At 43.2% G+C, this 144179-nt stretch overlaps 6 protein-coding genes across 7 annotated transcripts; 1 reads left to right on the forward strand and 5 right to left on the reverse strand.

Annotated features, from left to right (window-relative positions):
• Positions 1-32339: 32339 nt before the first annotated feature.
• Positions 32340-33272, reverse strand: LOC306934464 (membrane cofactor protein-like; the record flags this gene model as incomplete). The annotated part of the gene is made up of 1 exon (XM_079517030.1): positions 32340-33272. The coding sequence occupies one exon, from the start codon at positions 33270-33272 to the stop codon at positions 32340-32342; it is 933 nt and encodes a 310-aa protein (XP_079373156.1).
• Positions 33273-34060: 788 nt separating this feature from the next.
• LOC306934465 (soluble calcium-activated nucleotidase 1-like) lies at positions 34061-35212 on the reverse strand (the record flags this gene model as incomplete). The annotated part of the gene is made up of 1 exon (XM_079517031.1): positions 34061-35212. The coding sequence occupies one exon, from the start codon at positions 35210-35212 to the stop codon at positions 34061-34063; it is 1152 nt and encodes a 383-aa protein (XP_079373157.1).
• A 2371-nt stretch (positions 35213-37583) lies between these two features.
• On the reverse strand, positions 37584-38552 carry LOC306934466 (P2Y purinoceptor 2-like; the record flags this gene model as incomplete). Its single annotated transcript, XM_079517032.1, has 1 exon — positions 37584-38552. One exon carries the CDS (start codon positions 38550-38552, stop codon positions 37584-37586), a length of 969 nt encoding a protein of 322 aa, XP_079373158.1.
• A 2615-nt stretch (positions 38553-41167) lies between these two features.
• Positions 41168-62846, reverse strand: nelfb (negative elongation factor complex member B). Its single transcript, XM_079517098.1, has 13 exons — positions 62562-62846; positions 61037-61197; positions 56575-56674; positions 49329-49559; positions 48533-48718; positions 48052-48164; positions 47861-47963; positions 47583-47678; positions 47023-47165; positions 44892-44998; positions 44516-44657; positions 43567-43675; positions 41168-42097 (listed from the first exon to the last, which is right to left on the reverse strand). The coding sequence occupies exons 1-13, from the start codon at positions 62661-62663 to the stop codon at positions 41909-41911; spliced, it is 1782 nt and encodes a 593-aa protein (XP_079373224.1). The 5' UTR covers positions 62664-62846; the 3' UTR covers positions 41168-41908.
• Positions 62847-64394: 1548 nt separating this feature from the next.
• On the reverse strand, positions 64395-84515 carry LOC306933275 (ectonucleoside triphosphate diphosphohydrolase 2-like). Its single transcript, XM_079515419.1, has 9 exons — positions 84361-84515; positions 76960-77077; positions 75924-76074; positions 72813-72972; positions 71728-71955; positions 70504-70776; positions 69470-69589; positions 67630-67764; positions 64395-66706 (listed from the first exon to the last, which is right to left on the reverse strand). The coding sequence occupies exons 1-9, from the start codon at positions 84475-84477 to the stop codon at positions 66494-66496; spliced, it is 1515 nt and encodes a 504-aa protein (XP_079371545.1). The 5' UTR covers positions 84478-84515; the 3' UTR covers positions 64395-66493.
• Positions 84516-123275: 38760 nt separating this feature from the next.
• On the forward strand, positions 123276-128347 carry fgf17 (fibroblast growth factor 17). 2 transcript variants are annotated; one of them, XM_079516354.1, is made up of 5 exons: positions 123276-123420; positions 123533-123569; positions 123863-124040; positions 126658-126764; positions 128003-128347. In XM_079516354.1, the coding sequence occupies exons 1-5, from the start codon at positions 123389-123391 to the stop codon at positions 128291-128293; spliced, it is 645 nt and encodes a 214-aa protein (XP_079372480.1). In that variant the 5' UTR covers positions 123276-123388; the 3' UTR covers positions 128294-128347. The 2 variants fall into 2 exon arrangements, with proteins under 2 accessions (XP_079372480.1, XP_079372479.1); XM_079516353.1 differs by lacking the exon at positions 123276-123420 and having other exon boundaries at positions 123481-123569.
• The last annotated feature ends 15832 nt before the right edge of the window (positions 128348-144179 follow it).

Raw genomic sequence — 144179 nt, forward strand, 5'->3', positions numbered from 1 at the left:
TGGCTTTCATCCAAAATGTTTTGCGTTTTAGAATGAAACCCTTGAAATGACCCTACATTTATTGCAAGCATTCTTTACCAATTACTACTGCAAAACATGTCAGTCAGTCAATCAGTCCGTCCATCACGCCTCATGACACGCTCCATATATGGCCGTCAGTCCGTCACACCTTGTGAAACGCTCCATATATGGCCGTCTCCATAATATGAAGATCACGACACTGACCTCATCAAACCCTGCATAGCCATACATGATTCAACACCCATATCTGCATATATGGAGCTGGCCAGCAACTCTACATCTGACCTCAAACCCTTAGATCTCCATATATGAAGCTGACCTGTTCTGACATTCCATATGTTGACCCCTCCCCACCCATCCTTCCTCTTCGATGTCTCACTTTTGACTGATACCTGTCCATTCAAACTCTAGACGGGTCCACCAGGCAGCCGGCGAAAACAGGCCCGGAGTTCTCAACAGGCCAGAAAATGAAGGCCCGGCTCTACCTGGGCCCTAACTGGGCTGGCCCGAGGCTCCAACCTGGCCTTACTAAGTAGCACACATTTTACGCCCTACCCGACCCGAAAACATCCATAATGGGCATTCCCAGACCTGTGGTTTCAGGGCGAGGTCGCACAGCAGCCAATTTTGGAAAGAAATCTCGGCTAATCTGGTTACTTATCGTTATTGAGGTATGAACATGCGCAATATCAGTATCGCAAAAAGGCAACGATATCGCAATATATAGATATATCGTCGATATATCGTCCACTTCTAAAGCCAGCAACAACCCTCTGTTTTAGCCTGTGCCCCTCGGAAAAATAAAGCACCACTCCGTTGCATTGTTGTTAGCGCTAGCGGTCCAGTGCGTCAGCGAACTCACTAACACACTTTTTGAGTGGTGTAAACCACTCCTACAACTGGCTTTTGTGTGCAGAAAAAAATGAGCATGGTTGCTATGTTCAAAATAATTTCTGACGTAATTAAATCACACCCGGGTGAACTGGATGACCGTAGCAACCATGGTCATTTTCTCTGCACAGAAAAAGCCAGTTGTGAAATCACATCCGGGTGTGATTTCATTACGTCAGATCAGAGCTGATCAGGCTACATAATACCTTACCTTATTTCATTACGTCAGACATTACGTCAGACCACAGCTGATCATGCTATATAAAACCTTACACCACTCAGTTCACACGGGTGTGATTTTTTGAATAATGTTTAGCTTTGAATGAATGAATGAATGAATTCATTAATTCATTCATTAATTCATTAATTAATTAATTAATAGCTTTATTAATATAGCAACCATGCTCACATGTACGTGGGGCCACGTACAGGTACACAGGTACACGGGTAAAGACACGGGTACAGACAAAGCTGGGTATTGGAGTGGTTTGCACCACTCAAAAAATCAGACAAAGTAAAAATACTTAAAGGACCTATAACATAAAATTCAACTTTTTCCATTTCTTTTGTGTTTTTGGGGCTCCCATATGTGTTTTCTATCCCCACAAATAACCAATTTTGAACAATCAGGCTTTCATATCATATAGGTGCTTTAATGGGACATAGACGATATGACAATATGATATTAAATATTAAAAGCAGTTTTAAAATGTTATTTGCGCTTTAAAATATGTGCAATATAAAACAAAACAAAAACACAAACAAGAAAATCAAGCCTCACTGGCGTTAAAGTACTAAAGTCTTTGCATGTTCGAAAAGGAGTTTAGTTTTCAACGTTGCAACACTTAAAATATAGAAAATTATGTTCTAACGGTAATATCGTATGTCGTGTATCGATATCGCAATATTTGGCATAAATACAGAGATATTACATTTTGTCCATATCGTGCAGCCCTAGCCCCTCCTATGTCCAGCATTGTGTGTTTGTGTGTACCCCATAGCGATGATTCGATTGGCTGAGCAATGTGTGTACCCCATAGCGATGCCCGCCTAGGACCCCACTTTGAGAACCACGGAAGTTTCCTGTCTGCCAGGTGCTACCTACCAAGAACATGACACTGTGTCCATCCATGCCTAATTTATACTTTGTCACCTGACATAAGTAAATCATTTTCAAATGATAAAATGCTGACATACAGTATCATTTGGAAATATGTTATTTCCGCACAATTTGGCATACATTGGGCTTTAGCAGCAGTGGCTGTTTTCACTGGCTGTTTTCACTCCAGACAGATGCCGACCTGTCACAAAACATTTGGGAGAGTGGGATTACAAGGGACAAAAATGTTCTTTTTTAAGTTTGTATCACATCATGCACCTTTTTGTCCTTGTTTGGCCCTCTTATCATAGGATTTGTATGATTTGAACATCCTCAAGCATGTTGACCTGTCTCCTTTTGCTAACTTTTTAACCAATTAGATATTTACTTTGTTGTCTCGAGTCCCCCAGGGCTCTATACTAGGACCCTTATTCCATCTAGACCGAATGTCTACAAGGTCACATGTCTACAAACTTGTAGATGGGCTATTTTCGTCCAAAAGATTGGCTATTTTCGTCCCATACTGTATACAGTACTGTAGGGTTCATATGGTTAAATCAGTCCATTCGCATGGTAACATGGAAATCTTTATGATCTTTTCTGAACAGTTTATTTGGCAAATGACCAGATTTGGCCAACCGTGTCATCCTGAAGCCAGGCCATTGTTTAGCCAAATAGACCATTTCATTAACTTTAAGAACCTAAAAGACCCTCCAAGACTTACTTCTCACCCCCAGAACTTTCCAGGGTTTCAAAGAGTCCTTTGAACGAGTGGACTCAAGTTGAATATCAGAGCAAACAACCTTGCCTAATTTTAGACGGCAACAACACTGAATATTTGTCATAGGGTATTACCGCTTCGCTATGAACTCCTAAAACAAGCAAATGATCTCGCCAGTTTGCCGAAGGAAATGAATGCTGCAATGAACTCGAGTGAACGTCGCAACTATTCGGGGCACTTTAATTACCCGATGCCCAGTTCATAGAATATCTGTGCTTGCAAATTTCTCAATCAAGACTTAAGTTAACATCATTTCCATTTACAGTGTGATTTACTCATGGGCCTCCAAGGTAAAAGTGAGCTTTATGTTGTTTGTGTCCCCGTTACCGGTTGGCTGGCCCTGGAACGTTTTTCTGTTTATGGCCATGCGCTGCGATAACATTTTCCCCTCTGAATCACAGGAGAGGCTGTGTAGCGGTGCCACCCGGCTCAGCCCCCTCTCTCCCCTAGCCCACAAACAGGACACCCTCTGTCAGCATAGGGCTATGCAGGCAGCTCCCACACTAAAGTCCCTTTGAAATGCCCAGTTTGTTTATTCTGGTGTACTTAATATGCAGTGTACAGCTTAAGAAACCTCAGATTCACGGGAAGGGAAAGGCAACATCTACGTGACGGACGGTACACCCGGCCCTTCACTTTTTTTTTGCCAATTGCTACTAAAGGTCTGCCGCTGAAAGAGTGATGTATTTTTCTAATATTGTGCTCGACGTGTACACCGCCTGCGGCCTTGAGCGTTTCCAAGTATAGGGCTTCTTTGTTGATCGCATCGTATGCAGGGTGTGATTTGCAGGGGGGATTCAAGGTTCCTCTTTTGATATCGTCTGGTGGGGACGTGTTTCATTGTCTCCACCAGGCCGAAGGCATTGGGAGAGTATGTTTTGCACTCCGTCCGTCCGTCCGCCCGTCCGTCCGTCCGCCCGTCCGTCCGTGTGTGTGTGTGTGTGTGTGTGTGTGTGTGTGTGTGTGTGTGTGTGTGTGTGTGTGTGTGTGTGTGTGTGTGTGTGTGTACGTCCGTCTGTGTACAGCTAATCTCCGCCACCGTTGGCCCGGTCGATGCCAAACTGTCAGGGGTGAAAGTGGCTTTCAGTTCTTGCAGGAGCTCCCCAGAAATTAGCGTCTGCGACGCCTCCTGGACAGGGGTCAAACCCCCCAATACCCCTTAAATGCATAGAAAACTGCATTTTGGCACAGTATACCTAACCTATAACACAATACAAACACAACAGGTCTTACAATTACATACATTAGTCCAATTGTCTCTTGCAATGTGCAATGTCTTCTTCTGAATATATCAGATATCTGATAACTATTTTCCCCATCAAAGCAAATTAAATTAAATTAAAATAAGCACACATTGAACAGCTTTTTACTGTTTGTGTTTACTTACAATAAATTACTGTTTTTGGAAACCAAAAGTTGAGAATGGAGCAGAACATACTGTAGTCCATGGCATGGACTATAGTCCATGGACTATAAAAGGACTATAAAAGGATGAAATTCCAGGCCTGGTTGCCACTACCATAAGTCGCCACTACCAACCTGATAGACCAGCCTGCTTCACAGCTGGTAAAAGCGAGTTAACCAATGTTAACAACATTAACCCAAAATATCCTTGAGGGGGCGTCAACATTATGTGTCACGTGGTAGCGGCGGCCATGTTTTTGAGACTGCAGGTATAAACAAGATGCTGGGTCTGGCTCGTAGACGCTTATAGAGCGTCGCAGTCCCGCCCCCACGAGAGACCCGGAAAAGAAATCCCTGTTCATTTTCCTCATAGACTTTTCAGAAAGTATTTATTTAAAGACGTTTACGCCGCGGACAAAGCCAACTCTTGTCGTGACAAATCATGACAATAAACACAATGTTTTGGGCCAAACAAAGAATTCTTCTTTGTAATTATTTGTTTGGTCCAAAATATCGTGTTTGTTGTCATGATTTGTCACGACTCGAGTTGGCTTCGTACGACGCTTAAAAGATCTTTAAATAAATACTTTTTGAAATGTCTATGGGACAAATGCATTGGGATTAATTTCCTGGGCCTGGCGTCGTCATGAAAGGGAGCGGGACTGCGACGCTCTATTGAGCTTGTAAACAGTGACTCTTCAGTCTTCACTGTGCTATGAAACGTTCTTTCTTTATTACTTACAATGGCGCAGACCTACTCAGTTTATAAGTGCCGCGTTGAAGGAAGTTTGATTTTTCAGCGTTCCAGCATGGTGCATTGAACAACCTGTACCTATCCAAGTACACAGCCGTGTTAGTTCACCTTCACGGCATTTTCACAAAGGTAAATTATCACCAAAAACATGAAACTGCTATTTTGTCTCCACTAACTAAGAGTAACCTACAGTATGGGGGACTGCCCTGGTCGTGTGTGTGTGTTTTTGTCCACCTGTGGTTTTGCTGTTGGTCCAGTAGCTTTAGTTTTATTTTTGTGTCACATTATACTGCTGTAACGTCTCAATTTCCTTCTGGGTATTAAAAAAAAGTATATCTCATCTCTTAACTTTAGTAGCAGCTATAATGTAATGCCAACTAGGGTAGCCCCAGCTGCTGTGTTGTTCCTAAGACTAACTAAGAGCTAAGAGTCAGAGATTTTCATTGAGTGAATACTTTATTAACAAGTTGCATTACTAAGTTACATAACTAATTAGAAATGGTGTTGTTTTTTTCCCAGGCAAACCAGCTATGGAACAGACTGCAAGCTGCTGTACTGAGCAAATCACTTACATTGCATGGAGATGGATGGCACATTTCCATTATCCTAAAATGTAGGACAATGATCATTTAATGTTCTTGAATCTTGAAACATTGTCATTCATATGTAGCATACCATGAGTTGTCATAGGATATGATAGAACATTACTCTGATTCTGAATCAGTGCTAAGTTATTAAAAAACAATTAACACAGTGACAGGTCCCCCTTTTCTATACTGTATGTTTTCCCTTTTTTCTAACCGTGTATAATAATATTATATGATATATTATATGATTGTCTCCTCCACCAGTGACCAGGCCAAAGGCATGGGGAGAGTTTGTTTTGCACTCTGTCCATTCGTGTGTGTGTCCCTCCCTTCCTCCCTCCCTCCCTTCCTCCCTCCCCTCCTTCCTCCCTCCCTCCCTTCCTCCCTCCCCTCCTTCCTCCCTCCCTCCCTTCCTCCCTTCCTTCCTTCCTTCCTTCCTTCCTTCCTTCCATCCTTCCTCCCTTCCTTCCTTCCTTCCTTCCTTCCTTCCTTCCTTCCTTCCTTCCTTCCTTCCTCCCTCCCTCCCTTCCTTCCTTCCTTCCTTCCTTCCTTGTGTCTGTGACCAGCTAATCTCCGGTAACCCGGTCGATGCCAAACTTTGCACACTCATTGCAACTCAATGAGTTGCATTGGTGTTGCATTGGTGTGGTTTACCTTAAAAGACGTTTTGTCCCAACCCGACCCTTTGGTGTGGTTTAGGCTAGGGTTTAATATTTTCCCGGATTTGGCTCATTTTAATTCCCGGGAATTTGCGGACCTTTTCCCGGGCTCCCGCGGGAATTCCCGTCAGAAAAAAAAGAAAAAAAAGTGCCCACCAAAATGCATTTATATGTATAGATACTTCATATGTTCAATAGAATAGTGATATTTTTTTTTTTAAACGTTTTATTTGAACGAAATATGAGCATATCCTACAATAAAAGTATTACATTAAAATATTAATAATGTATTAGGCCTACTACGCTATTCAGAAAAAGGGACACAGGAGTTTGCACTAATGTGACTAAGCACGGGGAAAAAAATAAACGACCTCACGTCTTTCACATAGATACCTTAGCTATGGTCTTTCACCCTTTGAGCATGCAGTGGGTCCCCTTCTCCGCTGCAGAGAATGTGATCATCCCGCTTTGTACTTTATGAAAAGTCCGATTGGGTGTTAAATTAGCCAGCACGTCCAGTGCACAGCACACTGATTATTAGAGAGAGAGAGCGAGAGAGGGAGAGAGAGAGAGAGCGAGAGAGGGAGAGAGAGAGAGAGAGAGAGAGAGAGAGAGGGAGAGGGAGAGGGAGAGGGAGAGAGAGAGAGAGAGAGAGAGAGAGAGAGAGAGAGACGCTGCGTGCTGGTGGTTATTATAAAACAAAGTGTAGCCTACTCATCTTTGTTTGTGTTCCGTTTCACGTTATTGCTGCACACATGGAGGCAAAAGCAAAAAGTGACAATGTCCATCACAGAGAAAGGAAACTCCTCGCTCCGTCCGTAAAACACACAATTCTCACAGAGTGACTGATTAGGCTAATGATTGACAGGTGCAGCAGCTTTGGGAGCGTGCCTGAAGATGTCTGACTGTCAGACATTCATATTTTGCTAAAGTGTATATAAACTCTGTAGGCCCTATCTGATTAATTGCGGGAGGATGCAGGATTTGCGGGGTCCCACTGATTTCATCTTGACCGGCCGTGCCTGCCCGTCCGCAGGTAGGCTATTTAAATACCGCCCGCGCCGCCAACATTTACGTTGGGTCCCGCTGGCTCCAGTTCCCATTGCAGCCCTCGAGTGTAATCCATAATTCCATATAAATATCATCAAACATGTTTGAAAATGATGGGAGGGTTCAGATTGGACATTTGATCACTCATAGATAAGGGGAAAGAACGCGCACTGTGTGAAAACCCCTTTAGTGTAATTTCCCTATAAGAAAAAAAAAAACTCCGGGACGACGGGTCCCGAAGAAATTTCCGGGCGGGAAATTGCGTGCCCTATGCCCGGGAGACCCGAAATCCCGGGATCCCGGCATTAAACCCTAGTTTAGGCTAAAGAAACACTGCATCAGCTGTACTCGTGTAAGTAGTGGTATATGTCGACATCATCTTCTGTCCAGTCATACGGAGAGATGTCAATGTCCGCGATTTTGCTGAGGGTTGTGGAATGTGGTCCAATGGACCAGCTTATCCTTGTAGGCAATGTACATAGGTATGTTGAGCCCGAGCCGAGGTTCTATCCATTACGTTCTCCAGTCACTATCATGTAGTCGGCAAAGAACCAGTAATGTTATATTTACAATCAGTACTTTATTTGGATTTTTTACAAATAAACAGAAAAAACGAACACAAGCAACAACAGAGTACGTATGTATGGACAAATTATGTATGAGTAATGTTATATTTACAAACACAGACCGTCGTTCACCGTCACTCTAGTGTAAGGCTGCACTCTGAGATGTGTGAGAATGCACAGATAAGTGCTTTATAAATAAAATGCATTATTATTATAGTCTAGTTGACGCACGTAGTCTCGTAAATACTCGCTGTACAGTACCAGAAACCCCCTTGGTGACATACACGTTTTTACAAGCTATTTTGGGCAAAATGACAAAAACAACAGATCTAAAAAAAAATATATATAAAAGATATATCTATATCTTCTGGCGCTGGAGGAAACTGCAGTCACTCAATGTTAATATTATTTGTAGTAAGTAACAGTAGCACACTTTGAAATTTGCACCCTATGGCCGGAAAAATGATGAAGTCTGTGTGTTTGACTAGGGTTTGACTGGATTGCTGAATTCCTACAATGCCCATAATGCTTTAGTGCACTTCCCCTCCTTGTGGAGAGGCTGCATGGAGGTGTGACTTTGTAGTCCTGCAGGAAGGAAGTGAGACCACATTTTCATGACAGGTTTTTGGTCATGAACATGGCCTCATGATGACTAAAATATCAAAAACAAAAAACACACATTACACAGTACACACAAAAACCCCAGGAAAGTGTTCTTGTGTCCCAAACATCATTAAAATATAGTTGCAAAAGGGGTGAAGTATAGCCCTTTAGGAAAATCCCTCCCTCCCTCTCCTTTTCCTTTTTTACAAATCAAATAAACCCTGGTGGTCTTATAAGAACATATTCACTGCCAAACCCTGTGTTTTTGCCATGGTCTTGTAGAGCCGCGCTCTACCGTGACTCCTTCCTTCTGACTTCTGACTGTATAAAAATGCCTTCCATCATGGCAAGGAATCCAGATCCAGCCAGACATGCGAGGGTGGGTGGGTGGGTGTGTGTGTGTGCGTGGTGATTCAGCACTAGTTTTGGGTTACATGATGTTGGGGGTATGCGGCTTTGCGCCAGTTATCTCGGCCCTGTACATACCACTGCTCTCATGGGATGGGATTGTGGGTGGTGGGGGGGGTTTGTCCCTCCCTGCTTGCAGCACACCTGTGCTCATGCCAGCCAAACAATGGCCAGGTTTATTGCTTAGCGGCGTGGTGAGCGAGCGTGCAGTGCCGTGGCGGGGGTCCGGTCCGTGGCCACTTCTGTCATCGCTTCTATTAGGTTAGGGTTGGTGGAATGCAACATATATAGGGCCACAGGTTGCCTCTCCCCTCCGCTCTCTTGCTTGGGCAAGACGCCAGCTTAAATGAGTCTCTTTTGTATGCGGGTGTAGGGCGGTCACACCTGCAGGGGGGGCCATGTGCACTCTGGAAACTCCCCGGTGTTTATTGGACTGCACGTGTGACCAAATGGACCCGCACGGGTCCATTTGGTCACGTCCGTATACACTCTCAGAGTCACAAATTAAATTTCGCTGTGCATGCATCTAGCAGCCCACAAATGTATCATCACTGGATTCATTACTACGTGATCGAGTGACTGGACAGAGTGGAAACATTTTGCACATGCGGTTTTTCGCGGTTTCCAAGAAAACTTTGGGAATTCTTTGGAAATTGTGCTAATTGCGAAATAAACAAAAAACTATTCTTACTCAGTCCTGATGATCCAGTGTTTAAAGGTGGTACCGTACGGTGTAAGTGACTTTATTTTGTAAAATAAAGATATTTTTTAATTAAAAGTTAAAGCTCTATGCTCTGATAGTATTATGGTGACATCTGCTGCCATAAAGAATACAATTCATATTCATAATTAAAGGAACAAATGCCCAATCTCTACTAAGGGACCTGTCGAAATTTAGAAAAGGGGGCCCTGGAGGAAAATAGGGGAGGGCCATGTCTTTTTAATTTTAGTCAGAGGGAGGGTGAGATAATTTTACTTCGAGTCCAAGGGAGGGTGATCCAATTTTGATAATAAAATAGTCCAGGTTTTATATATATATCTAATACTACAGCTTTTCTGAATTAAAGTACAACTTTGGTCAACGATGCCCCTCTGTTGCTTTCACTTGGTTCTTCCCAACAGGACCGGTTTTCATTGTTCCCCCTATGTGTCAATCATTGTGCTTGGCCTATCCAGACAGTAGGCGTGTGCAGGGCTCGACAGTGTGACTAGGTACTCGCATTTGCGACTTAAAATATCACCGTGCAAGTTGTAAAATTCACTTTGTAGCACCGGTGCGACTACAGAATCCGATCTTTAAAGCTAAAAGTTGTGCAGTTTACATCCAAAAGAATGTGTCACTCTCTCGGTTCTGCACCGCTGCTGGAGAAGTATAGCACTGTCGAAGGCAGCGCAACTAATCTCCCCCCCACGCCCCAGAGAGGGAGGAGAGAGAAGAGAGCGAGAGAGCGAGAGAGAGAGAGCGAGAGCACACACGTCTTCACCCCAGCGAGGGAGGGAGACAGAGAGAAAGGGAGAGAGATAGAGAAAGAGAGAGCTTTCCAGTCCTTACCTTTTTTCTCAAATTGACCAGCAGAAAAGTGAGCAAACTATAATCCACATTGTTAGACAAAGTAGTGTGCCCTGAAACTTTCTTGGAAATGTGCATGTTGCCTGCAGTGGCAGCCAGCAGCGATGTAAGATGAGCCTGTGCATTTCACGGTTTTCACCCTATATAACTTGAACGCATAGGCAATCAAGTCAAGACCATTAATTAATGACAGCTGTGTAGGGGTGACGATTGCGTGATGCTTCTATGTACAGGATTCTATAGGTCACCACTTTTGGTGTGACACACACACGGCTTCTGTTTACAATGCGTTGTCAACACGTGCTGAGTTGACAAAGATTGATAGATTTTGGAGAAGACTGATAGTTTATCCTTTAGTAATTAGGCTGTGGAAGTATTCACACTAGGCTACTTTTGGATTTATTGGGATTGGCAATTTGGGGAAAGGAGGAGGAGGTGATCAAGCTCCACAAGACCACATTGGTAGGCTCAAGGCTGCATTTTTCCCCCTTTTTTTTCCTCTCGAGGGTGCATGGGATGATGTGAGCCCCTCCAGCAGGCTAGGGAGCCCCGCTCAGGAAACGACCGCAACACACTCGTCTAAAGATTTTAAACTATAGTCAGAGAACAACAACAAACAAGTATTGTTATGGCGTCTCACAACAGCGTTAGGACAAATGTCCGTAGTAAAAGTAAAAGCTAGTGTTGTGATAGCTGCCGTCGTTCGGGTAGCGTCTGTCACGAGCAGCGCTATTTTGAGTGAGCCGCGCTATGCTTGCCCATGTCAGCTAGAGGGAGCGGGGTTACAATCAAGTATGCACTACAACCTACACTTTACAATAGCTCGTATAGCTTGATGTGTTAGGTGTTGGACTACAAGACCATTTTCTGTGTTGGCCATGAGTTCAAGCCTCACAGCAGACAATGATTTTTCACTTTATTTTCTTAAATATTAAAAACGCTACCAGATTAATGTTAGGAATAAATAATATAATACTGAGGTAAATGTGAAGTTAATTAATAGGGGAGGGTGATTCCTTTTTGTTTAATCCCCTGGGGAGGGGACTGGATTTTTATTTTCATTCACAGGGAGGGTGATGGTATTTTATATCAGGACACATACATTTCCTCCAGGGGTACCCCTATTTAAATTTCGACCTGTCCCTAACAATGTTGAACTATAGGCTATAGTTCAACATTGTTAGTAGAGATTGGGCATTTGTAGCAATACTTTATCAGCTCATTTCAGGTTTTGCAAGCAGATCTACAAGCTCACAATGCGTCACATCACCACGCATTGACGCATGTGGCGCATTGATTATTTTCTTTTAAAGCAAACATTTTAAATTCCAATCTTTGCTTCTGGGAGGTCTGTGGAACAAAATGTTTTTGAAATGGGGGACATATAATTTTTGGGGTCCTTGACATGCAATAGTTTGAGATCCACTGACATTAGAAATGTAGGTTTTTCAGAAAACGGTCAGGATTTAGAAGACATTTTGTAGAATCTTTAATGGTCTCTTTAATGGGTAAAGTTACTTTCCACTCCTGACGGACGGCGTGCGAGTGACCGAGTGGCCTCTCGGCCTGTGTTCTTCACTGAGGTCAGAGGTCATGCTGGACGGGGGTGTAACCCGGGTGGGACGAACCTTGATGAGGTTTTGTCTGCCGCGGTGCCACTGTTTGGTTTATTCATCCCTATAGCAGGTGTGGTTGTACTGTTTGGTTTATCCCCAGCAGGTGTGGTTGAGGTCAAGGCTTTTCTCCCTGTTCCTCCCCGAATGAACTTAAGGACCACAGAGACGTCATCATGTTATACTGCAGCAAATTCAAACACAAGTTTATTATGACACATTCATCTGGCACACGACAGCAATGACATCATTAAATAAGTTGTGTCTGAAGAGTGTGTGTGTGCGTGCGTGCATGCTTGTGTGCTGTGTTTGGCCAGTGAGTTCATTGTACTGTACTAGTTTCTTCTACATAGAACTCTTCATATAGGGAGAGGCGAGTTGTGAATGAGTCAAACATTTTTTGGACACAGCTAAAGTCTCTTTAACCACTTAAACCCTATAGACTTACTCTACTGGAATCATTGGTGTAACATGTCCTTAAAACTGTTTTGTTGCAAGGAGTTGCGACTAGTTGCATTGGTGTGGTTTGGGCCTAAAGGCTGAGCTCACACGGTTAATGCAATGCTCTATGCTCGTTGGGTAGTGTCATGGCCGCCCCAATGCATTTCCAATGGGAGTCACATGGTTAGACACAACATTGTGTTGTGTGAGGGGGAGGGGCGCAGTCGAAACACAGCTGAAAGCCATACAACAGACCATGTGACCTCCATTGGAAATGCATTGGGGGCGGCCATGACACTCACAACAGCAATGCAGTGCATTAAAGGTGTGAGCTCAGCCGGCGGCCTCACTCAGACCTTTACTGCATTGCTGTATGCTTGTTGGATGAATGTTGTGTAGTGTCATGGCCGCCCCAATGCATTTCCAATGGGAGTCACATGGTTTGACACAACATTTGTGTTGTATGAGGGGGAGGGGCGCAGTCGAAACACAGCCAAAAGTCATACAACAGCTTGTAGTCCAAAATGTGGACAAACCATGTGACTTCCATTGGAAATGCATTGGGGCGGCCATGCCACTACACAACATTCATCCAACAAGCATACAGCAATGCAGTAAAGGTCTGAGTGAGGCCTAAGGGTGCACTCACACGGTTAATGCAATGCTCTGTGCTCGTTGGATGCATTTTGTGTTGTGTCATGGCCGCCCAATGCATTTCCAATGGAGGTCACATGGTTTGACACAACATTGTGTTGTATGAGGGGGAGGGGCGCAGTCGAAACACAGCTGAAAGCCATACAACAGACCCCTCCCCCTATGTTGTGTCAAACCATGTGACCTCCATTGGAAATGCATTGGGCGGCCATGACACAACACAGCATTGATCCAACGAGCACAGCGAATTGCATTAACCGTGTGAGTGCACCCTTAGAGAAGGCTGTCACACGGTAGCAGTGGTTCTCTGGAATGCTGGACAACTCACCCTGGTGCTTGCCCGTTTTTTCTCCCGGAACTTTCCCCAGTGAGGGGGATAACTTGTAATATGCTATTGGATGTTTGTATTCTTTTTGGGAAATATATAAAAAGATACTCCTATGAATGGCTATATTATTTTACTTGTATTGTATTGACCCTATAAACAATTTAGTATAATTTAGTATATGTAAGGTTTTGCCACTCAAATGGTACCTCATCAGATACCCACATAGCCTACAACAACTTCTGTGAACCAACTTCACTGTAGTAGCCTTTTCATAAATTATAGCTGTACTTAGTTAGGCTGTCGTGAAAGTTTATAGTTAGAGAAATTCAAAGTTTCAACACCAAAGTAGTAGTAGTAGTGAATTAGCAAACTGGACCATTTTGGACTGAATGTTTCCTTTATCCTCGTGTTGGCTTCTGTTTTTGCCAAAGCTTTTATTTTGGTTGTTTCTCATTATAAGCGCACGTCCGTTGTCCTTCAAGTTCCACAGCCGTCTGCCATCCAGCCTCTACCACACCTCACTGGGGGAAATTCCAGGAGGAAAACGGAAAAGGGGTGAGTTGTCCTGTTACGGGGTTTCCGAGGCTACTACAAGGCTAGCTCACATGAGCTTGTTGATTTGCTTTGCATGAAAATTGCTAACCCCAATTGCTCTCTTATGGGGGCCCCATGTCTCCTGATAGTGGGGTACAACATATTTTCCGATTGGGGTCCACAGCCAAATAATACCATGTGTTCTCCTTGTAGCCTCACGGTACCACATGCTGTTTACATTTCTGACATATTCAATCAATCAATCAATACATATAGTGGTCCTTAATTGTCATGAAAACATTTGGAAACTGCTATAGAGTGAGGTTTCAAGGTGAACTGTTCACAGGGACAATTGTGTGCACATCTCAAAGCCTGTATATTTAGGCCAGGTGCTGGATGTCAGGCATCAAGGCAAACATCAAAGAGGAGAAGAAACATCCGCACACCAGTTTCTAGAGCGAGGAGACTTACTTTATTTAGGAGGCAACAAATGCAACGTTTCGACCTACTGTACAAGGTCTTCATCAGGCAAATGGTGAACTGTACCGTGTTGGACAGCCGGCACTGCACTGTAAACTCTTCTACCTCAGTTTTACAGTGTCATTTGTATGTTTTGTCAGGTAAGAAGAGGTGATACTGTATCACTACCAACACTCTTTTTACTACTTTTTTGTACTTTTTACATTTTTTATCCCACAATTTTGCAACCCATTTTTTCCACCCAGTGTCAATGATCTAATGTAATCCTGGGCCCTAACACTCCCTCTGCCAACCTGGGGAGAGCAACGGATTCCTTATATGCATGAGGAGTCCACGCCACTTCTTTTCACCTGACGGGGAGGGGGGGGCGGGGAGGGGGGACGGGAGTTTTCCCGGTTGGACATAGCGTGTGAAAGGAACACGTTATTCCAACCAGTTCCTTTCCCCTCCATCAGGCGCCCCGGCTGGCCAGGGGGATGCAGTAGAGACCAGGATTACTGCATGTTATTTGTGAGGGTACCTACTACCTACTGTACCCTAGGTAGGGGACACGGTGAGAACATGCAAACTCCACACAGAAAGGCCCTTTTGCCAACCCCACCCAGGATATGGGCACTGATGACGCGGAGGAGAGAACACGCCTCCCAGCGCCCACAGCATCCCCGGTGGGAATCGAACACTGCAGGACCTTCTAGCTGTGAGGCGGTGGCGCTACCGACTGCTCCACCATGCCCCCTCTCCTTTTACTGGATCTCCTGCCCGTAATGGCTCTCCAAACAAGTGGTTCCCAAACTTTTTCATGTCATGACACTATTTAGCCCGTGGACCCCCAGTTGAAAAGATATGCCAGGGACCCCCCCATAAGAGAAGATTTGTACAGCTCTATCAGTGATTCTCAATGCGTTTAATTTCAAGGACCCTCAGTTTGACATGCATTAGACTACGGACCCCCCATTTAATAGCATCTCTGGGACCCAATTTATATTGTAAAATCAAAGTTAATTTGTTCCATTTGTACGCTCTCAGAGTTACAGACCCATAAGAGTCCATTTGGTTCCTAATTATCATTTAGCTGGGGACCCCCTGGAACTCTCTCAAGGACCCCTAAGGGTCCCCGGACCCCACTTTGGGAACCACTGCTCCAAACCCTCCACATGACAAGCCTCTATTGTGGCACAGGAACGTGCACAACACAGCCTGCAGATCCAGCCAGTGAGAGAACGAACACCATGCATATTTTCTCTCCTTTCACTCAGCGCCCGTGGAACATTACGAGGAAACAACAACCCGGCGCGCCACGACCGGCCGCCTTCTCACTATACAAACGGCACGCCATCGTTCGTCGGCGTGCAACGAGCGTGAAATCGTGCCCAGTTTACATTCTCTTAATTCATTGTGTTTATCAAACAGCTGGAGAGTGAAACCCATTCACTTTCTTTCCTGCGCTGAAAGCACATCACAAGCCAATCAGTGAAGTGTACAGTACACTGTATACGTGACAACTGACCATGTCTCTGCGTGCGTGAAACGTTGAAAGCACTAAATAAACATGGCTGCTGTGAAGCCCAGTGGAAAACGTGTGTTTTAACCGATTAAGACCTGGAACGCATCTGTGTCACTTTAGCTTTGAGCCACTTTAACCATTATTTTAAACTTAAAGGCTTTTGATTGATTGATTGATTGATTGATTGATTGAAATATTTATTAACAGTTTGCAGAATTACAGTACATTTCGAGCACAAACTCAATACAAAGGCTGTTAACTGTGAGTGGACGACCCAATTAAGCATTACACTTGTTTACAACAGGGTCCACCATGTTCAATTCATCAAAACATTTAGAGACGTACAAATAGACACTTCTATATAGACAAAGAACAGAACAGGAATTCATCATAATGGGAAAAGAAACATATACAGTGAGGGAAAAAAGGGGGGGGGGCGGTGGGGGGGGGGGATTCAGATTTTACGGGGGCCAGTTTCGAATTGCGGCCGTCCGTGGGTGCCCTTTGAGAGCGGTTTTGAAGGAGTCAAGGGATTTGCATGTCTTAATGACTGTTGGTAGGGCGTTCCACATTTTGGTGGCATAGGAGCGAAAAGAATTTCGTTCCTTGCTATTGACAAATAGCAGATATACAAGCTCGAGCTTGTAGATGTGCTATTTTTGAAAAATCGTGAAAATCGTGCAAATCTTTGAATATATATTCTTTCACAGCAAATATCTTTGCTTGGTCCCTAGAACAAAATATTTTCAGATGGGACTCGTCGGCCAATTACATATCATTTTTGGGGTCCTTGACATGAAATAGTTTGACAAACACTGACATAGAAACATGGGTTCTTCAGAAAACTGTCATGATTTAACTAACTAAGTACTTTTACTTAAGTACTGTACTTAAGTACAATTTTGAGGTATTTGTACTTTACTTGAGTATTTCCAATTTTCCAGTACTTACTTCTACTCCACTACATCTCAGAGCCAAAATTTGTACTTTTACTCCACTACAATTATTTGAAAACTTTAGTTACTAGTTACTTTGGAGATTATAATTTTGATTAGAAAACATACATTAACCACTTCAACCCTATACATTTCGGCCATTTGAAAATAGCCGATCTACAAGCTCACAATGCACGCGTTGCGACGCATTGTGAGCTTGTAGATCTGCTATTTTCAATAGACTTTGTACACATTTTGAACTTGTGAAATGGGACATTCTGCAATATGAGTACTTTTACTTTTAGTACTTTGATGCCAATACTTTTGTACTTTTACTCAAGTACATTTTCAATTCCGTACTTTTAGTACGAGTAGTTCTAAATTGCAGTATTGGTACTTTTACTTAAGTAAAACAATTGAGTACTTTTTCCACCACTGGGTCTCAATGTGTTTAATGACAGCTATCGTGGGCCAGCATCTATGGAAACCATGCCCAAGTCTCACTCTCCCGTGACTCCATCTTCCCCATTCTTTAGGCATGTGCAGTTTGCCAAAGCTTTTTTCCTATGCACTCCAGCACACTCGAGACTGACGAAATTATCATTCTTTTTTTTTCTTTTTTTTTTCTTAGATTTATTACATTCCAACGTGTCAACATCACTGAGAAATGGAGAATGGAACTGCTGGGGAGAGTTGAGGTTTTGACAGTTACTATAGAGGTCAAGTAGTATGCACTGGAGTGACATAAAACAGCCACAATACAATAATATAGGGCAGTGGTTCCCAAACCTTTTCATCAAGGACCCCCAAATTGACACTAATTAGCCCCGCGGACCCCCATTTGAAGAGATATGCCAGTGAGCCTCATAAGAGATTTGTATGGCTCTAGCAGTGATTCTCAACCCGTTTAATTTCAAGGACCCCCAGTTTGACATGCATTAGGCTATGGACCCCCATTTAATGGCATTTTTAATATCACTGAGACCCTCCTGTAAAATCACTGTTAGTTGGACATTGGTTCCATTTGTACACTCTCAGAGTTACAGATTCATGGGTCCATTTGGTTCCTAACTATCCATCATAGCTGGGGACCCCCTGGTACTCCCTCAAGGACCCCTGGGGGTCTCCAGACTCCACTTTGGGAACCTCTGATATAGGGTATAATATGTGAGCTGAACAGGCACGCGCACGTGCACACATAGACATCAAAGGGGGCTTCAAGTTCAGCCCCTGCCCTTTTACCCGTCTGTAAAACAACTGCCCTTTCTAGACCATGAATGCAGCATTTACTATGGTTGGGGGAAAAAATGCAAATGCAACTCCTTACGCCGTACCCGAAGGCAGCATTCGGGAGAATTGCTTTTCTTCCGAACTCTCCTGAACTTGAACGCAGCATTTTGCGTTGAAAGAATGTGTTTAGAAATCCACGTCGTACGCCACATCTCCAGTTGATAGAGTGCGGGGGTCGCACCCTGAAAATGGCCAATCTACAAGCTCTCAACGTGTCGCAGCGCGATGCGTTGTGAGCTTGTAGATCTGCTATTTTTGCTATTTTTGTCCAAAAGTGCCCCCTGCCTCTCTAACACTCTCTGCACGTCCCTGGAGCAGAGTTTTGAATGATGTTGATCAAGGACAAGGACAAGGACAAGGACATGTCTCATTCTTTTTTCAAGTAGATTTTTCTGCCTATTCTTTCTGGTTAGCTTTTTTGGGACGTATATTTTTTTCAAGCAGTGTCACGATATTTTTTTCATGCAGTTTTTATGGTTATCTTTCAAGTTACAACAGTATAACCACCTACAAGGTAACACAAACTAAAAGAAAAGGGAGTAAGAGACCATTTAGACCAAAATATTTTCAATTTAAACAATAATGAAAATAGCAGACATTTTGTTGGCTATTTGTCAGGAATACAGTCGGAGTCCTGGGCCTGCCTGACTAACTTAGTTGCCTTGTGTGTGTTTCTGTCCTGACTAATAGAGGGTATGCACGTGACATCATCGTACCTGGAAGTTATGCGGGAACGCCCACTGAGTGGCAACAAACTACTTGCTGGCCTTGACAGGACAGCCCATTCATCCAAACAGAAAAGTCCTGTCTGATTGCATTAAACAATGTTAAACTCAAGTTTTTGTTTCATAAAAAGTTATGAGCAACTTTCTGTCAAGAAAGGCCCTGCATTTGATTATTTTTCCAAGTGTCAGAGTTTGGAAGTGCTTGTTTTCAATAACACAACATTTTGCTGCCTCCTGCATTATGTGACATTTAGAAACAGGTGGTACGCAGGGCGTGACAATTTCTTGTCATTCCAGTGCCGTCACTCCCATTAATCTGCTCACTCCCAATCAGCCAGTCAGAGTGGAGGTTCACACCTGCACTCCATTCGTTTGTCACACTCAAGGCCCAGGCTACACCTATATGGATCTTTTGCAAAACGGATATTTTCATCCTCACACAAACGCAGAAACGCATTGAACACAGGATAAAATCACTGCTGTAGCAGGTTTCAATTGTAGGCTACCGGTATATTATATTTGATTTTATATTTACACTTATATTTTCTAAGGAATAAGTACCGCATTTTAAAAGCCACCTAAATTGTGAGTGGAAGTGGAACATGTTTCTTGAATTGTCTGTCAACATGTCACACTACTGTATGTGCGTAAATCTCCAAATCCCGACTCTCGACTTTTCTCTCCATATAATTTAAAAATGTTTTTTTTACCATTGCTCTAGCGACTTGGCAAGTCCTGCACAGAAAATAATAGCAGAGTCAGACCTATAGAAGTGTCCACAACCAGTTGTGAGCTTGTAGAGTGGCTATATTTTCGAGGTGTATAATAAATGTCACGTTATAATGTAGGCTAATAAAAGTTCACATGTGCACATTGTCGGCACAGTGACAAATGCAGTCAAGGGTGCACCCTTTATTACCTAAACAGGAGAGAGATGTGCCATATATGCGCACGGCGACCCACTGTATACTTTCTTCTCACCATTCACACCTCTCTCTCTCTTTCTGCACCTCCTCTCTCTCTCCCATCCATGACCATGAAATGGAGAGCAAAATACAGCATGAGAATATAGTTTCACATGGCGATGCACACACCACACATAGACTGTTGCAGGTGTAGCCTACTGCAATGGCATTTGGCCTGGGTCTTATTTGGTTAATATCAAAGAAACAGCTCCGTCAAGCTCCGTTTCGCATGACTACACAGATCCACTGATCCGGATATTTTGGAAAATCTTCACTTATTTATCCGTTTCCAAAAACTTCCGTTTGAGTGGCCGAAAACTCTGTTTGTGTGTGGCTGAAAGGCCCAAACGTACAAACAAATGTGCGTTTAGCAAAAGATCCATATACGTGTAGCCTGGGCCTTAAACCCTGCTTACCTATTTTTTCTCTAACTGATTATATTCCTGCGTCCTTTGCTTTTTGACTACATTTTCTGTGAACTGCTGATTTGCAATTAAAACTCTGTTTAACCTTCAACCTGTTTCCGTCCGCTTCTGGGTCCAAAAATCATATCCTGACACTATTTGAATTATCATGATGGTTATATAGGTCTTAAGGGTAATTTCACTTTAAAAAACCACTCCTGGGTGCATGCATTTTCATGTCTACTCTGACTTTTGTGTGCACTCCACCCCGACAGTTTTTAATTTTCTTGATTAAATGGCACAATGGACCACAGATTAAATGCTGATATTAATTTAAACAAACACACTCACGCTCGCATATAAAACTCAATCAGACTCCAAGTTAGAGTCATTGAAAAACACCCGCTCCTTTTCTGATATTGTCCCTCTAATCATGAATGGGGGGAGATCTTTCAATGACTTATTTCATTATGTTTCATTATGTTTGATTGATTGAAATTGAAATTTCACAGTATGCAGAATGGGTAAATTTCAAGCGAAAGCACAAGTCAATACAAAAACTGCTACTTTGTGGACGACCCATGATTAAGCAATAAGGCTGGTTTACAACAGGGTCCACCTTTTTCATTTCATGAAAATGGGAAGAACATGTACAGTATGGGAAGAAAGGGGTGGGGGGTGGGTGGGGGACAGTTTCATTATATTTACGGTTATGCCGTTATGCTGCGTTAACTTGGCTCATTTACAAATGCAGGAAGTACTGCAGATGTAGAGCGGACACGGAAATGGCACACAGTATCTGTGTGTGTGTGTGTGTGTGTGTGCGTGTGTGCGTGCGTGCGTGCGTGCGTGCGTGCGTGCGTGCGTGCGTGCGTGCGTGCGTGCCCGCAAATTACAACACAAGGGTAACACCGGATAGGACTGGTTAATTCAGAATTAGGAACCAGTTGTGAAAAGCCTGCAGGCAACAACGAGTACTTTAAAGTGAAACTTCCCCTTTGAAACGTTTACACCTTCCTTTGTTCTTTTTTCTTTTTAGAGTTGAGAACCTCTTGGCCTCTCGTGTAGCTGTGTTGTTGTTATATAATAAAAGCCCTAAGGGCCACCAGTCAGTCAGCTAGCTCTGACTGACCTTTTCGTCCAGTTTGTACTTGTAGGCAGGGCGGTGGGTGGGCCTCTTTCGTATCCTCTCCCTGACCGAGTGGAAGACTATGGGCTTGTTCTTCAAAACGAAGGCACCCACTGCCCTGGTGGCTGTCTGCTGCCCTGGCTTGTCCCTGGTCCCGGAGGGCTGCCCTGGGTTGTCCCGCGTCCCGGGGGGATGCCCTGGGTTGTCCCGGGTCCCGGGGGGCTGCCCTGGGTTGTCCCGGGTCCCGGGGGGATGCCCTGGGTTGTCCCTGGTCCCCAGGGCGGCAGCGACACTTTGATCCACAGCAAACACCTCCGAGGCCCAAGGAGTGTCGGAGACCTCGTGGTCCGGCCGGCTGCGTTGGGCGGCGGAGGCGTCTCGGGGTGCTGACCTCAGGAGGCCGCTCCTTCCTTTGCCTCCTCCTCCTCGGGACATCGACGGGGTCAGCTTGAACCCACCTCTCTTCCTCAACGTCCCGTCTTCCCATCTTTCCTGTGACATCATTGAGAATAGGAAGCTGATGCAATTGTGGGAATATATTCGCCTTTGAAGTAATACGAGGAAGAAATAAATGCAGGACACCTTCTCTACGGGGTTGTGCAACTCTGTGGGCGGCGGGAGGCACACAAGCTCTTTGACAGCGACTTGGCGAGAGTTGGAGCTGTAAACAGAAGAGAGAAATGCATCTAACAACATCTAACAACATCTAAAACCAAGGACTAAACATTGTAACCAAACACAAAATAAATTACAAAAATGGTGCAATTAAGGTCTTTAAGAACAGTATTCCCCAGCTCCCCTTAACCTCTTGCCAAGGCTCCGAGCCAGTTTCAGTTGACTGAATTATTAATTACTGATTATCCGAGGTGGAAAAAGTGCTCACATTTTATACTAAGTCATAAGTATCAATCAAAAATCTTTTGAAAATAGCGACGCGCTGTGAGCTTGTACATCAGGTATTTTCAAATGGCCGGCGAAATGCATATACAGTAGGGCTGAAGTGGGTATATGTTTTTAAATAATTGCAGTGGAGTAAAAGTGTAACATTTGTCTCCGACATGTCGTGGAGTAGAAGTAAAAGTACTGGAAATTGGAAATACTACAGTAAAGTAAAAAATAAAATAATAATAATAATAATATTAATAATACCAGATAACCTCAAAATTGCACTTGAGTACAGTGTAAAGTTACTTTACACCACTGCTGATTATAAATGGCTCTGGATCAGACTGCCAAGCTCTAAACCAAATGTAGCAGACAATTACAATTTAGGCATTTAGCAGACGCTCTTAATCCAGAGCGATTTACAATAAGCAAAAACAAAAAGCATGGCAATACATCACATACATAAAAAGTAGTTATCATGAAACATGCGTAAACTAAGAACATAACAGTGGATTATCTATATAATGAAACTATACATATAAACTATACATACTATACTATACTATTCATATATACTATAAAGTGCTATGACTACATAAAATGCAATTCTAGTGCTGTCTACGTAACAGACAGAATAATAATTGTGATGACACTGTGCACCAACCTGGTTTGGGACCGGCACAGTGGGGTGTAATGAGGATTAGCGACCCACATCATTGGCGGTCGCGAGGACTGCAATGCAGTCCTGGGCAACAACGGGTTAATCTGGACGGTACTGAGCTGATGGGAGTCAAATCAGACATTATATGATGTAGAGCAAACTGAAAATACACTCCAAGTCACGTTGAAAACGACCTGTTCTGAAGGTTTCCTAAATATTCGACTGTGCTGTACATTAAAAAAGATGCAAAACTTCCTTATGAATTTCCGTTACATTTACAGCAATACAACCGTTATCTAGTAAAGTGTAGGTCCCTATATCATCGCTAAAGATTATTCTTCACAATCGATCATATCACAGTATGAAAAAGCAATCTTGAATGGCTTTACAGTCTGATGAAAAATAAAGAAAGAAAAGTGTTGGCTAATGGAAGTAAGTAAACATTTGTGAAACCTTTCAAGACCTGGAAATTGTCACATTTATTTAACACGGCCTACTGTACTTCTCCAGGCTTGCATGTGTAGAAAACACGTCTGTTCTTTGTATTTCATTTCATCAATGCAAAAAAAGAAAAAAGGCAGAACCAACCTTGACTACCTTGAGATCTCTGCTTTTTTCAAGAAGACAGGTCGGGGTAACTGCAGAGCTGCTGTCAGGATCATAGCGGCCATTCGTGCTGCATGGGAGGGAGCACATAAGAATAATTTCAGCTGTTGATATGTCTCAATAAGCATAATAATAATAATAAATATAGCTGCAAGCAGCGATACGGCGGGACCAAGAAAGAAGACAATACGCAATAAGAACAATATGCACACATACGACTGACGAGCTGAGTTGACAGTACCCGGATTTGAACACACAACCTTGTGGTCCAAAGGCAAGAGCTCTACTGACTGAGATACACAGAGACAATGAACATTTCATGCAAATTGCTAAAAGAAAACAGAAAATCAGGTATAAGCGTTTTTTAAACTGCTCAAAGTGGCAGAAGATCTAAGGGCGGAGCTTACTGATCAAAGTGACACATGTTCCCCGTGAGTCAAGGAACAAGTGGAAACAAGTGCCATGACTTTTGGACAAACGAGGCATGAGTTATGCCTGTTCAAAGGTTTCATTTCCAAGAAATTACTATAGCGCCCCCCTTTGGCCAATTGGAGTAAGACTGCTTCCAGTGCTATTTGGCATGACCCTCTAGTATACTGTAAAGTGACATAAGCATATGACGCTGCATGTATGTATTAGAGGCAGAAGAATAATTCATTTTTTCACTTAACAAAAATGTGCTACGATTATTTGTCCGTATAGGTCCAAAGTTCATGTGTAGAAGTTTTCGTGCATTTGTATCAAAGATCCTGGGAGCAGATACATTTTAACTGTTTTTCATATAATTAAAAATGGCGGGTGATCTAATGGTCAGAGGTCAAACGTCATGAGGCATGAGGAGACACATATGTGTATCAAAGTGTCATTGCCGACGGTTAAACGGTTCATGAGATATGCACATTCAAAGTTTGCATTTTCAATTGAGTGCTATAGCGCCACCATTTGGCCAATCGTCTTGGGCTTCGTATAGTCACCGTTTGGCATGGCCCTCTACCATACTGTAAAGTGTAATAAGCAAATGATGCTTCATGTGTAGAACGTTTCACGTGTAAAACCAGGCCTAAAATCAGGTACTAGCATTCTTCAAACTGCTCAAAATGGCGGGAAATCTGAGGGCGGAGCTTACTTGTCAAAGTGACAGATGTGTTCCCCATGAGTCAAGGAACATGTGGAAACAAGTGCCATGAACTTTGACCAAACAAAGCATGATTTATGACTGTTCAAAGGTTTCATTTTCAAAAAATTGCTATAGCGCCCCCCTTTGGCCAATTGGAGTAAGACTGCTTTCAGTGCTATTTGGCATGACCCTCTACTATACTGTAAAGTGACATAAGCATATGACGCTGCATGTATGAATTAGAGGCAGAAGAAGAATCTTCACAAACCAGCAATTTTCATTGACTCATAAAAACTTCATTTTTTCACTTAAATAAAATGTACTACGATTTTTTGTCCGTATAGGTCCAAAGTGCATGTGTAGAAGTTTTCGTACATTTTGATCAAAGATCCTGGGAGGTGATATATTTTAAATGTTTTTCATATAATTCAAAATGGCGGGTGATCTAAAGGTCAGAGATCAAAAGTCAGAACACGAAGGTTGTTCGGCATGAGGAGACACATATGTGTATCAAAGAGTCATTACCAACGGTCAAACGGTTCATGAGATATGCTCGTTCAAAGTTTGCATTTTCAATTGAGTGCTATAGCGCCACCCTTTGGCCAATTGTCATGGGCTTTGCATAGTCACCGTTTGGCATGGTCCTCTACCAGATTACCGCGTTTCTGCACCGTTCAGTCAGAACTGCAATTTTTGGCGGAAGGAGAAGAAGAAGAAGGAGAAGAAAAATAAACACAAAAGCAATAAGTGACCAAAATCACTTCGTGACTTCTTGGTCCCTTAAAAAACACAAAAACAATAAGTGACCAAAGTCACTTCATGACTTCTTGGTCCCTTAATAAGAACGATCCTCAGAATGCACGTGTCCTCAGCAGCCAACCTTGGTGAGGCCGTGCTCTGCTGGGCCTGTCTCTGCTGGAGATGTCGTTGTTGTTGTTGTTGCTGTGGAGGAGGGCTGCTGAGGACAGTGAACTCCTCCTCATCTCTAGTACTGGCAGCAGCATCCTGGAAGAGCAGCTCCACGCGTTGTTCGGTCCACTCTGATGCATCGACGACACTGAGCGTTGGAAAGTCATCCATCGGCTGCTCATGTGGGAAGAAGAAGAAGAAGCAGACGTTTTATGTATAGGAGTACAACAGTGAATCAGTGTTGTTTTCGTCGACTACCTTTTTTCACTGACGAAAACTAAACGATGACTAAGCAGAAAACTAAATGAAAACTAAGCTATGATGACTAAAACTAAGACTAAATGTATTGACAATTTCGTTGTCAATACAGCTAAACAACAACTAAAATGCTAGGAAGGGACTAGTGGACAAGAGATCCAGTTTAAGTCATTTTACACTTGGTTGCATAGCAGATCTACAAGCTCACAACGGGTCACGCTGCGATGCGTTGTGGGCTTGTAGATCTGCTATTTTCAGCAAGTGTAAAATCAGTCATTATGACGGCATCAACTGTAGATTTAGGTCACATTTCCACCCAATACTTCGGTAGACTTGATGCGAATGGGCGGAGAACTTGGGATTCTTGCATATTTAATTTGCTGCGGTTTGCCTTCACACTGTCATCCGCAGCAATTGGAAACGCAGCAGGGGGGACCTTTATCAATGTGTTCCATTCATAAACTAGCCTACACAGTGAAATCTATGGTGATAAAATTATACTCATAACGTGCATGTATCGTGCCGTCTGTCTGGGACTGGACCCCTCTCTCTCTCTCTCTCTCTCTCTCTGCGCAGCCACACACTGTTCTTTTGGGCATGGAGGCACAGCGCTGAGCGCACTGATATAACAGACAGCAGCGCAAAAGAGTTTATCGAGATGAAAGTCCCTACTCCCCAGTCCCAGACAGACAGACAGACAGAATATTCTGTAGGCTATAATACACTGCAGTGTTTTTATGTGTTTCCTTAAGCAATTGATTAATGTACTCGTCCTCATTTCGATCAGGGCTTCAGTCTCCTCATTCGACCATGTCTATCCACGGTAACGGGACATCTTTGCGCTGCGTAAAATATGCCTTCTCCGTCTCCAACTGTGTTCAGCTCCTCACCCGCCACATTGTTTGCTTCATTTCCTTTATTTACTGCGGATTGCATTCACACCTGCACCGAATCGTAAACAAGTAGCGAAGCGAAACCCCCGTTTTTGCTCGGAGTAGAATGCGGTTCTTTGATACGCATTAGGATTCGAATGAGCCTTCACACCTGCCAAACGAAGTGCACTTTCTGACAATGCGCAGCATGATTCGTTTTAATCGCAGCAAAGCTTTCTGGTGTGAATGTCACCTTAGTCGACTAAAATCTTATGACATTTAGTCGACTAAAACTAGACTAACACTAAAACATTCCAGGTGACTAAAATATGACTAAAACTAAATGAAAACTATTCAAAGACTATGACTAAAACTAAAATCAAAATGTGTTGCCAAACAAAAACAAAGCCATGAGGCCTATAGGGCAGCAGGAGGCTGTCTATGTCCTGTTTCTGTAGCGTGAGGCGTTAAACAAAATGTTTTTTATAAAATAATGCTATTGATACTTAGCTCACTTAAGTAAAAAAAAACAAAAAATCACCCCCATGTGAAGTGAGGGGCGCTCTTAGTCTTATGATCATACATCATCTCATTCCGGCCAATCACAAGTTGCGTCCTCACTTTTGTCCTCACTTTTGTCTTTTTTCTCTGATGAAACCTAAATGGAAACTAAATAAAAACTAAGCTATGATGACTCAAACTAAGACTAAATATATTGACAATTTTGTCAATAAATAAAAGACTAGACTAAAATGTTAGAAAGGGACTAGTGGACAAGAGATCCAGCATAAGTCATTTTACACTTGGTTGCAAGCTGAAAATAGCCGATCTACAAGCTGCAACGCGTCGCAGTGTGACACATTGTGAGCTTGTAGATCGGCTGTGTAAAATCAGTCATGACGGCATCAAGGCCCGCCAAAATACATTTTAGTCGACTAAATCAACTGTACATTTAGTTGACTAAAATCTTATGATCTTTAGTCAACTAAAACTAGACTAACACTAAAACATTCCAGGTGACTAAAATGTGACTAAAACTAAAGGAGAACTATTCAAGAGACTATGACTAAAACTAAAATCTAAATTTGCTGTCAAAATCAACACTGCTGTCAACCTACCTGACATGTGTAAAAAAAGATGTTAAACTATATAGGCTCCTCTTCCATGTGTGTTCAATAATGGCTCAAACAAATCAAAGCCATGGGAATAACAGACTGGAGCTAGCGTAGAGAGCTCACTTCATAACTTTACTATAGGCTACAACAACCTTGGTTAGGACTTCATGTTGCTAAGCAACATAGATACACATCCATCCATCCATCCATCCATCCGGTCTGGATCGCCTCCTGCTGTTCATAGGGACGACTCACACCTTCGCATCTAGCATATAACATTGATGCATGCTAGATGTAAGCAAGATGTAAGTGTCATGGCCGCCCCAATGCATGTCCAATGGAAGTCACATGGTTTGATACAACATTTTGGACTACAAGCTGTTGCGGCTTTCGGCTGTGTTTCGACTGCCCCCCTCCCCCTCATACAACACAAATGTTGTGTCAAACCATGTGACTCCCATTGGAAATGCATTGCGAGCTTGCATCAGCTATACATCTCATACAACAAGCATACATCAATCTGTTGTGACCGTGTGAGTCGCCCCTTAGGCCTCACGCACACCTTTAAAACATTGATGCATGCTTGTTGTATGAATGTTGTAAGTGTCATGGCCGCCCCAATGCATTTCCAATGGAAGTCACATGGTTTGATACAACATTTTGGACTACAAGCTGTTGTATGGCTTTCGGTTGTGTTTCGACTGCCCCCCTCCCCCTCATACAACACAAATGTTGTGTCAAACCATGTGACTCCCATTGGAAATGCATTGAGAGCTTACAACAAGCATACATCTCATACAACAAGCATACATCAATCTGTTAGGCCCTTAGGCCTGACTCACACCTTCACAACAGATTGATGTATGCTTGTTGTATGAGACTTATTGACTGATGCAAGCTCACAATGCATTTCCAATGGGAGTCACATGGTTTGACACAGCATTTGTGTTGTATGAGGGGGAGGGGGGCAGTCGAAACACAGCCGAAAGCCGTACAACACAAATGTTGTGTCAAACCATGTGACTTCCATTGGAAATGCATTGGGGCAAGATGTAAACAAACCCTTTCATACATCTAGCATGCATCAATGTTGTATGCTAGATGTAAAGGTGTGAGTCGGGCCATAGCCTTTGAAAAAAACCACAAACTGTCAGTGGTGGAAAGTAACTATGCCATTTGAAAATAGCCAATCTACAAGCTCACAATGCATCGCAACGCGACGCTTGTTGTACAATATGAGTTGTGCAATATGAGTACTTTTACTTTTAGTACTTCAATTCCGTACTTTTACTTGTAACGAAGTATAGTTCTAAATTGCAGTATTGGTACTTTTACTTAAGTAAAACAATAGAGTATTTTTTCCACCACTGCAAACTGTCCCTCTAATACAAGCTGGTCGAGGGGGAAATTAATTTGACGATTTCACTTCACATTGTGGAATATCTATAGGCTATCATTCTACCAGTGGTGTAAAGTAACTAAGTACATTTACTCAAGTACTGTACTTATAGTACAATTTTGAGTTATTTGTACTTGTACTATTTCCAATACTTTTACTTAATTATATCTCTGATCCAAATATTGTACTTTTTATACAATTATTTGAAAACTTTAGTTACTATACTTTGTAGGTTTTGATGATTATTGCAAAACATACATTAACCACTTCAGCCATATATATATATATATATATATATATATATATATATATATATATATACTATTTTCAAAAGATTTGTATACATTTTAATACTTTTGTACTAAATGTGAGTACTTTTGCCACCACTACATTCTACAGAACATTAAGCTGAATGAAACAAAAAGCTACTTATTTAGCCTTGATACAAGACATTCATATTATTAAATTATGACCGTCCTTTGATCCAGGACTAACTACCTATTGATTTATTGATTGATTGATTGATTGATTGATTGATTGATTGAAATATTAAGAGTTTGCAGAATGGGTACATTTCACATGAAAGCACAACTCAATACAAAGGCTGTTACTGTGGACGACACACTGATAAAGCGTTACACTTGTTTACAACAGGGTCCACCATTTTCAATTCATCAGAACATTTAGAGACGTACACATAATACACTTCTATATTTAAAAAAAAACAGGAAATCATGTAAGGAGGTAAAAAGGAAAAACAAAAAACAGTAAGGGGGAAAAGGGGTGGGGGGGGACAGAAATCAGATTTTTACGGGGGCCAGTTTCGAATTGCAGCCGTCATAGGTGCCCTTTGAGAGCAGTTTTGAAGGAGTCAAGGGATTTGCATATCTTAAAGGCTGTTGGTAGGGTGTTCCACATGTTGGTGGCATAGGAGCAAAATGAATGTAGTCCCTTGTTTGTGCCGAATCTGGGTTGCACATGGTTTGTTGAACTCCCTCTGGTGTTGTGCTTGTTATTATTATTAATTATCATAAGCTTGGTCTGCAGACAACACTTTCTAAGTTGGAAATATATGTTTGCAATCCTCATTAGTGCTGTGCAATTGCTTCACTACATAGCTTCACTATACCATTCGAATGATGTAGTAGTTTAATTGGCTATTTTCTTTTGATGACAGAATCTCTACATTTCCAAGGGTGCAGCATCAACATAAAATAATAACAGATGAGTGCTCAGCTCACTCACTATTATTCATCAGCCTATGGATGAAATATTGTAACTTATTATATTAGTCATGATGAGGTCAAGGGTTAAGCAAAAGGTTGTGCAGTTAATACATTCAAATGGACCCGTACGTTTGCCTGTTATGGTACCACATCAATACAGCATGGAATTGTGGACAAAATCGTATCCAACGATAACACAATTTATTTGAGGCTAAATCTCATCAAATGGTGAGCCGAGGCTCAAATGACTCAATTCTGCCATCTGGTGGCTTTATCAGTACATTGCACCCATGGCCCCATAATGTCGCTTGCGTTCATTCTTTGGTGATGTTTTGTTGTTGTTTGTAAGAAATACATTTTCTTGGAGCCAATTAAAGGTAAACCGCATGGAATACGTAAGGGATAATATCTGGCTAGGTGGTCATTGTCGGGAGATAATTCACCGACAGGGAGTTTAACCACCGAGGCGAAGCCGAGGTGGTTACACTCCCTGAAGGTGAATTATATCCCGACAATGACCACCTAGCCAGATATTATCCCGCTTATTACATGGCTAACTAACATAAATTAATACATTGACCCAAAACACAACAAAAAAAGTATTCCATAAGTTCGCGCTGGCTGCGTCTGCCCAGCTGCAGGGCTGCAGCACTGTCAGAAAACAAGGAAGTGAGTTGATCAAATAGAATCCATTTTCGGGTCCTGCTTCGTCTATTTCTCGCTCAAATGTTTTCAAAAACATTTTTAAGAGCAATGTTTAGCTGTAAATTACATTGTGTGTCACTAGTGTGTGTGTTTACATGGCTGTTATGTTGGAAACGGCAGTAAATCAAGCGGGGCGCAGCCGCGCAGCTGGTGGTGCTCAGAGGGTTTGATTAGGCAGCGGTCATTATACAGCCATTATACAGTCATTATCATGAGATAACTCACCGCTGAATTAAGCGATTGACCAATCAGAATCAAGCATTCAACCAAGCCATGTAATAAATAGACTTAAATAGGTAGGCCTCCTCATTGTCCACTGAGCCACACTTTAAGTAGGTGAGAGATTTGTTTTGTTTTATAATTTGTTTCTGTTTTATAATAACTTTTATAACTTTATATTTGTTTGCAGGACTCTAAATGTGAATCACACATTGAAGCACCTCCAAACTAAATTTGAAACATTCCAGACATGATCTGTGTCACCTTAGCTTTTAATTCATCTATTATTTTAAACTTTAGCTGTTAAGAAATAGCAGATCTACAAGCTCAGCGCGGCACTCGGTGAGATGATGTATGATGTTGTATGATGATAAGAGAGCCCCTCACTTGCAAATCTTTGAACATATATTCTTATTTCTTTCACAGTGAACATTTTTAACTGGAATCTTTGCTTCTGGGGGGTCCTTGGAACAAAATATTTTTAGATGGGGGTCCTTGACATAAAAAGGTTTGAGCACCACTATAAACATGGGTTTTTCAGAAAACTGTCAGGATTTAGAAGACATTTGTAGAATCGGGTCCTCGGGTCCTCAGTGGTTAAAACAGTGGTCCTTGAGGGGGTTCCAGGTGGTCCCGAGTTAAATGATGCAGAGTTGGTAACCAAATGGACCATTATTAGATATTGAAGTGCTTATTGTTAAACATCTGCATTACTTAATTTACAAGAAGTCTACACAATTAGAGAATGTAGAAAATGTGTTATTTTAACGTTTGCCTGCCCTGTTATCTCTCCTTTTGGTACCAACATCAATACGGCATGGATGGAAATGTGGACAAAATCTTACTCAACGACAACAAAATATTCTTTAGTTTTGGGTTCGAGAGGCTAAATGTAATCAATTGGAGGTCCGTGGCTCAAATGCAGAATAAATAATGGACCTTGATACATGAAAAGGGTTGAAAACCACCGGGTTAAAACACAAAGAAGCAGAATGCAGCCAAGAGACACCATTTAGTTGCATTACTGTCTAGCATCAGGGCTCTATTTGGAGTGGTGGTAGTTGTGCTGGTAGTGTGGGTAGTGATGGTAGTGGGGGTGGTGGTTGTAAGCTCTTTGCAACGTGGAAGCGGAGGTGACCACTTGTTCTCAATTTCACACGTCACACCGGCTGAGCCAACCATCACAAACCCATCATCGCATTTAAATGTCACGTGAGCCTTGTACCCATAAGGGGGCGGAGGCCCCTCGTATCGACGCAGATTCGGGACGTCTGGCGTCGGACAGAGGACCTTGACGCACGTCGGAGGTTCCGGGTGGAATTTCCCGTCGGTTTCACAGTATGACCGCCTCGATCCGTTGAGTGTGAAATCCTTTTTACACTTGTACGTCACGCCGTGTCCATATTCATACTCGTCTTGCACGGGACTGTACTTGGCATTTGCGGCCTCCGGCGGTGGAGAACATATAACCACTTCACATCTTCCCAGTCTGCCTATCCACCCGTCAGCTCCACAGGTCACCTCTTTCTGACCTACCAGATCGTAGCCGGCGTTGCAAGATAACACCGCCTTGTCGCCAAACTGATTCCCATCGGGATAATCTATAATCCCGTTGTCCGGATCGCCGAGGGATCCGCAGGACCTCCTCTCGCACATCATGTTCAAAGCGGGCCGCCACGTTCCTGCGGCGCAGGTGTATCTCCGGGTCCCCCCCGCGATGACGTAGCCGATCTCACAGTCGAAGGTGACCTTATCTCCGTCGGGAAAGGTCACTTTGACGATGTCTTCACTGCTCAAAATGGTGTTGGGCCCCGCTGAAGGCCGGGGACAGTCTTGAGCCTCGATGGGGAGGCCAAAGCTGCTCGTTGCGAGCAAGTAGAGCAAGACGCCGCCTGCGAGGTTCATGGCATCTATATGGACACAGAGAGGTTTGGTTCTCTGGAGGGGGCTGATGTCCGAGGTACAGACGCCACAGTGCCAGGGTTAGAATACTGATCACAACTGTGTGATGAAGGATGTGAGTGTCTATCTGTGCACGTCCACTCATAGTTTGTTGACGTCAGTCACGATGATGTCATCATGATGTCAGTATGACATCAGCAAATCCGCATCAGGGTAGGCATGGAGGCCAGTCTATGACATCAGTACTGTGATGTCATACGACTCGAATCTGCCAACCAGGAGCTGGTGTGATGATTTTTGAGCACAGCACTAAAAAAAATCACACTCTTAACTAACATTCCTTGCTCAGCCAATCAAATCATCACATTCTGTGATGGTGCTACAGACACCACCAGAAACCAGTCCTATCCGGTCTAGAGAGGCCACCTTTGTGTTGTAATTTGTACACACGCGTGCGCACACGCACACACACACACACACACACACACACACACACACACACACACACACACACACACACACACACACACACACACACACACACACACACACACACACACACACGCACACCTGTGGATAGCGCCCCTCACAAATCACACTTGTGTGAAGTGAGGGGCACCCACTGTATTTATATTGACCACATGATGTCTCACATTGTCAATGTTTGTTTAACTGCTGCCCCAAACAAACATCAAAAGTCCACAGACTTGGCTGCCAGATGACGCTCTATAAAAGCCATGCATTGGAGGGGCTAGGGCCCCTCAAACGTTTGAGAACATCATCCCCTATCTCTAAATGAACTCCAGCCCCTCGTATTTGACGTCCTCTATTTTGGTTTCAGGTAAGAGGACCCGTCCGTCTAACGTAAAGGCTGTGATGTACGTGGCGGTGGTTTGGGCCACCTCTTTCGACTTGAGCGCCAGCACGATCTGGTCGTCCGTGTTGGGGACGAATTTAAAAGAGGAGAATCCGTGGGCGGGGTCGTGCGGCCCCTGCACGCGGCTCACGGCGACGTCCTTGAAATCGGCCGACGAGCTGATGACCAGGTTGGTGCCGCGCCGCTCGTCCGCCGTCTCGTCGTACTGCTCCCGGCTCGCGCGGCGAGGGAGGAAAAACCAACGCTGCAGGATGCGGCTCCAGGCCGCCGCCTCGTGGAGGAGGTAGCCCGGCGGCTCGATCCCGGCCGCGGACCTCAGCGAGTCGTACGCGGGGATCCAGTTCTCGTGCCGCACATCGCCCCTGTGGCCCACCACTTTGACCCACTGCGGGTTGCGGTTGAGAACCTTGCCCCCCGTGGTGGTGGTCCACTCCTTGCCCAGACCGCCCACGTACAGCCGCTCGTCCTTCACCGTCATCCACTCAGCTTTGAAGCCCTTGGCCACGGAGCCGTCCCCGTCCGTCAGGATGACCCACGGCACAGCCTTGTCGCCGTCGATGTGGTACACGACGCCCGTGCGGTCGTCCACGCCGTAGAGCTTCCCGTTGAACGCCACCAGCTCCGACAGCTCCATTCCCCTGCCCCGTTCCGCCAGGTGGCTCTCCAGCAGCACCCTCTCCTGGTCCCATTCCACCGACACCTTGTGGCCGCTGTGGGACACCAGCAGGTGGCCTCGCCGCAGGTAGCTGAACCACGTCGAGTCCTCCTTGTCGCTGCGGGAGCTCGTGTCTAGGTCGGCGATGATGGCGATGCGGTAGCGGATGCCCTGCGGCGTGACCTCGGGAGGGCTGAGCGGGTAGGTGTCGTTGTAGCGGGACTCGGCCTCCGCCCAGGTGCAGCCTGACCACTGATGTGGGCTGTGAGGACGTGGTGGCCACATCACAACGAGCAGGAACACGAGGGCAACGGCTGCCGTCAAGGTCACAATGGACCGCCACTTGACGCGGAAGCGACGGTCAGTAGTGTTGGCCATAGAAGGCAGCGTCGTGGGGAGATGGCCAATCATCATTTCAACTATCAAAAGGGGTTGCTCACAGCCATAAAATTGGGCCTTTCTTTTTTAAGCTCTTGGACTTTTTGGGGGTTGAACTGTATTCCGTGCTGTCCAGATGTCTCTTTCTATGACAATATACATGTACTGTATTCTTCTGTGCAGAGGGCTAGGCAAGTTCTTTTCTCTGTAGTAAACGTGGTTAATCCGTTGAGTTTCCTTACCAGAAAAAAACAGACATGACTTCACTGCTATACCAGTATGAGTGATTGAGAAACCAACACCTCTTAAGATAGGATATTCTTTTACATGCAACATTGGTTGATTCTCCTGATTTCTTATATAGACTAACCAGATCTCCGCTCTGATGTCACACAAACAACCAAACAGCTACACTATGTCGATTTGTGCAGATTATCTTGCAGTGGTGGACGGTAAAATAAGCACATTTACTTGAGTCATTTTTGAGGGGTGCTTAGAGCGTCGCAGTCCCGCCCCCTACCATGGCCCAGGAAATGAATCCCAATGCATTTTTCCCATAGACATTTCAAAAAGTATTTATTTAAAGACGGTTACAAAGCCAACTCGAGTCGTGACAACTCATGACAACACACATTTGGACCAAACAAATAATTACAAATAAGAAAAACAACAAAAAAAGTGTTGTAACCTGCCGTTTTTTTCTTCTTTCTAATTATTTGTTCGGCCCAAAAAATTGTGTTTGTTGTCACGACTCGAGTTGGCTTTGTCCGCGGCGTAAACGTCTTTAAATAAATACTTTCTGAAATGTCTATGAGGAAAATGAACGGAGAATCATTTCCTGGGCCATGGTAGGGGGCGGGACTGCGACGCTCTATAGACCCTCCTATACAGCTTTTCGTCCCGTCACGTCTCACATTTGCCATTGACAATGAAAGGAGAATGTACGTCATATGTGCCTGAAATATGACATACATTTGTGGCAACGCAAACATTAAATGCCATTGACAATGAAAGGAAAATGTACGTCATACAGTAGACGAGCAAATCGGCTAACCAATCACATAAATTCAGTTATCTTTTTTTAAAACATTGTATCATGGTTAAAAGATAATAACATATGTTGACAAATTAAATCATGAAGAAGTATATTCATTTTTGAGGGGCGCTATAGCCCCTCCTATACACAGGTTTAATGTTTGTCTTAAGTTCAATGTTTATTTTGTAAACGCCATTGACAAATGTGTCATTTACGTCATTATTGTCTCTTTATTGTTAATGGCGTTTAATGTTTGTGTTTGAACCGTTTGTTTTACATCACCATTACATCACCTAATCAACATGAGTTAGACTTTAATATATTAGCGCCCCTCACTTCACACAGGTGTGATTTTTACTGGGATAGATCTAGTGTGGGTTTATGAGTTACGTTATTTTCAAAGCTGAAGGGCAGGCTATGGATGTTGGAATGTGGGTGTTTCACATTTTTTGATGATTGGTTCGAATGGTTGAAGGACAGCCTTCTTTTCCCGTCGGCGTCATCCACTATTAACCTTACCATGCTCTGGAAGGGCGGTCACAGAATTACATAGGTCAAGACACGACTTGACAGCAAATTTGTATTTACCGTGGTTTTAGTCATTTAGTTTTAATTCCATTTTGTCATGCCATGACAACCACATTGTGGGATCAATAAGTGTTTATCTATCTAAGCCTCATTATACTACAGTAGGATGTGATGTCACTTGCCAAAAAGAACAGATCTACAAGTTACAAGTTGTATATTGTTTCTTTTGCAAGTTGTATATTGTTTCTTTTGCGATATCCTTTAGGCTATTAAGCATTACCTGTGCACAAGGCAGGAGACGTAACAAAGGCAACAAGGCAGGTAGGCTATATTGTTAACAGGAGAGCAACACTGAATACTATAGATGTTACCGGTATACAGTTGATGTTTATACTGTTTTTATTTTATTCTGTCTATTGTCATTTCAGGATCATTGGAAAGGAGAGTCCACATCTCAACGTATACCCAAGGAAATACATTTTTATTTATTTTCTTAAGATATTTTTGGTATTTATTGATAGATTTACAGTAGTTTGACAAAAGGAGGAGAGACATGGGGGGGGGAAGACACGCAGCAAATGTGGTCGGGCTCGGGACTCGAACTTGTGACACGCTGAATTACCAGCCTAGGTGCCTGGACCGCTCGGCCGGGCCCAGGCCAGGAAATACATTTTGAATGAAAAAAAAGTCACAGCTTCAGTGTCAAATACATATCATTTGAGGGTCCTTGACATGACAAGGTTTGAGCACCGCTGAAGCAACACTGAAGAGGTTTTTCAGAAGACATATAGCATATAGCATGTCATTCATATGTTTACATTTCAGAGCAGTAAAGCACTCTTATTCTGAGAGCCTCTTTGATGTCCTGAATGGAATCCTGAGAGACTGGAATACACCTCTGAACTTCTGTGAAGCGAAACAGTACAACAGTGGATTCAGACAGCTGTTCAACAGTTCACTCCAGATCCAGGTGACATAGTAAGTGGTCTCCATCAGTGGGAAGATCTCCTCCTGTCCTAGGTGGTACTTTTTCAGCACCACAGCCACTGTCCTGACCACATTACACGGCAGAAAGCTCAGACAAAATATCACTAAGCAGACGCCTATCATCTTCTGAGATTTCACCTTGACCGCCAGGCCCTTGGCCGTGTCAATGTTAAGGCGAGCCACTGTGCTCGCCAGACGGCAATAGAAGACGGCAGACACAGTGAAAGGTAGCAGGAAAAAGATCCACAAGAAGATGTTAATGACAACATACGTATCAATCAGATTGTCCTGGTGGATGCTGATACAATACTCATGTCTCCCCTCCTTACTGGACGGGAGAACGGAAGCGCAGACCACGGACAGGACCAAAACCAGAGCCCACACCGAGGCACACAGTTTAGTGACGAATCCCTTTTGTTTCATGCGAGAGCCCTCGTTGAAGCGCGCCACGGCCACATACCGATGGATGCTGATGAGCGTGAGGAACATGATGCTGCCGTATATGTGCGACGCGAACAGCGCGACCTGGACGTGGCACAGGATCCGGTTACTGCCGACGGAGAAGTACACGGCCACCATGGGCGAGATGGGCAGGGCTATGGCGCTGCTGAGGGCCAGGTGGAACTGCAGCACGGTGCCAGAGCTCCAGCGCGGCATGCGGCAGCAGAACACCCAGAGGCTGAAGCTGTTGAGGAAGAAGCCCAGGATGAAGACCAGGCAAAGGAGGACGGTGAGACATGTGTGTTGTTGCACCCGCGATGACGTGCTGGTGTATGATGTCGTGTTTAGAGGCAGGATGCTGGGAACCACTGTGGTGTTCATTTCTCACGACAAGATCTCTGAATGGGTCACGGAAGGAAGATTGCGGTTTCACACCTACATTTAAGAGAAAACAAAACAGCTCAATGTTACTCTTGTTCATTTATAATTTAGGCATTTAGCAGATGCTCTTATCCAGACAGAACAACTTTAAATGAGTAAATACCACGAACTCTAAACAAACGACTCTAAAGCCTCAGTTATACATGCTTGCGTGCCGGTGTCGTGCTCGGTAAATAGCAGATCTACAATCTCACAACACGAACGTGACTCGCTGTGAACTTGCATATCTGCTATTTACAGCACGCAACACTAGCGCGCAACCAAGTATAAAGCGGGCTTTAGCGGGCACACAAGGTAAAGAACCACTGTTCTTCACATGTAAAGCTTCAAAACAGACATGGTAATCCTATATCACTCTATCTCAAAAGCAACAGGCGTGATTTGTGGACGCCCAACAGTTTAGGACGTTTTCAAAGTAAGACCATCAACTCTGTAACAAACATTATAAGCCCATATAGGTAGTCATAATGATCCTTCAGACAGGACAAGACGTGGGCACACACTCCAAAATGTGTATACAAATAATAATAATAAAAAAAACTGTTTACATACAATGCATACATTTTTTTAAAACAGAGTACATATATATCGTTTTACTACATTCCAATGTGTTCAATTCAATGGCACATTAAGCACAGCACTCTTACCAGACTGAACTTGACGTATCCTGTAGTAGGTGGTCTGTGGCATGAGAGCGGCTGCTTCTTTAGATTATAACACCTCTGGTTACAGGAAGGGGTGGAGATACAGATACTGAAGGCAAGATGCCTTTACTTTCTGTCAGGTTCAGCCTTCAAGTTAAAGGGGAATACCACTTATTTTCAACATTGAGTCGGGCAGGAAATGTACATTATAGTAGTTCAGTTGGTGATCATATGACCCTAACTGATAATCAACCTCGGGCCACGCAGAATTCCTACATTTTCAAGATGGCTACCAGTTGCAGCCATTATAAAACTGTAAAATGTTGGTTGGTTGATTATCAATTAGGGACGGGTGGTATAATAAAGGTGATCTGTGTGCCAAATGTCAATCTTGTATCACCAACTGTGGATTAACCATGAGCAGATTTACATTTATCGGCAGACATATAGCTCTTGAACATAATATTCTCTTATATCAAAATGAGGGGGACTTTTTATTATTTCCACACAACAACTCTAAGTTATATTAATGACATAGTTCAATGTTGAAAATGAGTGGAATCCCCTTTTAAGCCCAAACCGCACCAATGATTCGCCATGCAACTCCTTGTCCCCAACAGCAGTTGCAAGGAGTTGCATTGGTGTGGTTGACCTTAAAACTCTTTTTGTTGCAAGGAGTTGCATTGGTGTGGTTGACCTTAAAACTCTTTGTTGCAGGGAGTTGCATTGGTGTGGTTGACCTTAAAACTCTTTGTTGCAGGGAGTTGCATTGGTGTGGTTGACCTTAAAACTCTTTGTTGCAGGGAGTTGCATTGGTGTGGTTGACCTTAAAACTCTTTGTTGCAGGGAGTTGCATTGGTGTGGTTGACCTTAAAACTCTTTTTTGCAGGGAGTTGCATTGGTGTGGTTGACCTTAAAACTCTTTGTTGCAGGGAGTTGCATTGGTGTGGTTGACCTTAAAACTCTTTGTTGCAGGGAGTTGATTTGGTGTGGTTGACCTTAAAACTCTTTGTTGCAGGGAGTTGATTTGGTGTGGTTGACCTTAAAACTCTTTGTTGCAGGGAGTTGATTTGGTGTGGTTGACCTTAAAACTCTTTGTTGCAGGGAGTTGATTTGGTCTGGTTGACCTTAAAACTCTTTGTTGCAGGGAGTTGATTTGGTGTGGTTGACCTTAAAACTCTTTGTTGCAGGGAGTTGATTTGGTGTGGTTGACCTTAAAACTCTTTTTGTTGCAGGGAGTTGCATTGGTGTGGTTGACCTTAAAACTCTTTTTGATGCGACTACTTGGTGTAAGGAGTTGCAACTGTGTGACAGAAGCAGATATTGAATGAGGCGAGCTAAACAGAAACTTGGCTGGCATCTCCACATTTCATTTGTTGTTTTTTAACAAATTAATTGTATAGTTTGTGCCATACAAAAGTAGCAAAAATAGTATTGCGTTGTTAGCTTGGATATTTCTGCAGTTTTTGAAGGATTCAAAAGAAGAAAAAAAGATAGACCTACGACTTGCCCCCCAAAAAAGGATGCCCGGTTGAACCGTTTGACTAAATAACTACATTATGTGCATTGTACAAGGTCATACTTCGTGCCCCTCTATGAACTTCTAGGTCTATTTTAGAAACATCTTCTGTGGGTCCCTGGAACAAAAACAGTCTTGATAAAAAGAGGTTTTGCTATCTCTGTTGAGCACCTGGTTAGTTCCTCTTTTTCTTGAGTTGTCTCTTGACAATTGTATGCTTCTAATTCTCTGTCAAGAGTTTGTTTCCTGTTTGGTCATTCTGAACAACACCCAATTTATTTTTTTACTTTTATATAATTATTTATTTACAGGCTTCTTGCACTACACTTCCACTTAACACACAGTATCAGCCCAACTACATATGAAAATATATTTGGACAAACAATGCAAGCCAGCGTTTTTTTCCTTTTTTTATATGTAAAAGTAACATTTCCCCCATTGAGAGAAAAAAAAGGTTTGGTCACATGATTAGACCTTCATAGCTGGAAGACCCTTTCCATAACAAACAACAAAAAAGACTAACCCTTGACAAAAAAAAATCTTACAAGACATGTAGAATTTCCAGTCTTTTTTTTTTCTTTCTTCTGCCATAAGCCAATCTCATCTCATCTCGAGGCTATACAATCCGAGACATCTTCTATAAGATCAATTTTCTCTTCCGTCCATTGCCGCTGATGACAATGGAAGCACTCCGCTGTGCCTGTCTCACGAGCGGTTTCGGATGTTATCTCCGTATTTAATGTCCGTCTCATCAGCCGCTATCAACATTCAACACCATTCAATGGAGCCAGTTTAAGTATGGACATTTCCACATACTGACGTTGTCAGCCATTGTCCGACGTGGCGTTGGTCGCGTTGTCCGACTATTACTAACCGTAATGGCTAAATCTAACCCGGCTCTTAACCGGCCACGTAATTCCCATAACCTCATATCAGTCTTAACCGGCCATGATGCAAGTCAGTTTCACGATGTTTTCGCTTCGGCGGCAGTAATTTCACTTCCGTTACTCCATAACCGCCTACTCGTGGTAGGCAGTTTGTGGAAATGTCCATACTGGCTGCATTGAATGGTCTTCTTGATAAGAACATACTGGTGATTATCTATAGGCTGATAACCTTCGAAGCGGGTGGTCTCACAGAGGTGTCGGGGCAGCGGTGGAGGAGGAGGTGGTGCTGGGGGTGGAGGTGGTTGTGGGGACCGTGACGGGGTGGAGGCCCAGGTCCAGGGACGACGGAGCTTCGTCGGGCTGAGGAGGGCTCTTCTTCTGGGCCTCCAGCTTCTCCGTCAGCTGGCTGTACAGCTCCTTCAGCGGCTCGCTGCTCTGTGGTCGGAACCAAAGCATAGCGGAAGAAAGTCAGTACAGTTACAAGTAAGACGCGCGAACGCGGGAAGCGAACGCAGCTCGTAAATTGCAAAAACAACAATTAGAATAAATTACGTAAAGTTCTCTTTTTTTTGTGTTTTAAGATTTTTTTTAAGTTACGTTTTTTTTTAAGTTAAGTTTTGTGTGTGTGTGCGTTTTTCCTTTTAAAGTTTTTTTTTTTTTAAGTTAAGTTTTTTTTTTAAGTCAAGTTTTTTTAAGTTTTTCCTTTTTAAGATTTTTTTTAAGTTAAGTTTTTGTTAAGTTGTGTGTGCGTTTTTCCTTTTAAAGTTTTTTTTTTTTTAAGTTAAGTTTTGTGTGCGCGTGCGTGCGTGCGTGCGTGTGTGTGTGTACAGACAGACACACAGACATGATCTGCTGGGTCTCATAGTAAATGCTCACTGCGTTCGCAATCACTGCGTTCGCAATCACTGCGTTCGCAACTACAGTACAATGCATGCCAAATTTTATTTCACACTATGCAGCCGATCCGGGTCCCGTACAGTTAGTCACGGGTCTCGGGGCTCTGGCGGTGAAATGATGGGTCCAATAAAAATAAAATAAAAACCCGAGTGGACACGGATTGCAAAAGTGAAAGCACTGCAAAGTGCAAACAAAACTCTCGCCACAAGATGGCACTAAATGATTGGATCACTAGAGGTCGCGGTAGTTATATCAAAGATTGTCGTTTTTGGTTAACCCATTTAGACCTGGTGCTACCTATACGTTGTTTTGACCTTTAACCCATTGAAACCGGGAAAGCATCTGTGTCATATTATAGCTTTTGACCCATTTTGGGGCGGGAACCCCTTTTGGTGTTTTAACTAAGCATCATGTTATACTTTAGCTATTGAAAAATAGCAGATCTACAAGCTCATAGCGCGCCACCGAGTGGCGCGCTATGAACTTGTAGGTCTGCTATTTTTGAAAAATCGTAAAAATGCGGCAGAAATCTTTGAATATTATATTCTTTCAGAGCCAACGTTTTTTTTTTTTTTTTGACGTCAGGCCTGAATGGGTTAATGCCGGCTGCGCCCTTCTGTGTCACATACACCTCTGTGTCTCATATAGCAACATATTTTGTATTTTTCTTTTTGTAAGAATTTGAATGTTTTCAGAAAACCTTAGGTTAGGTTTTAGAATCGGCCCCAGGTCTAAATGGGTTAACACGAACAATATGGTCTGTGACTGGCAATGACCGGTGGAGAAGCGCGAGAAGAAGGATTACACATTATCTAAAGAAAAATGTGGAATTATTTTTATTTAATAACTGTCTGGCATCGGTTGGGCTCTAATTGAGGCAATTTGTGCCGACTGTTTCAAATGTCTTTGACTGTCAAGCAAGTGAAATAGTGAAATTATTGAATGAATCCAGTACTTTTAATTATTCCCCAACCCCAGCCTGTGAAGACATGACAGACATGACCAACCTGTTTGGGAGGCTCCAGGGTTTTCATCAAGCTCTCCACGGTTGATGGCAGCACTTTTTGGTGAAGATGCAGTAACATACGTAGAGTATGTCTGTGGACATTCTCTTTACTGTGGACAACAAAACAAAAACAGTGTCAAACAAATTTGATGCATGGACAAAATCAAATATGATACTTTTGAGGGGCGCTAGCCCCTCCTATATTCAGCTTTTAGTGTAGATTTCCGTCCTACACAAAAATTCCCATTGACAATGAATGGAGAATTATACGTCATAGTATCTGCGCAAATCAGCTTCATGTCTCTTTTGTTCTACACAAAAATTAAATTCCCATTGACAATGAATGGAGAATTTTACGAGCAAATAGGCATAGCTTTACGTCATGATGTACGATAAGAGCGCCCTCACTTCACACAGGTCAACTGACAGGTGTGATTTTTTAAATCAAATACCTCGCTATAGATATTGTGCTGTGACAGTATAATTATTGTCTTCTCAATTGGTAAATAAATGGCAAATGGTGCATTTATATAGCGCTTTACATAGATTGTGCATTACATTCACCCATTCACATACATATTCACACACCGATGGCGGAGGAAACCATGCACGGCACCAATCTGCACATCAGTAGCAATTAGGGGTTCATAATCTTGCTCAAGGACACTCAGGGGGAGCCCGGGATCGAACTGGGAACCTCACAGTTCCCATCCGGCCGTTCTACCAGCCACTCTACCCCTGAGCCACTGCCGTCTACTACTGTCAGTAACAACAGATCTACAAGCTTGTAGATCGGTTCTACATTGGCGATTACACTATCTAAAGCCCTAGATGATGTCTCACATATCATACTGTATATAAATATTATTTTGATATGTTGCCCAGCAGTAAATGCATGCAAAAAAAATAATAATAACATGTATGTTCTCATGACAAGCAGGAGAAAGGACCTGGAGAAAGAAGTGAGGAGGAAGCCGTCAAAGACGACGGAGCAGAACTCATCGGACCCAAAATCGTCAGCGAGCATGGTGAGGTGTCCCGTCAACAGATGCAGGAAAATGTCCCCAAAGGCCATGTCGTTATGAGTCTCCACTGTAGGACAACGACACACAAAACGGGGTCTCCTGTTGGTACTTGTACTGGGGATAATTGGTCGGAGGTGCTTTACATATTATATATACAAATACTACGTTCAAGCCGTTTACAGTAGGTTGGGGTTATGGTTGGCCAACCTTTCAATAACGGCGCTTCCCTAGTTTTGGATTAAAGAGGCATTGCTTTTTCAAATTCTGTGCTTATATTACATCTTAGCACAACGTAGCTCACCTAACGCAGGGAGCAACCTCTGCAAGGCGTTCTTGTTCCTCAGCTTGGCGATGTGGAGGATGTAGTAGAGGCCCATCTCACAGGCAACCCTGTTCTCCTGTAGAAACCTGCAGGGTTGGAGGAGGAACACGCATCCATCAAAGCTATTCCTAAAGCGCGGTACTTATCAAGTTGGAGATGAATGAAGAACATTATACAATTACTTTAGTTGATATTACTATTAAAACAACTGCAGGGGAATTACTTTAGAGGTAACTTAATATGTTCGAATCACCGTATGAAGTATAATACAGCATTAGTGCAGACATGTAATGTAGTATCATAAGAACTTGAGTATAGGCCTTTTCAGATGGGGAGCGACTAACGCAGGCGTCCTCGGCTGGATCAGCGACGGCTGAAAACAAAAAGCTACAATCCAAGTCTACAATCCTAGTATGCACGGCGTGTGCACGAAACGAGCACACGCCCGTGAAAATACGCTTGCATTATCGCCACTCAACTTCTCTGCGCGTCCAAAATAAACGCAAGCCTCTCATTGAAAATGAAATACTAGGCGTGTCACTTGCTCCTCGTCTGAAAACACCTCATCACTGCAGATTCCACAAAGCCATTCACTTCAGGGGCCCACAAATCTTGCTATTATCTGAGAATCTACGACGCTGTCCGTGGTTTTGATCAGAACGGCGATGTTCTCTCATCATTTCTGACTTCATCATGCATCTCGTTTGGAATATTAACGCTTCTAAAAGAGAGATCAGACATATTAGCGCGAGCTAGTAATAGAACATTTCACCTTCCGGTTTTGGGGGGAAATGGAAGTCTGGGCTTGCTTGGCAATCTGCTTGGCACTCTATCACCTATATTCTGAATAATTCCCACGCAAGACTAATTGTAACAGTACTTGGCAGATTACCTGGTGAAGGCATCGGGTAGAGAGGTAGGATAAGACAGTTACCTGGTGAAGGCATCGGGTAGAGAGGTAGGATAAGACAGTTACCTGGTGAAGGCATCGGGTAGAGAGGTAGGATAAGACAGTTACCTGGTGAAGGCATCGGGTAGAGAGGTAGGATAAGACAGTTACCTGGTGAAGGCATCGGGTAGAGAGGTAGGATAAGACAGTTACCTGGTGAAGGCATCGGGTAGAGAGGTAGGATAAGACAGTTACCTGGTGAAGGCATCGGGTAGAGAGGTAGGATAAGACAGTTACCTGGTGAAGGCATCGGGTAGAGAGGTAGGATAAGACAGTTACCTGGTGAAGGCATCGGGTAGAGAGGTAGGATAAGACAGTTACCTGGTGAAGGCATCGGGTAGAGAGGTAGGATAAGACAGTTACCTGGTGAAGGCATCGGGTAGAGAGGTAGGATAAGACAGTTACCTGGTGAAGGCATCGGGTAGAGAGGTAGGATAAGACAGTTACCTGGTGAAGGCATCGGGTAGAGAGGTAGGATAAGACAGTTACCTGGTGAAGGCATCGGGTAGAGAGGTAGGATAAGACAGTTACCTGGTGAAGGCATCGGGTAGAGAGGTAGGATAAGACAGTTACCTGGTGAAGGCATCGGGTAGAGAGGTAGGATAAGACAGTTACCTGGTGAAGGCATCGGGTAGAGAGGTAGGATAAGACAGTTACCTGGTGAAGGCATCGGGTAGAGAGGTAGGATAAGACAGTTACCTGGTGAAGGCATCGGGTAGAGAGGTAGGATAAGACAGTTACCTGGTGAAGGCATCGGGTAGAGAGGTAGGATAAGACAGTTACCTGGTGAAGGCATCGGGTAGAGAGGTAGGATAAGACAGTTACCTGGTGAAGGCATCGGGTAGAGAGGTAGGATAAGACAGTTACCTGGTGAAGGCATCGGGTAGAGAGGTAGGATAAGACAGTTACCTGGTGAAGGCATCGGGTAGAGAGGTAGGATAAGACAGTTACCTGGTGAAGGCATCGGGTAGAGAGGTAGGATAAGACAGTTACCTGGTGAAGGCATCGGGTAGAGAGGTAGGATAAGACAGTTACCTGGTGAAGGCATCGGGTAGAGAGGTAGGATAAGACAGTTACCTGGTGAAGGCATCGGGTAGAGAGGTAGGATAAGACAGTTACCTGGTGAAGGCATCGGGTAGAGAGGTAGGATAAGACAGTTACCTGGTGAAGGCATCGGGTAGAGAGGTAGGATAAGTCAGAGAGCTCTTCTCCTCACTGGGCAGCTTCTGCTCGAAGCCGAAGGTGTGGTCGTCCACGACCACAGACATCATCGCCGGCAGGAAACGGGTCACGACCTCTAAATCCTAGAAGTAAGAAAGAGACGAAGGAACCCAAATAATCCAATGTAATCCAATGCATTGATGAAAAGGACCTAATGATTCAGATTAAGTCGTACAACTGAATAATACTGAAGCAGAGCAGTACTGGCGATGTGCGCTCCGCAAATTGTCCTTTTTAACCCATTTTGACCCGAGATCAGATTCTAAAAATGTCTTCTACATCCTGACACTTTTCTGAAAAAGCTATGTTTCTATGTCAGTCGTTCAATTTTTCAAAAATAGCAGACCTACAAACTCATAGCGCACCACTTGGTGGCGCGCTATGAGCTTGTAGATCTGCTATTTTTCAATAGCTAAAGCATAACATAATGCTAACACCAAAAGGGGTTCCCGCCCAGAATGTGTTAAAAGCTCCCAGAAACAGAAACGAGAAATGCGTACCAAACGAGGCTCCCTGAAGACCTGACTGTCGATCATGTCCCAAGCGCCTTGACCCAGCGACAGCATTCTGAGGAGCAGCATCAGGTCTGGGCTGTCCTGTTCAGCATCAATACATACAAATTCATTGATTAAACCTCCAGCATTGTTTTTCCAGCTGTGTCATGTTCTGTGGCGCCAACCTGTCGCTCTACATTGATTCCAGGCAGGGGCACCACAAAATATAGATTTTCTTCTTTTCTCTCTCTCGCTGAATATTAGCCAAATTAGTGCATTGTTACCCTGGGCAGAGCTTCTTGACCGAGCAGCTCCTGTAAGTTCCTGACCGTACTCAGCACCAGCGTGTTACAAGCAAACGGGTCACACAGGATCATGGACAGGTCCCTGACAAAGCAAGACAGGAGATTACTTATATCAGTGTGTGGACTGGAGAATCATGAATTCCTAATGTACTGTGCATCTCCTCCCTTACCCGAGGACCTGCTCTTGTCCCTTTTTCACTCCATCCAGAAAGCCCTGCAGCTCTCTGGCTCGCTTGGCGTCCACAAACTTCTCACGAATGCAAGCGTCCAAGCACCAGGTGAACTGTCAACATACACGCGAAAGATACATTTTAACTTGTCATGTATGTCAATATGACATTCATGCCATGATCACTCCTTGTAGAGTTTAATTTACTTGACCAACGTGCTCTTGACTGTTTACTGTTCAGTGATCTGTTCACTGCCATTATTGTTATATTGTTATTATACAAAAGGTTAAAAAGGTAATTTCTTTTCATTAGTTACGTTCCAATATCTACTTTGGTTGACTCAACTAAAGTACTGAATCCCCTACACCTCAAGAGATAAAGAATAATAAACTGTGTTTTAGAAACAAACCCTGGAGCAGTGATGCTACTGAGCACAACTAGCAGAACTGTTCGTTGTCTCTCCGGTCAAACGCGGTGGTACCTTGTGGCAGGGATCCACGGTGCAGATCTCGCTGATGTCTAACTCGTGCAGGGACATGAGCAGCTCGGCTCGCAGCGTGCAGTAGTGGACGTTGCGCGTGCGCAGGAAGAGCGTCCGCAGGAACTGCAGCACCATGTCGTAGAGCTTCACGTTCTTCCCGATCATCTGGGTCAGCTTCAGGACCACCTACACGGGCAGCAGGAGCGGTTAACAGCAGCAGAGGAGGACACAGGGCTCCTACACAGTTCTTAAAAAGAGTCGTGGGTACATCACTCAGGATTCTTTTAACCCATTTTGGGGCGGGAACCCCTTTTGGTGTTTTAAACATTATGTTATAATTTAGCTATTGAAAAATAGCAGATCTACAAGCTCATAGCGCGCCACCGCTATGAACGCGCTATGAACTTGTAGGTCTGCTATTTTTGAAAAATCGTTAAAATGTGCCTCAAATCTTTCAGAAAATTGTCATGATTTAGAAAACTTTTTTTTTTAATTTCGACGTCAGGCCTGAATGGGTTAACGAGCAGGGGACGTTTTTTGTGGGTACAGAGACAGATGCCTAAACCATCACAGTACCCAGAAGGAACTGGGCCCTCAAGGTACTGTGATGGTTGTTTCAAAATAGTCACCCGGGCCCAAGATTCTTTTATAGGGATTTGGGTCACTGGTGCATATGAAGCTTACCAACTGCACTGGGGCAATACCCATTTTCAACCTATATTTCAACCTAGTATCTTCATATAATTGGTCCTCACTAATGCTCATTATAATAATACAATGGCACAGACAGTATCACCTCTCCTTGGCGCCTCGTTTTTGGAGAAGGGCTGAAGAAGTTGTGCAGAATGGAGACATCACTGCTGAACAATGCTGCTTCCTTCTCCACGATGTACTGCTTGAGTAGCGGCGAGACTTCGTCTCCAAACAGAGCCTGGTTGTCCTGCCAGATCTGACGTTTGACCTCCACCGCACAGACCTTGTACAGCTCTTTGTCGGCCATCACCATCTTTAGCTTCTTCTCTGGAACCTGTTAAACCAAGGGAAAAGCTTTTATCCAGCAGTAATTTGTGTCAATAACAAATAATTAGGGGTGTAACGATACATTTTAACAGCGATACGATATGCATCACAATACATGGTTGACGTTCATTATGGCGATACGATACGATTAAATGATTTAAAATCGATACAGTAATTATTTGGCAAATAAATTCAATCTGTGTGAAACATGTGGATAGTGCAGGTTTTTGGAAAATGTAAACACTGTGATTCTCTGGCAAATACATAGACATTATATTTGAACACAAACTCGTACCACAGAGAGAATACACACGTCCTAACATTGTTAAATACAAGGCACAAGTACTTATGTATTGATACAATTGATTTGCATTGCAAAACGATTCAATACAGATTATTTGCATTGCGAAACGATACAAAGTCAATGTTGCCGTTTACATTTCAATATTCTTCGATTCTTCTTGTAATTAAAATTGGTTCTATTTCGTCCCTGCTGACCGCCAGAGGCGGTGCTTAAGCACTGAATACGTCCCTTCGCGCATGCGCCGTCGAGTATTTTATACCAACAATGTCAATTTTGACCCCATGATGACCCGGAGTCGTCTATATCTTCCGGCAGTCTACAGGGGTTCAGTCCCTAATTTCTTCTCGCTCGCCTGTGAGAACCAAGTTTGCACCGAGCTGCGATGTGTTGCTATGCAATGCATTATGTAGCCTATGGTGTCTGCCGAGTCGCTGGTAGTTCCGTGACCGAATCGGTCGGAGTAGCGGCTGTTCGCCCTCCAGGAACTGCGACTATGGATTTTGTGTTTACTCCTCTATGAGTGGAGTTTATTTGGATTCGCGTGGACGGCAGCGTCCAATCTCTCTCGCCGGTAATGAAGGCGAACAAAACCTCCCTGGACAAAAGGTACGTTATCGTCTAAAGCGGTGCTATCCCCGCTAAACAGACGTTCAAATTATATGATATATTGCATCATGGCATAACCTCTTGTGAGTAAAGGCTGCGTTCGCGCCACCTCCCTGCTCCGCATACGAGGTTTGTTTGACGGTGAACGCTAACAGACGTTCAAATTATATGATGTATTGTATCATGGCATAACCTCTTGTGAGTAGAGTCTGCGTTCGCGCCACCTCCCTGCTCCGCATACGAGGTTTGCTCGACTGTGAACGCTAGCGCTTATTATAAGCGACTATAAGATTTGCCGAAGGATGGCCACTGTCATATTGCCTTCGTTTGATAAACACGCTACTTGCAAGCTTTGGTTAGCCCCTGCTGTTGATGGCAAGCGTTGGCGCTCCATTCTCTCAGCAGTCAGCATATAACTTATGATAAGTTAAGCTAGTTAAGGCTAAGTGTCATTTTCTGTTTGGCAAGCCTTGCTGGCCAAAGCCATAATGCCGATAATATTGGCAGCGTTCAAGCTTAACTGCTTCCGCGGATAGCTTGTCTTCTTGTTGTTGTTGTTGTTGTTAATAATAACAATAACAACTTGTTATTATTAGCCCGGTACAGGAGCAGCTACCTGCGTCCTCCCAGGGTATTGATGTGGCTACCAGTAGTTTGTAGCTCAGAGTATTAACAGCTATTGGTGTACATAGCTTGTCTGGTTATTAACCCAGCTGGCCCCCAGCAGTGGGCCTCGATACTGATGCTGCTACCAGTAGGTCTGGAGCTCAAAGCTCTATTAACAGTTTTTTGCGTATACAGTGGGTACACTTTGTTTTTTCCCCACAGGTGCCCCTGGGTACCTCTGGTGCCTATTAGCCCAGCTGGTCCCCAGCACAGGGCATCTGGCGCTGCTGCCAGCGTAGCTCACAGCTGCTACCAGTAGCTTAAAGCTAAAGGTGTTTATGAACAGCTATTCGTGTAGGCTATAGCTTGTCTTGTTGTTAGTAGCCCAGCTGGTCTCCAGCATTGGGTCTCTAACTGGCGCTGCTACCCGTAGTTGTAGCCCAAGCGCTTATTATACTATCTGTTATAACGGCGATCTGTGTATAGCTTGCCTTACTGTTTATTGGCCCAGCTGATACAGGGCAGGCAGCGTATGCGCTCCGCTCCTCCAGCATACGGCCTCTAGTTTGATGTTACTTGCTACTAATCGTTTGTTAGCTCAAGCATTTATTAACAGCTATTAGTGTATAGCTTGTTCTGTTTATTAGCTGCAGCTGATACAGGCAGCGTACACGCTCCCTTCCTTCAGCAGGCGGCCCCTATCGGTGGAGCTATTGGCTGTAGCCTTTTCTCCAAAACTTGTTTGTGTTGGTTTATTTAACCAAACTTTTGGCTGGTGTAGGCAGCGTTAGTGCTCCCTCCTCCCAGCGTGAATGCGTAGTAGTGCCTTGACTAGCGCATTGGAAGTGTCTTTTGTTTTGCTCTGGACTAGCAAACATAAATAATAATGCACTTGGAGTTTGGATAAACGTCATAGTGCTGTGATAAACGTTCGCATAGGAAACACTACAGCTGCTACATAGCAGCGTCCAAGCCTCGACTGAAGGCTACTTTATTATCATAATTTATAAGTAAGCCTCAGCTGGGGGTACAGGTAGCGTGCAAGCTCTCCTCCCCCACCGCGACCATGCAGGTCGCACAGTCTAGCTAACAGCAGCGTCTGTGCGCTGTTCCTATGACGCACTTTACATCTGGTTAAATCTCAAAGTGCTACAATGAGCATTTGCATAAAACGTAAATGCATATTCACATGCTGCGGCAGGTATAGCAGCATTCAGTTGTTTGATTAAGTAATTATATGCCGATCTAAGCTAAAGCCTCTGCTGGTACAGGCAGCGTACGCGCCTCCTCCCCCCAGCATATGGCCAACACCTAGCAACCAGTAGCGTCCGCGCCCTGGGCTAGTTGGGACTGGTGTGCACCGGCCGGTCCAGAGGAACCGGTGCCACCACAACGGAGAGCTCGCACTTTTGTACCTCGAAAGCCTCTGCTGGTACAGACGGCGTACGCACTCCCTCCAGCATATGGCCAACACCTAGCAACCAGTAGCGTCCGCGCCCTGGGCTAGTTGGGACTGGTGTGCACTATGCCGATCTAAATTAAAGCCTCTGCTGGTACAGGTAGTGTACACGCTCTCTTCCTTCAGCATATGGCCAACACCTAGCAACCAGTAGCGTTCGCGCCCTGGGCTAGTTGGGACTGGTGTGCACCGGTGTGCACTATGCCGATCTAGATTAAAGCCTCTGCTGGTACAGGCAGCGTACACGCTCCCTTCCTTCAGCATATGGCCAACACCTAGCAACCAGTAGCGTCCGCGCCCTGGGCTAGTTGGGACTGGTGTGCACCGGCCGGTCCAGAGGAACCGGTGCCACCACAACGGAGAGCTCCCACTTTTGTACCTCGAAAGCCTCTGCTGGTACAGACGGCGTACGCACTCCCTCCAGCATATGGCCAACACCTAGCAACCAGTAGCGTCCGCGCCCTGGGCTAGTTGGGACTGGTGTGCACTATGCCGATCTAAATTAAAGCCTCTGCTGGTACAGGTAGCGTACACGCTCTCTTCCTTCAGCATATGGCCAACACCTAGCAACCAGTAGCGTTCGCGCCCTGGGCTAGTTGGGACTGGTGTGCACCGGTGTGCACTATGCCGATCTAGATTAAAGCCTCTGCTGGTACAGGCAGCGTACACGCTCCCTTCCTTCAGCATATGGCCAACACCTAGCAACCAGTAGCGTCCGCGCCCTGGGCTAGCTGGTGTGACTGGTGTGCACTGGCCGGTGCCACCACAATGGAGAGCTCCCACTTTTGTACCTCGTGTGAAGCTCCCCTTCAGCCGTGAGCCGACCGTGGTCCTGCCCCGTGTGCCAGGAGGAAAAGGTCTGACCGCCGGCCACAGCAGATCCGAGAGGGCCAGCTATCTGCGGAGTTGGCCCACATGAGGTCCATGCTCACCTCGGATAACACCTAGGCACCTCGGAGGGTTCGAGTGCCTCCCCCTCCGATGCCACAGCTGACTCGAGGACGATGTGCTCTCCCCGACAGCTTAAGCTATGCACTTCCATGACTATGAGGAAGATGCATCAGAGCCAGCCTCCTACTTCTCAGCTCAGGACCCACTGGCCGAGATGGCTCCATGCGCACCTTCATGCGCATAGCCGTGGAACGCTAATTGTTAGTGCCACAGTAGGCAGTCGGATCCTCCAAGCGCCTTCTTCAGACGCGGGTCGGCCCTCACCGTCACTGGAGGCATTTGGTGTCATGTCCTCAGAGAGAGGACGGCTGATGTCCATCCTAGCTCTAGCCCATCGCCAAGTCAGGCTTTCACAGTCAAGCCTGACTGAGGAGCCTAGGCCAACTCTCTGTAGTCTCCCTGAGGAGCCAGGAGCACTAGGTGGTTCAGCTGTGCAAGAATCGCTGGAGCGAACCATCCAGGTGGGGAAGACCAGGCTGCATGCAGGCCTATGACACATCACGCCTCCCAACGAGCTCCAACAGAGATGAAATCGCTGTCCTCTGAGCTCGCGTATCACCGCCGGCCCACACTAGGCCAGTGTGTTCCTTGGCGTCCCACGCAGGGACCTGCCTGTGACTTTCCGGGCTGTGCAGTGCCTTCTGACGCCAACCCCCCATATCCGGGGGGGTCAAAATGGCCGTTATCAGCAACATGACGAGAGCCCTAGTATCAGACCAGGAGTGATGTGTCCTCCTGCCCAAGGGCGCAACAGAGGCCGTAGATCCTCAGTCACACCAAGGGAAGTCCGATCTACATACTTCCTCGTGACGCAAGACAGACTGTTGTCGACATGTCTTGAATTGATGGGACCCAACAGGAAAAGCTTCCATGAGGGGAGCGGTACCCCATCCAATGGTGGTGAACACTAATCAGAGGCTACCTCGGCAGAGCGGAGGTGGACCTCCTCACCCTAGAGTCGCTGACTCGCTAACCTCTCCGGTTCTCCCTAACGGAGACATCCAGCCCTCCGGGCCAGGACGCAATGGTCCGATGGTTTCATAGAACCTGAACGCCACAAATGGCTGTCAGCCCGCAGGCCTTCATGCCACATAGCCAGTATGAACAGAACGACCTGCATCGTTCCTGACACACATGGCCCTAACTAGGCCACCGCCCACAGGGCACTATCCTTTTAAATGCGCACTGGCCAGAGGCACTGCATATGCCTTGCCACTGCCTCTCTGATACGACCAGCGCTTCAGAGAGTTCTTTAGGAGGGTCACACCATTCTTCTGGTTGCCCCCCTCCAGCCAAGAAGTACTTGGTTTCCTCTGCTGAACAGACCCAGTCGGAGGACGCCATGGCGTCTCCCCGACAGAGGTCTCCTCAACTGGGAGGCGGTCGGATATGGCATTCAAATGCTCGACGCCCCCAACTGTGCGTTTGGCCGCTGGCAGCCCTGAACCGCTGCCGAGCAGCTGTGTGGAACCAGCCAGGCATGCCACCCTGAATTCAAGGGTGCCATGACATCCATCAGACTACGGTACGATAACCGATGGAATCTATTTCCAACTGACGTGAGGGTCAGAGCAAAGACCTAGTGCGCTGCTCTGCCTACCTTTCTGGCGTTCCGCAGTCCCTCCTAGACGAGGGCCGATCTCCTACTCTAAAAGCATAAGTAGGGGAAATATCATGTCGATATGCTAGAATCAATATCGCACAGCCACAGTGGGGAGCCACAGTCTGGTGTCCCTCTTCCTGATGGGGGCTCTGAGGTTGCATCCTCTACGAGCCCTGAGAACTCCGGCACAGGCTCTTCCCTAGTGCGGCATGGTCTATACAGGCCTCCCTTTGAGCCCTTGGCACGGGCGGAGTGTAGAGGGTCATGGAAGACTGAATTCTTCCTGGCCATTACCTCAACGTAGCGTGTCAGTGAGCGGCACGCCCTGTTTGTCAGTGACTTGCGTCTGAAGCAAAGCTCAGACGGCCTGAGTGTCTCTGTGGCCGAACACAGTGTTCCTCCTGAGGGTGCTGTCACATACACACCTCAACCAGCCTATACGGCTAGCACAGTCTTGCCCTCCACCAGGAGAGTGGATTGACAAGCGGGAACTATTGCGCCCAACGTGGGCCCTGAGAGCCGCTTGTTAGACCTGCCACATGCATTCGGCGGTCAGAATGGCTGGTCCGTTGTGACGATGGCCCTTTCAAAGGCGGTGCTCTCTCCAGACAGCGCCCGCCCCACACTATTGTGGATGCCATTAACCACGCGTATGGGGCGAGTAATCGTACCCTACCATTTGGCGTGAGGGGCCACTCTAACGGGAGCGTCCCCACATCATGGGCTGCCCCGAGGGAAGTACCCCTGGAATATATCTGCCGCTGCCTCATGGGCATCACAGCGAGTTTTCTATGTTCCACTGGGTGAGTGTTGCCACTCCCCACCCGCTGGACGTGGTCCTCTTACGAGAGTCCTCCGATTCTACTCCTTATGGCTTGGGATCAGGATTCCTCGTGACTTTGCTGGTATAAGTCATTCAGTGCTTAAGCACCGCCTCTGGCGGTCAGCAGGGACGAAATAGAACGTAAGTTACGTATGTAACTATGGTTCTATGAGTCCCGAATGACCGCCAGAGCACTCTTGTCACTCAGAATCCTCATGGTCTCGCGAGAAGATTCTGTAGGGACTGAACCCCTGTAGACTGCCGGAAGATATAGACGACTCCGGGTCATCATGGGGTCAAAATTGACATTGTTGGTATAAAATACTCGACGGCGCATGCGCGAAGGGACGTATTCAGTGCTTAAGCACCGCCTCTGGCGGTCATTCGGGACTCATAGAACCATAGTTACATACGTAACTTACGTTTTATTTATGCAGTTACTATATCGTTATAAATACAAAATTCACTCTTCAACCACGGAGCACTCCACATTGTACATATTGTGTTGGCAAGATCTCTAACGTTCATAATGTCAATGTGTATACCATTGAATAAGGGCAGATAATGAATCAACAGAATGCACATTTTCCAGAGCTTTCACATGCAATGTGATGGCATTATGTGGACACCCAGGAAATTAATGAAGCTACAGCAGCGGTGGGACACTTGCCTTGGGTAAATGCTTCAGCACCTGCATGACCACCGGCTGGATAGAAGGCATTTTGACCAATGGAAAGCTCTTCTCCAGAAGCTCCTCGAGCTTTCCATATCTGTTGACACAGAAAAGCCCAATGAACGTCATATTTATGTAACATTGTGAGACGACGGGTGTTCATTCATGTGTTTTTTGGAATATAAATGTATGGTGAAATTAAAAACTAGGGATGTGCCGATGGGACATTTTGGCCGATATCGATATCCGATATAATTAATTTCTGTTCTGGCCGATAACCAATATTACCGATCATTCTGTATTGAAAAATTATACTAATTTTGTCCATTCTGAAAAATACATGAGCAGGGTGTCTGCACTGCAGGCTTAGGCAAGTCAGATTTAACTTTAATACCTTTATATTTAATATTGTGAGCTTGTAGATCTGTTCAAGCAGTTACTTTGGGCTTGTTTACAGTATCTGTCAAAACAGACTGATTAATTAATCGGTCTGATTGATTAATCGAACAGATGCCGATTAATCTAAAAACAACTAAAATCACTATTAAAAATGTGTTTTTATTTCACAGAGCAATACAACATTAATAATGTAATAGCGATACCAGCAACACAGACTTCGTCGCTGTTGGGCAGAAACCTTGCGTCTACACATTTCTTTAACCCTTAGACAGATTACTACTGGAAAACACGTGGAGTTATGCATTAGTTCTGTCTGACTTGTACGTGATTTTCCGTAGTTCTCTTTTTTTATTAATACCAATTGATTAATTCGGTCCGCACCTCTGTATAGAGTATTGAGCATAAATATCAACTACATTTCCCAGAAAACCCGTGTCACGTGACACACGTGTACGCTTTGCCATTGGAAGCTGATCCCACACCCCAGTAAACAGTGGGGGCGGAGGGAGTTTTCATAGTTTTCAGTGTTCAGCCCGTTTGACGTCTCGCCCGAGCGATTTTCTATCAGAAAAAGTTGAAAGCAGTAATATTTATTTGAGCGAGTTTTGTGGTAGTAGTATTGATCCATACGCGTCCCAGTCGCCTTCTCCAGTCCCCACCAGCCCGGTCGCTGGGACCGGTGGCTGGGCTTAGAACCGGAGCGGGGACCGGCCACTACCACTCATTGTCTCCTCATCGTCGTCCGATGAGCTATACCGGGAAACCATTGAAAGAAGACGATCAACCCGGAATGTTTTGAGGTAATCTTATTGTAGAAAATGCCCTTCTATAGTGATCAGAAATCATGGACAAAAGAAATCTACAAGCTCACAACGCGTCGCACATAACCACGCGTTGCTTCAGTAAATGATGCATGTTTGTTCTCCGTGTTTGTAGACAGTAAATAAAAGGAGCGAACATTACTCTTCAGATCAGATCGCCTATATGGCACGCTACAATATAAAATAATTGTACTGCCATGCGTGCATGGCTGCATGCCTGCTACGATACATTTGTACTGCACCGACCGACACTAACCCCCCCTCCAGCCATTAGCCAGCACCTTTTACTGTCTACAAAGACGGAGAACAAACATGATGATGTAGCTCAAACAGGTCACATGCGCGACGCGTTGTGAGCTTGTAGATTTCTTTTGTCCATGAGTTATATGAGCTTGCATGATAATCGCAACAGCCAGTGGAATGTGGCGACGCGATGGTGCTGGATATTATACCCGCGAGCACTCATTGGTATCATTCTAACGTCGCCTATTATTTTATCGTGATACTAGCAGCCAGCTCTACAAGCTCAAACAGGTCACATGCGCGACGCGTTGTGAGCTTGTAGATTTCTTTTGTCCATGAGTTATATGAGCTTGCATGATAATCGCATTCATTGTATTGTATACAATCACACCCGTGTGAACTGAGTGGTGTAAGGTCTGTATGACGTAATGAAATCATGTCTGACGTAATGAAATCACACCCGGGTGAACAGGGTGAACATAGCAACCATGCTCATTTTTTCTGCACAAACAAAGCCAGTTGTAGGAATCACACCCGGGTGAACAGGGTGAACATAGCAACCATGCTCATTTTTTCTGCACAAAAAAGCCAGTTGTAGGAGTGGTTTACACCACTCAACAATCATGATTTTACATTGTTTAGTGTGTCACCGTGTGATGATGATGATGATGACGATGTCAGATAGCCTACGTCCCCCCCCGGCCAATAGCCAGTACCATTTCTGCAGTGTTTGCTAGCAACTAGCCAACAGCCAGTGGAATGTGGCGACGCGATGGTGCTGGATATTATACCTGCGAGCACTCATTGGTGTCATTCTAACGTCGCCTATTATTTTATCGTGATACTAGCAGCCAGCTACAAACACCATGTAATAGTAGCGTGCACTGACAACAGCTAAATGTTTATTTTTTATATATTTAGAACTGACATCAGATGAGGAGGAGGATGATGATGATGATGAAGACGAAGAGTCAAGACTGCGATGGAGTTCTCCGACACTGAACCGGATTCATTCATTTCAGGGGGGCAGTTTTTTTTCTTTTATTATTATTATTTAGCCTGGAATGCAGTGGTTTGGGGACACTGGGGAGTTTGGAGACAACTGTTTTGTATGTAGGCCTATTTATTTTCTGTAATATTTATTATAATTTTATTATGTTAGTAGTCATAAAAAATAAAAGACGCTTTTACAATGAGTTAGACCTGTCATGGCTATTTTGTTCACTATTGTGAGGTTTATTGTATATGACTAAGCGAGTTTCAACTGTGATTTACTCTGTAACGGTAGATGGTAATAACTCAATTTCTTTTTTATAATACAGTATACATTCAAGTCTATATTTTGATACATTTCATGGGCACCAAGTCATATCAAAACAATGTCCTTGGATGTGTTTTTTATCAAAACTGTGTTTCTTCATAATAGGTTTTTGAGATACATGCATGAATAGACAAGGTACTGGTAAGACTATGTAAACATGGTATATATCAAAATGTGCGTTAGAATGTCTAATTTTACCCCAAAAAAGAATTGAGTTTATATGATGTTCCAATTCAGAGATATGGGGACTTTTAGCTGGATAGGTCAGATTGATCATGACTGACCATGCTATTTATAGATGGCAAAATATCTACAGTGGTACATGTGAGAAACTTTTTATTTTATTTTAATTGAACTAGACAACTCACCCTTTAAAATGAGACATTGCATGGCTATGTACGCCCAGCAGAAAAAAAGTTATTTAGAAAATAAAACTTCAACCGGGCATAACTTTTTTTGTTGTCCTAGAAACACTACCCAGTGTAAATGCAGGCTCTTTTAAATGGCTTCCAACACAAAAACTAAACATTTTATCAACTCAGTTCATTTTTTTCCTGGAAGCAGACAAGTCAAGCTTTCTCTGAAGGTCTTTCGTTGTCACACATTCACAACAGAGAATTTTCAATAAATCATTCAAAAACGGGATTATGCCATAGAGAAGTCTACCTACTATATAGAAATCCTTGAAACGCTCAAAGAGTTAAGTCAATTAATGCCCTACTCCGTCGTTCAAGGGTTTCAAGCAAAAGTAGTGAAAATAGCCCCTCTACAAGCCGATCTCACACCAAGCATGGTATTGTAGATCAGCTATTTTCACCCCATTCAACTGTTATCACCCGATAATCAAGAAAATGTTCGTAATCAGCACCTTAGAAATACCCCCAGTATGTGATAATCAACATACTGGGAAATCCGGAAGAGAAACTATGGGAGCGTTTGCTTTTTGTGTCACTGATGTCAATGACGGAGGCGCGCCGTGTCTGGTGGCCTTGAGCGAAGGCCACCAGACCCGACTCAGTGCCGTCCGAGTCACGTCCCGATAGGCAGAGAATAGTATATATTAGTAGCCCCTAGTTTCCATGCGCCGACAATAGAGTTGTAAATGACACGTTCAGCAGGGGGTGTCCTTGACCAGGCTATGTCTGCACCACCCTGCATGCATGCAGTCCGGGGGAATACAGCCAAACACCACAATGTCTAGTATGCCAGTATGGCCATATTGGCCGTATTCCAACGTCCTGATAACGGTTGATTTCGTATATTTAATGCAGTGATAACGGGTATTTCTGAACATTTAAATTCTGTTTCCTGAAAAGCAACCCTTTGGTTTCTACCTGACAGCATTGTGGGGCTGCTGTGGCTTAGGAGTAGAGTGGCCGGTAGAGCATGGAAACCGTGAGGTTCCTAGTTCGATGCTGGGCTCCCCCAAGAGTTAGTGTCAAAGTGTCCTTGAGCAAGACTCTGAACACCTAATTGACTCGTCTCGATATGCAGTTTGGTGCCTTGCATGGTTTCTGCTGCCATCGGTGTATGAATGGCGGGTGTGAATGGGTGAATGTAATGCACAATCTATGTAAAGCGCTTTGGATGAAAGCGCTATATAAACGCACAACTTACAGCGATGATTTCTTAAGAGAAACACAAGACTATTTGAATGTACATGTGACATACATACCTGTCCTCATCTTTGCCGTCTGCGATGGTGGCAACTCTCTCCATCAGCTTGTCTCGTAGCTCATCAAAGACAGACTGATGGAACTCCAGGCGAGGAGTGCCATGCAGGTCCAGGAAGGGCAGGGCAGACTGGAGAGTCGGCAACAGGATGCCATTTTCAGTCTGCAGACAGACAGACAGAGGGAGGAGGATTAGTGGATGGTCCCTGCACACAGGATGCCATTTTCAGTCTGCAGACAGACAGACAGAGGGAGGAGGATTAGTGGACGGTCCCTGCACACTGGATTTTTAGCAACATTTATCTGACGGTTTTCCGAAAAACGTGTCCAGTGTGCAACCACCTTTATTCAATATTGCTATTCATCAATATTGTAGGCAGTAGTGGTCTGTAGAGAGAGAGAAGAGAAGAGAAGAGAGAGAGGCCCCTCTCTCTTTAATATTTACTATTACCCACACGTCTACCTCGTTGTAAACACTGTTTCATTGCAGACTAATTATGTTAGATTAGGCGCATAATCGTTGTTTTGTCATGTCATGATGCATATTGCATAATGTCCTGTTAGCCACAGCTTGCAACGCTAGATTGTTTAAAATGGGTTGAATAGAGCCATTGAGAGCCCATTCATCCAAAGTTCCAAACAAAAAGGTCTGATCTGATTGTATTAAACGTCATTAAACTAACTCAGCAACATTGCAGCTGTAAGGAAAGCTTGAATTATCCTCTTTCAATCTGTAAAAATCCACAGTAGAGCGTAGACATAATGTTATGACTGCTACTTATTGTTACTTTCTGTCAAGTGTTGGAGTTTGGAAGCACTCATTTTCATTAACGCAACCTGCAGCTGCATTTACGTGCATTCTGCATTGTGCAAATTCGAGGTGGTACGCAGGGACGTTTATAGTGACTACCGAGTCCAAAATTACACGGAATTTCTTAGCAGAAAGTAGCTCATAGTCATCATAACTAAGTTCATAACATGTCTACGATGGATTTTTTATGAAACAAACACTTTGCAGATTGACAGAGGTTAATTCAAGCTTGCCCTACAGCTGCAATGCAATGTTGGTGAGTTTAACATCGTTTGGTTTAATACAAGCTGATCGGATTTGATCAATGGAGGGTACTGCAAGATCGATCTAGATTCATGCCATTATTTAAATTTTAAAAAAAAATCTAGTGTTGCAAATTGCGGCTACATCTATGATAGTCTTGATCCAAGGCTATCTTCTGGTAAATCTTCAGATTTAGCCCAACATTTAGACTCTCGTAGTTTTTTTCGATTCTGACGATATCGCTCTCGTCAGAATCGAAAAAAACTACGCTACTTCAGATTGCTGGCTTTATTTTTTCACATTTCGATGTTGGGACGTTTACACCGTCGCTACGTCTAACATTTGTTACCAATAAATAAGTCACCATGCAGGGAACATAACTAGCCCCATATGTGCCCTCTCCCTACGCTCATTCTGTAGCTCCAGAATGAGCGTAGGGAGAGGGCACATATGGGGCTAGGAACATAACCTACCTGGAACTGATCAATGGCTTTCAGAGGCTCTGTGCAGTTGGTGAGAGTTTCTTTGAGGTCCTCGCCATTGGATATTCCCAGTTCAGGCAGTCCAGCAAACATGTTTTCGCTTCAATAATAATAATAATATCATCAATGTGTCCAAGGTTTATTTATGACAACAGAAGAACATACAACTACAAAAACGAACACAACAATCACGCTCGTTTATTTATTTATTTTCGCTGTCAATGAATGCACACTTCCGGTGTGGGCAGGGAGTGTGTAGTTCGCAAAAACAGAGGCTGAACAAACAAAGGTTCCGCACACTCGACTGGACTGGAGGAGCCAAGGCTTGCATGTAAATAACCCCCCCCCCCCCCCCCCTCTGTTTACTGTACACATTTTCTATTTTTTTTTTTACATTATTACTACAAGTATATGATGTTTAGTCTTGTGTATCCAATTCATATTCAATTAATATGGAAAACAATTCATTGTATTACCATTTGTATAATCGTACCACTGTACAGTTTTGCAAACTTAATAAAGTATTCAATCAATCAATCAATCAATGATACTAGTTGAATTGTAACATTAGTTTATATTAGATCAGTTATCAAATTGTTCCAGTTACAGTACCCATATTGTTTGTTTTCTATTTTTGTTATCTACGTGTTTAAATTAATTTAAATTAAAGCAAATGTTTATTGGTCTGTGTCTGTGTGCAAAAAGAGAGAAATTACAGAAGCGGTCACTTTTATCATCAACTTCATGTTGAAATCGTATCACATAGACAGAAACGTGCCAAAATACTAGCCCCTTTCGGGACCCTCCGTAAAGATTTTCTGAAGTTTGGACTTCGCTTTACGTAGGGTCCCTGTGCATTTATTCCACGCTCTATGGTAGGCAGATGTACATACCCTCCGTTCAGGCCGTGCTGCGGCCTGGTGGTGGTGAGATGTTTCAAAAGATGCATAAAGGCTATAAAGCGGCTATAAGAGACAACGGAAAACGTTGACCGTTTTGGCTTCTCGCTTCCTTTACTTTACTTTTACTTTATTTGTTTATTTGGACAGGACAATTCATATTAATGGACGTCACATGGACGTAAATACACCGGATATAGCACAGTTGCTAATTTTCATCCGCAGTCCACTCCTCACAAGAAACACAAAACGGAAAACAGACAGGCAAACAGTGGAATACATTTACATAACATTACATAGGGAACACAGCATCAAAAAATAATGTATGGTTGCAGCTTTGGGACAAGGTAAAGTTCCTCTCCACCCAGAAACACATTTGAGGACTCCAACACAACTGGTCTTTTTGGCATTCAAGAGCAGACATGAATCTATAAGCCTCACTTCCTTGACTTCCTTATTGACTTCCCATTGTACCGCCTCCCGCACCGAGAGTGGCTAGCTGCGCGTCCCTACGTTCCTGCCTCTGATCTGCGCTGTCTCAGCTAGCCACTCTCGGTGCGCGAGGCAGTACAATGGGAAGTCAATAAGGAAGTGAGGAAGAGAGAAGCCAAAACGGTCAAACAAAGATTAAAAATACTGCATCTGCGCCAAATGCACGGCCTGAACGGAGGGTATGTACATCTGCCTACCATAGAGCGTGGAATAAATGCACAGGGACCCTACGTAAAGCGAGGTCCAAACTTCAGAAAAGCTTTACGAAGGGTCCCGAAAGGGGCTACCAAAATACATACGCTAGTGGAACAAGCAGCCGTGTCCACCTGTCATGTGCGCTCATCGACTGCAGTACACCTTTGCTCTCAGCCCATTCATTATGTTTTTTACATACTTTATTTAGATTTCTTTGTCAAATACAAGACACAACACAACACAACAATACAATACATGAAATGACACAAAAGTAAGCTTAGCTATTTTCAAGTAGCCACTGTTTAAAATGTAAATAGGGCTAAAGTGGTTAATGAATGTTTTGTACTAATCCACAAAGTAATTGTAAAATAATACAAAAATAATTGTAGTTGAGTAAAAAGTACAATATTTGCCTCTGAGATGTAGTGGAGTAGGAGTAAGTAAAATTGTCAGTCTTTTTTTGTTCTTTTATTATCTTTTTTACCTAAATTTATGCAGGGACCTCCGGCCTGGAGGGCTGAAGGGCCCAGCTGGGGCCCTTGTCAGTGCCTCAAACCCAGCACCACGCGGTCCCGTTTCCCCAAAGGGCCCCTTTTCTGCATCCCTTTTTGTTTTGCCATGGTGTTGTTTGACAGACTCGTGTGGGTAGTCATTTGCAACAGAAATTGTACATGGGTTGATGCATTCATAATATGGTAATCCAGCAGGAATCAAAGACATTTCCCTCTCCGCATAGACGCCTTATCAGACGACGTCACACTGATAAGAAACAGCATGCGCGCGCATAAAGGCAGCAGAAGAACACCACCTCTCATAAGATGCAATGGAAAAGTTCTAACTGCACTCACGTGTAAAAAATGCCCCATCAAACTTTCAGATGCTGTTTTTCTCCCAGTGTGGAGGAAGAATGATTAGGATTTTTATTGTGATCTCTCGCCCTTGAAATATATAAGCCTTGGTTTCTGTTGTGTTTGAACAATAATAGCAATTCAAAACAGACTAGTTGTCCTCAAAACCACACCTCCAGTCGCTGTCATAGCGCTCATGATCACAGCAGCAGAGCCTGTTTGTGCACGGCTGCACGCGCACCTGCAGTCCATCAAGTATAATTTATGCTTCGTCCCAGGTTGGTGTCGCGCACGCAGACCTCTACGCTCACAACAGTCGCATCTGCGATGCGATGTGAGCTTGTATATCAGCTGTTCTCTGTGCGCAATACTGTTGGGCTTTGAAGTATAAATGTCTCCTAGGGTGCATCTCACTAGCCAACTCACAAGAGGAGGTTGAATGGACTGAAACCAGCGCTCCCCAAAACAACAGGTTTGGAGATCTGTTGGGAATTGATTACATGAAACAGTCATCCATGTGCCCAGTCCCAATGTTTGTAAACAAATAATTGGTCTATAGAAAGTGAACATGTTGTAAATATACATCCAAATAAGTGCATGTGTTAGCTAAGCTAACATTGCTTAAGTAAACTCACACAAAAGCAGATGCATGTGTAACGCCCAGGATTCGAACTCGGGTCTCCCGTCAGTCCAATATCTTAACCACTAGACCAAAGGGACATCCCTATATGAACTGGGGGAGATATTAAGACTTTTGAGGCCATCAGGCAGAGGCTCTGAGCCACTCTGCTACACTCACCCCCCTTTTGACCTCTCACAGGGAAAGACGATCCGGATCAGAAGTCCAATATCTTAACCACTAGACCAGGTAGATATCAGACTTTTGAGGCCATCAGGCTGAGGCTCTGAGCCACTCTGCTTCATATGTACACAAACATTTGTTTGTTTGTTTGTTTTTTGAATGAAGGAATGAATTAAAGTCTATAACAGAATAATGCAATATCAAAAACAAAAAGTAACTTTAGAAGAAAGCTAGACCTGCCGCGCCTCAGCCAAACAAGGCAAGCCCGGCATGTCACAAGAGCAGGAAAAAGAGAACACACTGGAGAAGCTCGGACTATTAAAGAAAAAAAAGGTGTGTCCAGTGTGTTCTCTTCCAAAATCTAAAATGAACATGGGACAAATACTGCCTCCCCCTGGTCAGCCAGGGCGCCTGATGGAGGGAAAAGGAACTGGTTGGAATAACAGGTTCCTTCCACGTGTTATGTCCAAATGGGGGAACTCCCCCCTGCCAGGTGAAAAGAAGCGGCCTGCTCACTCCTCATGCACTGAAGGTAGCATGAGCTCAGTTCAGGGTTCTCCCCAGGTTGGCAGAGGATTACAGCTTAGGCATTGGCAGTGGCACCGGGTGAAAAATTTGACTACAAAATTGTGGGATAAAAATGTAAGAGCTAACATGGGACAAATATACATTTTCCAGATTGACTCTTTAGATAACGCCTCCATCGCCCTTTTTCTTTTGACAGGTCATCATCATTAGGAGGTAACACAGGACCGCGAGGAGGAGGAGGGTGAAGATGAAGATGACGCTGGCCCAGGGTCCGGGAGGCAGAGCCTTCATCAGTCCGATGCTCTCTCCTGGCAGCAGGCTGCTCAGAGTAAGCATGTATCCCAGAGCCCACCCGATAGAGGTGTCTCCGGCCTGCACCAAAAGAAACACTAGTTAGAGTAAGCATGTATCCCAGATGTATCTCCTACGTGAACTTCCAACATCTTAACCACTAGACCAAAGGGATATCCCTATGGACCGGTGGAGATATTAGACTATTGAGGCCATCAGGCAGAGGCTCTGAGCCACTCTGCTACACCTGCACCAATTAAAACACTATTTCAGTTAGAGTAAGCATGTATCCCAGAGCCCAGCCGATAGAGGTGCCTCCAGCCTGCACCAAAACACTTCTTTACAGTCATTTGTGTCAAGTGCTTTTCAACTGATTGTGAATGAGGGACCACCACCCTTACTTAGAATCAACCTGGGGACCACTGTTGTGTTGGGTGGGTGGGGGTATGGGCTAAGATTAGTGCTTTTGTAACACTTGCTATGCATACCATGTGTATACATCCCACTGTTTCTCTACTAATGGTCCATTGACTACTAGTACCCCCTCTTGAGATTCTAACTCCCTTTTTCTGTTGAATTTCTTGATCTCCAACTTGTCAGTAAATGACTACATGGACGGTCACCTTCATCATAGGTCACCAGGTCATTCAGTTCAATGTTTCTCAACTACATTACTAAATGAATGGTCACTGGTACCACATGCAATACTTCCACAGACCACCAGTGGTCCACGGACCACCTGTTGAAAACCCCTGCTCTAAATCAGTGGTTTTGGTCGAGACCCAAAAAGAGAGATTAGACGTTTGCCCGGGACCAGTGACAGGACTAGTGAAAATAGCAGATGTACAAGTGCACAATGCGTCGCTGGAATTTCTTGGAATTTCTTAGATTTGTTTGTTTTAAAATTAGTTTATTTGTATTTAATTTAAAATAATCTTTTGAAATATATATTTATATAAAGTGGGATTTTTACTATTTTTTTTACCCTACAATAAAACTCTCACCTTTTTCTGAAAAGAGACCTGATGGAAGGACAGCTCATCGAAGCCGTATCCACGCACCATGAGCACCTGCATGAAGACTGAGACAGCGCAGTAATCCTTCAAACGCTGCTCCTGCTCTGGTGCTTTTGCGAGCATCTGTGTGGATATAATAGACAAGAGTTAAGATTTCCAAACACAAGGTTGGGACCCATTTTGGGTCGCAGACACATTTTCCTTTATATTTTGTTTCCTACATTTCTTTTTTTTCTTCCTTTTTTTCCCTTTTTCTGAGGGGCGCTAACCCCTCCTATATGTCCAGCTTTGAGGGTGCGTGTAAACACAAACTTTGCGTAAACACAAACATTGAAGACGAAGGTAAGGACGCAAATTCTAATTGGCCGGAATGAGATGATGTATGATGATAAGAGCGCCCCTCACTTCACACAGGAGTGATTTTATTATTTCTAAACATTTTCAAAAAACATTCCCAAAAAAAGCAAAACATTTCACAAATTAATAATACATTTCGATGATTTTTTTTCCAGTAATTTCGTGAAAAAAAAGAAAGCAAAATCCATGAATTAAAAACGTTTAAGAAGTAGTGAAAATAGCCAATATACAAGCTCACAACACGGCACAAAGCGACACGTTGTTGTGATCCGGTAGTAGATCGGCTATTTTCAGTAGTTTGGGTTCCGGGCAAACGTTTTGCCTAATTTTTGGGGGTCTTGAGCTAAAAGGTTTGGGAACCACTGACCTAATCACACAGAAACAGGGGATAGGCCTATTAGGCTCCTGCCAGGGACGTGCACACATAGACATCAAAGGGGGCTCAGCCCCTGCCCTTTTACCCGTCTGTAAAACAACTGCCCTCTCCAGACCACGAATGCAGCTTTTACTGATGGTGAAAAAAATGCAAATGCCACTCCTTTCCATGCCATACCAGAAGGCAGCATTCAGGAGAATTGCTTTTTTCCGAAGTCTCCTGAACTTGAACATAGCATTTTGCGTTGAACAAATTTGTTTCAAAATCCATGTCGTACACCGCATCTCCACTAGCTAAAGAGTGCTGGGTTGCGCCCCGAAAATAGCTGATCTACAAGCTCTCAACGCGTCGCAGCGTGACGCGTTGAGAGCTTGGATATCTGTTATTGTCTCCACCAGGCCGAAGGCATGGGGAGAGAGTATGTTTTGCACTCCGTCCGTGTGTGTGTGTGTGTGTGTGTCCGTGTGTGTGTGTCCGTCCTTCCGTCCGTCTGTTACCAGCTAATCTCCGGCACCGTTAACCCGGTCGATGCCAAACTTTGCACACACACTCCCTGGATGCCAACGATGAACCTCTGCCCCACATTTTCCAGAACGGCCTGTTATAGCGCCACCATGAGGCAGCTTTTCACATTTTTTTACCTAAAACTGCACCGATCTGCGTGAAACGTTGCATGCACACTCCCTAGAGGCCAAGGACAAACCGTTGACCTGCATTTTCCGCATCTGCCTTTTATAGCGCCACCAGGAGGCTGACTTTTGTAAAACAATTTTTTTGATATTACTCCTCCAGAATCTTTCACACATTTTCTTACTAGGCTGAGGAATATATCCCACCCTTTTCACATTGGCCTGTTATAGCGCCACCAACAGGTTGATTTTTGCAAAACACATTTTTGGAACAAAATGCCTCAAAAACATGTTTATATTAATCCTAAACATTTTGCCAAACATCTCACACAGTCCTATCCTCCTGGTGGAGACCTGTGCCCAGAAGGGCACTTTTTCTAGTTTTCGCTATTTTTGTCCAAAAGTGCCCTCTTACGGGATTTCAGCCCCTGCCTCTCTAACACTCGGCTCGGCAAGGCTTACTTACCTCAGAGAAGCTCATGGTACACACAGAACGCGTTGCTTGCTCCATAAGTGACGGGGATGTCACAGTGATGCCTGTCGTCCGCTGAAGAAAGGAGTGTGTGTAGAAGAAGGCAGAGAATGCCTGTGGACAGTAAACGGGACATAGTGAGTGGTCAGCCAAACCCATGTCTGGGGTCCAGTGACCATGAGGATTAGATGGTCATCAAACCTAGAGAACAAGTCACGTCAAGTCAATGCTATTTATAGAGCACATTTAACCCTGCCTGGAACACTAAACATGCTTTTTGTCACACCATATTAACTAAACACGGATATATTTTACAGAATGTAAAATATTCCATCAAAAATATTCCTCATCAAAATATATTGAAGTACAGCAATACATGGCAACTTGAGGTACATAATGATAGGGCCTCCCCATAATATATATTTTTCGTTGTTTTGTGCAAAATCGGCAAAATACGTGTGTATTATTTAAAAAATATTCCTAGAAAAAAAAATGGAGCTTGGAACTTGGTCCACCCATTCCTGGGACATGCGAGAATGGTCCAGTGAAAAACAAAAACAAATATGTTGTGTATGGGATTCACCCGAACACCTGCCTGTAGAAAAAAACGGATGTGGGCAGGGAAACAAACCTACCTTCTATGATGCTGCATTTTTCACAAGTTGTAATCTGTCCGTTGTTTTCTTTGGCAGTCCAGAAAAAAGTGCATTGCAGTAAACAAGCGAGAAAATTGATTCTGTATTTGACTGGCAAGCCATAATAAAATAGGCCAATAGAGAGAAAAGTAGTTTACCTCTCACTCATCTTCATCAAACATTTAAAAACTGAAAGTTACGCAATTTTAACTTAATCACATTCAACATAGAAGGAGCAGAGTGCACAAATTACCTTTTAATTCACCACAAACCAAGCTAAATGAACGAGGTAAAATTTACTTTAGTGAATCAAACTGCGCACAAAATAATACCGGCATTAAAAATATTGCTATATATGCCTATTTAGTTAAAACATCCACTAAAAGTCCTCACCATGAAACTTCCCGTCACATTGGGTTGGAAGACTCCGTCGAAGGAACACTTGGAGTACGAGCAGCTGTCGAAGGTGAAGATGTGCGACATGTTGCCCAGGCAGTGCTCATAGTGTCCAGTGCCCTGCACTGTCACGGTCAGCTGCGGGTCAAAGGGCGTGGGCCTGTACTCTGCGGTACACGGGGAGTCGAACACCTCTTTCCCAAGGTTGACGAAGGCGTTCACATTAGCTGGGTAGCAGGGGTTGGACAGCACGGGGCCTGGCCCTTGAGTCTGAGGACAACAAATGTCAAGAAAAGTATGATCGTGATGAAGAGACACCAGCTTCGAATGCTATCGAAGGTTATGCTGTAACCAGATGACATGGCAATGTCCCATTCATTATCAGGTTTAATCAGACTATTGAATGGTCTCAGTAGCTGTCTACTGACCTACCAAGATCTCAGTAGCTGTCATTGTCCGACGTCCCGACTACTAACCCAAACTCTAACCCTAACCTTAACCCGGAGACATAAGTAAACATAAAGCCAAGTTATATAGCGCAGTTTCACATTGTTTTCGCTTCGGCTGCAGTAATTTCCCAGTCGCCTACTCGCGGTAGGCAGTAGGCCTATGTATAGGAAATGTCCATATTGCTCCATTGCATGGTCTGATAAGGAGCATATTGTGGTGATTATCGGTTGATCGTGGAAGGAGGTAGGGCCCGCACACCATTCTTAGGCAAAGGAATTACTTTATTAAAGTAAAGATTTCGGTTGATAACATTCAAAGCGGGTGAAATAGGATATTCTCTATGAAGCATGTTTGCAATACACCTGACCAGTGCAATGCAAGTTTGACTTTAATCGGTCTCGAAAAAGCTTCATGTTACACCAGAGTTCATGAAATCCCCCAGATAAATGAACTAGTGCAGTAACCATTGTCAGCATGACGTGATATGCACTATGACGTCAGCAGAGGTCCATATACAGCACCCACGTGCGTGTCATTTGCGGGCGACGCCCATCATTCTTATGCATTTGCCTTGACTTTGCATGTGCTCGTTGCCGATCACATGTCCAGTTCTGGAGAACAGAATGCCCGTTCTGGAGCCAAATGTGAAGGCCGGTTCTCCAGAGCTTGTAGATCTGCTATTTTCTGGCAAATGTTCCCTCTCAACCCATAAAACCAATGTGGATAATATCCCTTGCGTATCAGCACAGCAGGCTGAGGGACCTACAGTACCTTCACTAAATGAGCCATCAGCTTCCGCAGGACCTGGTCTCGGCCGTAGCACAGGAAGCTCTGGGTGTACAGGCGGTGCTTCCGTCCATAAAGCCTCAGCTCCATCGCGTTGTCCTGGTTTTCCACCTCCGCAGAGGTCTCGAAGGTGATCTGGGTGGAGGCGCCGCCGAAATCTAGAGCTCCAACTGTGTCTCTGCCAGGGCTCAGCCAGCGGCCCACAAAGCCATACTGTATTGCCAAGAGAAAAGAAACTATCATGGCCAGTGGTGTAAATGAACTAGTAAGAACGTTTACTTAAGTACTGTAAGTTCATTAAAATGTTGAGGTATTTGTTGTTTATTTGAGTACTTCAAATCTCCAATACTTTTACTTCTACTCCGCTACATCTTGGATCCAAATATTGTACTTTTACTCCACTACAATTATTTGGAAACTTTGGTTGAACTAGTTAGTTAGATTTGGATTATTATTTCAAAACATACATTAACCACGTCAGCACTATATGTACATTTCGGCTATTTTCAGGTTGTGAAACGGGACATTCTGCTTTCTGCATAACAAGTACTTTTGGTAGTAGCCTACATTTTGAAGCCAATGCTTTTGTACTTTTACTCAAGTCAATTTTTAATTCTAGACTTTTACTTGTAACTTGAGTATTTCTATATGGCAGTTTTTTTACTTAAGTAAAACATGTGAGCACGTTTTCCACCACTGATCATGATCTATATCTAGATATATTTTTTTCATGTATTTCAAGGTTTTAAAGAAAGAAATACCATGACATCTTTTGCTTGATCAAGGTTTTTTTTGCCAATTATTTGGGATCTCAAGAGGGGGAACTCTCTTTTCTGTTGAAATTATTGACCTCCAACTTGTCAGTAAATTACTACATGGAAAGAAAGAAAAAAAGAAATCAACAAATCCTACATTACTAAATGCATGGTCAGGGACCACATGCAATACTTCCATGGACCACCACTTGAAAACCCCTGGCTACGTGAAACTGTTGGAAAACGTCAATTTTGGGGGATTTTAATATGTTTTCCCAGTGATTGGAACCCCCCAAAGACACTATGAAAGCCCACCTTGACAAAGTTCTCCAGCAGGTAGTTGACTGTAACCCAGCCGTAAGCCCCCTCCTCCTGGCCACTCAGGATGGTTGCCCCCCGGAATCTGAACGGATACGAGCGTAGCTTGACGCTCACCTCTTCCAGTATCCTCTGTGATTCTGTGGGATTGGTTATGCTGTAATGACATGATGGTGACAGTTCTGTGATTCTGTGGGATTGTTTATGCTGTAACCAGATGATAGTGACATACAGTAGGCCAAGGACCAGTTAATCCACAAACAACAACACCGATCTCAAGAAAGTCAGATTATACTTTAGGATTACATTTTTTGACCTCAATTACACCCAAAAAACCTGAACTTTGAACATTCAGTGGATTTTCTGTGGTCGGTTTTCTTTGGGGTTTGGAAGCCTTTTGAACTGCAATGAAAACAGGCAAAACTAGAAAAAGTGCCCTTCCGGGCACAGGTCTCCACCAGTGTGTGTGATGTTTGGCAAAATGTGTAGGAGTAATATATAAACGTGTGTGTGTGTGTGTGTGTGTGTGTGTGTGTGTGTGTGTGTGTGTGTGTGTGTGTGTGTGTGTGTGAGAGACGCGGCTTGGCCTGTTGTAGCGCCACCATGAGGCTGAATCGAAAACTGTCAAGTGGCATTTCTTCCTCAGCCTAGTGGGAATATGCATGCACAGTTTCACCGCAATCGGACGCTGCGTTGAGTAGTTGTGGCGATTTGTACAAAACGGGTACAAAGCGGGCTACTCCTGAAAAGTTTAGAAGCCAATCGTAGCCAATGAGGGTGGATTATGAGAAATCAAACAAAACCCGTCTTGATCACATGACTATGGAGAACATGTGTACTGATTTGCGTGAAATTTGGATAAAATCTGAAGGAGTAATATTAGAAAATGTGTTTTACATATGTCGGCCTCCTGGTGGCGCTATAAAGAGCAGATGTGAAAAATTCCAGGCAAAGGTTTTTCCTTGGCCTCCAGGGAGTTGGCATACAAAGTTATCCACAGATCCATGCAGTTAGAGGTAAAAACACTTTTCGGCCAGTTATAGCGCCACCATGAGGCTGAGTTGAAAATGTTCATGTGGCATTTCTTCCTCGGCCTAGTGGGAATGTGCCTGCACAATTTCACGGAAATCACACGATGTGTTCATGATTTGCAGCATTTTGTTTGAAACTGAGCACTCCTGCGAACTTTGGAAGCCAATCTTAGCCAATCAGGATGGAGTCTGAGAAATGTGAAAGACCTGTTTCGTTGAATGGCTCTAGAGAGACTGTGTACCAATTTGTGTGATGTTTGGACAAAATCTGTAGGTGTACTGTCCAAAAACTTGTTTTGCACAAAGCGGCCTCCTGGTGGCGCTATAACAGGCCGTTCTGGAAAATGTGGGGCAGAGGTTCATCGTTGGCATCCAGGGAGTGTGTGTGCAAAGTTTGGCATCGACCGGGTTAACGGTGCCGGAGATTAGCTGTACACAGACGGACGGAAGGAAGGACGGACGGACACACACACGGACGGACGGACACACGGACGGAGTGCAAAACATACTCTCTCCCCATGCCTTCGGCCTGGTGGAGACAACAATGAAAACAGTGACATCTGCTGGCAAATCCCATTGACATATATGGGATTTGCAGGCTGTGACATCACAAACAGCAGGGAAATCAGAGCACTTGTTTGAGTCAGAAAACCCCAGACCACAGGAAATCTACTGAATGTTTTTATATTTATTTTTTTGCAATTGAGCTCAGAAAACCTATTTAGAGAGATGACTTCTGCACACTCGGTTTAATTTTTACAGCAGGTGCATATAGGTCCTGACAGAGCAGCAAACGTTTAGAAGGAGGAGAGACCCGCACACCGCCACTTGCTGGTTCAAGAGTTTTTATTTAGATAAGAGTCGTAGCAACGTTTCGGCTTTCGGCCTTCTTCCGAAACGTAACCAGGTGTGCGGGACTTTTACTTATAACACTGTGGTATTGGTACTTTTTTCCACTTAAGTCCAAAATCTGAGTACTTCTTCTTTCTACTTTCGACTGATTTGAACATTAAAGGTGTAGTGAAATGAACACTCTTGAACCAGCAAGTGGCGGTGTGCGGGTCTCTCCTCCTTCTAAACGTTTGCAGCTCAGAAAACCTAAAAACAATTAACAATAACTTTTTTTTTAATGTCACCTTTTAATGTCACCTTTAGCCAAAAGTTAAGCAAAGCATTGTAGATCGGCTATTTTTAAAATAGCCAAAGTATAAAATGGGGCATAAGTGGTTAATGATCAATTATAGTCCAATAACATGGATTCTGAAAAGGCCATCCTTTAAGTTTATTTTGCTGCTAATATGTTTGTACTTTGATTTCAGTAAGATTTTGACTGCAGGACTTTTACTTATAACACTGTGGTATTGGTACTTTTTTCCACTTAAGTCCAAAATCTGAGTACTTCTACTTTCGACTGATTCGACTGTTTTGAACATTAAAGGTGTAGTGAAATTTCACACTTTTAGACCATACCCGTGGTCATCATATGGGCATACCTAACAATGGATGCCAAAAGAATGGGAAAATTCTCATTTTTGTGTGTTTTTATATCAAAAGTCCATAAAAAATATTTTTGATTACTTCCTGAAAACGAAAACGTGCTGCGTGATGACGTGTCGAGGCCCACAGCGATAGAAGCCAATAAAAATGAAGCTCACCCGTTTAATTCCCCATATCTCCGCATCCGTCCAGCACAGGCTGCACAGCTGCTACTGATTACAGACATCTTCCGTTTTTATTCCCATTCAAGATAACATCCAGAGAGTGTATTACTCGGTTTCAACTTAATCATCACGCTAAAAAATGTATCTGAAAACATTATAGGGTAGAAATAAGCCACATAAGAGTAAACTGGTAAAGCTGGCCGACTATCTGACTTGTAAACAAACATCCACACGCTGTCCTGCGTAGCATAGCTACCGTCCCTAGCTACCATCCCATCCCCTGAAGGGATGCGACGCTCTGATTGGTTCAGAAACTTCATAACGGTGTTTCAACTTGAGACCGTCTGAAACTTCAAAATAAAATGTCCACCATTTCCGTTTCACTACGCCTTTAACATAGGACCTTTTCCGCTCACTTCAACAGTCTCATGCCGGCGGTGGCTCCCAGATAGACGGGGGTTAAGTGGTGTCTAGATCGTGGGATATCCTTCCTCGCTTGTTCAAGACAGAGCTCAAGACTGCGGGCTGCGCCTCCGCGGTTGTCCGCGTAGCTTGATATCCCTCCACCTTGACGAAGAGAGAGAGAGAGAGAGAAAGAGAGAGAGAGAGAGGAGGGGGGGGGAGAGGGAGAGCGAGGGAGAGAGAGAAAGTAGTTCCGCTTAACAAGCCTGACCTGAATGACCTTCCCAAAAAACACTTTCTTCCTTTTCTGATTTGATGAGTGGCACACAGAGTGTCAACTGTTGTTGTGTGTTTCTATGGAAACAGAGCTAACATGAGCAAGAAGAGGAACAGTTGAGTGGGGCACTCAACGGTTAGGCACAATATGCTGAGGAAATGGACCATATGCCCGGGAACAGAACATTGCACAAGACTTAATGCTGGCAAGCCAGCTGGCATGTTGCTGAAATAGTTACTTAAACATTACAGGAACTAATGACTAGACTAGGATGTTTCCCCAATCAGAACGGTTTCTGTCTGTCAAAATCATTTCATATTCTGTGGTCTATTGCAGGGGTTTTCAACAGGTGGTACGTGGACCACTGGTGGTCCGTTAAAGTATTGCATGTGGTCCCTGACAACGCATTTAGTAATGTAGGATTTGTTGATCTTTTATAATTTTATTTCCACTAGTTGAGAAGCGGTGAACTAAATTACCTGGTGACCTATGATGACCATAGATGCAGTCATTTACTGACAAGTTGTAGGTCAAGAGTTAGAATCTCAAGGAAATTATTAGTAGACCATTGGTTGAGAAACAGTGGGATGTACACACTTGGGATTCATAGCAAGTGTTACAAAAGCACTAATCTTAGCCCATATCCCCATCCAACACAACAGTGGTCCCCACCCCAGGTTGATTCTAAGTCAGGGTGGTGGTCCCTTGTTCACAATCAGTTGAAACCCCCTGGTCTATTAGATCTGTATGTTTTACATCATTTTTTTACTCACCCTTAACGTGGCACTCGCTGTGCTCTGTGACGATGCCAGTGCCGTTCTGCTTGTCGGCCGGCCATTTATAAACATACATAGTTGTGTGGGATGAGCCCGCATCCAAGACGACTCCGTACTGAAACAGGGAGAGTAATTTAAATAGCAAACTACAGTAGCTGCCAAAAGCCTTATGTGAACAAATATCTCTTCAGTTGCAGACTTAAAAGTCCAGTGTTGGCGCCTGGCCAATCTCCATGGGGAGAGGGTGCCAGAGGGTAGGGACTCTGCCACACTGAAAGCTCTATGCCAGAAGGTTCGCCTATACTGGTATAGAGGGTATGCGCATGCTTAAAGTGAATGGTGTCGAGTGGCAAATCGAGTGGCAAAGCAACATGCAAAGTGAGTTTAACATTGTTTAATGTTGTTTAATGCAATCAGATAGGACTTTTCTGTTTGGATGCATGGGTTGTCAAGGCCAGAAAGTAGTTTTGCCACTCAGTAGGCATTCCTGCATAACTTCCGGGTTTGATGATGATGTCACGCGCATACCCTCTATTTACGAGGGACAGAGGGGAGACCCAAAAGTCAGAAGACTTGGGTGGGTCTGTATATTATTTGAGAATTTGGCCAATGAGATTTGTCCAGTCTTACTTTTGATGCGGTAATAGTCTTTTTTCAATTCATTTAAGTTATTTAATTTTTTTATTTTCTGTATTAAAAGGTCTTACAAGTCCTTAAATTGTCACTTTACTGTCATCTGGGGATCCGCGCCCCTAATGTCCTAATTTACTAGATCCACTGTGCTTTAGTACATATAGTCGTACATTGTTGGTAATTGTGTGATTTGTATTTGATGCAAAAGATAGAGATATTGATTTAAATCATAATTCTATTCTATTGCCAAACACGGTATCATCCTGCGAAAAAAATGTGTTTTAACTGAAATTCCCATCCTGACTTTATTTCCAGTGTATATTTCCATATTTACGTTGGCCGCTAGCCCCTCCTATATCCAGCTTTTAGTGTAAGTTCACAAACTTTGTCCTACACAAATTCCCATTGACAATTAATTGAAGAATCTTACGTCATAATGTCTGAGCAAATAGGCATAGTGATAAGAGTGCCCCTCACTTCACACAGGTGTGATTTTTGTTTTACAAATTGAATTGTTACTCAAATGAAATCAGAATTTAATAGTAAGACTCTCATCACCACATTGGATTATCCAGACAGTTCATATTCACGCAAGAACTGGCACTCTCGTCAAGACAACTTGCCTACTGCATGCCCATTGTTCTGTTCTATAGTATAGGACACAACAATGTCTATACGGCATGTCCATTATGGTGACTTATTAGTGCCTGCGTCATACTATGCATTTTGATGTTTGATATACAGTAGGATTATTATTTAAGTGCCAGCACTTAGTGTGCATGCTTCGATTTTCAATTGGAGAAAACAGGAAGTAGGTATTCCAGTGCATAGACATAAACGTAGACGCCCTTTCTGGCTCGGGAGCGTATGTGCTCAAGGGAGGGCAAAACTTTCCCGAGATTCCTTGCGAAGCCCCGCAGAAGCATGACCGTGCGTCACAGAGCGCATGTTCGGGTCTGTAAGTCCCGGAAAAGATGCGCTGTGATTGGCCAGTAAACACTTGAGTGGCAGCGTGACGTAACGTGCCTTCCACACTTCCGGCGTATACTTCCTCTCCCAGTGTAAATTATTCCGCCCCTCCTTCAACACACATCGCTCCAACGAACTGCAGCGGCCAATGAGGCATCTATTTTTGAGTGGTGTAAAGTTGTAAACCACTCCTACAACTGGCTTTGTTAGTGCAGAAAAAATGAGCATGGTTGCTATGTTCGCCCTGTTCACCCCAAACAAAACAACATTACAGATATCAAAAGAATAGAAATACAAAAGAAAAGAAAAAAAAGAAATACATTAAAGCACAACAACTACGGTTAGTGCATTCACTCTAGATTACATGAACTGGTATATTGACATAAACAGAATTACAATTTCGCCATATATATAAGAAAATCCTGCATACTGGTAGAGAGTTCCAGAAAGTCATTGCCCTGTACATGACTGTATTCTTCATTGCATCAGTTCTTGGCTTAGGCACTGTAAATCGACCCATTGCAACATGTCTGGTATTATGTCTGTGTCTATCACTGGTATAATGAATATTTTTATATAAGCATTTTGGTTTTTTATTTGAACAAAGGTTCCTAAAAAAATCCAGCCAGACTAGCAGCTAATCTCTGCTCCACCAACAGCCATGACAGCTTCTGATGATTTAACAGTGTACTAGATCTAGTATTGCAGTTCAGGGCAAGGCGAGCTGCCTTATTCTGGGCTATTTGTAATTTACGCAGGTCCTTTTTAGCTGCATTGGACCACACAACTGGACAATAGTCAAGGTGGGAGGCCTGGGCCGTGGCTCAGCGGTCCAGGCACCTTGGCTGGTAATCCAGTCTGGCAGTGTGCCGTGGGTTCGACTCCCGATCCCGACGGCCTTTACTGCATGTCACCCCCCCATCTATCTCCCCATTTCCTGTCAGCCTACTGTCTGTCCCTCCATAAAAAAAATATAAAATAAAGGCGAAAGCCACAAAAAAAAACATTAAAAAGAAAATAAAAAAATAGTCAAGGTGGGATATCACTAGTGCCTGGATGACGTGGACAGCAGATGTTGGAGTTAAAAACTCAGCACATCTCCTAATCATGGACAAACCCCCTCCCATTTTCTTAGTTATGTTTTCAATATGAGTAGACCATGTTAGATGACTGTCTAATGTAACCCCAAGTAGTTTTGTTTCATCTACCTGCTCAATTGCTAAATCGCTCAGATTCAGATTCAATTTGGGTTTTGACTTGAGCATATGCTGTGATCCAAATACAATGGATTTAGTCTTTGAGATGTTCAGGACCATCCTATTGTTCACCACCCACTCTGATATGTTCTGTAGTTCCTTGTTGAGAGCTACAGACAGATCTTCCACATTAGTGGCAGACATATAGGCCTACAAAGTTAGCCTGGCTAATAAGCCAGACTAATATCACACAACACTGTCGCGGTATATTAGTCTGGGCTGGCTCCACTTGGATTTCATTTCCCGGGGGGCGGGTTCAAACATTTTCTCTTTGACGCAATTGGTCAGAGCTACTGTCAGTCAAAGGTCTCAAGCATTGAACGTCACTGTACCAAAGCCCGCCCATATTGCATACCGTGTCCCGATTGGCCCGACCTGTTCTCGGTTGTAGGAAAGAGGCGTGCTACTGAGCCTCGCCAGACCCTAATCCGCTGGCAGGCAATTTTTTTTTTGCCAACGGCTGATTCGGTCTGGTTTATTAACCAGGCTACTACAAAGTAGTGTATTGGCCCTGTCTAAGACCAGTGGCATGTCATTTGTAAATATAGTGAACAACAAAGGACCTAAGCAACTTCCTTGTGGAATTCCACAGTGAATATGTTTAGTGTCTGAGATACTCCCATTATAGTATACTCTCTGTGATCTGCTGGATAAATAGCTTTTTAAGTTAAAAAAGCAACACAGCAGACAATAATGTGTTATATCTTCTGTTGTTTTCCAGAAGCGATTACAAAAAGGTCTCAGTCATTCAGAAATAGTGTTTGTTCATGAGCTGGCCACTGAGCTATCATTGACAGTGCATTCTGCCGAACTTCCGGGTGTAGTTTGGTTCCCATGAAAGTGTCCATGAAAGTGTCATGGCGCAAGCCCTGTCATGTGACCATTTCCTTTCCTTCTCAAAGCTTCCTTGATGGATCCCAGGCAATGAAACGTCTTTGTGTGCGAAGAGTAATGGAGACAGGCTGACACTGTGAAAGTGTTTTCCATTTTCATATTGGCTGATAAGGGCACAAGCTTTTAGGATGTGTTTGAACCATTAGTTGAGAGTTAGAGTAGATAAAGAGAATGAGAATTATTGATTTGGTTGGTGTGATGGACAAAATCCACTCAAAACTAAAACATGGAAACAGATGGAGAATTCCGTCTTTGATATGATGGACAAAATCCTCTCAAAACTCATAAAGTAGGCCTAGAAATAGCTGAACTATACTTGAAAGCTACGTCATTCTGAAAGTAGTGAATCTGGCCACAAGCTACTTGGAAATGTAAGCTAGACGGTAATTTTTTTGTCACAGTCTTGTGGGCCCCTGACTTCCATGTCGTTTTACAATTGTAGTCCCCTAGTTGAATACCCCTGGGAGGGCATGGAGAGATCTGTAGGTGATGCGGAACTTAACCGAAGGCAGGGTAGGTTGTCTACAAGCTCACCTACAAGCAACACGGTGTGAGCTTGTAGATCTGCTATTTTCGTGTAGCACAGTTGCACAGCAAAGTATAACATAGATCTGGACTTGAGTGGTTAATCAGACAAATACATTTTGTCGATTATTTCAAAGAAAATCCATTTGATTATTTTTTACGTTGATTCAATGATATGTGGGGGAAAAAATAATCATTAATAAAAGCGTGCTTGACATCGGTAATAAAATGATCAACAATTGCCGCACTAACAAATAATATTCCAGCCAAAGGATTCTGGTATTAATGTGATATGGGTGATGGTGGAGTCTTTTCAGTTGCTGCCCCTCCCTGAAAGTCACTCCTAACCACATCAAAGATGCTCCTAATCCTTCGGAGAGAAAAACAACAACACATGCCTTGTTTTTTCTGAGAATTATTGTAGTCCTTTAACGTGTATTTCTATTTCCTTTTGTTGCACCTGTAAAGCAACTTTGAGTAGCCTACTTAGAAAATGCTTTTCATCTTTTGATATTTGCTACAAATAAAAAATGGGAGAGGTTTGACATTTAATTCATTGCTTTCTGTGTCTTTTGAAGTATTTAGTTTGACAAAGTATAGTTGACAATGACAAAACACGGCCCATTGTGGAATTACTTCTATTCATAGGTCCATTCAAAAATATTTCAAAGTAGTGCATTTGAGGTTCACAAAAGAGGGACCCTTGATTGAAGTTAACACAAGACACTACTACTGAATTGTGTAAATGCTTGCATCTCTCATTGTTTGCCCCTCATTGTCATTGTGTCTCTCTGTTCTGTCTCCATCTTCTGTCCTCAATTTCCGTTTTGGCTTAGTTTGAAATTAATGCAAAATCAATGCAAAGTGCAAAGCACACCAAGCACAGAATACTGCCAGAGGTTGGGGTGAGGTTTGCATGGATTTAAACTTGTTTGTTTCTCAAAGTGTGTGTGTGCGTGTGCGCGCGTGCGTGTGCGCGCGTGCGTGCGTGCGTGTGCACGTGCGCTAATTGGTCTTATCTGGTTGACAATGACTGAGCGGGTTGAGATTCAGGGCCCTATTATGCGTGTCTTAAGTACCAGGTCTTATGACTTAACTTAAGACCTGGAGGCGTGGTCAATGCTATTTGGCCACTCAGAATAGCCAAATGGCATTGATCACGCCTCCAGGTCTTAAGTTAAGTAATAAGACCTGGTACTTAAGACATGCATAATAGGGCCCTCAGTGTTCAAACACACTTCAAAAGGATGCAATGCTGATACTAAACACACAACTGTGGGGTTTGCTCTCTTCTGACCGCCCATGGTTTCAGTGCGAAGAACAAAGTAGCCCACACTATGTCCACTTTAGCAGCTGAAGTCCTTTAATAGAACGAAATCCATAGTGTATGGCATCCTCTTTATGTTAGTTGTATATTAGGCCTGTATAGCAGATTCATTTAACCTACTATTTTAGAATAATGTGATCTGAATAAAGGTATGTAGCGTATACCTGATCAATGTAGCCTCCAGTCCAAATCCTACTCAAATTGCATATTTCCTATAATAATATAAAATAATAATATTGTTATGGGAGATATTAAGGTTAAATTTCCATAACAATGCTACTACTACTACTACTACTACTACTAATAATAATTGTAGAAGCCATCCTCACTGTTTTGTATGTCTATTTATTATTATTATCACGGCGTGCCCTTGGTGTTTGGACACCAAGGGCACGCCTCCCCAGGCCTAATTGATTGATGGAGAGCATATGTAGGCCTGGGTGATTGGGGAGCGGCATGCACCTGGTGGACAAACCAGTTTTTACCAGACAGACAGAGAGAAAGACAGCACAGCACAAGAGATCATGCCATAAGGAAGAGAGAATGTGCCTGTTTGTAATGTATCACTGCACCTCGAAAGGAAAGTAAATGCAACCTAAAATGCCATTGAACCTGTGGACAATCTTTATTTGATCTGCGTACATCCAAAGTCTCTGGGTGCATCAGTGGGTTTGTTGGCAATGTGGAAATGTTTGGAACCAACAAAAGAGCCACCACAATAATAATAATATAACTAGGCTACATGAACCATAGGAGTCAATACGTGGTGAACTGAGCGGTACGTGTGACACCAATAAAATCCCAATGATTGACCACCTGTGTTACGCACGCCACGCATTACTATAACTCAGATTGATTGATTGAAATATTTATTAACAGTTTGCAGAATTACAGTACATTTCAAGCACAAACTCAATACAAAGGCTGTTAACTGTGAGTGGACGACCCAATTAAGCATTACACTTGTTTCCAATAGGGTCCACCATGTTCAATTCATCAAAAACATTTAGAGACGTACAAATAGACACTTCTATAGACAAAGGACAGAACAGGAATTCATCATAAAGGAGGTAAAAAGGGAAAAGAAACATATACAGTGAGGGAAAAAGGGGGAGGGGGGGCAGTGGGGGGGATTCAGATTTTACGGGGGCCAGTTTCGAATTGCAGCCGTCCGTAGGTGCCCTTTGAGAGCGGTTTTGAAGGAGTCAAGGGATTTGCATGTCTTAATGACTGTTGGTAGGGCGTTCCACATTTTGGTGGCATAGGAGCGAAAATAATTTAGTCCCTTGTTTGTGCCGAATCTGGGTTGTACATGGTTCGTTGCACTCCCTCTGGTGTTGTGGGTGTGGACTTCGTTAACATTAAGGAAGTATCTAGACAGGTACATGGGTATCGGCTTCATCTTGTACCTGTTATGTCACATTGTTTTGGTTTCTATGGGAAACAAACAGCGGATATAAGCACTTGCAGCAGGTGACATTGACAACATTATTATTTCCGGTTAAACATATCATTTTATGATCGGCCAACGGTCAGTGAAGCGGCAGGTGGGTGCGCACCCAGCCGGCTGACCAACAGCAGAGCACCCAGCTGCGGCGCGCCGGCAGCAGATCATAATCACCAAAACGACTCTTCTCTTCTTGTTAAACACGCGACATTCATGCACCACACAGTCAGTCTCATGTATAAGAGTGAGTAAGACTGTTTGCACTCTGCAGTATCGCATTGACAGCAATGACAGCAGTTTCAAATAGCAGGTAAAACTAATGATTTTATTAGTGTTATTTTATTTACCATGTTTTCAGGAGGCTCCTTTATTTCTTCGGTCGACAGAACGACCAGCAGAATGCCGACTATTCCCAGGAGCAGCAACACAGCGGGAGGCACTACTTGACAGTACTGGATTGTCATGTTGCTTTAGTGGTTGGTTTGCTGATCTGTAAAAGCTGCACAACATGCAGAGACTCGGCTGCCTGGCTGTCGCGTCCCTTTGCTGCTGGTGCCAGCAAGCTTAAAAGCGCGCACAGTTATCAAAGGCGTGCGTGGGTGTGGGTGTGTGCGCGCAGTGGGTTTGGTCATAGCTTTTGTCCTATCGTCACACGACTAGGCTTCTTTTCGGGGGGGGGGGTTACCCAAGTGCATTGGTGAGAGATAGATTACTCTGAACGTGACTTATCTATAATAACAAATAGCTGTTTTGAGATGAGATGATGACACATAGCCTAGCCCTAGACATTGTTTAGTGAAGTTGGTGACTATAATTCGAATAGGCAGACTTCCTTTTCCACATCTAAAATGTAGGCATATTATCCTACAACTACATGAATAATTGGAGTTGCATGGATTCCATTTTTGTGAGAATGATCTGTTTCTTGGTATTAATGGGTTTCTATAATTTCTTATCTTGGAAATCCAAGAGTTATTATGCCCAAATTATGCTCATAATTGCTCAGACAATAAATAGCAGATCTTCAAACTTGTGAGCGTAGCTCTGTAGACCAGCTATTTTTGCCTCGTGAGACTGTGTAGGCGTACGACCAAGCATACATCGAGCTTAGCCAGTTATATCCTATAAAATATGGTTGACTGGGGTCCCTCAGGGCTACTAGTGTATTTTATGTTTTATGTTGTTGTGGGGAAAGCTTCCGTTGAAAATAGCAGATCGACAAGCTTACAACGTACGGGACCAATCTTCTATTTTCTGCCTTCCCCACACGGATGCAGGAGTTTAAGTGGCTAAGTTGGAAATCCACTGTAACTTGTTGTTTTGTTGTCAGACAGATGTTTTGAACCAGTAATACACATGACTTCATTGCCCATGCAGGGCACCTCCATTGCAGCTGCCGAGAAGGCAGCACAATTCTCATTCACTTTCATTCTTCATTCATTTCTTGTAGCCATACGCTGTCTGAAGATTTTTCAAACACTTAGAGTTTTCAAAAAATGTTCAGAAATAGCATCTACAAGCTATACAGGATATAGGCTAATATTACATATTAGCTACTGTATACGTATGCATATGAGTGTTCAGAAAGTCTGTTCAGGAACTTGACTGCCTGTGGGAAGAATCTTGATTTGATTTTATTAGACGTCATGCAGGAAAAACAAGTTCCATTATGTTCATCGAGGCAAGAGGCAAGTCTTAGGACTTATTTTCATTGTGGTCTGTTACTGAGACGGACGGTTATTACATCCAGACAGTATTATTACTTTATTTATTATTATTATTATCTTGTCATATCGTATTGGTGTGTTAGTTAGCACAGTCATGTTAGATGCTGCTTGTACCTGTCTATATAGGGGACAAATAAATGCATCTTGATTCTTGATGGTGTGCGATTTGATGCTCCGGTATTTAGATGGAAGGAGTGACAGCACATGATCGATGTGGCTGGTGTCCTTAGTGCTGTGGGAATGTCATGAAGTTGTGGTAATTCTTTGCCAATTAGTTTTGCTGCTGTCTTCACAGTCCTTTGTAGCAGCTGTCTGCAGTCTTGAGCAATCAGGTTGCGCCAAGTTTCACAACAATCAGATGCTACGTTTATGTAGCATTTCTTTTTGCATACTGCTTATTGCTTGTTATTACTTATTTTGGTTGGCTTTGGAGAGCACAGTAAATGTTAAAGGGACTGCACTTATATAGTGCTTTTATCCAAAGCACTTTACATTACAATGTACTTCACCCATTCACACACCGATGGCGGAGGAAACCATGCAAGGCACCAACCTGCTCATCAGGAGCAGGTTTCAGTGTCTTGCTCAAGGACACTTCGACACTAACTCTGGGGGAGCCCGGGAATCGAACCTGGAACTTTCAGACTCCAAGGACGGCCACTCTACCTCCTGAGCCACTATCGCCTGTTACTCAAGATCAAATTATACCAACTAAACTAGGTGTGACCACACTATGATACATTCAGCCATGTTTGCTCTACACTGGGAGGCATTTGCCAGATGGTTGAAGCATTTGCAGATGGTTGATCATCAGAGAAGGGACCTGGAGTGTAAATCTGTGCTTACCAGAGAGTACAGTTACTTGATGACAAGAAGGGATCAAATTATACCAACTAGGTCCATTAAGGTTGGCATGACTTATGACCTTATCTGCCTGGCCCACTGTGGCCCAGTGTGAAACAACCATCTGCGTAAGCATATTGATATACATGATATGATGACCATCAACTACTGTATCAGAGAGACTGACATCTGTGCACAATGATACAAGATTATTAATGTTCTGTTCCTGTTCATTTCTGTTCTTATCCTTGTTTACATATCTTCTAGGCACGGGCAAGACCGCCTGGTGTTGTCATGTTCTCCACGCACACGCTTCAGCTGAATCCTCACCCGCCACCAACCCCTGTTTAGATGGAGATTCAGCTGAATCCTCACCCACCACCAACCCCTGTTTAGATGGAGATTCTGGGGACAAATCGCTGGGTCGAGCAGATGATGAGGTCATACATCATGACAAAGGTAAGTACACAACAGATACACAAAAGATAGTATATACAGACAGTATAGAGAGAGAGAGACCAGAAGGAATTAACCATGTTACTTTTTGTATAAAATCACACACATGATGGGCGCTTTTATCATCATACATCACATTCCGTGCTCAGCCAATCAAATCATCACAAATGTAATTCCGGGCAATCACTTTTAGCGTCTTCACATTTCTGCCCTCACTTTTTATCCTCAATATATAGCCAAAATCATCGTGTTTGTGTGCACACAAACAGACAAAGCTGGGCATAGCAGGGGCTAGCGCCCCTCAAAAAATCTATTAATTTGGTCATTACAGTCCACTGAAGGAGAGGTCTGCTCTGACAGAAACCTTGTGAAAACAATTTGTGGACATTTTTGTATACTGTAGCCTTTTTTTTAACCAAAAATGTGAACAGGTTTTTATTTTATTATAGTCCTCAGTGGGTCGTGTAGGCTGTCAATAAATGTGTAGTTGTAAGCTGTGAAGAAATGTGAACAACACCAAGGTAAGAGATACACTCACAAAACTCTTTCCAAACGATTTATAGATATTTCTATTCACTACAATGTACCTGTTTTTGTACTTTTCCCTTTATTTTCATCTTTATTTAATAGTAATCTACTTTGCCCTGAGTTATGACATCAGCCAATATGTTATTCCTTCATTCAACATTAAAATAATAATCACTTAAATTATTCTTATTCTGTTTTGTATTTATTATTACTATTTTTTACATAATATACCGGTACCATAGCAACTATGATATGGCAACTATGTTGACAATACTGTCTCGATAATCATGTTATAGATAATCAAGTGTCCTTTCAATCATGTTCTAGAATCTAGACCTTTTCTTTATACTATGCTATAACTATATATACTATATTATCTGTAAATTATATGTACTAGTCCTTACCCGTTCTGAATATATGAACAGCAAATGATGTTCAGTGTGGGTAATGCGATGTAATAGATCACATACTGATAGGGGGGGAATTGTTTACAGATGGTCTTGGGTAGTTTGTTCTTTATATAATCAGGTTAAGAATGAGATGTTTTGTGTGATTTAGGAATGTGTTTTATACTTATATATTTTCTTTGTCATGGACACTTGTACAGAACATTAATAATTGTACTCGAGTTGGAAGCATTAAGACCCTCAATGGCTTCCTTTCTGAAAGATAACATTGTAAAAAGATTCACGCGTTTAGATATTGCTATTTACAATGAGAAGCGGACGGGAGCTGGTGCCACTTGGACCCGGACGTAACGTAGGACTACAAAATGACGTCGGACTTAAATACCGAATAACACCAAAAGGGGTTCCCGCCCAGAATGGGTTAATTACAATTTAGATGTATTTGTACTTTACTTGATTATTTACAATTTCCAATACTTTCACTACTCCACGACATCTCGGATCCAAATATTGTACTTTTACTCCACTGCATTTATTTAAAAACTTTAGTTACTATAGTTACTTTGTAGATTTTGATTATTATTACAAAACATACAGTAACCACTTTTGCCCTATAAACATTTCAACCATTTGAAAATAGCTAATCGACAAGCTTTGTGAGCTTGTAGATCTGCTATTAAGCCTATTTTCAAAATACGGTAAGTTTATACAACAAAAACAAGTACATTTTGATACCAATACTTTTGTTCTTTTATACTTATTCTTCTTTTTATTTTGAAATCCGGATTCTGTTACTTTACTTGTAACACAGTACTTTTACATTGCAGTATTGATACTTTTACTTAAGTAAAAATAAAATTAACTTTTTCCACCACTGATTAATTCTGAAGCAGTTAAGCCATGGGCGTGCTCTGTGAAAGGAACACATGGCCTGTTGTAACTTGTAGCTGCTGCCCGCAGCTACAAGTAACCTGCCTGCCCAGTTATTATCTACCAACATCCATAGGTTCAGTCATGAGTGGACAAGTTGCCCAGCCTCTTTCTTTGAGCCAGATCCATCCATCTGACCAAGGTTATGCCATGCGTAAGAGAAGAAGGCTGACTGTTTGGCTGCAATCAAAACATGGATGAATCAGCGAGAGTCCAATGGAGATCAACTTAAGTCATAACGTAACTAGTCAGATCTGGCCCATAATAAGCCATATTATTTCAACTGGTGAAGGCATCCTGGAAATTACGTAAAGATCATCCCCATATGGCCTGTGATCTGGCCTATCCTGAACGTCACCGGAGGACGTCATCATAATCTCGTCATCGTAATTTGGCTTGCTGGGTTACCATTGCAACAGGCTTGTCGAATGGTGGCAGTCTGTCCACTTCCTTGAGCTGCCCAGGGGATGCTGATCTCTTGATTGATTGCAGCCAAATACTGTAGCCTGCCTTCATCCCTTATTCCCCTGCGCATGCATGGCATAACCTTGGTCAAGGGATGGATAGATCTGGCTCAAACAGGGAGGCTGGTAAAAACTTGTACATTCATGACCGAAGACCTCCGCCTTCTTTTCTTCTTCCAAGTCCTACACCAACTACATGTGGTTTTCTGGCAACTGAGTGCCATGGAAAGTGACATTTGTTTTTGTTTTGCTGCAAATGTGGCAAGTGTTGTTGGGTCATTTTCTTGATGCTATGTCAGAACGAATACTGGATAACTCACCCCTTTACCAACTCACCCCCAATGTCTCACATGCTAATGTCTTGACTATGATGAAAGGGAACCAGGTGAAAGAATACAAAATGTGTTGTATGTGTGTAGAATTCAATTCAGCTTCATATAATAATAATAATAATAATAATAATAATAATAATAATTCCTCCTTTCATTGTCAATGGCAAATATGAGACATGTGGGGACAAGATTTAGGTCATATTTGGCGGACACTTGACCTAATTTCTCCTTTCGTTGTCAATGGCAAATATTGAGATGTGTGGGGACAAAAGCTGTATATAGGAGGGGCTAGCGCCCCTCATTAATAACGGTGTTGAAGCTAATAACAAGGTTGTGATTTTTGAGGTGCGCTAGCCCCTCCTATATACAGATTTTGTCCCCACACGTCTCATATTTGCCATTGACAATGAAAGGAGAAATTAGGTCATATGTAGACAAATTCTGCTAACCAATCACATAAATTCAGTTGTTCATCCGATGATGTATGATGATGATGTATAATGATAAGAGCGCCCCTCACTTCACACATGGCTGGTCACTAAAGGGCCAGTTCCTTATTGTTATGGAGTGGAGAATGACTTGTTTAATGGGGTTGAGTGCGACTGAGCTATATAATGCTAGCAGATTGGGGATGTGAGTTGGAAAAGGGGCTGAGTTATCCAGTTACCTGTCGGAATAGAACTGGTTAGGACTGGCTGATGCCAGTGAAGAGTTTTGTCTTGGCATTCACGGGTCGTATAATATTGTCTGATGCGTGTGTCTTTCCAGACACCAATGCAACACCCTTCAGTTTAACGTACAGTGAACTTCCCACCCTTGAATTCTCCATGAATGTTTGGAGCCAGACAGTGCAGGTATATGCTACTCATTGATCCTATACTGTAGCTAGTAGGCCAGACAGGTTGTTGTAGCTGTACGAGTTATGGCATAGACCTATTTTCTACTTCAGCTGTGTTCCTATAGCTCCCACAGCCCTGCATGTATGCAAGGCGAGCATGGATGAATCAGAGAATTCAGATAATTAATCACCATGTGCAGTATGACAGGTTGTCATAGTAAATGATTTAAAATGAATTACCGTACATACTTTGACACACTGTCGTCGTCGTTTGCATCAGCACGCGCAGAAGATTCTCTCCACATCCATTTCCTGACAGAGCATCTAGTAGCATGGGCTGGACATTGATGCTAAGCAGCAGCACAGATGTGCACTCCAGGTCCCCTCTCTTCAGTGATCAACCATCTGGCAAACATGGCTGAATGTATCATTGTGTGGTCATGTCATGCAGCATTGGGTCTTAATGGTCACTGATTTTGGTCAGATTTGGAATATACATATATTTTTTAATGTTGAAAGATAAAACATTTTTCTGAAAAGAATCACAACATTGGCTGGTTGTCATAACTCACTTAATAATGAAGTAAAGATGAAGATAATGGGGGAAAGTATAAAAACCGGTGCATTAGTTTTGAATAGAAATGTCTATAAATCATTTGGAAATAGTTTGTGAGTGTGTCTCTTAACTTGGTGTTGTGTTGTTCACATGTGTTCTGTACGTGTATCTGGGAAACATTTGACAGCCGACACAACCTCTTATAGGGAAAAAAAGAAGAAGAAAAAAAAGAAAACCCTGTTCACATTGTAGGTAAAAAAAATAAAATAAAGGCTACATACAAAGATATTATAAACGGGTAGGTTGTGCACATCCAGTCCCTTGCTGGTGCTTGTGGACAATAGATAGCAACAGACCAGTGTAAAAATATGAGAAGTCAGCACACAGTTCGTCCATCACCGATGAACTGCAACAAGCTGCATAAAGTATCTGAAACCTACTGTATTTTACCTCTTTCAACCAGCAGAGGGAGCTATTCTCCACGTTGTGAATGTCAGCTGAGCTCAAACCGAAGTCGCCCTAGTTGGAAGGCAGTGAGGTGTAACAGAATCCCACATGCAGACTGCCCAGTGCTTAATGCCTGGGGTACATATTACTGCAATATGTACAGAGATTTTGTGCATTTATTGTAAGATATTGCTTTCATGAGCAACACAGTAATATACTATAGTAGTCTGATACTTTTATAAATTAAGTAATATACAACTATGCCAAGTAATCAATTACTTTCATACAATATGTTATTTATATAATATATATTTTAAGCTAAATTCATGCACATAATTTGATTGATTTATTGATTGATTGAATGCTTTATTTGTCAGACATGTAAACGGCACGAGATACAGTAAGTCAGACATTAAGGCTAAAAGGATAACACAGAAATGTTATGACTTGTTTCCATTGTGATCCTATGTATACAATTCATCAACATGAATCATAGCATAAAAAATCACACCTGTGTGAACTGAGTGGTGCAAGGTCTTATATAGTCTGATCAGCTATGTCAGTGACGTCACACACTAACCATAGCAACCATGCTCGTTTTTTTGGTACGAACAAACAAACACGGGTACAAAGCCAGTTGTTGGAGTGGTTTGCACCACTCAAAAAAATAACACAATACTATGTCACCACCAACAATACAAAATGTACAAAGGAGAAAAGGGAAACGTTTTCAGGCCAGTTTTGAAAGAAGCCAGTGATCCACATCTTTTAAGGGATGGTGTTGTCAGGGCATTCCACATTGATTGATTGATTGATTGATTGATTGATTGATTGAAATATTTATTAACAGTTTGCAGAATTACAGTACATTTCAAGCACAAACTCAATACAAAGACTGTTAACTGTGAGTGGACGACCCAATTAAGCATTACACTTGTTTACAAGAGGGTCCACCATGTTCAATTCATCAAAGATATATTGGTGGGACAAGGACTGACAATGTGGGTTGTCTACAATATTCTCTTTATCCTTTCAGACTTTTCATATATCCTGCTGCAACAACAGAGGGCACTGGAACAGAACCACTTCTGTGTCGTTTGTGTTTTATTGTGACGTTGAAATGTAAGCTGCTAAAATAGCATTTTAAGACCATTAACACACTGTATTTGTGGCATTCTTCTTTATTCAATTTAGCCCACAGCCCTCCTATGAGACACAGACTGGTTTCTGAACTGCCCACAGCCCTCCCATGATACACAGACTGGTTTCTGAACTGCCCACAGCCCTCCTATGAGACACAGACTGGTTTATGAACTGCCCACAGCCCTCACATGAGACACAGACTGGTTTCTGAACTGCCCACAGCCCTCTTATGAGACACAGACTGGTTTCTGAACTGCCCACAGCCCTCCTATGAGACACATACTGGTTTCTGAACTGCCCACAGCCCTCACATGAGACACAGACTGGTTTCTGAACTGCCCACAGCCCTCCTATGAGACACAGACTGGTTTCTGAACTGCCCATAGCCCTCCTATGAGACACAGACTGGTTTCTGAACTGCCCACAGCCCTCCTATGAGACACAGACTGAGAAGGAAAAAAAATGTTGTATTTTATCATGATCATTATTAATTAGTGAGAGGACCAATTATGAAGATAGGTTTCACTTTAGTCATGTGTTCAAGAAGTATCTGGCCAGATTTCACATGTTTACTTATCTTTCAACAATTGCAGATTATACAATAAATTGGTCGTAGCTAATTTGCATTGAAGTTGAACTTAAACAGCTTCCTGGCATAGCCGGGACACAGTTAGGTGTCACTGTAGGGGCAGTTAGGGTATTTGAATTAGCCCACTACCATCATCTTTCTTTCTCACGATTCTTGTGACCCATTTTTGGCACCCAGTGTCAATTGTCTAGTAGTGTAATCCTGGGTGCTACACTCCCTCTGCCAACCTGGGGAGAGCAACGGACTGACCTCATGCTTCCTTCAATGCATGAGGAGTCCAAGCTGCTTCTTTTCACCTGACAGGGGGGAGTTTCCCCGGTTGGACGTAGCGCGTGGAAGGAACACGTTATTCCAACCAGTTCCTTTCCCCTCCACCAGGCGCCCCGGCTGGCCAGGGGGAGGCAGTATAGAGACCACTGCCATCCTCCTTGACCTGAGGTTTATTCTGTTTTTCATTTCAGATTTCCAGTTCACCCCAGGCTGTTGGCGACAGAGCTTTCTGGGCTTCAGACAGGACTACTCTGCTACACCATGTCAACTCACAGCATGTCCGACTGGTCCACAACGTTAAGCTTCAATTACACAGCACAGTGACAGCTCTTCTTTCATCAAACAGGTACCTGTAAACCCAGGTTGGCTGGATTCCTCCTTGGTTTATTCCATTAAGACCTAGAACACAGCGGTGTCACCATAGCTTTTTACCACTTTAGCCATTATTTAAAACTTTAGCTGTTGAAAAATAGCAGATAATACAAGCTCATAGATCTTGTAGATCTGCTATTTTAGAAAAATCGTGAAAACGTGTGTAAATCTTTGAATATATATTATTTCACAGCAAACGTTTTACTCATAATCTTTGCTCCTGCCGGGTCCCTGGAACAACATATTTGATGGGGGTCTGTGGCCGAATACATATGTTTTGGGAGTCCTTAATAACGTGAAACATTTTGAGAAATATGGGTTTTCAGGGGGGAAAAAAGGATTTAAGACCTCAGGTCTTAAAGACCTCAGGTCTTCATGGGTTATTTCCAAGAACATTCAAGGACATTTGTGATTACATTATGATCGCTGGATTGAATAGCTTCACTCAAACACAGTAGACTCACTTTCAGTGAGACAGTTAAAATGCACAGGAATTTGTCTAGATGACTTTGTTGCAGAGATATATATACTACATATTAATAGATTATTTGTTGTACCTACATACAAAGCCAACAGGGTGTCCCTCACTTGCCAGTAACAGTGGGACTTTATCATACACAGTGATGTGGTAAATCAGTGGTTCTCAAACTTTTTCATGTGAAGCACCCCCAAATTGATGTTCATTAGGCCGCGGACCCCCATTAGAAAATATACGCCAAGGACCCCCATAAGAGAAGATTCTTACGGCTCTATAGCTGTGATTCTCAACCAGTTTAATTTCAAGGACCCCATGCAGGTTTGACCTGAATTAGGCCATGGTCCTCCATTTAATGGCCTTTCTATCTCTGGGACCCCATATTGTAAAATCAAAGTTAATTTAACTCTGAGAAATGTACACTCTCTGAGTTACAGACCCATAAGGGTCCATTTGGTTCCTAATTATCATTTAGCTGGGGACCCCCTGGAACTCTCTCAAGGACCCCTAGGGGTCCCCGGACCCCACTTTGGGAACCACTGTGGTAAATTATTATGAATGTATTCCATTGTAACTCCGGGAGTGTGCAACCAACCAGCCGCCATAACCAAATGGACCTGTAACGGTCCATTTGGCTAACTTTGTAAACAGTTACATTAAGAGCACTGAGGATTTTACTGTACACGATATCCCTGCACCCTGCATATTACATCATATTCTCAGTGGTGTAAAATAACTAGGTACATTTACTCAAGTACTGTACTTAAGAACAATTTTGAAGCATTTTCACCAGCTGCTTGCAAAGCGGCTGGTTAGAGCAGGGGTTCTCAACGTTTTGATCCGGGGACCCCCAGAAAAAAAAAATAATTTGGGCCCCCCCAAAATTATTTGGCGACCCCCAGGGGGTCGCGACCCACGGGTTGTTGACGACAGATCGACATGCTAGTGTTACTGCCGAGTAGTTCTTCTTTTTTTTTTATATTTTTTATCCCACGATTTTGTAACCCATTTTTCACCTCTGTGTCAATTATCTAATGTGATCCTGGGCTCTACACACCCTCCGCCAACCTAGTCCCCATATATGGGGGACATGGGGAGAGCAACGGACTTGAACTCATGCTTCCTTCATGCCTGAGTGTCCAAGTTGCTCCTTTACACCTGACAGGGGGGAGTTTCCCTGGTTGGACGTACCGCGTGGAAGGAACACGTTATTCCAACCAGTTCCTTTCCCCTCCATCAGGCTGGCCAGGGGGAGGCAGTTTAGAGACCAGGATTACTGCATGTTTTTTGTGAGGGTACCTACCCTAGGGGACACGGGGAGAACATGCAAACTGCCGAGTAGTTCTGATTGCTGATTGGCTGCCTCGTCTCCAGCTGCCTCATCTCCAGCAACAACCAGGGTTGCCGACCTCTCAGCCAATGGGATAGTATTAAGTTCTGATTGGCTGCCTCGTCTCCAGCCATGTTGCCTCAGAATTCTTTAGGGTCACTAATTAGAGCAGTGGAGCAGCTAAAAAGTGGCGTAAGGTTAGCAGCAGACCCTTTGATTTAATGGGAAACGGACAGTAACACATTTGAGTCTCAGTCACTGTACACGCATACTACCGCAGATGCCCTCCGCCCTGTGCCGAACTCCGCGGGGACCCCCGCAGCCTGTACCCGCGGACCTTGTTCATCATAACGCCATTTAGGTCGACATCATGGTATAACTTCATGTTGTGATAATAATATAGCAGCAGTCTACTAACTAGCCTATACAACGTTTGGAGCTGTTACAATCATGACAGAATCACGATAGTTTGACATTGTTCAACCCATTTTCGGTGTGCAACAGTGACAACTCACTTGCTGTGCGCGGCCACATATCCCCGCCAGCCAGGCCAGGTTGTATACCCAGGCCTGTGGAATTCATAGCCAATTTGCAGTAGCCAATTTGAATCGAATCTGCTCAAACTGTACAACAAATAAAAAGTAAATAATAGCCTATCTACAAGCTCACAATGCATCACATTCATATCTCGACACGTTGGGAGCTTGTAGATCTTCTATTTTTTTTTACTGTGGACCACCACCACCGCAAATATAATAGCAGCTGGTAATAATATGACTATGTCATCATTTCTTGTTTACAACTACGAGTATTTTAACGTTCAGTTTTTTTACTACCACGCTACAATTATTTGACAACCTTAGTTACTTAGTTCAGTCAGGACAACTCGTGAATGGATGAAATATAATACTATATGTATTGAATATAAAATGAGCAATATATTTATTATTATGGTTTGGCGATTAATTGGATCTGCTTTTTAGGTACTCTGATCAAGCGCATCAGTCCCAACCATAGGGACTCTGAATCTCCCGTACCTAAACAGCAGATCCAAAACGACAGGTGGTAGCTGGGGTGGGTGGAGGAGGGTGAGCAGCTAAAGTTTAAGCAGACAGCAGCGCAGCAGTATCAGTGTGCAGCAGCAAGCAAGCAAGCAGATTGAGTAGTGCAAACTTCCAGTTTAAATGTTGCGATGCGACACATTGTGAGCTTGTAGATCTGCTACTTTCAAAGATGTATTGACATTTTATAACTTCTGAAAACTTTTGAAATGGGACATTCTTCTGCATTATGAGTACTTTCTACTTTTGGTACTTTAAGTACATTTTGATAACAATACTTTTGTACTTTTACTCAAGTAAATTTTGACTTCCGGACTTTTACCCCTAACAGACTATTTCTAGATTGTCGTTTAGAGGGTATGTGCGTGACATCATCATACCCGGACGTTATGTGGGAATGCCCCCGCATGCTCAGATCAGCCAACACAGGGAAGCTGGCAGAACATTCACTAAAACAGCCAAGTCAACACTCCACACGTCCCAGACTCTCCAAAACTATGGAATGAACTTCCCATTGCAATCAGAACTGCAGACTCACACCCAATCTTCCACCGTAGTCTCAAAACTGACCTTCAGATGTCATCATCTTAGCCTGTAGCACTTGCTGTAGCACTTGCCCTAGCCTCGATGAACTTACAGGTGTATGTAAAGGCTCAACTTGTGTAATTTAGATAGCATTGTATGTAGACATATAGGCTCTCATAGCAATAGTGTATTCTCATAGTTTCATTGTATTCTACTGTTAGACGGAAGTTAGGTTCTTAAAGATATTTTTTTGGCTTTTTCTGCCTTTATTGATAGGTTGAAACTTGAAAGTAATCTGATAGGAAATGGGGAGAGAAATGGGGGGGAAGACACGTGGCAAAGGACGTCGGGATCGGGAGTCGAACCTGCGGCACACCGTCAGGCTGGCTCAGCAGCCTATAGGTGCCCAGACAGTTGAGCTAACCGTTCGGGCCAGATGTTAGGTTCTTAGCTTACTTACTTAATTTATGTATTACCATGTGTTGTTCTTGATTACTGTAAGTCGCTCTGTATTAAGAGCGTCTGCTAAATGCCTAAATTGTAAATTCAGTGGCAAAAAACTACCGCTACTTTCTGGCCTTGACAGCCAATACATCCAAACAGAAAAGTCGTATCTGGTTGCATTAAAACGACGTTAAACAACGTTAAACTCACTTTGCCACTAACTTCATGCGTGCGCATGCCCTCTATAGACACGTTTTATTTAAATAAAACATGGGAGTATTCTCCGATCACTGCACATTCTCAAGCCATGCTCAGTTAATCCGAGTAGCGACGTGACATACTGTACAATGGCGTAGCGGCTATACAGGGAAGTGTAATGGAGTGACCCCACTGTACAACAAGTCATTTGTCCAGTGTGTACCACAAGGAAGTTATACTGAATAGACTGACATGCAGGAAGTAATGAGTTTATGGCGTTATGAGCGCGGCAGAACCTAACATTCCTGGGGAAGAAAAGTGTCATGGTGGGCGAGGCGAGGCCTGACGTACAGACGATTCTTCAAAGCAGAGCCAAAAGGAAGCAGCACATTTCTTTGTAAAGTGTTGTTTAGAAAAGTTACTGTTTGGCAGTGGCGTGCACAGATAGACACTAGGGGGTGCTAGAGCACCCCCTGCCCTTTTGGCAATGTGCCCTTTTGGGAAAAAACAAAACAAACAAACATTTTTTTCTCTTTTTTGCCTTAATCCAAAATGGATTAAGGCAACCGGCCGGTTCCACGCGCTGCACAAGGTGCCCTTTTTTAACTTGAGCACCTGCCCCTCTAAATGTCTGTGCACGCCACTGCTGTTTGGCATTTCAATAGAGAGACTCTGAAATAGACTTCAATAGAAACGTGGATGGCAGCAAATTACCGGGGTGCTGCTGTGCAATCTTTTTTTATTTTTATTGAGGACATTTTATTTATTGATTTCACTCACTTTTTGCATCCCAACATGATTGAATATAGGTACATATAATGTTAGCTAAAGAATCACAAAGGCTGTACAGACAGACTACACTGCAATGCACTGCAGTCAGTGTAATGTATACTTCTGTACATTCTGAATTATTTCATTGTTGTTGTTGTTATTTTTTTAATCTAATCATATCACCATAAACTGGGTTGGATACGACAGAGTAAACCATTCCAGTAGATTAATACAGCATACATGTATGTGTGGACATACTATCCTTTGTCCCGGCTGCTATTCAACTGCTGAACAGCAGATAGCACTTTATTCTTGCCTATTTGCACATACTGCCCACTAATGCACTTTTGCTGACTTTGCTACTATTGAATGTCATGAATTCTCTGTCTCTAGTGCCCTGTTCTTAGATCTTAGTCTTGTATTGAATGTTGTGTGTATTTTTTTTTACTATTATCTGGCTGCAAACCAATTTCCCGCAAGGGACAATAAAGCTAACCTTGAACCTTGAACCTTGAATAGTGTGTGCACGCATGCGTCGACTAAAATGTAAATATTCTAAATATGTAATATGTAAATGAAAATAAAAGCAAATCAAACATTTGATTTGCTTTTGAATGCTTCCGGTAAGAAACACTCCAGGAAACAGGTGACTGTGGCAGATGCAGAGATATAAATACAAATACAGCCGTTTTAGATTATTTGCGTTTGCTGTTAAAAAATAAAAGATAAAATAAAGAAATAGCAGATATAATAGCTCACAGTACACAGCTTATACATTATGCTATTTTTGAGAGATCTTGAAAGTACGAGAACTAGTCTACTGATTTAGAGTGTGTGTGTGTGTGTGTGTGTGTGTGTGTGTGTGTGTGTGTGTGTGTGTGTGTGTGTGTGTGTGTGTGTGTGTGTGTGTGTGTGTGTGTGAGAGCGTGCGTGGGTGCGTGTGTGTGTGCGTGCGTGCGTGTGTGTGTTTTAGATATATTTTCTGAGACATATTACACGATTAAATGAGTTTCAGTAAGTGTTATTGCACAGAAGCAGCACAGACCCTAAGAGGACTGCCCCAGGCTGCTACTTGTGCAAACCGTCCGGAGGCTAGCAGGGCACCCAGAGGGCATTCACACCTTGTTAACTTTTACAACTTGTACATTTGTCGGGCCCCGGCCCTCTATTGCCCCCGCGACTCACTCAGTGCTTTGAAGTGACCTTCTCCGTCCAGCGGGGTGATGTCAGGGTGAATATTTTCCCTTATATGAATGTGAAAGTGCCACCAGCTCGGTCGGGGTATACATGGCATATAATTATATGTATGGCCCTGCTGCTGCTTTCAGACTACGGCGGAAGATTGGGAGTGAGTCTGCAGTTCTGATTGCTATATACAGTTGCCCATGTATGTTCTGAAAGACTCCGAGAGATCCAGTGTAGTCGGCGGTGCAAAACACAGCCATCAAAATGTCAAGCCTCCAGCGACGTATAAGAGAGCCCTGCGTGAATCACTTTGACTTCCACGGTTCACGGCTAAAGTCTGCTAATCCATCTATTTCAGGATGGAATTCATAGTGAAGGTTTTTTTTTCTTTTCTCTTTTACGTGTCTGTCTCTCTCTCTCTCTCTCCAGTGCTCCCTATATATACATGTGATGTGATGGGTACGACGTGGTGATGTCAGCTTGCACGGATCGCTCTCCACTTTTGTTCGAGGAAATTCTTTCACCCCCTTTTTACCTGTACAGGAGGAGAGAAGAGACCGGTGCACACATCGCATGAAGGAATGCCTATTGAAGTGATTAAAGGAGCAGAAGGCAGGTGATACTTTAGACTGAGGGGCGGGGGGGGGGGGGGGGGGGGGGGTACTTGGTATGTGAAGACGGACTTCTTGAAATGGAGACGAGGAGAGGAGAGGAGGTGCTGGTGGTGCACGTTGGGGATCAGAAAAAGGGTGAAATCCCAGCCATGTTTAGGAGGTGAAAGTATGAAGCTGGAACCAACCGGTGTGTAGAAGAGGGCACCTTTAATCCGGCTGCACAGTGACATCCTTTTTTATATTTTAGGGGCGCTAGCCCCTCATATATTCAGCTATTAGTGTAGATTTTTGTCTTGCACAAACATTACATTCCTGACTGGAGGATGTACGATGATAAGAGCGCCCCTAACTTCGGGGGTGATTTTTATTTTTGTATGTGTGTCAGCCGCCTGTCACTCACACATAGCTAGAGTCAGGCGTGGTAGGTGGTGTATCATCCAGGTCAGTTTGTGCCCGGTGGAAGAAGGGGGGAAAAAAGCAAGCCTTTCAGAGGAGCGCCACAGAAAGGATTCTGAGGTGATCCCAACAAGGATCAGGTTCCTTCACCCCCTGCTAACCCCCCCAACATCACCACGCACGCAGACACGCATGCACGCAGATACGCACAGACGCAGACATGCACAGACGCAGACACATGCACTCACACACACACACACACACACACACACACGCTCGCCCGCACACAGACATGCACGCACGCACACGCACAAAACACATTCTCTCGATCTCTCGATCTCTCGATCTCTCTCTCTCTCTCTCTCTCTCTCTCTCTCTCTCTACCTTGTTCTGGAAATAGAAGAAGATGAAAAAAAGAAGGAAAAAAATAACACCCCACTATAATTTAGGTAATTGTCCCCCCCGCCCCCTACACCCACCCCCCACCCCCCCCCACCCCCCCCCCCCCCGCCCCCCCCTTTCCTTCTTCTTTCATTTCTTGTGACACAGAGCGGAGGGAGGGAGGGAAGGAAGACGCGGCCCGGCGAGGTGGGGGAGACGGAGCGGAGTGGAGTGGGGAAAGGAAAGGAAGGGGTGGGCATACCTGAAGCGCTGTTGTTGCCCATGCACCTTTTCAATGTGAATGACTTTTCTTGTCAGGTCTGAATACGGGATTAAGCCCTTGTGAACACACCTACTTTGTACGAGCTGAATGTAAAATAAAGGCGGCTATTGTCTAGTCTGGCCACAGCACCCCCCCCCACCCCCCACCGCTCCGGGGCCCTTCTTCTTTGCACACTGTCAAACCTCCCAGTGTCCATTTAGCTCTGAGGGTGTAAAAAAAAGAGACAGACCTGAACGTGGTAACACTCTGCGGAGTTAAAATATAGTCACTCATGATTTTGCAGTGTGGACTCCCATAGCTGCTGGCCTTCCCTTCCCTCCCTCCCTCCCTCCCTCCCTCCCTCAGCCAGTGTGAACTGCCAATTAGCAGTGGTGGGAAAATTGTTTTAAGTTAAGTAAAAGTATCAATACTGCAATGAAGGACTACTCCGTTAACAAGTAAATGTCTGGAATTCCAAGACAAGTATTGGCATCGAAATGTACTTAAAGTACCAAAAGTACAAATGGCCGATATGTATATATAGGGCTGAAGTGTTTAGTCTTTAGTGTATGTTTTGTAATAATAATCAAAATAACTAGGGGAGTAAAGGTGGTTGCACACTGGACGCGTTTTTCGTAAAACCGATGGAGAAACTAAAAATCCGAAAAACACGCTCTGTGTGCAGTGACCTTTACCCCTAGTGATTCTATAGTCAGTGTTACCCCAAAGTAACCCTGACTATAGAATCAACCTGGGCAAAAAAAAAGGCCACCGGTTCCATGGCCAATTTTAGGGCAGTTTTGCTATCTGCTGTATATTTCCTTTTTTTTGTCCTTCGTACTTGCGCAAACAGAGCATGCAAGTACTGCGATCGGAGCACTGTATGTCGGGGTATGTATGGCGGTGTCCTCTCTTGTTAAAGACCATAGCCCAATCAGGGACCAGCGTCTCTGGCAACGTCATTATTAACAGCCAATGAGGGAACACCATTCTTGTGACGTAACTAGGGTACGTTTCAAGGTTGGTATAAGGTTAATAACGGGTCTAAAGGATTTTGAACAGCGGTTGTATTAGACATTAGTTAATAGCACTCAAAGTAGAGAGGATTTTTATACTACATCTTAGATTAACAGTGTTTTATTTACCACAATATATCTATATCAGTTTTTTTGGGGGAAGCGGTGAAGCCAGTGGTGAGCGCACCTCATGGCGTGCTCTGCTTGCGCACAAGTAGGCCATACATGGTCTACTTGTGTGCAAGGTGCAAGTTGGCATCTCGAGAGAGTGCATTTCTAGTTAACTTCTTTTTTTGTGGGCTGTTGGGTTTTCCTTTGCTCTTCGTAGTCATGGCTGTCAGTTCCCACCTGATGTTGTGTGGGAGTTCAGACTGATCCAGACCGTGCTGAATCACTGCTAGCTTGCATAACGTCTTCAGACTAGGACTCAAGTCTAAGATAAACAGGCAATCACTGTATCCTCCAAAGAGGATGATCTGAGATGTATAGTGGAGTAGAAGTAAAAGTATTGGAAATTCTCCAGTGAAGTACAATCAAATACCTCAAAATTAGTACTTGAGTAATAATGTACTTATAGTTACTTTTCCACCGCTGCCAATTAGACTGAGCAGAACAAACACTGACTGAGTGCTCAGTGCAGGACTAATTGTTTCTAACAAGTCTTTGTCATATAAAAGCAATGCCATGCTGTCCTGTCCTGTCCCCCCCCCCCCCCACATTCAGGTCAGATAGATAGGGGAGGGGGGGCTGAGATCGTTCCAGACGGGGGGATCGGATAAGCGCCATGCATGCATGGGCCGTCTTTTTTTTTCTCTTCTTAAGCCGGGTGGGTCGGCCCCGACCCACGGATACAGTACCTCACGGGATGTCATTCATCGGCAGCTTCCTACTTTGTTGGAATGCGTTTAAAAGGGTGTGTGTGTGTGTGTGTGCGTGCGTGCGTGCGTGCTCGTGCGTGCGTATTCCAGCACAGTCCTGTATATTTTCCTGTGTATTCTCCTGCAGATCAAACGACTTGACAAAACATACGTGACTTTTTCCCCTAAAGAGAGAGTGTGTATCGAGTGTGGTTTAATGACAGACCAGCGACGTTCGAGGTGTGTTTCTGTCAAGCGTGATGTTCTTGGGTTCCCAAAATAAATGCTCTCAATTCATCGGCGTCTTAAATCATTTAAAGATGCCTAATCTTTATTCCCACACTGTTGCAGCATGAAGGCACTCTGACTGTCTCAGACTGGCTGCTGGTCTACAGGTGCACAATAAATCATTTTTGTCTCCACCAGGCCGAAGGCATGGGGAGAGAGTATGTTTTGCACTCCGTCCGTCCGTCCGTGTGTCCGTGTCCGTCCGTCCGTCCTTCCGTCTGTGAACAGCTAATCTCTGGCACCGTTAACCCGGTCGATGCCAAATTTTGCACACACACTCCCTGGATGCCAACGATGAACCTCTGCCCCAAAAATTCCAAAACGGCCTGTTATAGCGCCACCAGGAGGCCGCTTTGTGCAAAACAAGTTTTTGGACAGTGTACCTACAGATGTTGTCCAAACATCACGCAAATTGGTACACAGTCTCTCTAGAGCCATTCAACGAAACAGGTCTTTCAGATTTCTCAGACTCCATCCTGATTGGCTAAGATTGGCTTCCAAAGTTCGCAGGAGTGCTCAGTTTCAAACAAAATGCTGCAAATCATGAACACATCGTGTGATTTCTGTGAAATTGTGCACACACATTCCCACTAGGCCGAGGAAGAAATGCCACATGAACATTTTCAACTCAGCCTCATGGTGGCGCTATAACTGGCCGAAAAGTGTTTTTACCTCTAACTGCATGGATCTGTGGATAACTTTGTATGCCAACTCCCTAGAGGCCAAGGAAAAACCTTTGCCTGGAATTTTTCACATCTGCTCTTTATAGCGCCACCAGGAGGCCGACACATTTTCTAATATTACTCCTTCAGATTGTATCCAAATGTCACGCAAATCGGTACACATGCTCTCCATAGTCATGTGATCAAGACGGGTTTGTTTGATTTCTCATAATACACCCTCATTGGCTACAATTGGCTTCTAAACTTTTCAGGAGTAGCCCGCTTTGTACCCGTTTTGTACAAATCGCCACAACTACTCAACGCAGCGTCCGATTGTGGTGAAATTGTGCATGCATATTCCCACTAGGCTTTGGAAGAAATGCCACTTGACAGTTTTCAAATCAGCCTCATGGTGGCGCTACAACAGGCCAAGCCGCGTCACACACACACACACACACACACACACACACACACACACACACACACACACACACACACACACACAGCTCCTAAACATTTTGCCAAACATGACACACACACTCCTATCCTCCTGGTGGAGACCTGTGCCCAGAAGGGCACTTTTTCTAGTTTGATTTGATATTATAAATGTAAGTTCTACAGTATATTACAATACTAATTATAGTGTTTGTTTGGTAATATCTCTCCTATATGCAATAAAAAAGGAGTGGTGGAAAAAGTAAAAAACATTGAAAAACATTTAGCTTTGAGGGTCTGTGAAGACAAAAGTGAGGACCCAAATTGTGATTGGCCAGAATTGTATGATGATATAATGATGATAAGAGCGCCCCTCACTTCACACGGGTGTGACTATTATTTTTTGAGGGGCGCTAGCCCCTCCTATATACAGGTTTAATGTTTGTCTTGTCTAGACAAACATTACAAATCACACCTGTGTGAAGTGAGGGGCGCTAATTTATTAAAGTCTAACTCATGTTGATTAGGTGATGTAATGGTGATGTAAAACAAATGGTGCCAACACAAACATTAAACGGCGTTAACAATAAAGCAACAATATGACGTAATGAGGTACATTATGACATACATTTTCCCTTCATTGTCAATGGCGTTTACAAAACAAATTGAACTAAAGACAAACATTAAACCTAGCTAGCGCCCCTCAAAAACGCCATTGACAATGGACAGAGTTTAATGTTTGTTTTGTCTGTCACTGAGCAAATCGGCATCTGCATGTTATGATATCGCGATGATGTAAGATGATAAGGGTTGGTAAAGCGCCCCTCACTTCACACGGGTGTGATTTATTTTACTTAAAACATAAAAGTATCAATACTGCATTGTAGAAATACAGTGTGGAAGTGTGGAATTAAAAAATGTGCAAAAGTATTGGAATCCAAAAGTAGCCTACTAACAAAAGTAAAAGTACTCATTATGCAAGAAATGTCCCATTTCAAGTTTTCAAATGTATAAAATTTTTTACACCACTGAAAAAAAAGAACAGTTTTGGACACACAAGGTTTACACCTGACGGCAACGACTTGTACACAAATACAGTGATCACAGCTAGAGCCTTGGACCGCATGGCACGATCCCATCAGCTACTGCATGTGCTGGAGGCAGCAGAAGGATCCATCTACAATTGGGAACAGCACACTTTGGGCACAGTCATAGACCGTAACGTATGTGGAAGTTGAGGAGTATGCAGAAGTGCCGTTTCCGCCTGTGCTTTGTGGCCGTGATACGTCACTGACTTTACCTCTGCGTTTACAACAACAACAACAACAACAGCACACATACAGCTTTGTGGCTGTTCGCAGTTTCCCTTTCTGTGATGTGATGTGATGGAGTGATTGCGGTTGAGCATGGAAAAAACACGGTCAGTGGCCAAAGACCCATCGCTGTCTCTCTTCGTTCAAAATGTACGCTTTATTGTGTGTGTGTGTGTGTGTGTGTGCGTGTGCGTGTGCGTGTGCGCTAAGCTGTGCAACAGTGACACTTGGTGGTCAACAAACGCTATTTCTGTACTCTGACAGACAGACACATGGGGACAGACAGAGTGGCTAGCACCACTCAAAAACACTGTTTTGTTGCCATCACCCTACTGATTAGCACTCTGATTTGCTCTGTTTTGAAACGACAACAAACTATGCTATGATGGATTGGATACGCCTCTCGTATATTTCCGTCTGGGTGAGGAGAATCTGTCAGATTGATCGCTGTAGTGTGCAGATAAACATTAGCATGCTAGTGCTGCTATTAGTACGCCTTTCAGCCAAGGAACCGGCTCGTCAGTCGGCCGTCAGTCGTCAAACCTTCCACAGAGCCAGATATCCAAAATGTCAGTCTACTAGCCAAGGGGTCAGTCAGTCCGCAGGCCATCCAACAAGCCAACCCAACAGTTAACCAAATAGTCAGTCAGTCAGTCAACCAGAAAGCCAGTACGCCAGACCAAGTCAAGTCAAAAAGCTCCTTAATCAGCCAACCAGCCTGCCGACCAGGCAGTCAGCTAGTCAGCCCAGGCAGTCAATCAGGCGAACAAGCAGCCGGCCAGGCCATGCAGGCCAGCCAAGCAGACATGCAGTCAGCCCATGGAGGGTGCCTCTCTGAGAAGCTTCTGTTTTAATTGGAGTGTGACTGGCTGCGTACACTGGGAGCTATGGGGGGGCCGTGATGGACAGGCAGAACCCCCCCCCCCCCCCCCCCCACCATGGACTCAGCCTGACAGCTTGAGAGAGAGAGAGAGAGAGAGAGAGAGAGAGAGAGAGAGAGAGAGAGAGACAGAGACAGAGACAGAGACAGAGAGAAAAAGTCACGAAGGGAGAAAAAAAAAACGACAGAGGGAGGAGGCGGAGGAATAGAAAAGAAAGAAAGCGAGATTGAGGGAGAGACAGGGAGAAAAGTATAGAGAGCAGGAGCAAAACAGAGAGGGAAGGGGGAGGGGGGGGGGGGTGGGGGGCGACGGTGGGTGAAGTGGTGAAGTGAGAGAGAAAGACATTTTCTCTGGAATGTGGCGAGCTATCAGAAGTCACATGTAACCGTATCCATTCTCAAATCTCAGGCTTTATCTGCTCTCCTCTGTTGACTAGCGCTCCATCTGTTGATATGTGTGTGTCCCATCTGAACTTAAGCACCTTGCTGGAAGCTGCCACCCCCTGCCCTCCTCCCTGCACAAACGCTATTAGGCTCAAACTCAAACAACCCGAGAGAGAGAAAAAGTCACGGTGGCTTTTTGCATGAATAAAAGTGAAGTATAAGGCGGTAATCTTTGACAGCGGTTTCTTTGCATTTGTTACGGTTTGTCCAGAGTTATTATTGATAACATCACTTGTTTATTCTGCATACTATTCAAAATCTAGAGTAATTTTTGTCTTTTATTTGTCTTAAATTGTCTTTAATTATTTGTCTTAATTTAACTGTACGTCCCCAACATTTTGCCTTGATTTTTGTTACTGTTAGCTCTACCGCATGAGCCACATCAAATATATGACAGCATATCTAGCTAAGATATAGGTAATCAAGCACCCACGTAGGCGACACACACACACACACACACACACACACACACACACACACACACACACACACACACACACACACACACGCACACACACACACACACACAAACAACAACGGAATCCAATTACTGCGCAATTAAAAAAAAGAGATAACCAAATTGCTACTTAATAGCATGCTAATGAACACATGGAGCTCCCATTTACTACCTACAGCATGTGGTGTATTATTAGCGCTGTATCTGCATTTGTTTTCCTCTTATCCAAACAAAGATCAAACACTTCTATCCTGGCACCCTGTAAGATAAAAGCCACTTGAGCACTGTGTGTGTGGAAAAGCCATGGTGACGTGAGTTTTAGCCGAGTTGTGAGTTAAGCCTTCCAAACACCATATTTATTTATGGTATCTATTATCTATTGTGTTTGCATCCCTTTGATGGGGATTTTTCATTGATGGCATTAGGAAGACGTTTGCATGCTCCATCTGTTTGTGTTTGTGATGCAGACTTGCAGATCAGTAGCGCCCATGGCATCCTTCATTGATCACATGTAGCGTCCATTTGAATTGCTTCATCACAAATTGAATCACCCACAGCTGTTGCTGTCTTGATGGTCAAAATTAACTCTTAACCACATTAATATAGTTAGCACTTAGCACACTATAGGCCTACTGTATCAATTGTAATAGTGTAGAAAATATCTATCCTAGTGTGGCAGCGGTGGCCGAACGGTTTGCGGAGCGGTCTTGATACCGGAAGGTCGCCAGTTCGAATCCCCGGACCGGCACGTTAAAATTACCACCGCTGAAGTGCCCTTGAGCAAGGCATTGAACCCCAACCATGAAATGTTCTATGAGCAGGGCGTGGCTGTAAACAAGCATCTCGAGCTTAGTCCACTTACCCTGGGTAAACAAAGAACTTTGCTTTGCTTTTTAGCTTGACCTAAGGCTGCCAGCGGTATTGCAGCTGTTGAGGCCGTACTCCAAACAGACAGACAGACAGACAGACAGACAGACAGACAGACACGGCCAGTCATTGGAAAAAATAGCTAACATATTTGTGCTAGTACTATAGACGAATAACAGTTTAAGTCCAAATTTTATTCTGACCCCTCCACGAAAAGGCCTATAGTTGTCCTGACCCCTTATCCATCATTTATACATTATGGATAATTAGTGTGGACTTAAACTGTTATTCGTATATAGTACTCGACAAAGGTGTTATCCATTTTCTAAATACTAAACAACAGGTACTTTTCTGTTCAACAAATATATCAGATTCTAGATATATGTTGAACAGAAGTAGAATAATGTGCTGACTAGTTTCAAGTGCGTGCGTGCGTGCGTGCGTGCGTGCGCAGTATATATATATATATATATATTTATATATATATATATATATATATATATATATATATATATACTGAACTGCTTTTTTATTGGGTAAACTCTAAAGCCTCCTCTCCTCTCCTGCAACGGGTCCTGTAGTGACTTGCTGGGTGGGTAGAGAGACATGACGAGGCTCAGAACGAGGGCCGCGCAGGTGAGCAGAAAGAAAGAGGAGCCGCACTTGTTTTTTTTTTGTACGTTTTTTTTTTTAAGAGTTTAAGTGCTGTCTTTGAAAGTGTCCTGTTACACTGCTCCCTCTATGACCCTGTGACCCCCCGCCACCTCGCCATGCCACCACCACCACCACCTCCTCCTCCGGCTACCAACCAGTGTTGCCATGCCCGCTTATTATAAGCGACTTTGGGCTTGTTTTTCTGTAAAGTTGCTTGTAAATATTGGTTTGCGGGTTTGCGTTTTTTCTTTGCGGAGCACTTGTTTCTAAACTGTCCCACTGAGCAATATAGTCTATTAGGCGTCTGTCTAAAAATGGGTTATAAGTTATAACTGGTCTAAATATGAAAGTTTGTTTTAGCCGCTTAGATGTTGATTGGCAGTTTTTTAAACGTCTATATATATATACTAGACCGTCTATGTATGACATTGTTTCAACGTCTAATCTAAGCCTAGACCGCTAAAAAAACGTTTATTTTTAGACCATTTATAACCTTTTTTTAAATGGCCATTTCGATGTATTTTAGATGTCCAATAGCCTGAAAAATGCTCAGTGGGGTAGTTGCTTATTTGGTCTTGTTTCTAAAGTGTAGTTGCTTATTTGGTCTTGTTTCTAAAGTGTAGTTGCTTATTTGGGCTTGTTTCTAAAGTGTAGTTGCTTATTTGGTCTTGTTTCTAAAGTGCAGTTGCTTATTTGGGCTTGTCTCTAAAGTGTAGTTGCTTATTTGGGCTTGTTTCTAAAGTGTAGTTGCTTATTTGGGCTAATGTTGTTTAAACCAGTGCTTCTCAAACATTTTCATGTCAAGGACCCCCAGATTAATACATATATACAGGCCTATTCGTCCATGCCCCCCCCCCCCCCCCCCCCCCCCCCCGCCCATCTGAAAACCTATATCGTGCCATGGACCCCCATACAGGATTTGTGTTGTTAAAAATGTTTCAAAAATATTATTATCCAAGGAACAGCGATGTCCTAACCTACCTATGTGACTATGTCCTAACCTATGTTTAGAGTACCAGTAGGGGCAAAAGTGGCGCTGTTGTGCCAGAAACAGAGAGAGAGAGAGATAGTGTTGCACTGTTGCCTGCTAATTACAGAGAGAGAGAGAGAGAGAGAGAGAGAGAGAGAGAGAGAGAGGCAGGGGGGGAGGGGAGTTGCACCACTCAGTTCGGGTGTGATTCTTTATGTATGTATTTTTTTTAATGGCAGATCTACATGCTCACAACGTGTCGCATCGTGGCCTGGTGTGAGCTTATAGATTGGCTATTTTCATAGCCCAGTCGCTTCTTTATGGGGTTGTTTTCGTAGACCGTGCATGGTTGCTTATTTCTCTCGCAGAATCTGGCAACACTAGCTGCTACCATCTCCCACCTATACGAAGAAGGTAAGCCCAATCACTTCCATTACTTTGTGTGCCATTGTCAGTGGCATTGTGCGCTGTTCCCCCCCACACCCCCCACGCTCTCCTGAGTTCCTGTTGTCTAATGGTCATTAACTTTTGTGTAATCTGATTTCCTGAACTTTGAGGAGGCTGTTTTAAATAAAGATGAGGACTTAAAGCCATGCGGCTTCCAAGGAAATGTATGGAACTGCTACTGTTTTCCCATGCAACATGTATAGCCTATGGTACACACACCTGCATGGTACACACACGACACGCACGCACGCACGCACGCACGCACGCACGCACGCACGCCCGCCCGCCCGCCCACACACACACACACACACACACACACACACACACACACACACACACACACACACACACACACACACACACACACACATTCTGCCATCATATTTCAAACTGTGTTAAATGTATGCATGTTTCCTCATCAACCTTTTCAGCTCGAGACCCAAAGGGAGTGGTGTCGTCAGTCTTCCCGTGAGCCAAACATAGGAAAATACATTAGGAATTAACCAATTGAAAATAGCCGATCTACAAGCTCATAATGTGTTACAATGTGACGCGTTGTGAACTTGTAGATCGACTATTTTTTTACATTTTTGAAAATGTAACCCCTTGCTTGGGTAACCCTGCCCGATGTTTTGCTCTGTACTTTAGTTTGCAGTGAACCTGTTAGTGTCTCAGCAGCAGCGCCTGATTACCTTTATGACACAATCGTCCGCTACACCAGTGGTTCCCAAAGTGGGGTCCGGGGACCCCCAGGGCTACTTGAGGGAGTTCCAGGGGGTCCCCAGCTAAATGATAGTTTGGAACCAAATGGATCCTTATGGGTTTGTAACTCTGAGAGTGTACAAATGTACACTCTTTGTATACAAATATATTACATCAGAGTTAAATATATATATATATATATATATAATATATATATATATAAATTGGGGGTCCCAGAGATAGAAATGCCATTAAATGGGGGGGGGGGTCCATAGACTAATGCATGTCAAACTGGGGGTCCTTGAAATTAAACAGGTTGAGAATCACTGCTAGAGCCGTAAAAATCTTCTCTTATGGGGGTCCCGACATATCTCTTCAAATGGGGGGTCCGCTGGCTAATCAGTGTCAATTTGGGGGTCCTTGACATGGAGAAAGTTTGGGAACCACTGCGCTACACCACCCCCACCACCACTGTTCGATAGCCACCGACCGTCGCCTATATAGTTCTTATAGGCCGTGCACGGTGTCACCATCAGGGCTTGTTTGACCGTGTCATTAAGTCTGTGGAATACGTGACTGATGGTATTGTGTGACAGGTTGTATAGGCAGACAGGCAGTCGTTATGTGGTATATATAACAGCACGCAGAAAGGCATTGTGCCTGATCCCAGGGAGGGGGGGGGGGGGGGGTGAAGGAGGGGCCCAGATGTGACGAGAGATTGGCGTGGATTGGCCAACCATCTCGAAGCAGCGTTGATTTTGACAGCAACACTTTTTTATTTAGTTTAGCCATAGTCTTTTGAATTAAATGTAATTTAGTTTTGGTCGTATTTGAGTCATCTGAAATGTTTTAATGTTAGTCTAGCTTTAGTCGACTAAATCTACAGTTGATTTTTGTCGACGTATTTTTATTTTGGCGGGCCTCGATGGCGGCGTAATGGCAGATTTTACACTCAGTTGCATGCTTGTCTTTTCTCCACCATAGTCCCTCCCTAGTCTAGTTTTTATTTGTTGACGAAATTGGCAATATGTTTAGTCTACGTTTTTATTTTGTAGTTATTTAGTTTTCGTCAGTTAAAAAATGTAGTCGACGAACATTTTTCATCATAGTTTTAGTCTAACGAAATCAACACTGTCTCGAAGGTTACTGCCAGGTACTATAGCATTTTAATCCAGCCAGGTCAGTTTAAAGAAGTGACCCAGATTTGGTGTCAATCAAAGCCAGCGTTCACCGGAAACACCATCAGCCTGAAATTATAATTATAGTTGTTAATCAATATGTCTCTGAAATAACAGGGATAGGTCTGTCATCAGAGAGCGACGCGGCATTACTTATGTCTGCCCCGGTCTGCATTATAGTCACAACAACGGAGAATAGCCCTCCGCTGCCAACTGAGTCATGGAAGTGAGACTGGAAATACCAGGCGGGTACGTGTTGTTGTGTTACAGCAGGGCTTGGTTTGGGTGTCTGGCTCTGCATTCGCTAGCCAGCGCGTCGACTCGCAGGGCACACCACTTGTCTTCCTGGTGGTGGTGGTGGGGGTGGGCCGCCGGGTGACAGAAAATAGAAAATGGAAAATTCCTGTGTGAAGTGCAGTCGTTGGTGATCAGGTGTGAACTGCAGAGCAGAGATCAGAACAGGAAAAGGGCGGAGAGAGCAGACAGCTGCTCCTGCCCCCTAGATCAAGAAGCCATCCACAGTCACACAGACACCACTCCTCCACACACCAGCTGGGGCTTGGGTTGGGGGGCCCACCGCCCGCTTTACTGGGGGCCGCTGGCCGCTCATGCCAGAACAGCCAAGGCGACCATACTGGAGATGGGAGGGAATGAGCAAGAATAACACACAAAATGCAAGGCAGAGAACCTCAGCAAATGTACATACACTGGCACAAATTGATGCCCAATGTGTGTCAATGGATGTAGCTAAATAAGTAGGCTAAATAAAAATGTAATAACAAAGATAAGAATATAGGCGGGGGCTACTTGAAATGAAATGAAATGATTACTATATTTACCCAGGGTATCTGGGCTAAGCTCAAGAACTTGTTTCCAGCCAGGCCCTGCTCATAGAACATTTCATCGTAGTGGTTCAATGCCTTGTTCAAGGGCACTTCAGATTGCTTCAGATTACATTCAATGCACCTCTTCTTTTTCATAGAGCAATCGTAATAAGTCATGTCAGAAATGATTAGTCAAAATGTTATCTGCTACAAGATGACTGGCAGCAAGCATGACACACACTGATTATTCTGAGTGAAAACTGAAAAGAATCTTGGTCGAAAAAGAAGGAAACAGAGTTTTGTGGGCGTTCCAGAGTGGGAATCTTTGAAAACGATCCGCTTCGTGTCTCCATGTAAACAGGAAACACAGGGAAAATCGCAAAACATGTGAAGTCATAGCTCACGTTGTTTCTCGTCGGCTCATGCCGCTCACGCTACTACATCGGTGTAAACAAACAGCTGTGAGAGGAAGTAGGACGGAAGCGGTTCTACGCATGCGTGACTGGCCTGGCAGCGCACACAGTCACACGGCCACCTAGCCACCTGTTTTGCACACTACAGCGTTTTCATTTCATTTCAATACAGTGCTTGTTGTGCCTTCTCTGGTAGACTATACCCTGTCGCATAATCAGTGTGCCAGGCCCGACAGATGATTGGCTGTGGTTAACCATCATCTATCTATCTACCGGGTCAATCGCCATTAATTCAAGGCTTCATGGGGTGTGTAATTGATGGAAAATAAGTATTTTGTAATATTATTATTATTATTATTATTTTGGGGGGTGAACAACATCTTTAAAGCTGGATCCACAGGGATCCATGATAGCACATGTTAGAAGAACACACAACCCCAAGCTAGGTGCCATCCGGGTACTCCCAAAGTATCAGCAAGTTTACAAACATCATCATCATCATCATCATCTTGCTCGGCGGCGGGGGCGACGCCATGCGTAGAGCCAATCAGCCTCACCAATCTCCGACCATTAGGTCAGGCCAGTGCTTTGGGGCTCGGCTTCATTTGGGTCGGTCCAGTGCTAGGGCCTATAAGCCCAGTTGGTGTAGGTCCCTGGTGATGGCATCAATCCATCGGGTGCAGGGGGCACCGCGGGGGTGTTTCCAGACGGCAGATTTTGGGTTAAAGTGGAGGATAGCGTGTGTGGGGTGTTCAGGGGGGAGTCTTACAAACAGGATTGTGGATATAAGCCTAATAATGCTGTGGTTTGCAGGCTGCATCACAACTATAGAGCGGCGTAGTCTGACGTCATTTCACATCCTATCCGTATTTATTTTTTCCCATTCTGAATTCCCATAGACAAATAAGAACTGTGTTCCAGAAACAAACAAATGACCCCGGCGGTTTCACTCATATGGATATGAAGAATCAACTGACAGCGAGAAAACGCTAATGTTTAATACTGCTGGCGAATTAGTAACATTTTCACTAGAAACAGACAGTATCAAATATGACTGACTGACTGACTGACTGTCGTAAACGATACAGAGACACCTCCCCGACAATATCGCATAGACAGTTTGTTTATTTTTGTACCACAATTCTTATATGAGACGATTTTAAGATGACCCAGGAGAAATTACTTCCGCAAACCAGGGGAAGAGCAAGTGATGACTTCGGTAGTCTATTGTAACTGTTAGATGTATAGGTTGTGGCAGATATAATTCTCACTATTGAGCACTATCTCACTATTATTTAGTTGCGTTGACAAGAGTTACCTCCTCTGTTCCTCAAGACAAAGATAATTGATTTTCTTCGGCTACAAAAGTCAATTTTATTTTGCAAAGGATACCCCGCTGAGGAATTCCTCCGGGGTCCATGCATGTTTTGACTACAAGGCCCAGTGACATCAGTAACATATGTCTGCAGACTGACCGTCAACTGATGACAGAATAAATCTTGGAAATGGACATCAATGAGTCCTTGAAATCGCAAGCCAGTCAAATATAATGGCCTAATGTGTCCTCGGGGAGCACAAGGTCACGTGTTTCTGGATCCATAACTAATTTCTAATAAATGGCTATTTTTCCTGATGCCGGTGTCCAGAGGTCACATTGTTTGCATGCTTTTTCCCCCCCCTTTTGTTTTGCTCCGTCCGGGCTCTCCCAGGTCGATGTTTAAGATGTCCCCCCTGAGGGTTTCTGTGAAGATGTGTTGTGTTGAATGGGATTAGGTGTTCTCTATAGTCTATACCGCGCTGGTCTTTCAGTGTTGTGCAGTAAACATTCAACAATACCAGGCACACGCCAGGTGTTGATGGATGTGTCACTGAAGACATTTTGTCACCTTTCAAAAATGTTCAAAGACCACTCTTTATAGTCTGAATTGGCTTTAGTAACAAACACACAGCGGACAACTGTGTGTAGTAGAACGGGTGGCGCTCGCAGACAAGAACTGACACCGTCATGCGATAGATAGAGTATCGCTTAAGCCTGCGCATGCAGGCTTCGTCCTCAACTCTGGACCTTGAAAGCAGTTATACATCTGTGTCAAACACATTTACCGACGGTGGCTTCCCCCAGAAAGTGATATGGCTCCAGCGTGACCTTGTCTCTAACCCTGTTACATATGTTCCTTGAGCATGTTCATTGCTCGCTGACATTTTGCTCCTTAAAAATAACACAGATGCTGTGCTGCCTTGGGCAGACACTGTCTGGCCCTCTGACTGGTGGAGCTGGTCGGTCAGCAGCAACCGGCTATTTCCATGACTTTTGTTTGTTTGTTTGTTTGCTTGTTACAGATCTGTTCTCCCATAAAACATACGCTCAATATAAATCTTGATTTGATTGCAGACCTATACCCACCAATGTCTGCAACTGCTTCGACTTGTGTTGTTATCATTTTTTTTATCATTGATCTGAATATTGATGTGGAAATGAAATTGTACTTGGACTGTGTGTGATGTATCTCGAAGACGCTGCAAACGAGGGCAACCTCAATGTCTTTTCGAGAATATAAATAAAGGTTTGAATGAATGTTCATTTCTTTGTTTCTTTCTTTGCTTGTTTCTTTCTTTTTCCATTTCTTTCTTTCTTTCTTTCTTTCTTTCTTTTCTTTCTTTTCTTTCTTCTTGTCTGTATTGCTCAGTCTCTCCCTCTTTGTGTCCCTTGTCGCTCCCCCCGCGTCCCCCTCCCTCTGTATGTGAGTGGCTGTTCTGTGACTCACTTTATTAGTTTTGAAGTCTGACATGTTACCAGCTTCTCGTCCTCGTCCAATGAAGCGGTCAGAGCCTGTCTGCAACTGCCGGGGTGTTAATGGTGGATCAACAACTCGGGTTTCACCTGTCCAACATCGCCAGAGTCCCGGCCGGGACACTGGGATTTACACAGTCTGGTCTCTCTGACAATGCTGTGTCTGTCATCTTCCAAGCCCCCTCGACACCTCTCAATGTATTCACCTTAATTCACTCATTGTGAGTTTACATCTTCAGCTGTTTTCTTTTTATCTTATTTTATTTTTTTACATGTCACCTTTTGAAGGGGATACACTTGTGCATGTGTCCTTGCATGTGTTATTTATTATATTATTAATTATTGTTTACACAAACAACATGTGTGCATAGATGTGCGTGCGTGTGTGCCTGCGCACGTGTGTGTACGTGCGACGCGTGCATGTGTGTTTGAAGGGTTGTAGGTCAATACTCATCAAGGATAAAGGGGGGGAACTAGTTCAAATTTATTGCCTCTGTTGCCCGTGTCAGCTGTGTCAAATTTGGCCAGCTCAAATGGTCAGCTTGCAAATGGCTAGGGTACACCAAAGGGTCACTAGCCTTTGTAATATGTATAGAATTGTACATTTTTAGAACTGATTATATGACGAGCTCAGTTAAAAAAAAAAAAAACATTCTCAGGGTCTTTTTTTTCTTCTAAATAAGCTAGATTTTCCTACATCTACTATTCTATTCACATAGCGTCGTACAGGGACACTCTTTGCTAAACAACTGTAAACATCACACTGTTTTGAACATTGTTTTTGAGCTTTATATATATACGACCTACACTGTAAAACCCTGGCTGTCGATTTACCTCGGAGGGAGACCTTGTACGGGTCCATTTGGTTCCATTTGCGCTGCCTTCGAGTTAAATGAACACAGACTGACCTAATTTTGCGGGATGGGTGGCGTGAGAGAAGGGGTCACAGAGGATGCCCCCATCATGCACCCGCGCTACTGCCCAGCAGGCATGAGGAATGGGCCAATTGTCTGAGCTCATCCTCTCGAACCATCCCAGCTTTTCTTTTTTCTTCTTCTTCTTTTTTTTAATCATTCATATAGGGGGGGGGGGGGGACCACCCACTTTCTGAACCCTTACCTCTATTTTGGCAGGGTCAGAAAAGAGTGACCAGTTGCTCTTTATGGTGGAGATGTTTACGATGTGGTGGGAGCTGTTTGGAGACCACCAGCCCTGCTTTCACTTGTTCATGCTGGAGAAGGTACAGTATAGGGGGGGGGGGGGGGTGTTCCTCATATAAAAGGTTGAAAAAGTGTTGACATTTTATTTGAGCATTTTCCATTTTCCTCTCCCATGAGATATTCTTCTTCCTGAAGTGTTTGACGACACAGGTGTCTGTGGACAGTTTCACCAATCAAGTGATGAACCTATCTGCTCTATACTGTATATCTCACTGGTTGATTATGCCTGAAGAAGGTCAATAGACCGAAAGCTTGCAATAGATAAAAATACCCGATTTTGCACAGATTTAAGTGTGCGGAGCCTCCCCTTATTTGTGAGGGGCGCTAGCCCCTCCTATGTGCAGCTATTTGTGTAGATTTTCGTCTTACACAACCATTCAATTCCCATTGACAATGAATGGACAATTTTACGTCATAGTGTCTGAGCAAATAGACAAATGTTACGTCGTGATGATGTACGATGATAAGAGAACCCCTCACTTCACACGGGTGTGATTTTTTCATATCTAATTGTGACTCCAGCACCTCACCTCCAAGTCTATCAGCAGATGAGCGTGGCTTTTTTCTTTTTTTACTTTTTTTGGGCATTTTCCATTTTCCATCTACAAATCTACATTGACCCAGGGGTCAATCTTTGCACTGACTCTGAGTGAAACTAACAGCAATAATATAGTAATCGTATTTTGCGGTGCAGAAGAATAACATGTTCATTCCTGTTAGACATATTTTTGTTCATTATTTTGTAGACCCACTGTCATTTTAAGCCCAAACCACACAAATGCAACTAGTCGCAACTCCTTGCAACAAAACAGTTTTAAGGACATGTCACACCAATGCAACTCCATGCAACTGTCACTGTGTGTGTGTGTGTGTGTTAAAACATGTACACCTTTTTTCTTTTTAACCACTTAAAGTCAAAACCCTTGACCGGTGGCAGTGGGATTTCCCGGGGTCCTATACTTTTTTCCTTTTTTTCCCTTTCACACCAAATCTCTTTGGCGAAAATAGCAGATCTAGTACAAGCACACAACTAGATCGAGCAACTGTTTCTACAGAATGACAGCCCCATTATATGTTATGGCATGGCCAGAAAAAGGGAAACTATAGGTTCATCTGAGAATTGTACAAAAGGGACCATCTATTTATGGGGATCCTTGAAATTAAAGGTTTGACAACTACAGCATTAACGTGACTTTTCCACTCTGGTCTCACGACCACCGAGCTAGAAAAGGAATACCTCTTGACCATGGTCGCTGATTTATCTTGTTAACTTTACCATCATAACGACTCCTTCCTTTCCTATATTGCCTTTGACAGAACGTGTTTACATTTTTTTTTTGTGTAAAATCTCCACCTTTTCCGTAATGGTCAGTCAGAGGTGTCTGTTTTATCTATGAACGGCTGGTTATTTCTATCTCAGCGCTGGAACCAGTAAAGCCCGCGGAGACATGAATAAATAGGATCGGGTTGCACGGCCTTTAGATCTCACCGTCACTTTGTAAACTGCAGTGTGTGCGTGCGTGTGTGTGTGTGTGTGTGTGTGTGTGTGTGTGTGTGTGTGTGTGTGTGTGTGTGTGTGTGTGTGTGTGTGTGTGTGTGTGTGTGTGTGTGTGTGTGTGTGTGTGTGTGTGTGTGTGTGTGTGTGTGCATACACGCATGTGTGTGTGTGTGTGTGTGTGTGTGTGTGTGTGTGTGTGTGTGTGTGTGTGTGTGTGCGCGCGTGCATGCGTGCCGTGTGTGCGCGTGTGAATGCATGCACATGACCACAATGTTGCCAGGGGAGTTGTATAGGTGAGATGGGCGTGAAGGCTGCATGCGGGCACAGAGTGGCATTTTCACATCTCCAGATCTCGTGCTTGTTTGCATGTGTTTTCTTTGTGTACCCCCATTTCCAAATACATATTGCTGACATGGAAACGCAGCGTGCCAGAGATCGGTGTGAATTCCACAGCGATGAGCGCAGCTACTGCAAAAAGTCCACTGTCCCCTTCAGACTCCTAGCTACCCCCCCTTGGACCCCCCCCCCCCCCCCCCCCCCCCCCCCCCCCACCGTCCAGAACATTTCTTCTAGTTAGCTCCTATAATTGGAGTCTAGTCATAAGAGCTAAACATCATCCATTGCCATGTTTCTACGTTTAGCAGTATGCAACTTGTGACTGGCGGGGCCCCTGTGAAACACGGCTCATCAAAGCAACAAATGAGGCGCTTCATTCCAAAGTATCATGTCTTTTAGGAGGAAACTAAAAAGAAATGTACCACTGAAAAGGTTGGGCATACACGCACGCAAGCATGCACGCGCACGTATATATATATATTCCAAAATGTGCTTATTCTGTACCGGAGCAGCGGATGTAAATCTCATTTTCTCATTGCATCACCATATGCAGCACAGAGCTACGTATACTTTGCTCCATTTATTTATTTATTCGCCCTGCAGTGAGTGGATCATATACTGACCATGATGTGTAAAGCATGCTGTGCATTCGACCCTGTGGAGATGAGACGTAAACCTCTGTATGTATATCGGCCGACGGGGGGAATTCCTTCTGATTTTATTTTTAATTGTACAAGCAGACTACATTGGATCATATATCAAGCCGGCTTGTCGCACATTCTTTCGGGCAGCAAATAGGTTTTCCAGGTGATGGGGTGGGTGTCTGTCGCTGTGGCACATATATACTGAGACGGGGGTTATTTTCGTTCTGCTATGTGGACATCTCACAGGCTTATGCAAATAAACACACGCACACGCACATGCATACACACACACAAGCCACATGGCCGTGCATACATCATATACTGTGCAGTGCAATTATGTGTTATTAGTTCTCTCAATACACGACGTATATAGCTTTATAATGTGGGTTTTTTTTATTTTTCATTACCAACTCAACATTTTTACGTCAGGTCGAAAAGACTTTGGCGTGGCTAAAAGTCAAGTGGCAACTTGATTGATGGACAGCAGTGACGTGATTGACAGTGTTTAAGAAGTGACATTAACAAGTGGAATCAATTGCTACTGTGCCTGTGAGTGTCAGTTGCTACAAGCCTCTTGTCACCCCCAGGGCAGCAGGCAGAAGCGGGTCAACATGTCAGAGATGCTTAACTGCTGTATTTTACAACTTTTACTGCCTTTGACGTGGGGGGTGGAGGTGTGTGTGTGTGTGTGTGTGTGTGTGTGTGTGGGTGGGGGGGGGCATTGGGGTACGGGGGGTGGTGGTGGTGGGGCAGGAGAATGCGAGTGGGGGCTCGTGTTACATTGTTTTGCATGCACCCAAAACCTTGTCTCATTATAAGAACAGTGCAGCTCATGAGAAATTAAGAGTTTCCAGACGTGATGGAAGAAGTATAGGCCTACTTGCGTATTTTAATTGCGTAAAAGTATCAATGAAGAAATATTCCGTTACTCAAGTAAAAATAAAGTCTGATATTATTGAGTAAATAATGTACAAGGGTATATAGGGCTGAAGTGGTTAATGTATGTTTTGTGATAATAATCTCAATATGCAAAGTAAATAGTAACTAAGACAGTGGTTCTCAAACTTTTTAATGTCAAGGACCCCATGCAGGTTTGACCTGAATTAGGCTACCATTTAATGGCATTTCTATCTCTGTATATTGTAAAATCAAAGTCAAAATCAAATTAATTTAACTGATAGTGTACAAATGGAACCTGGACTACAGACCCCATAAGGGTCCATTTGGTTCCTAATTATCATTTAGCTGGGGACCCCCTGGAACTCTCTCAAGGACCCCTAGGGGTCCCCGGACCCCACTTTGGGAACCACTGAACTAAGCTGTCAAATGATTGCAGTGGAGTAAAAAGTACAATATTTGCCTCTGAGGTGTATACAAATAGAAGTAAAAGTATTGAAATACTGGAGAAAGTAAAAATACTTCAAAATGATACTTTAGTATGGTAGGCTAATTGTAATTGAATAAATGTACTTGCACCACTGAGGGTTTCACTGTTAGATTGTCTATAGTAGGCCTATAGACAATCTAACAGTGAAACCCTCATTACAATCATCATTCAAATCTGTATGTTCTATTCTATTTTGTAAACTAAACATGGTCATTGAATAAATACAGCCCATTTGAATCCCAAAACTGACTTAAAGCAATGGCTCGAAAGTTGCAGTGTATCCCGGTCACTGATGAATTGAACATGGTGGACCCTGTTGTAAACAAGTGTAATGCTTAATTGGGTCGTCCACTCACAGTTAACAGCCTTTGTATTGAGTTTGTGCTTGAAATGTACTGTAATTCTGCAAACTGTTAATACAATTTTCAATCAATCAATCAATCACTTCTGATGTTGATTGCATAGTATCTATTGTCTACTGATGACACTGACTTAGGACTGTTGTTCACCATTGTTTTGGAAGCCATTATGACATGAAGAGGAAAGTGAGACTAATAAACTACAAAGGAAAGGAGTCAATGGCATCGTATGTATACTCGTTTTAAATACAATGGTACAATAACGACCTATTAGCCACACAAGGGGGGGGGGGGGGTAGGAGGGGCGGGGGTAGGGGGGGGATGAAAGGGGGAGAGAGAACTAGAGGAAGGTGTGTTCAAACAAAAAAAAACCGCCATATATTCTTTTTCTATTATTCTTTTTTTAAATGATCAGGGAATAGATTTAGAAATAGGCCAATCACGCCTATATGTATTGCACACATCAATTAGGAACGTGTAATTCACAATACTTTCAGCAGCAAACCTTCAAGGGTCGGTAGATAGAACATCTTTGGGGTCCTGTGTGTGCCCTGCCCCTGCTGCCCACCCACAATACAAAAATGTCAGACTCCGCAGATGGGAGGGGCTATCTATCTGCCTTTCAACATTTAACCACTGACCACATACATGCTCACAGCATGAGTGTGCTGTGCTAAGACAGACAGACAGACAGACAGACAGAAAGACAGACAGGGGACTTTTCAAACCTTGGAATTAACACGGCACTAGCCCTCGTGAGAGTAGGCTACACCGGTGCATGGTCTATACCTGGAATTCTTCACACATTTCCTCAGTGATGCCAAAAAGGAAGAACTATATTGTTTATAATAATGGATCTTGGTGGATCTCCTTGTGATAAACCAAACGGATATTTCCAAGAGGGCATCTTCTTCAACAATCCATTTCTCTTGCTTTAAAACAATTGGGATTCGACATATTATTCTATAGCATCAATAAGCTGAAATGCTCGAAGTTGTTGTTTCGAGAGATCTTTAGAGCTGGGGGTTTTTTGTAACGTGGATGGACTTAAAAGTCCAGGATTGTAGATGGACAGGTCAAGTGTGTGTATTACCAAACGGACCTCTGTTGGAGTATTATTGTTACGGTGTCCTTGGATATCATCATTGGGCTGAAGCATCATTTCTTCATCGGAATAAATACGAAGAGGATGTATGGAATTAACCAGCGCTGTATATATATGTAAGCATAAGACAACCCTGCACACTGCAAGAGTCTATATAGGCCTATATATATTTTCTAAACTGACCATGAGACTGATATGCAATTTAATATTATTTTTGTTTCTTTACAGATCGTTTAATTTTTTCGTGCTGTGGTGTCATGCTCAGGTAAGGCCAAGATACTTTTGCAACTTTCAGGCAGTCAAATTATTAGACCTCAGACGCGAACGTTTTTATTTGGGAAGGATTCCCTTTGCTTAAATTATAAGCCAAATCACTGCACCATCATCTGAAAAATACTTTTTGATTAAAGAAAACATATAGGCCTGCTTGAAATGAAGCAATTTCTAACGCCTGGCAGTGTGCGTTTATTAAATCCTGTTTACAGCAGGTTAATTAATTGGCAAGAAAGAAAAAAAAAACATGTGATTTTATTATTTTTCCCTTTGTATATGAAAAAGGGGGAGAATCACCCGTCTCCTAATTTTAACCAGTATGTGAGGACGCAAGGCGCAGTGACGGACCAGCTCAGCCGGCGGCAGGTCAGAATCTACCAGCTGTACAGCCGCACCAGCGGCAAGCATGTCCAGATCCACGGCAAGAAGATCACCGCGACAGCTGAAGACGGCAATATTTATGGTAAGACTGACTGACTGGCTGGCTGGCTGGCTGACTGACTAGATTGTTATCACCATGAAACTTCCCCCGTTGATTACTTACACGAAGACAATGATTTATTTTACATTTTTAAATATGCAAATGAGGCATTATGTAGGAAAATATGCTAAATAATAGAAAATATGAAAAAGCTACTACTGTGGAAGGGTTATCATGTATTAATTTACTTGTATTGATCCTATAAACAATTTAATATAGGTCTAGTTTTTCCCACCAATTTTGGAGCTCTGGCTCATGGACTAAAAACCAAAAAGAACTGAACCGGTTCCCATTGGGAACCAACCGGTGGAAAGGGGGTCTCAGAGTTACAGAATCATGAGGGTCCATTTGGTTCAAAAACTGTCATTTAGCTGGGGACCCCTGGAACTCCCTCAAGGACCCCTGGGGGTCCCCAGACCACACTTTGGGAACCACTGGCATATGGTTCTCAAACTTTGTCATGTCAAGGACCGCCTGCCAAATTGACACTTATTAGCCTGCGGACCCCCCATTTGAAAAGATTTGCCAGGGACCCCCATAAGAGAAGAATGATGTTTATTCTCTCAACCGTTTTAATTTCAAGGACCCCCAATTTGACATGCATTATAGGATTAGGCCCTATGCAATGGCATTTATATAGGTGCACCCCAATTTATATTGAAAACTCAATGTTAATTTAACTCTGAGAGAGTGTGTAGCCTACAAATGGACCATTTCGTTCCATTTGTCCATTTGAGTTACAGACCAAAGGGCCCATTAGTTCATATATTAATTATCTATCATTTCTGGGGACCCCCTGGAACGCCCCAAGGACCCCTGTGGGTCCTCGGACCCCACTTTGGGAACCTCTGACCTATGGAAGCCAGCGTTGCCAGATTTTGCGAGAGAAATAAGCAACCAGGTCTATGAAAACAATCCCCAAAAAATGACTTTACACATGATCACTTTGTGCTTTAAACACGTTAATATATTTTCAAAACATTTTAACAACCCAAATCACAAACTGTTTTCAGATGGGAATAACGCAGACAATTAGCCTTACCTACATGTTAGGCTAATTATAGTGTGGGTCCTTGACATGAAAGTGCTAACATTTAGAAGCAAGCCCAAATTAGCAACTACACTTTTAATAGAAACATGCCCCAACAACCAATATTTACAAGCAACTTTACAGAAAAACAAGCCCAAAGTCGCTTATAATAATGCAGACATGGCAACACTGGTGTGTGTGTGTGTGTGTGTGTGTGTGTGTGTGTGTGTGTGTGTGTGTGTGTGTGTGTGTGTGTGTGTGTGTGCGCGTGTGTGCGCGCGTGTGTGTGTGATGGATTGGAGCAACCAACTAAAAAGTTTAAACCAAGGAGGCCACACCACCACTCAACCTGCCAGTCCCTCCCTCCCTCTGTGAGCCCAGAGGTGTTGTCAGGCCTGTAGGCTATACATGTTAATTTTTTGTTTTTGCAAAGCCATCGTCTGGCGAATTAGGGGTTGATAGAACGAGTCTATTGTCTGTGTAGTGCCCAATACACATTGTTTTTGTAATGCCTAATGGCTCCAATTAAACGAGAATGCATTCAGGAAAGAAGGTTTTTGTTGAGACGTGTGTATTCCATCATCACGTACTTGATGGCTACTGAATAACATCAGTCGAGTCAAAAAGGCAATACCTTTGCGTCTAAGTGCCATTTCCCTTTTTAAAGGAGATAAAAACCGCAGGCACAAAGTGATAGTCAATGATATTGAGGCCTATGCAAACTCCTTTGTTGACAAAACCATTAGACAAAAAAATGATTCTCCATATGTCTGTATTCAATGAGAACCTATTTTTGTCCTTTCTTTTATTTTCGATACATTATTCACATTATAATGAATTAGCTCTATATAGAATGTAAACGCATCAAGATACCTTATTTTATCTGCGAGCTTGAATGGACAGGTGGCTGCATGTGTCAGTTACTAATGAGAATTTGAGATTCTGTTTAAATTATCATTTGAAAAAAGACAATTGACTGAATAATGATTGACTGGCAGGCCTATTCATACAGTCAAGCTAATTATCAATATAATTTGGTTTAATAGAAGCAAAAGCTGTCAATAATAGCCTACAATATTATGTGTCTTGCATGCATGGATCTTTTATCCTCACTGCCATTTGGATATTCATCAGTCAAAGTTTATCCACAATTTCTAGATATAAAAATCACATCGTTGTATTTATATTTCTAAGATGTAAAAAAAAAAAAAAAAACATATTGTTGCTGTGGGGAGGAAACCACAACTCCATTTTTGAGGTTTTTGTTCCCCCCCCCCCCTTAAATCACTGCTATTGAACACCCCCATCGTGTGTTGGTTAAAAAAGTAAAAAAAAACTCTTAACTCCATTGTCACAACATCAACTTTGATGAGGCAGTATTGCTTTGTTTTAAAAATATAAGGATTTCTTCATTTCCTGAAAGATTTGGTGTTTTCTTCCCGACAGCAGAGCTATAATTCTTTAAGTGTCTGTCACTGTGTGTCTCACTGCATAAACTTCTGTGTGTGGCGACGGAGTTGTTTCTGCAGCGTCTAAACTTTTTTCTTCTCCCCCCCTTCTCTTTTGCAGCTCGATTATTTGTAGAAACAGACACCTTTGGCAGTCGAGTGCGCATAAGAGGCGCAGAAAGCGGCCGGTACCTCTGTATGAACCGAAGGGGGAAACTCGTTGGGAAGGTATGACATAAAATCCTGCATTATCTTTTCTTTTAAAGGAAGTAAAGTGGATGCCTTGTAATCTGGAATTGATTTGGATGGAGAACAGAACAGTTGTGAGGCTAAATTTAGTACAACAGATACTGGATAGGTAATAGTTGAATTACTTGAACCGCATTAATCCTGGCATCCTTACAGTACTTTGGGCGTGCCGTTATATAGGTGAAAATGTTTCGCAAATAGTAGATCTACAAGGTCACAATGTATTGAAAGCTAGTAGATCTGCTGTCTTTTTAGGCATTTTCTTCAACGTTTTCAAAATTATGTTTTTACATGTTTCGAAGAATAATGTAAATCATTGAACACATGATTGCTATTTCTAGCATGATAATCTCATCAACAGTGAATAATGTAATGTGCTTATATCTATTTCAACATATATATCTGCCCCTTCGTAATTGGCAAACATATTTACAGTACTTACAAAATCTAGCTCCAATTATTATTAGCTGCTTCGCCTGCTTGTCACCGGTGGGCCATGCCCATGCCCATTCCACCCTGGCTTCAACTTTGAGATGTAATATATTTGTCAAGTTTTGTGGCTATTTGTCCATGGGCATGATCTATTGGAAAATAGTCCTCAGTCGTTTAGTGATGGATACAGACTCCTGCTGACAAGACTGACAAGTAGCTGAAACCAATGGGAGAGAACTACTAACTCTCATTGTGTTTTGGTCACAAAAGCACTTCCTTCGTGGAAATGGAAAAGATGTATCCATCTGTCTGGCTGCCATGAGAAGCCATGCATGGATCCATCTCTCAACAGATTTTACAAGTGTTGAAAGCTGATACCCTGGTAACATCTGTTGATAGGAAATGAATAAAGAAATATGCTCTCCTAAAAAAACGTTTTGCATAGGAGTGCAGTATGGTATACGTATACAGCAATTGTGATTATCAATGCAGTTAGTTGCCAGCTATGTTACGTGTCCTATACATATTTAGATATATGATTAAAATGTTGAAAATACAGCTCAAAGAAGGTTGTGTGCCAAAACATCAGTGTACATTTGTCGATGACGACTAATAACCTAATTAACAACTGACACCCAAGAGCAATGAGTTTGCTCTGTATAAAAACTTGATGTATAGTTAGAAACTTCTCTGCGTATGTCTCTTCTGTACTACTGTAAGAGTGTTGACGACTTCTCTCTAACACAAGGTACATTTTTTCCTCCCTACTCTCGTCCTCTCACCAGCCCAATGGAAGGAGCAGGGATTGTATCTTCGCAGAGATTGTTCTAGAGAACAATTACACGGCCTTCCAGAATGCCAAGTATGAGGGCTGGTATGTAGCTTTCACCAGGAAAGGGAGGCCCATCAAAGCCTCTAGGACAAGGGAGAACCAAAGAGAGGTCCATTTCATCAAGAGACTTCACAAGGGCCCGCCTCCCTTCCCCAACATGGACCAAACCAAACACTTTGAGTTCATGCGTTTTCCTCCCACCCGTCGGGCTAAACGGAACAGGAAATCACAGACTTCTTCCTAAACATGCGCAGCCAGGAAAAAAAGGACTGACCCTCTTGTGTAATAATAACACGAAAACAGATGCAACTTTATTTTTGTATATTTTTGATAGGTAAAAAACAGTTATCCCAATAAATTGTAAGTAATATTGCAAAATGATTGTAAAATGATCATGTGTAAATAATGAAAGAGAGTAAAGCAGATGGATATATTCACTTGTCCTGTGTGTATGTGTTCACTGGTGTTTCATCATGTCAGCGTTGTAGTGAGAGAACATTAACCCATTATAACTGGGAAAGCAAAGCATCTGTGTCATTTTAACCATTCTTTTTTTTAATACGTTGGCTGTTCAAAAATAGCAGATATGCAAGCTCATAGCGCAGTACAAAGTAACACGCTCTGAGCTTATAGATCTGCTATTTTTTTTTAATCGTGAAAATGTGTGCAAATCTTTGAATATATATAGGTTTTTAAAGCGGACATTTGTAACTCAGATCTTTGCTTCTGGAGGTCCAGACCAGAGATAATGTGATAATGTGTTTTCAGAAAACTGACATTTGTAGAATCAGCCTCAGGTCTAAATGGTTAAGTGTGTTTTAAGCATTATATTGTACTTTAGCTTTTTGAAAAATCGTGAAAATGTGGCGCAAATGTTTGAATATATATTCTTTCAGAGCGAACGTTTTTAACTCAAATCTTTGCTTCTGGTCGGTCCCTGGAACAATACATTTTCAGATGGGGGTCAGTGGCCAATTACTGTAGCCTACATATAATTCTGGGGCTCCTTGACATGAAATAGTTTGTGAACCACTGATATAGAAACATGGGTTTATCAGAAAACTCTCAGGATTTAGAAGACATTTGTAGAATCAGCCTCAGGTCTAAATGGTTTAATACACGTCAGCATGACAATAGCACTGTTTTACATTTAGATCAGATGACTGCTGTTTGTGGGTTTGGGTTATGACTTCTGTTGTTTGAAAATGATTACCGTTCCCTATTTTGGCATGGCATTATAAGTGAAAATTGTCAAAGATCTCAGTGTACTCAGTGCCTCAGTGCACCGAGATGCGTTGCGTAGTGAGTTTGTAGATCGGCTTGAACCCTATAACATCATAATAGGCAAACATTCAGAAAGCAGATCTACAAGCTCACAATGCCCCTGGGGATCCCCGGTTAACGAACTATACATGGTTTAAAGGAATCCTCATTAAATAGGGGTGCACATGCTTATCCGACATATACCATAGGACCGACATGCGGAAACAACGGATTAAGGTTGGCGAACAATCCGAACATGCGTTAAGGTTGGCGACCGGATTAAGGTTGGCGAACATGCGTTAAGGTTGGCGACCGGATTAAGGTTGGCGAACATGCGTTAAGTTTGGCGACCGGATTAAGGTTGGCGAACATGCGTTGAGGTTGGCAACCGGATTAAGGTTGGCGAACATGCGTTGAGGTTGGCAACCGGATTAAGGTTGGCGAACATGCGCTGCTCCGTGCTAGGTTAGGGTTTGAGGTAGGTTGTCGTTCTAATGACAGTCGGACCAATAGTATGTCGGAAGCATGGAGGTGTACACAGTAAAATAAAGTTTGGGGATCTGTTAAACTGGAATACTGTAATACAGCACTTCAATTACTTACTTAAAAGACAATTATTGGATATCTACAAATTACTTAGCCTAGAAAATGACTGCTAGAACAAAGAAAGAAAGGCTGGTATACTTTGTAAAGGATTAGATTATTTATGTCCGCTGTGCCATTAGAGATGTGAGTGATCGTTCATGTTTTTTAATGGGCATGACATCTTGAGTCAAACCCTCAAAATCCATTTCTTGAAATAGCCTATAGTTTGAGAACGACTGTTCTAAAAAATAAAATAAAAATCTATATCATGCAGAAAAGGTTATGAATAAATATGAATCAAGTTTTTAATAAATCCAGCATGTGTATGGATAACATACAGACAGTAGGTCAGTGGTTCTCAACCAGTGGTCCCCTGCAGTTAAACTTAAATGATGGAGAGTTGGTAACCAAATGTACCCTTTAACTCTTGAGAGTATAAGGTGATACTAAATGGACCCATGTTATTGTTAAACATAGATCTGCATTACTTAATTTACAAGAAGTCTACACAATTAGAGAATGTAGAAGAATTTGTTATTTTGATCAAAGTGTACCTGTTATTACTCCTAATGGTAGGCCTATCACATCGATACAGCATGGATATTGTGGACAAAATCTTATCCACAACAATAACAAAATATTCTAATGAGTTTTGGGTCAGAGAGGCTAAATGTCATCAAATGGTGGTCCACCGTGGCTCAAAATGCATAATAAATAATGGACCTTGATATGAAAATGGTTGAACACCAAACCACTGTTATACTACTAGACTACTGTTATACTGAATTCCACTCAATAAGAGGCGCGGCGGTGCCCCCTAGTGGCACCGTGCGCACACTACACCCTGGTGTCAGTAGACTGGTCAGGTGATTGGTCAGCCTGGTGTCAGCTCAGCGGACTCATTATAACTCGATCTATGGGTATAGTTGCCCTAATTACTTTCACAGCTGTATTAAATTACAATTAAATTGATTATAAACCACGTACGAATACACAATAGTCAAAACAGGAAACCATCATAAAGGAGGTAAAAAGGGAAAAGAAACATATACAGTGAGGGGGGAAAAGTGGTGGGTGGGGGATTCAGATTTTACGGGGGCCAGTTTCGAATTGCAGCCGTCTGTAGGTGCCCTGCTTTGAGAGCAGTTTTGAAGGAGTCAAGGGATTTGCATGTCTTAATGGCTGTTGGTAGGGCGTTCCACATTTTGGTGGCACTGTTCTAAAAAATTAAATAAAAATCTATATCATTCAGAAAAGGTTATGAATCAATATAAATCAAGTTTTTAATAAATAGAGCATGTGTATGGATAACATACAGACAGTATAGGTCAGTGGTTCTCAACCAGTGGTCCCCTGCAGTTAAACTTACATGATGGAGAGTTGGTAACCAAATGTACCCTTTAACTCTTGAGAGTATTATATAAGATGATACTAAATGGACCCATGTTATTGTTTATTTTTTATATAATTTTTATCCCACGATTTTGTAACCCATTTTTCACCCCTGTGTCAATTATCTAATGTGATCCTGGGCTCTACACACCCTCCGCCAACCTAGGGAGAGCAACGGACTTGAACTCATGCTTCCTTCATGCCCGAGTGTCCAAGTTGCTCCTTTACACCTGACAGGGGGGAGTTTCCCTGGTTGGACGTAGCGCGTGGAAGGAACACGTTATTCCAACCAGTTCCTTTCCCCTCCATCAGGCGCCCCGGCTGGCCAGGGGGAGGCAGTTTAGAGACCAGGATTACTGCATGTTTTTTGTGAGGGTACCTACCCTAGGGGACACGGGGAGAACATGCAAACTCCACACAGAAAGGCCCTTTCGCCAACCCCGCCTCGGGTATGGGCACTGATGACGCGGAGGAGGAAATGAAATGAAATGAAATGATTACTATATTTACCCAGGGTAAGTGGGCTAAGCTCAAGAACTTGTTTCCAGCCAGGCCCTGCTCATAGAACATTTCATCGTAGTGGTTCAATGCCTTGTTCAAGGGCACTTCAGCGGTGGTAATTTTAATGTGTCGGACCGCTGATTCGAACTGGCGACCTTCCGGTATCAAGACCGCTCCGCAATCTGTTCGGCCACCGCTGCCACGCCGCCAGCACCCACAGCGTCCCGAGCGGGAATCGAACCCAGGACCTTATAGCTGTGAGGCGACAGCACTACCAACTGTGCCACCGTGCCCTTCACCCATGTTATTGTTAAATATAGATCTGCATTACTTCATTTACAAGAAGTCTACACAATTAGAGAATGTAGAAGAATTTGTTATTTTGATCAAAGTGTACCTGCAAAATCTTATCCACAACAATAACAAAATATTCTAATGAGTTTTGGGTCAGAGAGGCTAAATGTCATCAAATGGTGGTCCACCGTGGCTCAAAATGCATAATAATTAATGAACTTTGATATGAAAATGGTTGAACACCAAACCACTGTTATAGGCTACTGTTATACTGAATCCCACTCAATAAGAGGCGCGGTGGTGCCCCCTCGTGGCACCGTGCGCACACTACACCCTTGTGTCAGTAGACTGGTCAGGTGATTGGTCAGCCTGGTGTCAGCTCAGCTGACTCCTTATAACTCGATCTATGGGTATAGTTGCCCTAATTACTTTGATTTCATGCGTTTTCCTCCCACCCGTCGGGCTAAACGGAACAGGAAATCACAGACTTCTTCCTAAACATGCGCAGCCAGAAAAAAAAGGACTGACCCTCTTGTGTAATAATAACACGAAAACAGATGCAACTTTATTTTTGTATATTTTTGATAGGTAAAAAACAGTTATCCCAAGAAATTGTAAGTAATATTGCTGTAAAATGATCATGTGTAAATAATGAAAGAGAGTAAAGCAGATGGATATATTCACTTGTCCTGTGTGTATGTGTTCACTGGTGTTTCATCATGTCAGCGTTGTAGTGAGAGGACATTAACCCATTATAACTGGGAAAGCAAAGCATCTGTCATTTTAACCATTCTTTTTTTTTTAAATACGTTGGCTGTTCAAAAATAGCAGATATGCAAGCTCATAGCGCAGTACAAAGTAACACGCTCTGAGCTTATAGATCTGCTATTTTTTTTTTAATCGTGAAAATGTGTGCAAATCTTTGAATATATAGGCTATAGGTTTGTAATGCTTCTGGAGGTCCAGACCAGAGATAATGTGATAATGTGTTTTCAGAAAACTGACATTTGTAGAATCAGCCTCAGGTCTAAATGGTTAAGTGTGTTTTAAGCATTATATTGTACTTTAGCTTTTTGAAAAATCGTGAAAATGTGGCGCAAATGTTTGAATATATATTCTTTCAGAGCGAACGTTTTTAACTCAGATCTTTGCTTCTGGTCGGTCCCTGGAACAATACATTTTCAGATGGGGGTCAGTGGCCAATTACTGTAGCCTACATATAATTCTGGGGCTCCTTGACATGAAATAGTTTGTGAACCACTGATATAGAAACATGGGTTTATCATAAAACTGTCAGGATTTAGAAGACTCAGCCTCAGGTCTAAATGGTTTAATACACTTCAGCATGACAATAGCACTGTTTTACATTTAGATCAGATGACTGCTGTTTGTGGGTTTGGGTTATGACTTCTGTTGTTTGAAAATGATTACCGTTCCCTATTTTGGCATGGCATTATAAGTGAAAATTGTCAAAGATCTCAGTGTACTCAGTGCCTCAGTGCACCGAGATGCGTTGCGTAGTGAGTTTGTAGATCGGCTTGAACCCTATAACATCATAATAGGCAAACATTCAGAAAGCAGATCTACAAGCTCACAATGCCCCTGGGGATCCCCGGTTAACGAACTATACATGGTTTAAAGGAATCCTCATTAAATAGGGGTGCGCATGCTTATCCGACATATACCATAGGACCGACATGCGGAAACAACGGATTAAGGTTGGCGAACAATCCGAACATGCGTTAAGGTTGGCGACCGGATTAAGGTTGGCGAACATGCGTTAAGGTTGGCGACCGGATTAAGGTTGGCGAACATGCGTTAAGGTTGGCGACCGGATTAAGGTTGGCAAACATGCGTTAAGGTTGGCGACCGGATTAAGGTTGGCGAACATGCGTTAAGGTTGGCGACCGGATTAAGGTTGGCGAACTTGCGTTAAGATTGGCGACCGGATTAAGGTTGGCGAACATGCGTTGAGGTTGGCGACCGGATTAAGGTTGGCAAACATGCGTTGAGGTTGGCAACCGGATTAAGGTTGGCGAACATGCGCTGCTCCGTGCTTGCAGTTATGGTTAGGTTAGGGTTTGAGGTAGGTTGTCGTTCTAAAGTTTGGGGATCTGTTAAACTGGAATACTGTAATACAGCACTTCAATTACTTACTTAAAAGACAATTATTGGATATCTACAAATGACTTAGCCTAGAAAATGACTGCTAGAACAAAGAAAGAAAGGCTGGTATACTTTGTAAAGGATTAGATTATTTATGTCCATAGCTGTGCCATTAGAGATGTGAGTGATCATTCATGTTTTTTAATGGGCATGACATCTTGAGTCAAACCCTCAAAATCCATTTCTTGAAATAGCCTATAGTTTGAGAACCACTGTTCTAAAAAATAAAATAAAAATCTATATCATTCAGAAAAGGTTATGAATCAATATGAATCAAGTTTTTAATAAATCCAGCATGTGTATGGATAACATACAGACAGTAGGTCAGTGGTTCTCAACCAGTGGTCCCCTGCAGTTAAACTTACATGTCCCCCTAGGGGACACGGGGAGAACATGCAAACTCCACACAGAAAGGCCCTTTCGCCAACCCCGCCTCGGGTATGGGCACTGATGACGCGGAGGAGGAAATTAAATGAAATGAAATGATTACTATATTTACCCAGGGTAAGTGGGCTAAGCTCAAGAACTTGTTTCCAGCCAGGCCCTGCTCATAGAACATTTCATCGTAGTGGTTCAATGCCTTGTTCAAGGGCACTTCAGCAGTGGTAATTTTAACGTGTCGGACCGCTGATTCGAACTGGCGACCTTCCGGTATCAAGACCGCTCCGCAATCTGTTCGGCCACCGCTGCCACGCCGCCAGCACCCACAGCGTCCCGAGCGGGAATCGAACCCAGGACCTTATAGCTGTGAGGCGACAGCACTACCAACTGTGCCACCGTGCCCTTCACCCATGTTATTGTTAAATATAGATCTGCATTACTTCATTTACAAGAAGTCTACACAATTAGAGAATGTAGAAGAATGTGTTATTTTGATCAAAGTGTACCTGCAAAATCTTATCCACAACAATAACAAAATATTCTAATGAGTTTTGGGTCAGAGAGGCTAAATGTCATCAAATGGTGGTCCACCGTGGCTCAAAATGCATAATAATTAATGAACTTTGATATGAAAATGGTTGAACACCAAACCACTGTTATAGGCTACTGTTATACTGAATCCCACTCAATAAGAGGCGCGATGGTGCCCCCTCATGGCACCGTGCACACACTACACCCTTGTGTCAGTAGACTGGTCAGGTGATTGGTCAGCCTGGTGTCAGCTCAGCTGACTCCTTATAACTCGATCTATGGGTATAGTTGCCCTAATTACTTTGATTTCATGCGTTTTCCTCCCACCCGTCGGGCTAAACGGAACAGGAAATCACAGACTTCTTCCTAAACATGCGCAGCCAGAAAAAAAAGGACTGACCCTCTTGTGTAATAATAACACGAAAACAGATGCAACTTTATTTTTGTATATTTTTGATAGGTAAAAAACAGTTATCCCAAGAAATTGTAAGTAATATTGCTGTAAAATGATCATGTGTAAATAATGAAAGAGAGTAAAGCAGATGGATATATTCACTTGTCCTGTGTGTATGTGTTCACTGGTGTTTCATCATGTCAGCGTTGTAGTGAGAGGACATTAACCCATTATAACTGGGAAAGCAAAGCATCTGTCATTTTAACCATTCTTTTTTTTTAATACGTTGGCTGTTCAAAAATAGCAGATATGCAAGCTCATAGCGCAGTACAAAGTAACACGCTCTGAGCTTATAGATCTGCTATTTTTTTTTGAATCGTGAAAATGTGTGCAAATCTTTGAATATATAGGCTATAGGTTTGTAATGCTTCTGGAGGTCCAGACCAGAGATAATGTGATAATGTGTTTTCAGAAAACTGACATTTGTAGAATCAGCCTCAGGTCTAAATGGTTAAGTGTGTTTTAAGCATTATATTGTACTTTAGCTTTTTGAAAAATCGTGAAAATGTGGCGCAAATGTTTGAATATATATTCTTTCAGAGCGAACGTTTTTAACTCAAATCTTTGCTTCTGGTCGGTCCCTGGAACAATACATTTTCAGATGGGGGTCAGTGGCCAATTACTGTAGCCTACATATAATTCTGGGGCTCCCTGACATGAAATAGTTTGTGAACCACTGATATAGAAACATGGGTTTATCAGAAAACTCTCAGGATTTAGAAGACATTTGTAGAATCAGCCTCAGGTCTAAATGGTTTAATACACTTCAGCATGACAATAGCACTGTTTTACATTTAGATCAGATGACTGCTGTTTGTGGGTTTGGGTTATGACTTCTGTTGATTGAAAATGATTACCGTTCCCTATTTTGGCATGGCATTATAAGTGAAAATTGTCAAAGATCTCAGTGTACTCAGTGCCTCAGTGCACCGAGATGCGTTGCGTAGTGAGTTTGTAGATCGGCTTGAACCCTATAACATCATAATAGGCAAACATTCAGAAAGCAGATCTACAAGCTCACAATGCCCCTGGGGATCCCCGGTTAACGAACTATACATGGTTTAAAGGAATCCTCATTAAATAGGGGTGCACATGCTTATCCGACATATACCATAGGACCGACATGCGGAAACAACGGATTAAGGTTGGCGAACAATCCGAACATGCGTTAAGGTTGGCGACCGGATTAAGGTTGGCGAACATGCGTTAAGGTTGGCGACCGGATTAAGGTTGGCGAACATGCGTTAAGTTTGGCGACCGGATTAAGGTTGGCGAACAACATGCGTTAAGGTTGGCGACCGGATTAAGGTTGGCGAACATGCGTTAAGGTTGGCGACCGGATTAAGGTTGGCGAACATGCGTTAAGGTTGGCGACCGGATTAAGGTTGGCGAACATGCGTTGAGGTTAGCGACCGGATTAAGGTTGGCAAACATGCGTTGAGGTTGGCAACCGGATTAAGGTTGGCGAACATGCGCTGCTCCGTGCTAGGTTAGGGTTTGAGGTAGGTTGTCGTTCTAATGACAGTCGGACCAATAGTATGTCGGAAGCATGGAGGTGTACACAGTAAAATAAAGTTTGGGGATCTGTTAAACTGGAATACTGTAATACAGCACTTCAATTACTTACTTAAAAGACAATTATTGGATATCTACAAATTACTTAGCCTAGAAAATGACTGCTAGAACAAAGAAAGAAAGGCTGGTATACTTTGTAAAGGATTAGATTATTTATGTCCGCTGTGCCATTAGAGATGTGAGTGATCATTCATGTTTTTTAATGGGCATGAAATCTTGAGTCAAACCCTCAAAATCCATTTCTTGAAATAGCCTATAGTTTGAGAATCACTGTTCTAAAAAATAAAATAAAAATCTATATCGTTCAGAAAAGGTTATGAATCAATATGAATCAAGTTTTTAATAAATCCAGCATGTGTATGGATAACATACAGACAGTAGGTCAGTGGTTCTCAACCAGTGGTCCCCTGCAGTTAAACTTACATGTCCCCCTAGGGGACACGGGGAGAACATGCAAACTCCACACAGAAAGGCCCTTTCGCCAACCCCGCCTCGGGTATGGGCACTGATGACGCAGAGGAGGAAATGAAATGAAATGAAATGATTACTATATTTACCCAGGGTAAGTGGGCTAAGCTCAAGAACTTGTTTCCAGCCAGGCCCTGCTCATAGAACATTTCATCGTAGTGGTTCAATGCCTTGTTCAAGGGCACTTCAGCGGTGGTAATTTTAACGCGTCGGACCGCTGATTCGAACTGGCGACCTTCCGGTATCAAGACCGCTCCGCAATCTGTTCGGCCACCGCTGCCACGCCGCCAGCACCCACAGCGTCCCGAGCGGGAATCGAACCCAGGACCTTATAGCTGTGAGGCGACAGCACTACCAACTGTGCCACCGTGCCCTTCACCCATGTTATTGTTAAATATAGATCTGCATTACTTCATTTACAAGAAGTCTACACAATTAGAGAATGTAGAAGAATTTGTTATTTTGATCAAAGTGTACCTGCAAAATCTTATCCACAACAATAACAAAATATTCGAATGAGTTTTGGGTCAGAGAGGCTAAATGTCATCAAATGGTGGTCCACCGTGGCTCAAAATGCATAATAATTAATGAACTTTGATATGAAAATGGTTGAACACCAAACCACTGTTATAGGCTACTGTTATACTGAATCCCACTCAATAAGAGGCGCGGTGGTGCCCCCTCGTGGCACCGTGCGCACACTACACCCTTGTGTCAGACTGGTCAGGTGATTGGTCAGCCTGGTGTCAGCTCAGCTGACTCCTTATAACTCGATCTATGGGTATAGTTGCCCTAATTACTTTGATTTCATGCGTTTTCCTCCCACCCGTCGGGCTAAACGGAACAGGAAATCACAGACTTCTTCCTAAACATGCGCAGCCAGAAAAAAAAGGACTGACCCTCTTGTGTAATAATAACACGAAAACAGATGCAACTTTATTTTTGTATATTTTTGATAGGTAAAAAACAGTTATCCCAAGAAATTGTAAGTAATATTGCTGTAAAATGATCATGTGTAAATAATGAAAGAGAGTAAAGCAGATGGATATATTCACTTGTCCTGTGTGTATGTGTTCACTGGTGTTTCATCATGTCAGCGTTGTAGTGAGAGGACATTAACCCATTATAACTGGGAAAGCAAAGCATCTGTCATTTTAACCATTCTTTTTTTTTAATACGTTGGCTGTTCAAAAATAGCAGATATGCAAGCTCATAGCGCAGTACAAAGTAACACGCTCTGAGCTTATAGATCTGCTATTTTTTTTTTAATCGTGAAAATGTGTGCAAATCTTTGAATATATAGGCTATAGGTTTGTAATGCTTCTGGAGGTCCAGACCAGAGATAATGTGATAATGTGTTTTCAGAAAACTGACATTTGTAGAATCAGCCTCAGGTCTAAATGGTTAAGTGTGTTTTAAGCATTATATTGTACTTTAGCTTTTTGAAAAATCGTGAAAATGTGGCGCAAATGTTTGAATATATATTCTTTCAGAGCGAACGTTTTTAACTCAAATCTTTGCTTCTGGTCGGTCCCTGGAACAATACATTTTCAGATGGGGGTCAGTGGCCAATTACTGTAGCCTACATATAATTCTGGGGCTCCCTGACATGAAATAGTTTGTGAACCACTGATATAGAAACATGGGTTTATCAGAAAACTCTCAGGATTTAGAAGACATTTGTAGAATCAGCCTCAGGTCTAAATGGTTTAATACACTTCAGCATGACAATAGCACTGTTTTACATTTAGATCAGATGACTGCTGTTTGTGGGTTTGGGTTATGACTTCTGTTGATTGAAAATGATTACCGTTCCCTATTTTGGCATGGCATTATAAGTGAAAATTGTCAAAGATCTCAGTGTACTCAGTGCCTCAGTGCACCGAGATGCGTTGCGTAGTGAGTTTGTAGATCGGCTTGAACCCTATAACATCATAATAGGCAAACATTCAGAAAGCAGATCTACAAGCTCACAATGCCCCTGGGGATCCCCGGTTAACGAACTATACATGGTTTAAAGGAATCCTCATTAAATAGGGGTGCACATGCTTATCCGACATATACCATAGGACCGACATGCGGAAACAACGGATTAAGGTTGGCGAACAATCCGAACATGCGTTAAGGTTGGCGACCGGATTAAGGTTGGCGAACATGCGTTAAGGTTGGCGACCGGATTAAGGTTGGCGAACATGCGTTAAGTTTGGCGACCGGATTAAGGTTGGCGAACATGCGTTAAGGTTGGCGACCGGATTAAGGTTGGCGAACATGCGTTAAAGTTGGCGACCGGATTAAGGTTGGCGAACTTGCGTTAAGATTGGCGACCGGATTAAGGTTGGCGAACATGCGTTGAGGTTGGCGACCGGATTAAGGTTGGCAAACATGCGCTGCTCCGTGCTTGCAGTTATGGTTAGGTTAGGGTTTGAGGTAGGTTGTCGTTCTAAAGTTTGGGGATCTGTTAAACTGGAATACTGTAATACAGCATTTCAATTACTTACTTAAAAGACAATTATTGGATATCTACAAATGACATAGCCTAGAAAATGACTGCTAGAACAAAGAAAGAAAGGCTGGTATACTTTGTAAAGGATTAGATTATTTATGTCCATAGCTGTGCCATTAGAGATGTGAGTGATCATTCATGTTTTTTAATGGGCATGACATCTTGAGTCAAACCCTCAAAATCCATTTCTTGAAATAGCCTATAGTTTGAGAACGACTGTTCTAAAAAATAAAATAAAAATCTATATCATGCAGAAAAGGTTATGAATAAATATGAATCAAGTTTTTAATAAATCCAGCATGTGTATGGATAACATACAGACAGTAGGTCAGTGGTTCTCAACCAGTGGTCCCCTGCAGTTAAACTTAAATGATGGAGAGTTGGTAACCAAATGTACCCTTTAACTCTTGAGAGTATAAGGTGATACTAAATGGACCCATGTTATTGTTAAACATAGATCTGCATTACTTAATTTACAAGAAGTCTACACAATTAGAGAATGTAGAAGAATTTGTTATTTTGATCAAAGTGTACCTGTTATTACTCCTAATGGTAGGCCTATCACATCGATACAGCATGGATATTGTGGACAAAATCTTATCCACAACAATAACAAAATATTCTAATGAGTTTTGGGTCAGAGAGGCTAAATGTCATCAAATGGTGGTCCACCGTGGCTCAAAATGCATAATAAATAATGGACCTTGATATGAAAATGGTTGAACACCAAACCACTGTTATACTACTAGACTACTGTTATACTGAATCCCACTCAATAAGAGGCGCGGCGGTGCCCCCTAGTGGCACCGTGCGCACACTACACCCTGGTGTCAGTAGACTGGTCAGGTGATTGGTCAGCCTGGTGTCAGCTCAGCGGACTCATTATAACTCGATATATGGGTATAGTTGCCCTAATTACTTTCACAGCTGTATTAAATTACAATTAAATTGATTATAAACCACGTACGAATACACAATAGTCAAAACAGGAAACCATCATAAAGGAGGTAAAAAGGGAAAAGAAACATAATAGTGAGGGGGGAAAAGTGGTGGGTGGGGGATTCAGATTTTACGGGGGCCAGTTTCGAATTGCAGCCGTCTGTAGGTGCCCTGCTTTGAGAGCAGTTTTGAAGGAGTCAAGGGATTTGCATGTCTTAATGGCTGTTGGTAGGGCGTTCCACATTTTGGTGGCACTGTTCTAAAAAATAAAATAAAAATCTATATCATTCAGAAAAGGTTATGAATCAATATAAATCAAGTTTTTAATAAATCGAGCATGTGTATGGATAACATTCAGACAGTATAGGTCAGTGGTTCTCAACCAGTGGTCCCCTGCAGTTAAACTTACATGATGGAGAGTTGGTAACCAAATGTACCCTTTAACTCTTGAGAGTATTATATAAGATGATACTAAATGGACCCATGTTATTGTTTATTTTTTATATAATTTTTATCCCACGATTTTGTAACCCATTTTTCACCCCTGTGTCAATTATCTAATGTGATCCTGGGCTCTACACACCCTCCGCCAACCTAGGGAGAGCAACGGACTTGAACTCATGCTTCCTTCATGCCCGAGTGTCCAAGTTGCTCCTTTACACCTGACAGGGGGGAGTTTCCCTGGTTGGACGTAGCGCGTGGAAGGAACACGTTATTCCAACCAGTTCCTTTCCCCTCCATCAGGCGCCCCGGCTGGCCAGGGGGAGGCAGTTTAGAGACCAGGATTACTGCATGTTTTTTGTGAGGGTACCTACCCTAGGGGACACGGGGAGAACATGCAAACTCCACACAGAAAGGCCCTTTCGCCAACCCCGCCTCGGGTATGGGCACTGATGACGCGGAGGAGGAAATGAAATGAAATGAAATGATTACTATATTTACCCAGGGTAAGTGGGCTAAGCTCAAGAACTTGTTTCCAGCAAGGCCCTGCTCATAGAACATTTCATCGTAGTGGTTCAATGCCTTGTTCAAGGGCACTTCAGCGGTGGTAATTTGAACGTGTCGGACCGCTGATTCGAACTGGCGACCTTCCGGTATCAAGACCGCTCCGCAATCTGTTCGGCCACCGCTGCCACGCCGCCAGCACCCACAGCGTCCCGAGCGGGAATCGAACACAGGACCTTATAGCTGTGAGGCGACAGCACTACCAACTGTGCCACCGTGCCCTTCACCCATGTTATTGTTAAATATAGATCTGCATTACTTCATTTACAAGAAGTCTACACAATTAGAGAATGTAGAAGAATTTGTTATTTTGATCAAAGTGTACCTGCAAAATCTTATCCACAACAATAACAAAATATTCTAATGAGTTTTGGGTCAGAGAGGCTAAATGTCATCAAATGGTGGTCCACCGTGGCTCAAAATGCATAATAATTAATGAACTTTGATATGAAAATGGTTGAACACCAAACCACTGTTATAGGCTACTGTTATACTGAATCCCACTCAATAAGAGGCGCGGTGGTGCCCCCTCGTGGCACCGTGCGCACACTACACCCTTGTGTCAGTAGACTGGTCAGGTGATTGGTCAGCCTGGTGTCAGCTCAGCTGACTCCTTATAACTCGATCTATGGGTATAGTTGCCCTAATTACTTTGATTTCATGCGTTTTCCTCCCACCCGTCGGGCTAAACGGAACAGGAAATCACAGACTTCTTCCTAAACATGCGCAGCCAGAAAAAAAAGGACTGACCCTCTTGTGTAATAATAACACGAAAACAGATGCAACTTTATTTTTGTATATTTTTGATAGGTAAAAAACAGTTATCCCAAGAAATTGTAAGTAATATTGCTGTAAAATGATCATGTGTAAATAATGAAAGAGAGTAAAGCAGATGGATATATTCACTTGTCCTGTGTGTATGTGTTCACTGGTGTTTCATCATGTCAGCGTTGTAGTGAGAGGACATTAACCCATTATAACTGGGAAAGCAAAGCATCTGTCATTTTAACCATTCTTTTTTTTTTAAATACGTTGGCTGTTCAAAAATAGCAGATATGCAAGCTCATAGCGCAGTACAAAGTAACACGCTCTGAGCTTATAGATCTGCTATTTTTTTTTTAATCGTGAAAATGTGTGCAAATCTTTGAATATATAGGCTATAGGTTTGTAATGCTTCTGGAGGTCCAGACCAGAGATAATGTGATAATGTGTTTTCAGAAAACTGACATTTGTAGAATCAGCCTCAGGTCTAAATGGTTAAGTGTGTTTTAAGCATTATATTGTACTTTAGCTTTTTGAAAAATCGTGAAAATGTGGCGCAAATGTTTGAATATATATTCTTTCAGAGCGAACGTTTTTAACTCAGATCTTTGCTTCTGGTCGGTCCCTGGAACAATACATTTTCAGATGGGGGTCAGTGGCCAATTACTGTAGCCTACATATAATTCTGGGGCTCCTTGACATGAAATAGTTTGTGAACCACTGATATAGAAACATGGGTTTATCAGAAAACTGTCAGGATTTAGAAGACATTTGTAGAATCAGCCTCAGGTCTAAATGGTTTAATACACTTCAGCATGACAATAGCACTGTTTTACATTTAGATCAGATGACTGCTGTTTGTGGGTTTGGGTTATGACTTCTGTTGTTTGAAAATGATTACCGTTCCCTATTTTGGCATGGCATTATAAGTGAAAATTGTCAAAGATCTCAGTGTACTCAGTGCCTCAGTGCACCGAGATGCGTTGCGTAGTGAGTTTGTAGATCGGCTTGAACCCTATAACATCATAATAGGCAAACATTCAGAAAGCAGATCTACAAGCTCACAATGCCCCTGGGGATCCCCGGTTAACGAACTATACATGGTTTAAAGGAATCCTCATTAAATAGGGGTGCGCATGCTTATCCGACATATACCATAGGACCGACATGCGGAAACAACGGATTAAGGTTGGCGAACAATCCGAACATGCGTTAAGGTTGGCGACCGGATTAAGGTTGGCGAACATGCGTTAAGGTTGGCGACCGGATTAAGGTTGGCGAACATGCGTTAAGGTTGGCGACCGGATTAAG

The sequence above is a fragment of the Electrona antarctica genome (genome assembly GCF_951216825.1).
Source record: "Electrona antarctica genome assembly, chromosome: 12".
In the NCBI taxonomy this organism is placed as follows: Eukaryota; Metazoa; Chordata; class Actinopteri; order Myctophiformes; family Myctophidae; genus Electrona; species Electrona antarctica.

Coding starts and splice junctions, on each gene's coding strand:
- LOC306933275 (XM_079515419.1), bottom strand. CDS start 84,477: ATGACAATCCAGTACTGTCAAGTAGTGCCTCCCGCTGTGTTGCTGCTC. Junction 70,777..71,727: donor TGATGGCTCATTTAGTGAAG/GTACTGTAGGTC, acceptor TGTTGTCCTCAG/ACTCAAGGGCCAGGCCCCGT. Junction 66,707..67,629: donor AGGTCTCTTTTCAGAAAAAG/GTGAGAGTTTTA, acceptor CTTTTGGTGCAG/GCCGGAGACACCTCTATCGG.
- nelfb (XM_079517098.1), bottom strand. CDS start 62,663: ATGTTTGCTGGACTGCCTGAACTGGGAATATCCAATGGCGAGGACCTC. Junction 47,964..48,051: donor GGACAAGAGCAGGTCCTCGG/GTAAGGGAGGAG, acceptor TTGCTTTGTCAG/GGACCTGTCCATGATCCTGT. Junction 47,679..47,860: donor GTCAAGAAGCTCTGCCCAGG/GTAACAATGCAC, acceptor GATGCTGAACAG/GACAGCCCAGACCTGATGCT.
- fgf17 (XM_079516353.1), top strand. CDS start 123,489: ATGAGACTGATATGCAATTTAATATTATTTTTGTTTCTTTACAGATCG. Junction 123,570..123,862: donor TGCTGTGGTGTCATGCTCAG/GTAAGGCCAAGA, acceptor TATATGAAAAAG/GGGGAGAATCACCCGTCTCC. Junction 126,765..128,002: donor GGGGGAAACTCGTTGGGAAG/GTATGACATAAA, acceptor TCCTCTCACCAG/CCCAATGGAAGGAGCAGGGA.